This window comes from Cervus elaphus, chromosome 10 (assembly GCF_910594005.1).
Source record: "Cervus elaphus chromosome 10, mCerEla1.1, whole genome shotgun sequence".
Classification (NCBI taxonomy): Eukaryota; Metazoa; Chordata; class Mammalia; order Artiodactyla; family Cervidae; genus Cervus; species Cervus elaphus.
This window is the reverse complement of record NC_057824.1, coordinates 49089255-49191458: the sequence shown is the minus strand read 5'-3', so window position 1 is coordinate 49191458 and position 102204 is coordinate 49089255. Positions and strand designations below refer to the sequence as shown.

The window sequence follows — 102204 nt, the reverse complement described above, 5'->3', positions numbered from 1 at the left end:
GGCCCCCGCGGGGCAGCAGGAGTGCACGGGGCCGTACACCTGTGGACTTCCAGGGACACCTGTGGGCATCCGAGTACACGAACACAGACCTCTGTGCGCACGGCCGGGCTCCTGCGCTGACCCCGGTGGGTGGAAGGAAGGGCCCAGCGCGCCGACCGGAACCTCAGGGACTGCAGGGTCGCCTCTGACTCTAATAAGCTAGTGGCTCAGACTCTTAACTCCTGGTGGGGGGCTCCTCACCCCCATGAAGTGAGGTAAAACACCTGCAGTTCTACCTGCAAGGATCCAGGAAAGTGATGGATGTGAATGTCCTTTAAAAACTGCAAGGTGCTACTGAGGCTGGGCCACTGTCCCTTGTCCTCCCTCCCACCTCCTGCCCAGCTCCCATGCTTCCTCTTCCCACCAAAGCTGACCTCTCACCTACCTCTTTCTAGTTTTACACTTTCTAAGGTGTTTGCTCCACAACCGAGTAATCGGATCCTATTGGCTGAGCTAATGTGACAAGATGGAGGATTTGAAGGAGTTCCCGCACTCCCGCAAGCAAAGCCACCCCAAGAGTTAAATGGATCAGAGTCATCTCTTCAGTTCAAAGCCAAGCAGGCCAATAGGTAAGTCTCCCCCATTTCTGATTTTTGCAACTGCTAACACACTATGCATCTCATAAAGCTGCGGTTATGATGGAATATGTTCATTCTTGGGAAAGGACCTCAAAAAGCTAAAAGGTGGAGGAAAAAGTCACCAGTGGCCGAAAGGAGAGGCAATTGTACTCTCATTCCTCACTTTTCTCTGGAAGCCTCCCCTCTGTCATCAGAAATGCTTGGATTGGTCCAACGTTCACCCACCTCCAGTTCTCTCAACCAATCAGAATGGAAAGTTTCCCCAAATTCCAGTTCTCTCCTGTCCAATCTATAGGTGGTGCTGGATTCTTCTATAAAAGGCTCAAATATGGTTGCATTATTGGAATTTTCTCAGATATGAATGCTCAAGATTTAAATCCAATCAGTTGTTCAGTTCAGTTCAGTTCAGTCACTCAGTCGTGTCCGACTCTTTGCGACCCCATGAATAGCAGCACGCCAGGCCTCCCTGTCCATCACCAACTCCCGGAGTTTACTCAAACTCATGCCCATCGAGTCGGTGATGCCGTCCAGCCACCTCACCCTTTGTCGCCCCCTTCTCCCCCTGCCCCCAATCCCTCCCAGCATCAGGGTCTTTTCCAATGAGTCCACTCTTCGCATGAGGTGGCCAAAATACTGCAGTTTCAGCTTCAGCATCAGTCCTTCCAATAAACACCCAGGACTGATCTCCTTTAGGATGGACTGGTTGGATCTCCTTGCAGTCCAAGGGACTCTCAAGAGTCTTCTCCAACACCACAGTTCAAAAGCATCAATTTTTTGGTGCTCAGCTTTCTTCACAGTCCAACTCTCACATCCATACATGACCACTGGAAAAACCATAGCCTTGACCAGACGGACCTTTGTTGGCAAAGTAATGTCTCTGCTTTTTAACATGCTATCTAGGTTGGTCATAACTTTCCTTCCAAGGAGTAAGCGTCTTTTAATTTCATGGCTGCAATCACCATCCACAGTGATTTTGGAGTCCCCCAAAAATGAAGTCTGACACTGTTTCCACTGTCTCCCCATCTATTTCCCATGAGGTGATGGGACAAGATGCCATGATCTTAGTTTTCTGAATGTTAATCTTTAAGCCAACTTTTTCACTCTCCTCTTTCACTTTCATCAAGAGGCTTTTTAGTTCCTCTTCACTCTCTGCCATAAGGGTGGTGTCATCTGCACATCTGAGGTTATTAATATTTCTCCCGGCAATCTTGATTCCATCTTATGCTTCTTCCAACCCAGCGTTTCTCATGATGTACTCTGCATATAAGTTAAATAAGTAGGGTGACAATATACAGCCTTGACAGTTAAGAGCTGCAAAATAGTGATATTTTTGTTCTTTCATTGTTTTTTTTTTTCTTCTTCTTCTTTTTTCCCTAACTGGAATTTGCCTATAAAAGGAAACTTGTTCTCTTCTACTGTGATTACTCTCAGAGATAGTTTGTGATGGAAAGACCGGGTAAATGCTTGAATTTTCCCCTTTATTTGTTAACTTTTAAAATAATGTGGTTGTTCCCCAGCATCCTTCAATGGTGATCAATTATTAACTTTCAGAACCATTATGAACTCATGGATTTTAAACAAGCCTAATGTAATGCATTAGGGCTTCCCAGGTGGCTTAATGGTAAAGAATCTACCTGCCCATGCAGGAGATATGGGTTTGATCCCTGGCTCGGGAAGATCCCCTGGAATAGGAAATGGCAAGCCCACTCCAGTATTCTTGCCTGGAAAATCCCAAGGACAGAGGAGCCTAATGGGCTACAGTCCATGGGGTCGCAAAGAGTTGGACATGGCATAGTGACTAAAACACAAAAATGTGATGCAATCCACCTCAGTTATTGTTCTTATTAATGCTGAAGCTATCCAACTCTTTTGATAAATTGATGTTTTAAAGTGACATAGAAGACGGTGCTAGATCTTTAGGAAGTGCGGTGTGGATGCAGAGGGGAAAGTGTCCTGGACCAGCTTGGCAGGTTGGCAGGTCAAAGGACATATCCTGGAAGTGAGACCCAAACTAAAACTCAAAAATTCCTCTCCAGATAACAAAGAAGGGCAGGGTCCCTCCTGCAGGAGGGGAAACCTGAGCTAAGCCCAGAGCTGAGAAACAGCCTGCTTTGCAAGAACAAGCAATGCTGGGTTGCACCCATCCTGTAGACTGGGATTGGCCAGTCAGCCAAGGGCTTTAAGCGGGAAAGCGACAGATTTGCCTTATGAGTAGAGGTCGCCCTCTGGTGGCTACACGAAGAATGGCAGGGAAGGAAGACGTCCTGCTTACAAGGCAAGGGGATCACACCAGTCAATACTACAGGAAATCAACCCTGAATATTCATTGAAAGGAATGCTGCTGAAGCTGAAGCTCCAATACTTTGGCTACCTGATGTGAAGAGCCAACTCATTGGAAAAGACCCTGATGCTGGGAGAGACTGAAGACAAAAGGAGAAGGGGGTGGCAGAGGATGAGATAGATGGTTCGATAGCATCACAGACTCAAAGGACATGAATTTGAGTAAACTCTGGGAGACAGTGGAGGACAGAGGAGCCTGGCATCCTCCATGGAGGACATGTACTGGCATGCTACAGTCCACGGGGTTGCAAAGGGTCGGACATGACTTAGTGACAGTACAACAAGAAGGCTTAGATTCATAAACTGGACTCTTCCAGATCGGAGGAGAACTCACACAGTTCGGGGAGTCATTACTGAGATACATGGGAGGAGAAATGGTGCAGGGAAGCTCCTTAATGGCTCTGAGAATAGATCCTTTAGGAAGTCTAGTGATCCATCTTCTCTCCATGCACCTGGCACATGCATTTCCCCAAAGAAATGCTCGCAAATAGCAAATGTTTGTTATTGCCCAACCAGGAAAATTCCTTTTCTAATTTGCACAAAGACCACCTCTCAGCGGATGCAACCCTAGACACAAGCAGACAATACTTTTGCGTGTCTGGGTTGGGCTCTGTTTGTGGAGTGTCTCAAATGCTGTGCTGAGGAGTTCATACCTTCTAACAATGAGGATCCAGCACCAGTGAGTGGGAACAATGACATGATGAAAGCAGTGTTTTAAGAAAAGCCATCTCTCATCTTGCCAGCGTGAGAAGGTGTTAGATGGGAGATGAGAGGCAAGACCTCTGCTCGCTGAAGAGTGGTCCCAGAGGAAGTCCATGGGAGGGATGGGGGCCTGGAGTAAGAGAAGAAGCGAAGAAGCACATAGAAGGAAGCCAGGAGGCCAGGAAGTGTGACTGGCTTTCTGGAAGGTGCAGAGAGAGGAAGGAGGTGAAGGTGATTCTGGCATCCCCAACATGGAACCAGGGAATGATGTTGTCTGGTGGCAGCAGGTAGTACAGGATATAGAACTCATTGGATACAAAGATTCTAGGCTTTGCCTGTAGATAGGTTGGCTTTTTCGGCTTCCCTGATGGCTCCGATGGTAAAGAATCTGGTTGCAATGCAGGAGACCAGTTTCCATCCCTGGGTCAGGAAGATCCCCTGGAGAAGAGAGTGGCAACCCACTCCAGTATTCTTGCCTGGAGAATTCCCCAGACAGAGGAGCCTGGCGGGCTACAGTCCTTGGCATCACAAAGAGTTGAACATGTCTGACTGACTCTCTCTCTCTCTCTCTCTCTCTCTCTCACACACACACACACACACACACACACAGGTTGGCTTTTTGGGGCCAGAGGGACGAGCAGTTGGGGAGGACACACAGGGGCTAGAGCTCAGGCGAAAGGACCAGTGGAAGAAGTGGGGAGAAGCCCACTTCAGGGTCTGTATGTGCAGCAGTTGAGTGGGCATGGCGCCGGGCACAGGGCTGAAGTCTGGCCCAGCGGGATTCTATCTGGGGCTGGAGCTTCCCAAACAGCTGTAAGGATACTCTAATCTCCCCTAACCTCTTCCAGCCTCCTGGGTCAACTCCTCTACCAGTTTTAAAGGCTCCGCCCCAGCCAAGCCCTTCCCCGTGCTGACCCATCTCTGCTTTCTCTGAAAAGGCTTCCAGATGTTTGCTTCTGGTTCCATGCCGGGTGCATGGTCAAGCACCCAGCAGAGAAATCCAAGGGTTGTGTAATGGGGGAGCCAGTGGGTGACAGTTCTCCTCAACCCACACACAAAGACGTCAGAGCTGCTGTCCTAGAAGCTTGAGTGCATCTCATTCACTTCCCAGGACCATCCTGTGTAAGTTCAATTGATGAAAAACTCAGCTGGTGCCCTTGTGACTTGGGCCACAAGGGCTCCCTGGTGAGGGGCTTCCTCGATGGCTCAGATGGTTAAAAAAAAAAAATCCACATGCAATGCAGGAGACCCAGGTTTGATCCCTCAGTTGGAAAGATCCTCTGGAGAAGAGAATGGCTACCCACTCCAGTGTTCTTGCCTGGAGAATTCCATGGATGGAGGAGGCCTGGCGGGCTACAGTCCATGGGGTCCCAAAGAGTTGGACACGACTGAGCAACTAACACTTTCACTTCACTGTGTTATATTTCAGTAAAAAGTTTAAAGATCCCACAACTCTGAAGTAAGTTGCTCCACGGTACCAGGGGGAAACAGGCTTGTGTTAAGTCAAGTCACTTAACAGGTTAAGTGAGTTGGCCAAGGTCACGGTCAGTTGCTGGTGCCAGGTCTGTGGGACTCGCTGCTGGATGCTCTTTCTGTGCTGACCACTCAGTGGCCCTTTCTCCCTAGGGCTTCCCCATCGGTGCTGAGATGGCCCATGGACCACTCTGGGTCCACAAACCCAGGTTCTTGGTCAAGCCTCTCCTTGGAAATATATGTCATCCAGTGCGGTCCTATCTCTGCTCCCCCGAAATGACCAGTGTCACAGCATCAGGGCAGCCACGTGGCACTCTTCTCTTTGAGGACCCAGGACCTGGAGGCCGGAACCAGAAGGAACAGGCTGCCTCCTCTGAGGCCTGGGCTCAAACGCGTCCTGTTTCGTCTCGATTCCTGTGAGGGCCTGGGTCTGGGTCTGAATCCATCGGCCAGGCTGACAGTTGAGTTGAGGGGTTTAGTTCCAAGTGTGGAACCCACATGACAGTGGCTGCTGGGACTGATGTGCAAAACGCCATTCTGGGGACTCCCCCGGTGGTCTAGTGGTGAAGAAGCCACCATGCAATAGAGGGGACAGAAGTCGGATCCCTGGATGGGGATCTAAGGTCCCACATGCTGCAGAGCAACCAAGCCCACACAACTCCTGAGACTTGCAACTCTGGCCTGGCAGCACTCGCGTGTCACAGTTGGAGAGCCTGAGTGACAGAACTGCTGAAATCCACATGCTGCAACTAAGACCCAGCACAGTCAAATAAACAAATAAACGTGCATATTTTTTTAAGAAGACAGTGAGCACATCCATCATGCCCCGAAGTGTTCTAAACAGAAAGGCCACTTTCTGAAATGAAATGATGAAATGATTTGCCTGGTATCTCCATCCAGCGGGCTGCGCCCCTTGCCCGGATGTGGTCTGTGTTCTGCATGGACCCACGGGAAGTTGTGCCAGGGCCCTGCCACCGTGACTCTCTACCCTTCTTCACGCCAGGCTGCGGCTCTTTAGACCAAGTCTCACCCAAGACAGACGTCTGCTGTGGGAGGGCTAGAAAGCCAGATGACAGGAGGGAAAAGGGAATGAGGGGACATTTCCTGTGCCCTTAGAGAGGCTGGGGTCAGAGCTTGCCTGGGGAGGCTCAGCAATGGGTGAGAAGTATGGCCCATGGCTTCCTCCCAGTTTTGGACCGCTTCCTGGAGAGAGGTGCACCCTTAGAAGGGGGATGGTGGTGGAGGAGGCTGCCTGTGGCCGGTCACATGGGACAGGAAGGAGACCAAGCTGGCAAGTCATCAGCAGGCGGCACTTACCTGACTCAAGAGGGCCCTGGAGGAACATTAATGGGAGTGGCACACCTGTCATGTTTCCAAGTTTCGCGGCCCAGCACACTTCCCATAATCCTCAGCATCCTCTTTGGCCCACTCACCTCTGGACGCCAAGTCCCGCTTCCAGACCCAGAAGGCTGATCTTGACCTTCCTGCGCTTTTCTGCTTCGTGTGGTGCCCCCCACCCCGACCCAGATGCTTTCCATGGAGGGTCACGTCCCCTTCAGACTCTTGTCTCTCCATTGACATCAAATCTGGCCCCTTTTCTAAGAAATCCGCCCAACTGGGATCACGGGTCTTGGGAACACTTTTCCCCTTTGATTACATCTCTGCCTCTGGGGCTTGTCTCACTTTCTCACTGGACTCCTTGGCTTCTACCCCTCTCCAGACTCAGGCCATCCCCACCCGCCCTGCAACCCGTTTTGTTGGTCTTGGATTTCAAAGAACTGATGGGAGATGAAGTCCCCTCCTCCCTCCCCCACCCCTACTCCTATACAAAGGTCTCCTTACTCACCTACCACCTGGCAGAACCCCACTGTTCCAGAGAAAGACATCTACTGCTCACAGGGAGGAGGAGCTGATCCTTGCATCCCAGCTCTTGGTAGCGCCCCTCAGGGTAAGAATCTAGGGAAAAACACATACAGTGCTGATCTTGAAGTCTGGGCTCTTCATGAACATACAATAAATAGGTCCTGCTTTCCAAAAAGGGCCAGAGCAGATCGCATGCAGTGTTTTCCAAGCCAATGGTCGAAAAGCAACTCTTGAGCCCCTTCTCCATCATAAGATCAGAGTTGGGAGAAGAAAGAGAAAGGGGTTTGGGGAGGACTTTTAGAACCCTACCTGCAAAGGGGAAGTCAACCAGGTTGGTGGAGAAAGGCTTCAAGACTCAAAGGACCTTGGGATGTCCCCAGTGTTTAGGGGCTGTGCTTGTGTGAGAAATGGAGTAGCTGACTGGATATGCCCATCCAAGAAAGAAGGCTGGACAAGTGGATGACCCCAAGTGTATCCATGCCAAGGACGCCCAAGCCTGGAGCTGTTTTTCTTCCCCCATCCCCCTCTCCCTTCTCTCTCCTCATTCGCTGACCTGGGAGAGTGATGGGGTTCCTACAGGGAAACCTACATTGAATCCATTGGCAGAAAACCAGGGCCCAATGCTGAGGTACAGAAGCTCCCAGGGGACCTAAGGGAAAACTCCAAAGAAGCCATGAGAAGACTCACAAGGAAAAGAAATTAACTTCAAAGACCTGGAGCTCAGAGAACACATTGCTTCCTTAGGACAGAGCAATCAAGAACTTGGGGGCTCCCTTTTTGCTGGTGAGCAAGGGAGTGACACATCCCTCCACTGCCTCTATTTCTGGCCAAGCAGGCGCCCCCCAACTCCCACCCACCACTTGCCATCAACTCACTCTCGCTCTAGACGGGAAATTTCTGTCCTTGATGAAGACTGAAGTATTGATTGCTAATCCCACTGAGCTTTTCTAGGTACCAACATTAGTGAATGTAGAATTCATCTATCACCTGAGAAGAGTCCAGATAAGTTACAGGACTGCCAAGATTTTTATCTAGAGACAAAAGAAAAATTCTTCCACTGAATAAACTCTCTGAGATGGCAGAAGACAGGATTGCACTCAGTTACATTCGAACAAGTTCTTCTTGTTTAAGTTATGGATCCAGACAAAGCCAGTCAGCAAATAGGACGGACACAAGTCAAAGGATGCTATGACCTCATTCAGTCACTCAGATTGTTTCAGTTGGCCATCTCCTTCATGCTCTGACTGTGATGATGAAGGTAATGATCATAGTAAATTCACTGGCTCATATAACCAACCTCTGTACAGATCTGGAAGAAGGGACTTAGATTTCTTAAGAGGAATGTGTACTGGGCGGTCCTATATACATTTTCTGATACAGTCTCAACAAGGTGGCAAAGTGAATATTCACTCTATTTCGCAAGTAAAGCAGCATGCAAGGTCTTGCCTGTGAGAAGGTGTCATAAAAGAATGTGAGCCAAGGGAGTCTGAGCCCCAGGGCCCAGCGATTGGCACTGTGACCCTGTCTCTCTCTGCGTGGGAGGAAGCCTGGGGAAGGGGCTCAGGGCTGGGCAGCCAGCAAACACTGAAGGGCTGCCCAGAGCGCCCTCTAGAGGTGGTCACCGTGTAAGCTCTGGGGACACACAGCCCGTCTCCAGAGGGCAGGTGTGTAGGGATGGAGTGCAGATCCCCAGAGACACTCTGAGGTTCTGACCATTGGAGGCAGCCCCGGTTGGGCGCCCACTCATCTGTGCCTCAGTGCCAGGCGGACAAAGCCTTTACGATTCCAGCGAGTGAAGTAGTGCTCCCTGGGATGGCATGCAGGGCCTCGTGGGCTCTCCCGACCAGAATGAACAGCCTGGCCAAGCTGGGGCTGGGACAGAATAAAATCCAGGCTCTGGAGGTTTGTAGAACCTAGTCCTGCGGACAAGAGGGGGTGCAGGGACAGTCAGTATCCACTCCTTGGCTCCCTAGTCCCTCACCCCGCCCTTTAGCACACAAAGCATTAGACATCATCCCTTTCTTTCCAAGCTCCCCACCCCGCCCCCCGTCCGTGTGCCCTACAGCGCCTCTCCCAGCAAGAGTACTGGCCACTTGCTCCAAAGTCACTCCCTGACCCCCACCTGACGAATGTTCACGCCAAGTGCCTGTGATGGGTGGTGAGTGGGTGCCACTCAGGCCGGGGAGGGGTTGAGTTGCCTTCTGTCACTCAGCTCAAGACTCACCACAGGACATAACATGGTCTCGATAGCCTGGGAGGTGGATCAGGCCATTCAACCCAGCCACCAAGAACCGAAGGCCTGGAAACCCCTGAGAGAAGCCAGTGCTCTCCGTGGCAAAGTTACAGAAGCATCTGATGCCCACGATCTCATATGCGTGGGTGACTAGCACACAGTTTCGCTCTGGGGACAGCTGTTTTCACCAGCTGTGGGGGCAGGAGGTGGGATGAAGGAAACAGCCGTGTCGGCAGGCTACCAGCTGAAAAGACTTCCCTCCCAAGCAACAGACTTCAGAATCTAAGATGGGGTCAAAGGCACAAGGGTCCAGAGGGGTCTGGAACACCACCCTACTCCCTTCCCTGTTGCTTGAACTTAAGAAGTGAGTGGTCAAAATTCATCATAGGGAGGGGTGTGTAGGTGGAGAGGGAGGAGTGGAGCATCCCTTGGAGGGTGACCTGTTACCTTAATGGGGAAATAATCCCTTCAGTGTTTCCAAACCTGCCAGTTCCTCACCCACTCATTACGCCTTCCTACTTGGGCAGAGTAATAAGGGTGGAAGAATTCCTGGAGATAACCATTTATCACCTCTCACTACCTGGACTCTTTAGCGCTCACCTTGGTGGCGTGTGTCCCGGTCCAGAAATAGCCATACCAAGTAGAGAACAGAGAAACCCCAGAGCGAGGTGCCGAGGAGGAAGAAGACAAGATGGGAAAAGAAAGGGCCTGGAAGAAAGATGAGAAAGAAAAATGATTTAGATCTTGAAACCACAATGACTGCCCCTCTCCTTCTCAATGAGGTCCTTGGTCCTCTCCCAGCTGGGCCTCTGGCCCTTCCCTCCTTTTGCCCGGGTGTCCAGGTAAGTGGGGCTCCTGCCTCTCCCCCCCATTCTCTCCCCTCCCTCCTTCCCTAGAGGACCCCTGCCCAGCTCCCCTCACCCATGAAGAGGAAACAGCATGTATTGGAGATGCTCAGAACTTCTAGCTGTTGTTTCTTCAGGGTTTCCATGCTGTGGGAGGGCGGAGGGGTGGTGGAGACTTTCCATTGCTCCCCTTCTGCCAGCAGGGCTCCAGGACTCAGGGGGAAAAAGGATGAAGGTTACAGTAGGAGCCCAGAAAGCCTTTCTGGTCTGAATGGACAACCCCTGGGGCCTCCTGGGATGGCTTGTAGGGGGCTGTGTGGAGGCAGAGACTTTTTTTTTTTCATTTATTTTTATTAGTTGGAGGCTAATTACTTTACAATATTGTAGTGGGTTTTGTCATACATTGACATGAATCAGCCATGGAGTTACATGTATTTCCCATCCCGATCCCCCCTCCCACCTCCCTCTCCACCCGATTCCTCTGGGTCTTCCCAGTGCACCAGGCCCAAGCACTTGTTTCATGCATCCAACCTGGGCTGGTGATCTGTTTCACCCTAGATAATATACATGTTTCGATGCTGTTCTCTCGAAACATCCCACCCTCGCCTTCTCCCACAGAGTCCAAAATTCTGTTCTGTACATCTGTGTCTCTTTTTCTGTTTTGCATATAGGGTTATCATTACCATCTTTCTAAATTCCATATATATGTGTTAGTATCCTGTAATGTTCCTTATCTTTCTGGCTTACTTCACTCTGTATAATGGGCTCCAGTTTCATCCATCTCATTAGAACTGATTCAAATGAATTCTTTTTAATGGCTGAGTAATATTCCATGGTGTATATGTACCACAGCTTCCTTATCCATTCATCTGCTGATGGGCATCTAGGTTGCTTCCATGTCCTGGCTATTATAAACAGTGCGAGGCAGAGACTCTTGATCGGGAGCCCCAGAGGTCTTCAGCCTCCTCACACACTGATCACTGAACCTCTCCCCTGAATGGGGCTGGGAGGCAGGTTGGGGGCTTGCCACTGAGGTGGCCCTGAGGTACATTAAGAATCTTATGGGGGGGGGGACTTCCCTGCTGGCCCAGTGGTTAAGACTCTGAGCTCCCAATGCAGGGGGCCCAGGTTCAATCCCTGGTCAGGGAACTAGATCCCACATGCTGCAACTAAGACCTGGTGCAGCCAAATAAATGAATAAATATTAAAAAAAAAAAAAAAGAATCTTATGGGGGAGGGGTTCCTGAAGGAGACAGAGAGCCCACCTCCCGGGTCCCAGGCGAGATCATGTGATCTGGTGTGTGGCCAACTGATTGTGGACGCGAGCCCTAGGTCTGTTTTCAGATCTCTTGGAGTGTCTGGGCTACTGGGAGGTGCCTAGACACTTGGACCTCACCTCCAAGCACAAACACATCAATACCACACATCCGTTCCCACCTTTAATTTCAGTCCCCTCCATAGTCATCGAAGGGGCCGGTGGCAACCTAGGTGAGGAGGAGGTGCCTGCTGGGGGCGCTGTAGCGAGCCTCGTGTTCTTCAAACAGCTGTGCAAGCCATTCCACTTGGACAGTGTGCAGCGCATCCATCCGCCCTGGAATGGACCCCCTGATTCCTTGTACCAGAAGCGGGGCCCCACTGTACGGGAACAGGAGATAAGAGGTGTGGTTGCCGTTTTTGTTGTTCAGTCAACAAAACTAAGTCATGTCTGACTCTTTGCGGCCCCATGAACAGCAGCAAGCCAGGCCTCTCTGTCCTTCACCGTCTCCCAGAATTTGCTCAAATTCAGGTCCAATGAGTTGGTCATGCCATCCAACCATCTCATCCTTTGTTGCCACTTTCTCCTCCTGTCATCAATCTTTCCCCAAATCGGGGTCTTTTCCAATGAGTCAGTTCTTCACATCAGGTGGCCAGAGTATTGGAGTTTCAGCCTTAGCATCAGTCCTTCCAATGAATATTCAGAATTGATTTCCTTTAGGATGGACTGGGTTTGATTTCCTTGCAGTCCAAGGGACTCTCAAGAGTCTTCTCCGACACCACAATTCAAAAGAATCAATTCTTTGGCGCACAGCCTTCCTTACTGTTTTCCAGTACATGACTACTGGAAAAAACTATAGCTTTGACTACATAGCTCTTTGTTGGCAAAGTAACGTCTCTGTTTAATTCGCTGTCTAGGTTTGTCATATCTTTCCTTCCAAGGAGGAAGTGTCTTTTAATTTCATGGCTGCAGTCACGGTCCACAGTGATTATGGAGACCAGGCTCCCTCCCTCCCAACAGATCAACTGGGACAGAGTTCATGTCTGGCACCTTAGCCAAATGCCAGCCAGGGCTTGAGGGCCACAGTGAGGATTTCAGGCCCCAAACGTGGACCTTCACCTCCCAGTGAGGGGAGGATGCAGGGCATCTTGAGCCCATTGTAGCAGGCGGGCAAGTGGGCCGGGGAACAGGGCAGGTAGAGGCTGGGTCTCACCAATGACAGAGTGGATAGGCCGGAGGAAGGGCAGGAGGGGGCCCAGCAGGACCACCCTCAGCGTCTACTGCAGTGCTTTCTGTGCCCATCTCACCCAGGAGTTGGTGGGTTTGGAAACGGCTGGAAGACCTTATTCTCCACACAAGAGAAGATGGAACCACGGATGCGCTGGGAGGGCAGGGAGCACCTGACTTCCGGCCTTGTGGGCGCTGGGCTCCTCCCCGCTAGTGCCGCCCCAGAGGCGCCCACCCGCGGGCTCCTCACTCATGTTCCAAGGCCAACTTGAAAAATCCTTTCTTCTTGTGGATCAGCAAGCTCCGCTTTGCCTCCAGGGTGCCCGCCAACCCCCACCGCCCCCCTACCCCGCTCCCTGGACCCGAGGTCAGGTCAAGTGACAGGAGGCGCTGGCCTTGTCAGAAGACACCAATCCTGGTGGGGAGGGCAGAGGTAGGAAGATCTGAGCCTGCATCTTCCAGAAAAGAGGGAGGAGGGCATTGGGAAAGGAGAGTGAATTTTCACCAGCTGGGGATACAGGACGCACACCCCAGGTTGGGGGGGGGGCGGGTACTAATGTTGGACTTTGGGGGTGATGGTCCCAAGAGTCTACTCAGAAGCCCAGCTCCCACGCAGCACAGAGTTCCACATGGGGAGAATGTCTCGGACATGCCTCCAGATGGCCTGCTGCGGACCCAGGCAGAGCCACGGCCTCCCGCCCAAGATATGTTCCTGTCTCCATAGAGCCCATCCAGGTTGAGGACCGCCAGGCCCGGCTCGGGTGTACAAGGAGCGAGGCAGCCAGGCACCCCTAAGCTGGAGGTGGGGTGTGTGTGTGAGGACTCTGACTTTAGAGGTTTAAGTCCCAGGTCTCCCTTTTACCCCCTCTGCTGCTCCGTGGCTTCAGGCCCATCTGTCCTGAAGGAAATCGCCATCTTTCTCACTCCCTGAAGGACCCCAACCCAGTGATCCCAGCCCTGCCTCCCTCTCAATTGGCATCGGGAAGCAGAGAGCCAGACCCAGGGGTCCTCAGGGCTTCAGGGGCTCACCAAACTCCAAAATGGAGAAGACCCCTCGCAGGAGGGCACACACCTGGAGATCCAGGCGGAGGACACTGGAGGAGGCTGGCCTTCTGCATAGGGAAGTCACAACACTGCGTCTCTCAGCTTTCCATTTTTTGGCCCAATCCCCTGGCCCTGACCCCTGACCTGGGTTCTGCTCTCATTTCTGCCTCCTCTGATGACGAGCACCCTGGATGATGGTGAGCCCCGGCAAGGAAGGGTTAACCACTGTTTGGCTTTACGGAGCTGTGACCAAAAGGGGAGGCCAGGGGTGTGACGGGGGAACCTGGGGGTGAGGAAAGTGCTTGGATTTTGTGGAGGTCAGGACTGGCTCCCTGTGATGACAGGCTGGGCCAGTGGGGGATGACCTGTGTGTGTGTACCCTGAATGGCAGGGCTCCCCATGTGTCACCCGGGCCTGAGCCCTGAGGGATAGAGGGTCTGCAGGACGATTTCTTCCCTAAGGAGCAGCTTAGGCCTCTGTGGGGAGACCTCCAGAGGGAAGGGCTTTGTGTGAATGGCAAAGCATTGGGGAGCCCCTCAAAGAGAGAGCTAGGTTCATTTATATCACTACAAATGACCCAAATTCATTCATTTTTATGTTGTTCCATTGTATACACGTACCACATGCTCTATATCCACTAATCTGTCAGTAGACGTTTAGGTGGCTCCCATGTCTTGGCTGTTGTAAACAGTACTGCAGTGAATATTGGGGTGCATGTGTCCTTTCTGACCATGTTTTTCTCCTGATAAGGAGAGGGTTTGCAGGGTCATACGGTAGCTCTATTTTTAGATTTTTTAAGGAAACTTCATGGTGTTTTCCTTAGTGGCTGGACCAATTTACATTCCCACCAACAGTCTAGGAGTCCCTTCTTTCCAAAAAAACTCTGAAAAATCCTTGAAAGGACCCAAGAGGGAAAGAAACTAACTTCAAAGATCTGGAGCCCATTGCTGTCTTAGGCCAGTGCAGTTAAGAACTTTGGGGTCCATTTTCCCCTCTTCTGCCCCATACTCCAACCTACAGGGGACGAGTCACCAGAAGCTGGAGAGGGAGGGAGAGAAAACACTTCCCTCCTTCCCTTTCTGTTCTCTCTTCCCCCAACTGCCGCTTCTGGCCAAGCACGCACTCTGGATGCAACTAGTTGGGCCTTGCTGGAGATAGGAAATTGCTACCCTCAGATGAAAATACAAGTGTTGATTGATACACCAACTAAACATTTCTAGGTACCAACATAAAGTGAATGTAGAACTCATCACCTGAGAAATACCAGGTAAGTCACAAGAGTGCCAAGATTTCTTTAATCCAGAGACAAGGAAAATTCTTCCCCTGAATAAATTTTTGAAGACAGCGGAGGATAAATAGACTTGCATTTAGTTATGCAACAAGGTCCAACTTAGTTCCAACAAGACTTTCTCATTTAAGTCATGGATACAGACATAAAGCCAATCAAGAGATTGGACTGGCACAAGTCGAAGGGTGCTATCACCACATAAGGACCCTCAGACATTTCAACTGACCATCTCCCATCTCATTGGGCAGGTACCTGTGATGACGATGGTGGTGATGGTGATGATGGTAGTCGAGTCGTTGGCTCTTATTTTGTCAGTCTCCAGTTTTTAAAATGTTAAATGTTGGTAATTTACATAAGGATGGGAAGAGATAGAGAAGTAGGTATGTTCTTAACTGTATCTTTCTATCACTGGGGATCATTCCGACCCTCCCTACTATCAGTACACTTGACACTTGCCAGCTTTTGTTCGTGGTATTTCACCATGTACTCTATGAAAGTCGTTCAGTAATGTCTCACTGTTTGTGATCCCATGGGCTATACAGTCCATGGAATTCTCCAGGCTAGAATACTGGAGTGGATAGCTATTCCCTTCTCCAGGGGATCTTCCCAACCCAGGGATTGAACCCAGGTCTCCCACATTGCAGGCAGATTCTTTACCAGCTGAGCCATAAGGGAAGCTCATGTACTCTGCAGTCTCCCCCTACTTAAATCCTGTCCACTCTGAAAGCTTACCCCTTGGGGGAACTCCCCTCTCCAACTCCATTCTGATGCTCAAGAACTCTTAGCTAAGGAGATGCATTCATTTACAGAGGGAAAAGGGACCCAGCCAAGGGAAGAGACTCATGCAAGTTCACGTAGCAGAATTCAGTCTCTGGGAGGAGAATTCAGGGCCCTGCAGCAAGTCTGGATCAATTAGGGTGGAGGTGGAACACAAGTGGGCAGGCTCACTCCTAGAGAAAGCTTCCACCAAGCAGTGGTGAGGGAACTGGCTTTGATTTGCACAGTAGTGTGGAGTCAGTGGGGGCTCTGGGATCGGGGCTGTGGGGCAGGTGGGTGGGTGGGTGGGGCTGTGAGGGGCACAGGGGTGAGGCCAGGGCTAGATGAAGGTGAGGTGAGCAGAAGCCGGGAGGCCACAGCTCTCCTTGTGCTCCTCAAACAGTTGCTCCAGAGCCTTCATGTACAGCGTGTGATAGTGGTCCACCTGCTCCTCGGTGGGCTGCGGGCACTGGGGCACCGGGATGGGGCGGCCCACTGCAGGGACAGGGGGACTCAGGTCAGGGGAGGGGCCTCGGCTGCCTATGCAGCTCACATTGGCCTTCTCCCCTGGAGACGGGCACTCACCCACAGTGATGATGGGTCTGGCCAAGGGCACCAGGCCGCAGGACTTGTCTGAGAAGAGACCACGGCCCCAGAAGACACAAGGAGAAATGCCCACGACCTTCTTGATGGTGACCTGGAACAGATGCTGCCAGGAGTCTGGGGCAAAAGCCTTAACTCTGAAGATGTCATTCTCCCCAAAGGAGTACACGGGCACAAGGGAGGTGCTGGGAGGGTGGGGAGACAAGAAAGAAGAGGGTTGGTCACATAAGAGGCTCTAAGAGTGCCCCCTGCATTCTTCCTCCAGAGGTTCCCACTTCCCAAGGCCATCTGAAGCACTTTGTAGGCCAAATGATGTTACTACAAGGAAAGACCTGGAAGAAGGGACTTAAATACTTTTATTTAGTTTTTTGGTTCTGCCAGGTCTTCGTTGGGGCGTGTGGGATCTAGTTCCCTGATCAGGAACCAAACCCAGGTCCCCTGCATTGGGAGTATGGTGTCTTAGCCACTGGACCACCAGGGAAGTCCAGGACTCATGGTTCTTAAGACGAATGTGTTTGGGCCACCCTATATACATTTTCTCATACAGTCTCAACTACAACGTGGTGGCAAGGTGGGTGTTCACCCTATTTCACAAGTAAAGAAGCCTAAAGTCTTGCCTGTGAGAGGATGTCACAAAGCAATGAACTGTGGGCATCCAAGACACTGGGTCCAGCGATTTGCACCGTGATCCTGTCTGTCTCTCTGCCTGGGAGGAAGCCTGGGGAATGGGCCTCAGGGCTGGGCACAGAGGAAACATTCAAGGGCTGCCCAGAGCGCCCTCTAGAGGTGGTCACCGTGTAAGCTCTGGGGACACACAGTCCATGTCCAGGGGGCGGGTGTGTGGGCATAGAGTGTAGATCCCCAGAGACGCTGTGAGGTTCCGACCATTGGAGGCAACCCCGGCTGGATCCTTGCTCACCCGTGCCTCAGTGCCAGGCGGACAAAGCCTTTACAGTTCCGGAGAGTGAGGCAGTGCTCCCCTGGGACGGCATGCAGGGCCTCGTGGGCTCCGCCGACCAATATGAGCACAGCCTGGCCGAGCTGGGGCTGCGACAGAATAAAATCCAGGCTCTGGTGGTTCACGGAACATGTTCCTGTGGACAAGAAGGGGTGCGGGAACAGATCTTACCCACTCATTGGCTCCCTAGGCTCTTCTCCCTTTAGCACAGGAAGAGTGAGATACCACCGCTTTCTTTCCAAACTCCTTACCTCCGTCCCCCTGTCAATGTGCCCTACAGCGCCTCTCCCAGCAAGGATGCGGAACCCTTGCTCCAAAGCCACTTCCTGACCCTCCACTGGGAGTTCAAGCCGAGTGCCCGCAGTAGGCTGTGAGTGGGGACCACTCCGGCCAGATGGAGTCGCCTCTGTCACTCAGCTCAAGACTTACCATAGGACATAACATAATCTCGATAGACTGGGAGGTAAAAGAGACTGTTCAATATGGCCAATGAGAACCGAAGCCCGGGGAACTGCTGCGAGGAGCCAGTGACCTCAGTGCAGAAGTTACAGAAGACTCCGACGCTCAGGATCCCATGTGGGTGGGTGGCAAGCACGTAGTTCCTGTTTGAGGGCAGCTCTGCTGTTTTAATCAGCCGTGGGGGGCAGGGGACAGGGTGAGGGAAATAAGCACAGAAGACTTACGGGACAAGACCTCCCTCCACACTAACAGACTTCAGAGTTCAGAATCAAAATGCAGTCAAGGGCACACGGTTCACTCTTGAAACACCACCACACTCGCCGCCCGATTGACTGAACTGAAGCAGCCATCACAGGGAGAGGTGAGGAGGGGTGAGGAGGTGGTGGGGTAGGGGAGTGGAAGGGGGAGAGCATCCCTTGGAGGGTGTCCTCTTACCTTAATGGGGAAATAATCCCTCATGTGTTTCCAAAGAACCCAATTCCTTATCCACTGAGAACGCCTTCCTCCTTGAGCAGACAGATAAGTGTGGGGGAAGAATTCCTACAGACACCCTTTATCACCTCTTCTCCCTGGGCCCTTGTTTAAGCGCTCACCTTGGCAGGGTGTGTCCCAGTCCAGGAATAACCACACCGTGTAGAGAACAGACAGCCACCAGAGGGAGGTGAAGAGGAGGAAGACGCCAAGAAGGGAAAAGAAAGGGCCTGGGTACAAATGAGAAAGGAGAATGATTTAGCTTCTGAAACTGCAATGACTTCTCCACCCTCACCAGTGAGACCCTTGCCAGTCTCCCAGCTGGACTTCTGGGCCCTCCGTCCCTGGCCCTAGTGGTCCAGGTGAGGGTGGGCTCCAGCCTTTCTCTCCCACCTTCCCCCTTTCCATCTTCCCTAGTGGACCCCAGCTCGGTTCCCCTCACCCATGAAGAGGAAACAGGACACGTATTTGTAGGTGCTCAGTACTTCTAGCTGCTGTTTCTGCAGGATTTTCATGGTGGGGGAGGGCAGCAGGGCAGTGGAGACTCCCAGGTGCTCCCCTTCTGCCAGCAGGGTCCCGGACGGGATGCTGGAAGCCTTTCTGGTCTCAGTGACCAAGCCCTTGCAGCCTCCAGAGATCGCCTGTGGATGTGGAGACTGTGTTCAGAACCCCAGCCGTCTCCAGGCTCCCCACACTTACCATGAACTTCTCCAGTGGGTTGGTCTGGGCTGGCCACTGCTTGGGGCTGGGAAGCGGGATAGGGGATGTGCCACCGAGGTCTTCTCCCGGGTGCAGTAGAAATCTTGTGGGGAAAGGGTTGCAGAAGAAGGCAGAGAGCCCACCCACTGGGTCCCAGCCCTGACTGCATGATAACACAGATCCTGGATGAGCACGCCCTAGTGTTTGCAGGTCTGGGAGTGTCTAGGCTACTCGGAGGCATTACTTGGCACAGGGACATCAACCCTAAGGACAAACACAGCAATACCACATGTATATTCCCAGTGTGAAATTCAGTCCCCACGCACACTCCTCCAGGACCCTGCGGCCGCCTAGTGATAAGGAGGTGACTGTGGGCAGAGACCCCGACGCACAGGGCGTGCTCTTGGAACGGCCGCCTGGGTGGCTTCACAGCTTCACCTCGTGCACCATGTCCACGTGTGCTGAGCCGGCCACCTGGGTCACTGTACGTGGATCAGGGCCTGCAGTGTGGGCAGAAGAGAATAAGACGGGTGGCCACTGAGACCCCTTCAAGGAAGTCCCTCTCCCTCCTGAGGGATCCAGTGGGACAGAGTTCAGGGCTGGTGGGTTTGCCCAATGCCAGCCTGGGGGCGGGGCTGGCAGCGAAGTATTCAGGCCCCAACCTGGGACTTTCACCTCCCAACCATGCGGGGGCCTTGAGCCCAGGAGTGGGGAGCGGGCTGGGGAGCCTGGGAGCAGAGCTGGTAGAAGCTTCAGGTGTGGAAGGGCAGGAGGAGGCCCTGGGGCCTGGAACATTCATAGAGCCAGTCTCAGCAGCAGCCCAGTGTTTCCTGTGTCTTTCCACCCAGAAACCCCCCGGTGGGCAGAGAAACTGTGGAAGGGCTCATTCTCCCCCAAAGAGAAGACTGGCACCGGGGAGGCTCTGGGGGCACAGGGGACGCCTGACTCTGGGCCCTGGAGGCGGGGCTTCTCCCCAGCAGCACTGCCCCAGAAATCCTGCCTGGCCACCCCCATGTTCCTCACCAGTGTTTCATTCCCAACTTGACAAGTCCCTTCTGATTGCAGATCTGGAAACTCAGCAATCTGATCTGGGATCTGGTCGTTGACTCCAGGTGGTACCGGGGCCCATCCAAGGCCAGACGTCTGGGCCAGTGGGGCTCGCCAAGTGGGTGTGTACCCTGAATAGCAGGGCTCCCCATTTTACCCCAGGGCCTGGCCCTGAGAGGTAGAGTATGTGCAGGAAGCTTTAATCCCTGAGGAACAGCTTAGGCCCCCATGGAGAGACCTCTGGGGGCGTGGCTTTGTGGGAAATGCTAAGGATTGGGGAGACCTTCCAACAGAGAGACCACTGGGCTGTGGGCACATGCTCCAAGTGGTCGGGGGCTAGTGTTCACCATGACCAGGACCTTGTTCAGGCCTGATCAAAGGCAGTAAGCCAGCATTGTTTCCAGGTTACTGGAAGTCCCCTTTTCTTGTTTTGTTGTTTGGCCGTCCTTGGCCTTGTGGGATTTTAGTTCCCCAACCAGGGATTGAACCTGGGCCCTCGGTAGTGTGAACTCAGAGTCCTATTCACTGTACCACCTGGGAATTCCTCGATCATGACTTAAAAAAAAAAAAATTAGACTTCCCTGGTGATCCAGCAGTTAGGAATCCTCCTGGCAAGTCAGGAGACACGGGTTTGATCCCTGGTCTGGGAAGATTCCACATGCCAGGAGGCAATTAAGTTCATACAACACAGCTGCTGCAGCCACAGATACTAAAACCCAAGAGCTCTAGAGTCTGTGCTTCGCAACATAGAAGCCACAACAATGAGAAGCCCACGCACTGCAAGTAGAGTGTAGCCGCGGCTTGGTGCAACTGGAGTAAGCACTGCATGCAGCCAGAGAGATTCAATGCAGCCAAAAATAAAATAGAAAAAAGAATTAAATTTAAAAAGCTATTGCAACTATTTTAAATTATTTATTTATTTATTACTGGCTGTGCTGGGTCTTTGTTGCTGTGCAAGGGCTTTCTCTGGATGCAGTGAACAGGGTCTACCCTGCCTCACTGGGCGTGGACTTCTCATGGTGGTGCCTTCTTTTGTTTCAGAATACAGGCTCTAGGCTCATGGCTTCAGTAGTTGTGGCATCCGGGCTCAGTAGTTGCAGCACCCAGGCTTAGCGGCTGAGGCTCTTGGGCCCTAGGCATCCCAGGCTTCAGCTTTTGTGGCCCTCGGGCTCAGTCGCTCCATGGCATGTGGGATTCTCTCCGACCAGAGATTGAACCTGTGTCCCCTGCACTGGCATTCCCATCCATTGTACCACCAGGGAAATCTAAATTATTATGATTTTTAACAGTTACTTTCCATTTACAGTTCTTAAAAATATTGTCAATATTCCCTGCATTGAACAAACATCGTTGAGCCTATCTGGCATTCAGTACTTTGTGGTGACCTCCACTCCCCACCCCTATATTGCCCCTGTCCTCACTGGAAAGACACTTCCGTTTTTTGTGAAGGTTAATTTTTTTTTTAATCTTTATTTATTTGGCTGCATCAGGTCTTAGTGTCACGTGGGACTTTCGTTGCAGTGCAGGTTTAGTTGTTCTGCAGCATGTGAGACCTTCCTTCCCAGACCGGGGATCAAACCTATCCCCTGCATTGCAAGGCAGATTCTTAACCACTGGGCTACCGGGCAAGTCCCAAGGTTACTTTCTTTTAGGGAAGTCTGACACACACCCATCAGAAGCCTCTGTCACACGTCACATTGTCTCCTGACACAAAGCACTTTCCCTCTGTCGTGATGACTTTCTGATCAAAGTCTCCCGAACACCGTGAGCAACAAGAAGAGAATTGGGCTCATCACTGCAGCTGTCATGATGCATGCCCAGCACAGGGAGATGCTCCATGAATGACGGGTGGGTTAGTAGGAGACAGGATAGGCAGATTCTAGTATGGCTCAGGCGGGCACACCTTTCTGTCCCTGCCCCGGGTCTCACTCGCCTGCAGCTTCCCGGTCCAGGGACCTTCTGGCAAGAAATATTTCCTCCTGTGCCTGCTCAACCCACCTGCATCCAAGGGGAAGTGATGAGGGTGGCGGGGGCCAAGGGTGACAGGGACTTTAGAGTCTGGCCAGAGTGATGCTCAGTCCACAAGAAATGGTGACACATTTTCATGGGAGTCTGGGTGGGAGGAAGGAAGAAGGACAATCTAGCTGTGGGTGCAAGTGGGGTGTCAGAGGCTGGAAATGTCCAAGGACAGTGTTTTTTTTTTTTTTCCTTTCTCAAGTTCAATCTCACTCGGCTTACTTAATTAATTAAACATTGGCAGCAAAACCACGAGAATTTCAGTCAAAATGAGCTGACCACACACCCAGGAGGAATCTGGAGTCTTTACTTATTTTGAGCATAAATATGTGGTCAAAATGCTCTCGGGGCCGTGGGAAGGTCCAAGTGCACAGAGGGTGGAGGTGACCGGGAGAGGGTGACAGGCAGGGGCCGGCAGGGTCACTGAGTCCCCACTACACCTTCCAACTCGAGTGGCTCCAGCTTTAAGGGGACAAGTGAGTGCACAGGGCCCGGGGAGGCCGCCCCTCGGGCCTCAGACGCAGTAGGATGTGTGGGTGACCCGGTGGGCTGACTCCTCCTTGGAGGGCTTGGCAGAGCTGTGGGTGGTGAAGAGAGACATAAGCTTCTGACTCTTCGCTGCCAGCGATGGACCTCTTGGTGCCTTTTCCAGAGCGCTCCCAGGTGCTGCTGCACTTTTGGGAGCTGAGTTGGTCTTCTTCTCTCGAGAGTCAAGGCTGGGGTCTTCAGGCTTCCCTGTCTTCATTTTTGACGGTCCTGGGGCTTCTTCACTGACACCTGATTTTGAGACAGACTCTGGCACCTTGGGTTCCTTTGTTTTCTTCCCCATCTTGGCTCGCAGCCGCACCTCCTCCATCCTGCTCTTCAGCAGCACTTCCACGCCTTCCTTGGTGCCGTTGAGCCTGATGACCCAGTTCCCTCCTGGAAGGCAGCCCTGCACGTGTGACAAACTTCTGCTTTGATCTCTTTGAGGGCTCGCCCAGAAACACACAACCACAGCACTGGAGGAAGAAACACCTGCGTCTGCCGTTCATCTCCAAGCCCACGACGGGGCAGATGAAACATGCCCGTTGGAGGTCATCTGATCGCCTTCCCAGGTGGGGAGAGCCTCAGTTCTGTCACATTCTTAATGCTTTTAATGTGAGAGGCTGACTTCCCAAGAGCCTTTTCAGAAGATTTGGCCAATAAAAACTCAATGATGGCATCTTTGTAGTAAAGTCCGCCAAGTTCACAGGCAACTACTGGTCGTCTTAATATTTCCTGACTTAGAGCTTGGTAGTTCCACTGGGCCACTAATTTAGCATCCTTGTCGACCTCCTCAACCTTCTTCAGCCCCTTCACCAGTTTATGCCTCTTAGTGATTGTTCCTCCGTTGCAACCCATCTGCAAGCCAACAGAGTCCAGAGCAATCACTTACAGCAGCAATTTCCAGAGCCCAGCAATTTCTGGCCCTGTTTGGTTTTTAAAAGGACTTCTGCAAGGGAACATTGGGAGGTAAATTCAGGAAGGCAGCTGGTGCAAGGCTGGGGAGGACCAGGCTAAAGGGGCCTGCTCCTCAGGCCCCTGCTGTCCTCGGGGCACCTCCAGGGGCCTCTGCAAGGCTCTGACAGTCTCCTTGGGACTGGAGGCAAGACCAGCTCCAGGAGGTTTTTTATTTTTTCAAGGCTGCTTTCTATCCCCCACTTACAGGAAGCTCTCATGGGTTGAACCTCTGGATTCCCCTCTCCGGATTCCATGGAACTAAAGCTTAGATCCAAGAAGCCACAGTAAGCTTCCAGTCTGTCTTCCCTCCTAGAACATATGGTCCAGCATTGTCCCTGGACCACAGCCAGAGCTATGCCTCCCTCATCCTTCCTGTATGGGAGAAGATGCCATCAGGTGAGGAGAGAATCGGGAAGGAGAGACAGTGACTATGCTGGGGTGGAGGGTTCTCATCTTATCCTGACAAGGGAAGTCCTTCTTTGGGTCCAGCCTTACACAAGCCCTTCTTGTCTCTAGCAAGATTACACATGGGATCCAGAAAAGCTCACAGGCTCTTGTGTGCAAGCCTGCTAGGTCACTTCAGTCATGTCTGACTCTTTGAGATCCTATGGACTGTAGACTTCCAGGCTCCTCTGTGCATGGCATTCTCCAGGCAAGAATACTGGAGTGGATTGCCATGCCCTCCTCCAGGGGATCTTCCCAACTCAGGGATCAAACCTGAGTCTTCTGTGTCTCCTGCATGCAGGATGATTCTTTACTGCTGAGCCACCAGGAAAGCACTTCCAGGCTCCTCAGTTTAGTTTGGTCGCTCAGTTGTGTCCAACTCTTTGTGACCTCATGGACTGCAGCACACCAGGCTTCCCTGTCCATCACCAACTCCTGGAGCTTGCTCAAACTCATTTCCATTGAGTCAGTGATGCCACCCAACCATTTCATTCTCTGTTGTCCCCTTCTCCTCCTGCCTTTAATCTTTCCCAGGATCAGGGTCCTTCCCAATGAGTTAGTTCTTCGCATCAGGTGGCCAAAATATTGGAGCTTTGGCTTCAGCATCAGTCCTTCCAATGAATATTCAGGACTGATTTCCCTTAGGATGGACTGGTTTGATCTCCTGCAGTCCAAGGGACTCTCAAGAGTCTTCTCCAACACCACAGCTCAAAAGCATCAATTCTTCAGTGCTCCATTTTCTTTATCATCCAACTCTCATATCCATACATGACTACTGGAAAAACCATAGCTTTGACTAGATGGACCTCTGTTGGCAAAGTAATGTCTCTGCTTTTTAATATGCTGTCTAGATTGGTCATAGCTTTTCTTCCAAGGAGCAAGTGCTTTTTAATTTCATGGCTGCAGTCACCATCTGCAGTGATTTTGGAGCCCAAGAAAATAAAGTCTGTCACTGTTTCCATTGTTTCCCCATCTATTTGCCATGAAGTGATGGGGCCGGATGCCATGATCTTCGTTTTTTGAATGTTGAGTTTTAAGCCAGCTTTTTCACTCTCCTCTTTCACTTTCATCAAGAGGCTCTTCAGTTCCTCTTTGTTTTCTGCCATAAGGGTGGTGTCATCTGCATATCTGAGGTTATTGATATTTCTCCTGGTAATCTTGGTTCCAGCTTGTGCTTCATGCAGCCTGACATTTCCCATGATGTACTCTGCATATTAGTTAAATAAGCAGGGTGACAAAATATAGCCTTGATATACTCCTCTCCCAGTTTGGAACCAGTCTGTTGTTCCATGTCCAGTTCTAACTGTTGCTTCTTGACCTGCATACAGATTTCTCAGGAGGCAGGTCAGGTGGTCTGGTACTCCCATCTCTTTCAGAATTTTCCACAGTTTGTTGTGATCCACACAGTCAAAAGCTTTGGCATAGTCAATAAAGCAGAAGTAGATATTTTTCTGGAATTCTCTTGCTTCTTCGATGATCCAACGGATGTTGGCAATTTGATCTCTGGTTCCTCTGCCTTTTCTAAATCCAGCTTGACAATAAATGCTGGAGAGGGTGTGGAAAAAAGGGAATCCTCTTACACTGTTAGTGGGGATGCAAACTAGTACAGCCACTATGGAGAACAGTGTGGAGATTCCTTAAAAAATTGGAAATAGAACTGCCATATGACCCAGAAACCCCACTCCTGGGCATACACACCGAGGAAACCAGATCTGAAAGAGACACATGTACCCCAATGTTCATCGCAGCACTGTTTATAATAACCAGGACATGGAAGCAACCTAGATGCCCATCAGCAGACGAATGGATAAGAAAGCTATGGTGCATATACACAATGGAATATTACTCAGCCATTAAAAAGAATATATTTGAATCAGTTCTAATGAGATGGATGAAACTGGAGCCCATTATACAGAGTGAAGTAAGCCAGAAAGATAAACACCAATACAGTATCCTAATGCATATATATGGAATTTAAAAAGATGGTAACAATAACCATATATGCAGGACAGAAAAAGAGACACAGATGTATAGAACAGACTTTTGGACTCTGTGGGAGAAGGCGAGGGTGGGATGATCTGAGAGAATAGCATTGAAACATGCATAATATCAAGTGTGAAACAGATCGCCAGCCCAGGTTGGATGCATGAGACAAGTGCTCAGGGCTGGTGCACTGGGAAGACCCAGAGGGATGGGATGGGGAGGGAGGTGGGAGGGGGGGTCAGGATGGGGAACACATGTAAATCCATGGCTGATTCATGTCAATGTATGGCAAAAACCACTACAATATTGTAAAGTAGTTAGCCTCCAACTAATAAAAATAAATGGAAAAAAAATGATAGGGAAAAAATGAAACAGAAAAAAAAAAAATAAATCCAGCTTGAACACCTAGAAGTTCTCGGTTCACGTACTGTTGAAGGCTGGCTTGGAGAATTTTGAGCATTACTTTGCTAGGGTGTGAGATGAGTGCAAGTGTAGTTTAAACATTCTTTGGCATTGCCTTCCTTTGGGATTGGAGTGAAAACTGACCTTTTCCAGTCCTGAGGCCACTGCTGAATTTTCCGAATTACCTGGCATATTGAGTGCAGCACTTTCACAGCATCATCTTTTATGATTTGAAATAGCTCAGCTGGAATTCTTCACTTCCACTAGCTTTGTTTGTAGTGATACTTCTTAAGGCCCACTTGACTTTGGACTCCAGGATGTCTGGCTCTAGGCGAGTGATCACATCATTGTGATTATCTGGGTCATTAAGGTCTTTTTTGTAGAGTTCTTCTGTATATTCTTGCCACATTTTCTTAATAACTTCTGCTTCTATTAGGTCCATACCATTTCTGTCCTTTATCGTGCCTATCTTTGCATGAAAAGTTCCCTTGGTATCTCTCATTTTCTTGAAGAGATCTTTAGTCTTTCTCATGGTGTTGTTTTCCTCTATTTCCTTGCATTTTCACTGGGGAATGCTTTCTTATCTCTCCTTGCTATTCTTTGGAACTGTGAATTCAGGGTATATCTTTCCTTTTCTCCTTCGCCTTTTGCTTCTCTTCTTTTCTCAGATATTTGTAAGGTCTCCTCAGACAACCAGTTTGCCTTTTTGCATTTCTTTTTCTTGGGGATGATCTTGATCACTGCCTTCTGTACAAGGTCATGAACCTCCATCCATAGTTCTTCAGGCACTTCTTTCAGATCTAATCCCTTGAATCTATTTGTCACTGCCACTGTATAATCATAAGGGATTTGATTCAGGTCATACCTGAATGGTCTAGTGGTTTTCCCTACTTTCTTCAATTTAAGTCTGAATTTTGCAATAAGGAGTTCTTGATCTGAGCCACAGTCATCTCCCAGTCTTATTTTTGCTGACTGTATAGAGCTTCTCCATCTTTGGCTGCAAAGAATGTAATCAATCTGATTTCAGTACTGACCATCTGGTCATGTTCATGTGTAGAGTCTTCTCTTGTGTTGTTGGAAGAGGGTGTTTGCTATGACCAGTGTGTTCTTTTGTCAAAACTGTTAGCCTTTGCCCTGTTTCATTTTGTACTGCAAGGCCAAATTTGCCTGCTACTCCAGGTATCTCTTGACTTCCTACTTTTGAATTCCAGTCCCCTATGATGAAAAGGACATCTTTTGGGGGGTGTTAGTTTTAGAAGGTCTTGTAGGTCTTCACAGAACCATTCAACTTCAGCTTCTTCAGCATTACTGGTTGGGGCATAGACTTGGATTGCTGGGATGTTGAATGGTTTGCCTTGGAAACAAACAGAGATCATTCTGTCATTTTTGAGATTGCACCCAAGTACTGCGTTTTGGACTCTTTTGTCCTCTACAAGGGCTACTCCATTTTTTCTAAGGGATTCTTGCCCACTGTCGTAGATATAATGGCCATGTGAGGTAAATTCACCCATTCCAGTTCATTTTAGCTCACTGATTCCTAAAGTGTCGATGTTCACTCTTGCCATCTCCTGTTTGGCCACTTCCAATTTGCCTTAATTCATGGACCTAACATTCCAGGCTCTTATGCAATATTGTTCTTTGCAGCATCAGACTTTATTTCTATCACCAGTCACATTCACAACTGGGTGTTGTTTTCCCTTTGGCTTCATCTCTTCATTCTTTCTGGAGTTATTTCTCCACTGATCTCTAGTAGCATTTTGTGCACTACCGATCTGGGGAGTTCATCTTTCAGTGTCATATCTTTTTGCCTTTTCCTACTGTTTATGGGGTTCTCAAGGCAAGAATACTTAGGTGGTTTGCCATTCCCTTCTCCAGTGGACCACATTTTGTCAGAACTCTCCACCATGACCCGTCCGTCTTGGGTGGCCCTGCATGGCACGGCTCATAGTTTCACTGAGTTAGACAAGGCTGTGGTCCATGTGATCAGATTGGTAGTGTTCTGTGATTGTGATTTTCACCCTGACTGCCCTCTGACAGATAAGGATAAGTCAGAGGAAGCTTTCTGATGGGAGAGACTGACTGTGGGGGAAACTGTGTCTTGTTTTGATGGGCTGGGCCATGCTCAGTAAACCTTTAACCCAATTTTCTCTTGATGGGTAGGGCTCTGTGCCCTCCCTGTTGCTTGACCTGAGACCAAACTAAGGTAGAGGTAATGACGATAATGGCAAACTGCTTCAAAAGGTCCTTAACAGTGTGAGAATTTATTTGGTATAATTGTTCTGCAGTTTGTGGGTCGTCTGCTGGGTGGTTTTATTGGTAGGGTTAATGGCAAGTTCCAAAAGGGCTTATGCCACATGATGTGTGACCCGGGTCTGCTGCAGCCAGAGCCCCTGTCCCTGTGGCAGGCCACTGCTGACCCACACCTCTGCAGGACTCACGCGACACTCAAAGAAGGTCTGGCTCAGTCTCTCTGGCTTCTCTGGGTGCTGCCGTGCACAAGGAGTTGTTTGAGCCCTCCGAGCGTCTCTGGTGGGTAAGGGGTTTGATTCTAAAGGCAATTATGGCACTGCTACCATCTTGCGAGGGCTTCTCCTTTGCCCTTGGATGTGGGGTATCTTTTTCTCTTGGGATCCGACCTTCTCCTGTCCATCGTTGTTCAGCAGAGAGTTGTAATTTTGGAGTTCTTGCAGGAGAAGGTAATTGCACGTTCTTCTGCTCCACCATCTTGACCACAGCCTGTGTGTAGGGATAGAGTGTAGCTCCCCAGAGACACTGCGAGGTTCTGACCATTGAAGAAAGCCCTGGCTGGGCACCCACTCACCCGTGCCTCAGTGCCAGGCAGATGAAGCCTGTACGATTCCGGAGAGTGAGGCGGTGCTCCCCTGGGACGGCATACAGGGCCGCATTGGCCCCCTGACCACCATGGCCACAGCCCTGCCGAGCTGTGGTTGAAATAAAATAAAATCCAGGCTCTGACGTTTCACAGAACATACTCCTGTGGGCATGAGGAGGTTCAGGAGCAGTCAGTACCCCCTCATTGGCTCCACAGTCCCTCTCCTGTCCCTTTAGCTCACTAAGTATTAGACATCACCCCCTTCTCTCCAAACCCCCTACCTCTGTGCCCCTGTCCACGTACCCTACAGTGACTCTCCCAGCATGGATGCAGGACACTTGGGCCAAGCCACCTCCTGACCCCCATTGTGAACTTGGCCAATTCAAGCCAAGTGCCTGGGGTGGGTGGTGAGTGGGGGTCACTCTGGCCAGACTGGGGTGGGGTCACCCTCTGTCCCTCAGCTCAAACTCACCACAGGACAGAAAATACTCTCGATGGCCTGGTATGTACAAGAGACAGTTCAACACAGCCAGTGAGAACCGAAGCCCTGGGAACTGCTGTGAGGAGCCAGTGCCCTCCGTGGCGAAGTTACAGAAGCTTCCGATGGCTATGATCCCATGTGGGTGGGACCCTAGCACGTAGTTCCTGTCTGGGGGCAGCTCTACTGTCTTCACCAGCTGTGGTGGCAGGGGGCAGGATGCGGGAAAGAAAACAGAAGGCAGGACATCAGCTGAAAGGACTTCCCTCCACATCAAGAGACTTGAGAGTTCAGGATCTAAGATGGGGTCAAAGGCACGAGGGTCCACTCTGGAACACCATCCCACCCCCTGCCCCATCACCTGAACTTCAGCAGCCAGAGGTGAGAATCCATTGGGGGAGGAGAGGGGAGGTGAGGAGGTAAGGGAGAGGGAGGGGTGGAGCATCCCTTGGAGGGTGACCTGTTACCTTAATCGGGAAATAATCACTCAGGTGTTTCCAAACAGTGCAGTTCTTCAACCACTGGTAACGCCTTCCACCTTGGGCAGAGAGATAAGGGGGGAAGAATCACTACAGACACCATTTATCACCTCCCTCTACCCGGGCCCTTGTTTTTGTTGTTTAGCTGTTAAGTTGTGTCTGACTCTCTGTGACCCCATGGACTGCAGCATGCCAGCCTTCCCTGTCCTTCACTATTTCCCAGAGTTTGCTCAAACTCATGTCCATTGAGTCCATGATGCCATCCAACCACCTCATCCTCTGTCACCCCGTTCTCCTCCTGCCGTTGTTTAGCACTCACCTTGCAGGGGTGTGTCCCAGTCCAGGAATAACCATACCAAGTAGAGAAGAGAGAAACACCAGAGCGAGGTGAAGAGGAGGAAGACGCCAAGAAGGGAAAAGACAGGGCCTGGGGAAAGTTGAGAAATGAAAATGGTTCAGATTGTGAAACCGCAATGATTTCTCCCTTCTACCCTCACCAATGAGATCCTTGCCTGTCTCCCTGCTAGACTTTGCCACGTCCCTCCCTTTGTGCTGGTCCAGTAAGGGGTGCTCCAGCCTTCCTAGCCTACCTTCCCTTTTCCCACCTTCCCAAGTGGACCCCTGCTCCCCTTACCCAGGAAGACGAAACAGAGCACATATTGGTAGATGCTCAGTACTTCTAACCACTGTTTCTTTAGGGTTTTCATGCTGGGGGTGGGTGGTGGGGTGGTGGAGACTCCTAGGTGCTCCCCTTCAGCCAGCAGGGCTCCGAATGGGGGAAAATGGGGTGAAGGCTTTGGTAGGAGCACAGGAAGCCTTTCTGGTAGAGTGGCCAAGCGCTTGGAGCTTCCCAAGATCGCTTGTAGGGGGGCTGTGTGTGTGAGGAGACTCTCATCAGAGCCCCAGAGTTCTCCAGTCTGCTCTCACTTATCATGAACTGGTTGGTCTGGGCTGGTCTCTTCATGGGACTGGGAGACGGCCGAAGGGGCGTGCCATGGAGGTCCAGCCCTGGGTGCATTCAAAATCATTGTGAAGAGGGTGGCAGAAGCCAGGACCCCATATTGGATCTCAGCCCTGACTGTGTGATCGCGCGGATCCTGGATGAGCGCACACTGTCTTTTCTGGCCTGAGAGTGTATAGGCCACTCGGAGGCATTACTTGGCACAGGGACATCAACCCTAAGGACAAACACAGTAATACCATATGTGTATTTCCAGCTTTAAATTCAGCCCCACCTATGCTCCTCCAGGGCCTGAGGCCAACTAGGTGAGGGTAGGAGGTGCCTGTGGGCGGGGACCCCGGAGCACAGGATCTGATCTTGGAAAGGCTGCGAGAGCCATTCAGGACACTGAGTGCATGGGCAGCATGGGCGCATGCGCCGGGGTGCCCCCTCCACCCCCACAGCCCACCCCGCTGTACCGGGATGGGAGACCCCTCTGTGGGCAGAAGAGGATCAAGAGGGGTGATCGCCGAGATGCTTTGAAGTCCCCTTCCCTCTCACGGGATTCCGTGAGACAGAGTTCAGGGCTGGTGGGTTTGCCAAATGCCAGCCTGGGGACATTTGGCACCAAGTATTCAGGCCCCAACCTGGGAGCTTCACCTCCTAACCATGCGGGGGCCTTGAACCCTGGAGGGGGGAGCGGGCTGGGGAGCCTGGGAGCAGAGCAGGCAGGCAGAGGTTTCAGGTGTGGAAGGGCAGGAGGAGGCCCTGGGGCCTGGAACATTCATAGAGCCAGTCTCAGCAGCAGCCCAGTGTTTCCTGTGTTTTTCCACCCAGAACCCCCCCGGTGGGCAGAGAAACTGTGGAAGGGCTCATTCTCCCCCAAAGAGAAGACTGGCCCCGGGGAGGCTCTGGGGGCACACGGGCCGCCTGACTCTGGGGCCCTGGAGGTGGGGCTCCTCGCAAGAGGCCTTGCCCGAGAGGCCAGGCCTGGCCTGGACACCAACCCCCACCCCCCTCACCTCCCGGGGTCCTCACGGGTGTTCCAGTGCCAACTTGACAAATCCCTTCTGATGGCAGATCTGCACGCTCAGCGACCTGATCTGGGATCTGGGCATTGACTCCAGCGGGTCCCTGGGCCCACCCAAGGCCAGAGGTCTGGGCCAGTAGGGCTCGCCATGTGGGTGTGTACCCTGAATAGCAGGGCTCCCCGTTTTTCCCCGGGGCCTGGCCCTGAAGGGTAGAGGATGTGCAGGAAGCTTTAATCCCTAAGGAGTAGCTTAGGCCCTGGTGGAGAGACCTCTGGGGGCATGGCTTTGTGGGAAATGCTAAGGATTGGGGAGCCCCTCCAACAGAGAGTCCACTGGGCGGGGCACACCCTCAGGTAGACTGGGGCCGGTCCTCACCATGACCATGGTCCAGTTCAACAATGACCAGAGGCGGTAAGCCAGCAGTTTTCAGGCCACAGAAAGTGTCCTTTCTTCTTGTTGTTGTTGAGCTCCACCGTGCCTTGTGGGATTTTATTTCCTGACCAGGGACTGAGCCTGAGCCCTGGGCAGTGTGAACTCACAGTGCCGACCATTGTACCTCCAGGGAATTCCTGAATCATCACTTTTTAAAATGACTTTTTAATGAAAAGAAAATTGGACTTCCCTGGTGGTCCAACACTTAGGAATCCCCTTGGGGAGACAGGAGATACAGGTTCGATCCCTGGTCTGGGAAGATTCCACCTGCCATCAGCCATCTAAGCCCATGTGCCACAACTACTAAGCTGGAACCAAACTGCTGAAACCTGAGTGCTCAAGAGTCTGTTCTCAGCCTCATGGAAACCAGGGTTATGAGTTGCCCATGCACCGCCAGTAGGGAATAGCTCTGGCTTTGTGCAACTAGAGAAAGCCCCACATGCAAAAGCAAGACTCCAATGCAGCCAAAAATAAAGTAGACAAAAATTAAATTAAAACACTATTACAAATATTTCAAATTATTTATTTATCATTGGCTGTGCTGGGTCTTTGTTGCTGTGCAAGGGCTCTCTCTGGTTGCAGTGAACGGGGGTCCTCTGCCTTGCTGGGCATGGACTTCTCATTGTGGAGCCTTCTTTTGTTTCAGAATACAGGCCCTAGGCTCAAGCTTCAGTAGCTGTGGCTCCCAAGCTCAGGAGTTGCGGCTCTTGGTCACTAGAGCAGCCAGGTTTCAGTCGTTGTGGCCTTTGGGCTTAGCTGATCCTCGGCATCCTTAGTTGCTCCGTGGGATCCTTTCGGACCAGGGATCCCATCTGTGTCCCCTGCACTGGCAGGCCGGTTCCCAACCATTGGATCACATAAAGTCACTCACAATATTTCACTGGTGCCATGCCTGTGATGATGATGGTGGTGATGGATACGATAGTGATAAATTCATTGGCTCTTCTTTTGCCAAACTCTTTTAAATTTTTTTATCGTAATAAGTTAGTTTTGCCAAGAGTCCCTTCTCACTGAATGAATGAGATCATGTGGACCAAATGCTGGGCTTGCAGTAGGGCTTCATATGGTAAAATAAATCCCTGCTTCATGTGATCTCCCAGCCCCCAGGGAACAGGAAGGATGGGAGGAGATGCAGAAGGAAGCTGTGTACTTAACTCTTTCTTTTCTATCACGAAAGCTCATGCCAACCCTCCCTTCTGACAGGTACTCTTAACCCTTGTCAGCTTTTGCTGACAGTAGTTCACCATCTACCCTATTGTCTCCACCTACCTCAATGCTGTGCACACTTCAGAGAATAGTTCTTCAGGGATCTACCCTCCCCACCACCATTCTGATGCCCTATATCTCTTAACTAAGCATATGCCTTTATTTAGAGGGAGAAAGGCCTTAGCCAAGGGAAGAGACTTAGATGGAAGCTGATAGAGCAGAATTCAGTCTCTGGGAGGAGAATTCAGGGCCCTGCTATCAGTCTAAGGCAGCAAGTCTGTCTCGATCAGGTGGAGATGGAACCCACGTGGGCAGGCTCCCTCCCAGAGACACTCTACGAAGCAGAGGTGAGAGAACTGACTCTTCCTGGCACAGTAGCAGGCAGCCGGTGGGGGGCTCAGGCCCTGGGATCAGGGGCTGGGGGGCCGGGAGGCGGGGAGGGGTGAGGCCAGGGCTGGATGGAGGTGCGGCGAGTATAAGCCGGGCGGCCACAGCTCTCCTTGCGCTCCTCGAACAGTTGCTCCAGAGCCTTCATGTAGAACACGTGATAGTGGTCCACCTGCGCCTCGGTGGGCTGCTGGCACTGGGGCACCGGGATGGGGCGGCCCACTGCAGGGACAGGGGGACTCAGGTCAGGGGAGGGGCCTCGGCTGCCCATATTGCTTACAGCAGCCTTCTGCCCTGGAGCCGGGCACTTACCCAAAGTAGCGATGAGTCTGGCCAAGGGCACCATGCCCCGGGACCGGGCTGAGAAGACACCACGGCCCCAGAGGATGCAAGGAGAAAAGTACATGAGCTTCTTGAAGGTGGTCTGGAACAGATGCTGCCAGGAGTCTGGGGCAGGAGGCTTAACTGTGAAGGCTTCATTCTCTCCAAAGGAGTACACGGGCACCAGAGGGACACTGGGAAGAGGGGGGCAAGAGAGAAGAGGACATCAGGGGCTCTAGGAGCACCCCCAGATTATTCCCCACAGGTTACCACTTCCCAAGTCAATTTGAGACAAATGAGAGTTCTACTAAGGTCGATCTGGGAGAAGGGAATTAGATTTCTTAGGAAGACTGATACAGGGCCTTCCTGTATATATTTTCTGATACTGTCTTAGTTACAACCTGGTGGCAAGGGGAATACTAACACTATTTCACAAGTAAATGAGTTTGGAAGGTCTTGCCTGCGTGGTTGTCATTAAGAATTTCAACAGAGGGCATCTGAGCCCCAGGGTCCTGTGATTAGCACTGTGACCTTATCTCTCTTTTCATGGGAGGAGCCTGGGGAATGGACACCGTTGGTGGGCACAGAGAAACACTCAAGGTCTGCCAGGTTTGCCCTGTAGAGGTGTTCATGGTGGAAGCTCTGGGGACACACAGTTCACCTCCAGAGAGGCGGTGTGTCGGGATAGAGAGTAGATCCCCAGACACACTGTGAGGTTCTGACCACTGAAGGCAGCCCCAGCTGGGCCCCCGCTCACCTGTGCCTCAGTGCCAGGCGGACGAAGCCTTTACAACTCTAGAGAGTGAGGCAGTGCTCCCCTGGGATGGCATACAGGGCCTCGTGTTCTCCCCGGACCAGGACGACCACAGCCTGGCCAAGCTGAGGTGGAACAGGATAAAATCCAGTCTCTGGTGGCTTGTAGAACGTAGCCCTGCAGGAAAGAGGGTGTGCAAGAATTTGACAGTCCCTTACTTGGCTCCCTATTCTCTCACCCTACCTGTTGGCACATGAAGGCTGCAATAACCATCCCTCTCCAAACTCCCTACCCCTGTGCCCGTGTCAGCATGCCCTACAGCGCCTCTCCCTTTAAGGAGGCAGGACACTTGCTGCAAAACTATCCTCTAAAGCCCACTGTGAGCCCGGCCACTGTTCAAGTCAGGTTCCTGCTCCAGGTGGTGGTTGGAGGCACCTCTGATGGACATGGGGTTAGTTTGCCATTTCCCACCGAGCTGAAGACCCACCGCAGCCCATAATGTCGTCGCGATAGGGATGTAGAAGATGCCATTCATCGGGCCTCACCAGGGCCGAAGCCCCAGGAACAGGTGGGAGAATCCGGTGCTCTCAGTGCAGAAGTTACAGAGGGTTCTGATGCTGGTGGTCCCATGATGGTGGGCCACCAGCAGGTAGTTCCCATCGGGGGCCAACTCTGCGGATTTTACCAGCTGTTGGAGGTGGAGAGGATGATAAGAAAGGAGTAGAGAAAGCAGGATACCAGCTATAAAGAGTTCCCTCTACACTAACAGACTTCAGGGTTCAAGGTACGACAATGGGGTCAAGTGCACCAGGGTCCCCTCTGAAACACCATCCCAAAACCTGCCCCAGTGTGGGAACTTAGACAGCCGGGGCTCACACTCCAGCATGGGAATGGGTGAGGAGGTGAGGGCGGGTAGGGGAGAGGGAGAGGGAGCGCATTCCTTGGAGGGTGAACTGTGACCTTAGTGGGGAAATAATCCCTCAGGTGTTTCCAAACAATCCAATTCCTCATCCACTGACAATGCCTTCCTCCTTGGGCAGAGAGAAGGGTGGGGGAAGAATTCCTGGAGACAACCTTTATCACCTCTCACTACCTGGGCCCTTGTTTTGTGCTCACTTTGCTGGGGTGTGTTCTGGTCCAGAAACAAACCATATGAAGTGGAGAACAGAGAAACACCGGAGCAAGGTGAAGAGGAGGTAGAAGGCAAGAAGAGACAAGAAGGGGCCTGGGGGAAAGATGAGGAAGAAAAATGAATTAGCTTTTGGAACCACACTGACTTCTTGCCTCCACACTCACCAATGAGATCTTTGCCCATCTCCCAACCTGCCCTGTGTCCCCTCCCTTCTCTTTGTCCAAGGGCTTCCCAGCAGGTGGGCCTCCAACCCATCTTCCCCCACCCTTCCCCTTCCTTCTGTCCCTAGTGGAACCATGCCCTGCTCCCCTCACCCATGAAGAGAAAAGAGAGCATGTTTTGGTAGATACTCAGTACTTTGAGCCTGTTTCTGCACCATTTTTGTGCTGCAGGAAGATGGAGGGGCAGTGGAGACTCCCAGGCACTGCCCCCTTCTGCTGCAGGGCTCCAGGTCCCTAGGGGGTGGGGCGGGGGGAAGGGATGAAGATTTCCGTAGGAGCCCAGGAAGCCTTTCTGGTGTGAGTGGCCAAGTCCTTGGGGCTTCGCAGGATTGCTCAGATGGGGAGCAATGTGTGGATGGGGGGACCCTGGAATCTGGGCTCCAGATGTCTCCAGCCTCCTCACAGTGATCACTGACCTTCTCCAGTGGGTCGGATTGGGTCGGACTGGGTCTGACTGGGTCAGACTGGGCAATGTGGTGGGTGGGATATGGGGCGTGCCACCCAGGTCCACTGCTTGGGTCATCAGGAATCTTTAGGAATCTGTGTGTGGGGGTGTTGCTAAGCCAGAAAACACACCCACTGCGTCCCAGTGGAGACTGTGTGATCTGGAGGAGACAGCTGATCCTTAACCGGAGCCCCTGGGCTATCTGTGGGTCTCCTGGAGTATCTAGGCCCCTGGAAGGTGAGGCCGGGCAGGCGGACTTCTCCTGCCACGAGCAAACACACCAACACTGCAGGTGTGTTCCCACCTTTTTGTTAAAAAGCTTAATTTATCTAAAAATATTTTAAAGGATTTTTTACATTTCTATAAAAGCTGTACAGAAAATAGCGTTCTAATATGGCACACACCCCCACTTGTGCCTTACCCTATTATAAACACCTCGCATTATTAGGAATGTTTGTTACAACTGATGGAACACACTTGACACCAGATTTTCAGCTAAAGTCTGTAGGTTTCATTAGGGTTCACTCATTGTGTCCCACAGCTCTGCGGGTTTTGACAAGTGTATCTGCTGCTGCTGCTAAGTCGCTTCAGTCGTGTCCGACTCTGTGCGACCCCATAGACGGCAGCCCACCAGGTTCCTCCGTCCCTGGGATTCTCCAGGAAAGAATAGGGTGGAGTGGGTTGCGATTTCCTTCTCCAATGCATGAAAGTGAAAAGTGAAAGTGAAGTCGCTCAGTCGTGTCTGACTCTTTACCAGAACACACCCCACCCATAGACTGCAGCCTACCAGGCTCCTCCGTCCATGGGATTTTCCAGGCTAGAGTACTGGAGTGGGGTGCCACTGCCTTCTCCAGACAAGTATATCTACCATTGTATAAAATACAGAATATCCTAATTGCCATAAAAGTCTCCTATGCACCATGAAAGTGTTAGTCGCTCAGTCGTGTCCGACTCTCTGCGACCCATGGACTACTGATTTCCACCAAGGCTCCTCTGTTCTTGGAATGCTCCAGGCAAGAAGACTGGAGGGGCTTGCCATTCCCTTCTCCGGGGGATCTTCCCTACCCAGGGATCGAACCTGGGTGTCTGCCCTGCAAGCGGTTTCTTTACCAACTGAGCCATCAGGGGAGACCCTGACGCAGGATGGTCCAGCCTTTAATTTCAGTCTCCAGCACAGTCATCCAGGCAGCTGCTGGGGGCCTGAGGTGCCCCTAGGTGAAGATGCCCCGCCTGTGTGCCGGGATGCCACAGCGTGCCTTGATCTCTTCCAACCGCTGCTTCCTAGACCGCGTGCACCTGCGCGCTGCCGGGCCTCGAGTTCGCTGTACCCGGGTCTGGGACCCCCACTGTGCCCGGAACAGGAGACAAGAAGGGTGGTCACAGAGCCACCTGCAAGGCCCCTTCCCTCCTGCCGGGATCAACTGAGACCGAGTTCAGGGCTGGCGGAGTTGCGAGAGGCCAGCCTGGGGGTGAGGCTGGCAGCCAAGAAGTCAGGGACCAGTCTGGGTACTTTCAGCCTGGGAGTAGCCGGCGGTCAGGCATGAGAGCGGGGGAGGGTAGACGGGCGGATGGGATGGGCGTGTGGAAGGGCGGAAGGAGGCCCCGGGGTATGGGGTGGGGGGGACGGGGAAGAGCGGAGGGACCCGTCTTCCTATCTGCTGCAGCGTTTCTCACCCAGGCCCCGGGCCGGTCTGAAACTGCTAGAAGATCTCGTTCTTCCCCAAAGTGAAGAGCGCACAGGAGAGACCTGGGAGAGCAGCGGCTGCCTGAGTGCGGAGCTCTGCGCTCCTCCCCCGCGGCGCTGCCCCCGAGACCGCAGGCAGGCTGCTCCCCCGTGTTCCCACGCCAACTTGAGAAATCCCTCCGATATCAGCTGCGAAAGCAAAGCGATCCAGGCTGTGCCTTCAGGGCCTCTAGGGGCCAACCCACGGCCAGGACGGCCATCAGGCCTGGACAGGAGACAGGAGGCACGGGCCTTACAGGCGACACCAAACCTGTGAGGCAGGAAGACCTGCCATCTGAGTCTTCCAGAAAAAGGGAGGAGGGCACTGGGAGATGGAGCTGGGACCAGGCGCCCCCAGGGGGGAGGAGGGCAGGGAGGAGGTGACCTCAGGGACTGGGGGTCCTGAGACCCAGGGCTCCCCTGCTCACCAGCACACAGGATGTAGTCCCTGAAGACAGGAGGATGGACGCGATGGAGCAGTTGGAGCAGGTGAGGCCGGAGGCCAGGGAAGAGGTGAGAGAAGCGTCTGGTCTCTGTGCTTAAGACCCTGAGGACCAGGACCCCAAGAGGGCGGAAGCTCCACCAAGAGGTAGCTGTGGGAGGGACCTAACTCTGTGGTGTCCACCAACACCAGGGGGGTGGGGGGTGCCATGTTTGGACTTTGGGGGTGACTGTCCCAAGAGTCTACCCTGAAGTCCAGCTCGCACCCAGCACAGAGTTCCAGAGTGCCTCACCAAGATGGGGAGGTTGATCTTGGAAATGCCTCCAGATGGCCCAGTGTGGACCCAGGCAGAGCCATGATCTCCTGCCCAAGGTATGTTTCTGTCTCCATTGAGCCCGTCCAGGTTGAAGACCGCTAGGATCCAAGCCTGGCTCAGGAGTACGAGGAGCAAGGCATCCAGGCACCCCTGGACTGGAGGTGGGGGCACGACGTGGGAGGACTCTGATTCCAGAGGTTTAAGTCCCAGGGCCCCTTTTTACCCCCTTCTCTCCTCCATAGATTCAGGCCCAATCTCTTCAATGCAGAGATCCCAGCCCCACCTCCCTCCCAACTGGCATCAGGAAGCAGAGAGCCAGGCCCGGAGTTCTCAAGGCTTCAAGGACTCACCCAGCCCCAGAAAGGAGAAGATCCATTGCAGGAGGGCAAACACTTGGAGGCCCTGGGTGGAGGCGATTGGAGGAGGCTGGCCTTCTGTAGAGGGGAGTCACACAGGGGCCACTGTGGCTCTGATATTACCGTCTTTTGGCTCAATCTCCTGGCCCTGACCCCTGACCTGGGTTCTGCCCTGGTTTCGGGCCCCCTCTGCTGATCTGCACAATGGATCATCACGATCAGGAGCCCCACAAGGAAAGTATATCCACTACTTGGGCACACAGGTTCTCACCCGTAGGACAAAAGGGGAAGATCAGGGATGGGGCTGAGCGTCTAAGGATGAGGAAGCTGTTTGGAATTTGTGAAGGTTGGGACTGGCTCCCTGTGTCTTGCAGGGCTGGCAGATATCTGTGGGGGTCGCCTTGTGTGCATGTACCCTGAATAGCAGGGTTCCTCCTCTGTCACCTGGATATGGCCCCAGAGGGGTAGAGGACCTGCAGGAGGGTTTGTTACCTAAACCTAGCTTAGGCCTTTGTGGGGAGACCTCCAGAGGGAAGGGCTTTGTGGGAAAGGCTAAAGATTGGGAAGCCCCTCCAAGACAGTGTCCACTGGGCTGTGAGCACACCCTCCAAGTGGGCTGGGGCCTGTCCTCACCGTGATTTGAGTGTGTTCAACACTGATCAGAGCCAGCTCATTTCCAGGTCAGGGAAAGTCATCTATTTTGTCATTGCTGTTTGGCGGTGCCTCGCCTTGTTGACATTTAGTTCCCTGACCAGGGATTGAACCTGGACCCTGGACACTGAGATCTGGAATCCTAACCACTGGACTGCCAGAGAATTTCCAGAATGTGATTTTTTTTTTTGTTTAAATTTTGTTATTCTTTTAATTGAAGTATAATTGTTTTACAATATCATGTTGTCGGGGAGACGGTGTTGTTGATCACTAAGTGGTGTCAGACTCTTTGTGACCCCATGGACTGCAGCTGGCCAATCTCCCCTGTCCTCCACTATCTCCCGGTTTTGCTTGAATTCATGTGCATTGAGTCGGTGATGCCATCCTACCATCTCATCCTCTGTTGTCCCCTTCTCCTTTTGCCTTCAATCTTTCTCAGCACCAGGGTGTTTTCCAGTGAGTCAGCTCTTTACCTCAGGTAGCCAAAGTACTGGAGTTTCAGCTTTAGCATCATTCCTTTCAACAAATATTCAGGGTTGTTTCTTTCGAATTGAGTAGTTTGATCTGTATGCAGTCCAAAGGACTCTCAGGAGTCTTCTTCAGCACCACAGTTTGAAAGGATCAGTTCTTCAGTGCTCAGCCTTCTTTATGGTGCAACTCTTACATCCATCCATGACTATCGGGAAAAAACATAGCTTTGAATATATGCACCTTTGTCCACAATGTGATGTTTCTGCTTTTTAATAGGCTGTCTAGGTTTGTCAAGTTTTCCTTCCAAGGAGCAGCAGCACCTTTTAATTTCACAGCTATAGTCACGATCCCTAGTGATTTTGGAGCCCAAGAAAATAAAGTGTCACTACTTCCACTTTTCCCCCTTCTATTTGGCATGAGTACTGGGATCCGATGATCCCATGATCTTAGTTTTTTGAATGTTGATTTTAAGTCAGCTTTTTCGCTCACCTCTTTCACCTTCATCAAGAGGCTCTTTAGTTCCTCTTTATTTTCTGCGGTATCAAATGAGTGGTATCATTTGCCTATGTGAGGTTGTTGATATTTCCCCCAGCAGTCTTGATTACAGCTTGTGATTCATCCAGCCTGGAATTTTGCATAATGTATTCTGCATGTAAGTTAAACAAGTAGGGTGACAGCATACAGCCTTGACAGGCTCCTTTTCCAAGTTTGAATGAATCTGTTAGTTTCTGCTGTGCGTGTGGGCTAAGTCACTTCAGTCGTGTTTGACTCTTTGCTACTCTAGGGACTGTAGCCCACCAGATTCCTCACTCCATGGGGTCATCCAGGCAAGAATACTGGAGCGTGTGGCCATGCCCTCCAGCAGGGGATCTTCCAACCCAGGGATTGTACCCACATCTCTTATGTCTCCTGCATTGCCAGACTGGTTCTTTACCACTAGTGCCACCTGGAAAGTTCCAGTTTCTGGTGTACAACAAGGTGAATCAGCTATATGTATATATATATGTGTGTGTGTGTGTATATGTATATATATATATATATATCTCCCCTCCCTCTTGAGATTTCCTCCCACCCCACCCCTATCGCACCCCCTAGGTCATTACAGAGCACCCAGCTGAGCTCCTTGTGATATAAAGCAGCTTCTCACTAGCTATCTGTTCTACACATGCTAGTGTACATACGTCAATGCTGCTCTGTCAATGCATCATACTCTATGAAACCCTCTCCTTCTGCCCTGTGTCACCAAGTCCATTTTCTACATCTTCATCTCTATTCCTGCCCTGCAAACAGGTCCCTCACTACCATATTTCTAGATTCCATATATATGCGTTAATATATGATCTTCATTTTCTCTTTCTGACTTATTTCACTTTATGACATACCGTAGGTGCATTCATATCACTATGAATGATCCGAATTCATTAATTTTTACAGCTGAGTAATATTCCATTGCACACAAGTACCACATGTTCTGGGTCAATTTCTCTGTCAGTAGACATTTGGGTTGCTTCCATGTCTTCACCGTTGTAAACAGTGCTGCAGTGAATGTTGGGGTGCATGTATCCTTTAGGACCATGTTTTTCTCTGGATATATGCCCAGGAGAGGGATCGCAGGGTCATATGATGGCTCAGTTTTAGGTTTTTAAGGAACCTCCATGCTGTTCTCCATAGTGGCTGGACCAACTTACATTCCCACTGACAGAGGAGGAGGGTTCCTTTCTTTCCTCACCCTCTGCAGACTTTGTTGCTTCCCACAGGGACCTTAAAAGACAACTCTAAATGATCCATGAAATAACCCACAAGGGAAAGAAATCGAGTTCAAAAATCTGGAGCTCAGAGAACACATTGCTGTCTTAGGACAGCGAAGTCCAGAACTTTGGGCCCCCTTTCTCCTCTGCCCCATATGCCAACACCAAGGGGACCAGTCACAGAAGCTGGGAAACGAGGTAAAAGGAAGACATCGCTCCTCCCCTTTCTATTCTTTCTTCCCCCAATTGCCTCTTCTGGCCAAGCAGGCAGCCTCCTTGCAGCTAGCTCCCCCTTGCTTGGAAATGGGAAATTGCTACCCTCAAATGAAGACGCAAGGGTTGACTGATACAGCAACTAAACATTTCAAGGTACCAATCTTAAGTGAATGTAGAACTTCTCACCTGAGAAGTAACAGGTAAGTCAGAGGATTGCCAAGATTTTCATCCAGGGGAAAAGAAAGTTCTTCCACCGAATAAATTTTCCAAGACAGCGGAAGACAAAGAGTTGCATTCAGTTACGCTCCAACAAGTTCTTTCTAAGTCATGGATACAGACAAAAAGTCAGTCAGGTGATAGGACTGGACACTCATCAGAGAATGCTATAAGCACATAAGGTCCCATAGACTGTTTTAGCTATCAAAGGGCAGGTGCCATGCCTGGGGTGATGATGGTGGTGATGGTGATGATGGTAGTCAAGTCATTGGCTCTTATTTTGGAAGTCTCCATTTTTTAAGACTTTAAATATTGATAATTTACATAAGGATGGGAGGATATGCCAAAGCGGGTATGTACTTAACTCCTGTCATTTCTATCACTGGGGATCATTCTAACCCTCCCTACTATCAGGTACCCTTGACCCTTGTCAGCATTTATTCACAGTATTTCACCATCTACTCTATGGTCTCCACCTACCTATATCCTGTCCACTCTGCAAACTTCCCTCTCCAGGGAACTCTGCTTTCAGATGCCATGGTGATGCCCAACAACTCTTAGCTAAGCACTTGCCTTTATTGACAGAGGGAGATGGGACCAAGCCAAGAGAGGAGACTGAGGCAAGCTCAGGCAGCAGAATGAATTCTCTTGAGAATGCAGGGTCCTGATTCCCAGTTTAAGGCAGCAAGTGTGAAACCATTAGGATTGTGGGGGTTACACATGGGCATCCTCACACCCAGAGGGAGAGCCTGCGCTCTGCCAGCATCTGACTCCACCAAGCAGTGGTGAGAGAACTGGCTTTTATTTACCCAGTAACAGGGCAGTCGGTGGGGGTCTCAGGCACTGGGATCAGGGGTTGGGGGGGCTGTGAGCTGCGGAGGGGAGAGGCCAGGACTAGATGAAGGTGAGGTGAGTAGGAGCCGGGAGGCTGAGTTCTCCTTGTGCTCCTTACACAGTTGCTCCAGAACCTTCATGTAGAGCCTGTGATAGTGGTCCACCTGCTCCTCGGTGGGCTGCCGGCGCTGGGGCACCGGGATGGGGCGGCCCACTGCAGGGACCGGGGGCACAAGTGCTGGGAGGGCCTCGGCTGCCCGCCCAGTTGATGGACTCCTTTCTTCCCTGGAGACAGACACTCACCCACAGTGGTGATGGGTCTGGCGAGGGGCACCAGGCCCCAGGACTTGGCTGAGAAGAGACCACCACGGCCCCAGAAGATGCAAGGAGAAATGCCCAGGAACTTCTTGAAGGTGACCTGGAACAGACACTGCCAGGAGTCTGGGGCATAAGCCTTAACTCTGAAGACATCATTCTCCCCAAAGGGGTACACAGGCACCAGGGAGGCGCTGGGAGGGTGGGGAGACAAGACAGAAGAGGGCTGGTCAGGTCAGCGGCTATAGGAGGGTCCCCACGTTCCTCCCCCACAAAGTCCCACTTCTCAAGGCCATTTGAAGCAAATGATGGTGCTCCAAAGAAATATCTAGAAGGCACTTACATTTCTTAAATGAATGTATACTCTACCTTCTTATATGCATTTTCTCATATAGTCTTAACTACAATGTGGTGGCAAGGTAGGTGTTAACCCTATTTCACAAGTAAAGAAGCATGCAAGGTATTGCCTGTGAGAGGGTATCATAAAAGAATGTGAGCTGAGGGAGTCTGAGCCCCAGGGTCCAGTTCTTCCCACTGTGATCCTGTCTGTCGCTCTGCCTGGGAGAAAGCCTGGGGAATGGGCCTCAGGGCTGGGCACAGAGGAAACATCAAGGGCTGCCCAGAGCGCCCTCTAGAGGTGGTCACCGTGTGAGCTCTGGGGACACACAGTCCCCCTCCAGGGCGCCAGTGTGTAGGGATAGAGTAGATCCCCAGATACGCTGTGCGGTTCCGACCATTGAAGGCCGCCCTGGCTGGGTCCCTGCTCACCCGTGCCTCAGTGCCAGGAGGACGGAGCCTTGATGATTCCAGAGAGTGAGGACGGAGCCTTGATGATTCCAGAGAGTGAGGTAGTGCTCCCTGGGATGGCATGCAGGGCCTTCTGGGCTCCCCCAACCAGGATGACCGCAGCCTGGCCGAGCTGGGGCTGCGACAGAATAAAATCCAGGCTCTGGTGGTTTGCAGAACCTAGCCTGTGGACAAGAGGGGGTGCAGGGACAGTCGGTCTCCCTCCTTGGACCCTTAGTGGCTCACCCTGCCCTTTAGCTCAGGAAGGGTGAGATACCGCCCCTTTTGTTCCAAACTCCTTACCCCTGTGCCCCAGTCTGCGTGCCTTACAGCGCCTCTCCCAGCAAGGATGCAGGACACTTGCTTCAAAATCACTTCCTGACCCCCTCGGTGAGCCTGGTCAATGTTCAAGCCAAGTGCCCGTGGTGGGTGGTGAGCGGGGACCACTCTTTCCGGATTGAGGTGGGGCTGCCTTCTGTCACTCAGCCCTGGTCTCACCACAGGACATAACATTGTCTCCACAGACTGGGCGGCGGAACAGGCCATTCAGCGTGACTCCTGAGCACCGAGACCCTGGGAACTGCTGGGAGGAGCCAATGCTGGCAGTGCAGAAGTTACGGAAGCTTCCGACGGCCGTGACCCCATGTGGGTGGGACCCTAGCACGTAGTTCCTGTCTGGGGGCAGCTCTACTGTTTTCACCAGCTGTGGTGCAGGGGGCAGGATGCGGGAAAGAAAACAGGGAAGGCAGGACCCCAGCTGAAAGGGCTTCCCTCCCCCTCAAGAGACGTGAGAGTTCACGATGGGGTCAAAGGAACAAGGGTCCACTCTGGAACACCATCCCATCCCCTGCACCGTAACCTGAACTTAAGCAGCCAGAGGTGAGAGTCAATCGGGGGAGGGGTGAGGAGGTGGGGAGATAATGGAGTGGGAAGAGTGGAGCATCCCTTGGAGGATGACCTGTTACCTTAATGGGGAAATAATCACTCGGGTGTTTCCAAGCAATCCAGTTCCTCATCTACGGAGAACCCCTTCTGTCTGGGGCAGAGAGATGGGGATGGGGGGAAGAATTACTATAGATACCATTTATCACCTCTCACTACCCGGGGCCTTGTTTTGTAACCTTGGGGAGCTGTCTCCTGGTCCAGAAAGAATCACACCATGTAGAGAAGAGAGAAAGAACAGATGGAGGTGAAGAGGAGGAAGAAGGCAAGAAGGGAAAAGAAAGGGCCTGGGGAAAGATGAGAAAGGAAAATGACCTAGATTGTGAAACCACAATGACGTCTCCCCTCCATGCTCACAAATGAGGTCTTTGGCATCTCCCAGCTGACTTCTGGCCCCTCCTCCCTTTGCCCCTCAAGTTCAGGTATGAGGTGAGGGGCTGTAGCATTTTTCTCCCCACCATCCCCCTTCCCTTCTTGCATCGTGGACCCCACACCCTACTCCCCTTACCCAGAAAGAGTCAGCAGAGCACGTATTTGTACATGCCCAGTACTTCTAGTCACTGTTTCTGCAGGATTTTCATAGTGGGGGAGGGCGGCCAGGCGGTGGAGACTCTCTGGTGCTCCGCTTCTGCCAGCAGGACTCCAGGACTCCGGAAAAAGGATGCTGGTTTCTCTAAGAGTCCTGGAAGGCTTTCTGGTCTCAGTGGCCAAGCCCTTGTGGCCTCCTGGGATCTCTTGCAGTGGCTGTGTGGATGTGGAGACTCGGGTCCAGAACCCCAGATGTTTCAGGCCTCCCTACACACTGATCATGAACTTCTCCAGTGGGTCAGTCCGGGCTGGCCACTGGGTAGCGCAGGGAGGCGGGGCAGGAGACATGCCGCTGAGGTCCACCTCCAGGTGCCTCCAAAATCCTGTGGGGCAGAGGTTGCAGAAGAATCCAGAGAGCCCACCCACTAGGTCCCAGCCCCGACTGTGGGATCTCGAAGATCCTGGACAAGCACCCTCGTCTGGTTGTGGGTCTCTGGGAGTGTCAAGGCCACCAGGAGACATGGCTTGGAAAGAGTATCTCATCCCCAAGGTCAAACATCTCAGCGTCACAAGTATTTTCCCACCTTTAATTTCAGTCCTTGCCCAGAGTCACTGAGGGGGCCAGTGGCTGCCTAGGTGAGGAGGGGGTGCCTGTGGGCAGGGACACGTACCGAGCCCCGAGCTCTTGGAACAACTGCGTGCGTGGCTCCATCTGCACGGGAGTAGGCCCCCTGGTTCCTTGTAACCTAATTGGGGTTGCCACTGTGGGCAGAGGAGGAGTCAAGAAGGGTGGTCACTGAGATGCCTTCAAGTCCCCTTCTCTTCCGAGGGATTCACTGGGACAGAGATCATGGTGGTCACCTTGCCAGAGTCCAGCCTGTGTGCGAGGCCTGCCGCCAAGTATTCAGATCCCGTCCTGGGACTCTTACCTCCTGACCATGCAGAGGCCTTGAGCCTGCGGTGGAGTTGGGGACAGAGCACCTAGAAGCTGGTTTCACTGATGGCGTGGATAGGCGTGAGGAACGGCAGGAGGAGGATCCAGGGAACATGGGGCAGTGGCAGGGCCACTCTCAGCAGTGGCTACACCTCTTTCTCTGCCCTTCCCTGGGTGCAACTAGCTCCCCCTTGCTATGAGTCAAAGTCGCTCAGTTGTGTCCAACTCTTTGGGACCCCGTGGCCTGTAGCCTGCCAGGCTCCCGTGTCCATGGAATTCTCCAGACCAGAACAGGAGTGGGTAGCCTTTCCCTTCTCCATAGGATATTCCCTACCCAGGGATCGAACCCAGGTCTCCCACATTGCAGGTGGATTCTTTACCATCTGAGACATCCTGGAAGCCCAAGAATACTGAAGTGGTAGCCTATCCCTTCTCCAGCAGATCTTCCTGACCCAAGAATCGAACTAGACTCTCCTGCATTGCCAGTGGTTACCAACTGAAGAAATGAAAGTTGCTCAGTTGTGTCTGACCATTTGTGATCCCATGGACTTTTCTGTAACCAGCCAGGCTCCTCTGTCCATGGGATTCTCCAGGCAAGAATACTGGAGTGGGTTGCTACACCCTTCAACAGAGGATCTGCCTGATCCAGGGATTGAACCTGGGTCTCCTGCCTCCCAGTTGGATTCTTTATGGCTGAGCCACCAGGGAAACCTTTAACACCTGAGTTACCAGGGAATTCCTACCCTCAGATGCAGATTCAAATGTTGATTGCTAACCCAACTGAACATTTCTAGATACCAAAGTTAAGTGAATGTAGAACTTGTCACCTGAGAACGACCCAGATAATTCATGAAACTGCTAAGAGTTTTCACTTGGACAAGAGAAAATCCTTCCACTGAATAAAATGTCTAGCATGGTGGAGAGCAAATTGATGTGTACTCAGTTACTTTCCAACAAGTGCTTCTCATTTAACTCATGGATACAGGCACAAACATAGTCAGCAAATAGGAGGCATGTAAGTCAAAGGATGCTATGACCACATAAGGTCCCTCCCAATGTTTCAGGGGATCCTTGGTATTTCACTGGTGCCATGACTATGATGATGATGGTGTGTTGGACATGATGGTGATAAATTCATTGGCTCTTATTTTACCAAACTCTGTTAAATTTCTTGATGTTAATAAGGTGATTTTGAGAAGAGTCCCTTCTCACTGAGTGAATGAGATCATGTGGACCTAATGCTGGGCTTGCAGTAGAGCTTCATATGGTAAAATAAATCCCTGCATCATGCGATATCCCAACCCCCAGGGAACAGGAAGGATGGGAGGAGATGCAGAAGGAAGCTGTGTACTTAACACTCTCTTTTCTATTTCTTTTTGAAATCTCCCTACTGACAGGTACCCTTGGCCCTCGCAGCTTTTGTTCACAGTATTTCAGCAACTACCCTATTACCTTGAGCTACCTCTATCCTGTCCACACCTCAAAGCCTAGCCCATTGGGATCAGCCCTCCCCAACATCATTCTGATGCCCTATGTTTCTCAACTAAGCAGATGCCTTTATTTAGAGGGAGAAAGGCCCCAGCCAAGGGAAGAGACTAGATGGAGGGTGATAGAGCAGAATTCAGTCTCTGGGAGGAGAACTCAGGGCCCTGCTATCGGCAAGTCTCTATCGATTAGTGTGGTGGTGGAACACACGTGGGCAAACTTGCTCGAGAGAGAGATTCTTTCAAGCAGTGGTGAGAGAACTTTTATTGGCACAGTAGCGTGGCAGTAGGTGGGGTTCTCAGGCGCTGGGATCAGGGGCTGGGGGCGGGGGGCAGGCTGGGAGGGGCACAGGCGTGAGGCCAGGGCTAGATGAAGGCGAGGCGAGTAGAAGCCGGGAGGCCACAGCTCTCCTTGTGCTCCTCAAACAGTTGCTCCAGAGCCTTCATGTACAGCGTGTGATAGTGGTCCACCTGCTCCTCGGTGGGCTGCGGGCACCGGGGCACCGGGATGGGGCGGCCCACTGCAGGGACAGGGGGACTCAGGTCAGGGGAGGGGCCTCGGCTGCACACACAGCAGATAGCAGCCTTCTTCCCTGGACATGGGCACTCACCCACAGTGGTGATGGGTCTGGCCAAGGGCACCAGGCCCCAGGACTTGGCTGAGAAGAGACCACGGCCCCAGAAGATGCAAGGAGAGCAGGTCAGGAGCTTCTTGATGGTGACCTGGAACAGACGCTGCCAGGAGTCTGGGGCAAAAGCCTTAACTCTGAAGATGTCATTCTCCCCAAAGGAGTACACGGGCACCAGAGAGGCACTGGGAATGTGGGGAGACAAGAGAGAAGAGGGTTGGTCACATCAGGGGCTCGAGGAGCACTCCCAAATTCCTCCCCCATAGGTTACCACTTTCCTAGGCATTAGGAGCAAATGACGGTTCTACAAGAAAGATCTAGAGGAAGGGATTTTATTTCTTAAGACCAATGTACACTGGACCTTCTTATATACATTTTCACATACGCTCTCAACTACAACATGGTGACAAGGTAGGTATTAACTCTGTTTCACAAGTAAGAAGTGTGCAGGTCTTGCCTGTTAGAGGGCATCATAAAAGAATGTGAGTCAAGGGCATACGAGCCCCCAGGGTCCAGCCATTGGCACTGTGACCCTGTCTGTCTCTCTGCGTGGGAGGAAGCCTGGGGAATGGGCCCCAGGGCTGGGCACAGAGGAAACACCCAAGGTCTGCCTAGAGCGCCCTCTAGAGGTGGTCAAAGTGTAAGCTCTGGGGACACACAGTCCACCTCCAGGGGGCTGGCGTGTAGGGATAAAGGGTAGATGACCAGACGCACTGTGAGGTTCTGACCATTGAAGGCAGCCCTGACTGGGCACCCACTCACCCATGCCTCAGTGCCAGGCGGACGAAGCCTTTACGATTCCGGAGAGTGAGGCGGTGCTCCCCTGGGACGGCATACAGGGCCTCATTGGCCCCTCCGACCACGATGACCACAGCCCTTCCGAGCTGTGGTTCAGATAGAACAAAATCCAGGCTCTGACGGTTCACAGAACACACTCCTGTGGGCATGAGGAGGTTCAGGAGCAGTCAGTACCCCCTCATTGGCTCCACAGTCCCTCTCCTGTCCCTTTAGCTCACTAAGTATTAGACATCACCCCCTTCTCTCCAAACCCCCTACCTCTGTGCCCCTGTCCACGTACCCTACAGTGACTCTCCCAGCATGGATGCAGGACACTTGGGCCAAGCCACCTCCTGACCCCCATTGTGAACTTGGCCAATTCAAGCCAAGTGCCTGGGGTGGGTGGTGAGTGGGGGTCACTCTGGCCAGATTGGGGTGGGGTCACCCTCTGTCCCTCAGCTCAAACTCACCACAGGACAGAAAATACTCTCGATGGCCTGGCAAGTACAAGAGACAGTTCAACACAGCCAGTGAGAACCGAAGCCCTGGGAACTGCTGTGAGGAGCCAGTGCCCTCCGTGGCGAAGTTACAGAAGCTTCCGATGGCTATGATCCCATGTGGGTGGGACCCTAGCACGTAGTTCCTGTCTGGGGGCAGCTCTACTGTCTTCACCAGCTGTGGTGGCAGGGGGCAGGATGCGGGAAAGAAAACAGAAGGCAGGACATCAGCTGAAAGGACTTCCCTCCACATCAAGAGACTTGAGAGTTCAGGATCTAAGATGGGGTCAAAGGCACGAGGGTCCACTCTGGAACACCATCCCACCCCCTGCCCCATCACCTGAACTTCAGCAGCCAGAGGTGAGAATCCATCAGGGGTAGGAGAGGGGAGGTGGGGAGGTAAGGGAGAGGGAGGGGTGGAGCATCCCTTGGAGGGTGACCTGTTACCTTAATGGGGAAATAATCACTCAGGTGTTTCCAAACAGTGCAGTTCTTCAACCACTGGTAACGCCTTCCACCTTGGGCAGAGAGATAAGGGGGGAAGAATCACTACAGACACCATTTATCACCTCCCTCTACCCGGGCCCTTGTTATTGTTTAGCTGCTAAGTTGTGTCTGACTCTCTGTGACCCCATGGACTGCAGCATGCCAGCCTTCCCTGTCCTTCACTGTTTCCCAGAGCTTGCTCAAACTCATGTCCATTGAGTCCATGATGCCATCCAACCACCTCATCCTCTGTCACCCCGTTCTCCTCCTGCCATTGTTTAGCACTCACCTTGCTGGGGTGTGTCCCAGTCCAGGAATAACCATACCAAGTAGAGAAGAGAGAAACACCAGAGCGAGGTGAAGAGGAGGAAGACGCCAAGAAGGGAAAAGACAGGGCCTGGGGAAAGTTGAGAAATGAAAATGGTTTAGATTGTGAAGCCACAATGATTTCTCCCTTCTACCCTCACCAGTGAGATCCTTGCCCGTCTCCCTGCTAGACCGCCTCCCTGCTAGCTCTTTGCCCTGGGCTTCCCCAGTGGCTCAGACGATAAAGCGTCTGTCTGCAATGCAGGAGACCCCGATTCAATCCTTGAGTCAGGAAGATCCCCTGGAGAAGGAAATTGCAGTCCACTCCAGTATTCTTGACTGGAAAATCCTATCCACAGAGGAGCCTGGTAGACTAGAGTCCATGGGGGTCCCGAAGAGTGGGACAGGACTGAGAGGCTTCACTTCCCTTCACCTCCCTTTGCCCTGGTGGTCCAGTAGGGGGTGCTGCAGCCTTCCTCCCTCTCCCCTCTCCTTTCCCACCTTCCCAGTTGGACCCCTGCCCAGCTCCCCTTACCCAGGAAGACGAAACAGAGCACATACTGGTAGATGCTCAGTACTTCTAACCACTGTTTCTTTAGGGTTTTCATGCTGGGGGTGGGTGGTGGGGTGGCGGAGACTCCCAGGTGCTCCCCTTCAGCCAGCAGGGCTCCCGAACCGCGGAAATGGGATGAAGGCTTTGGTAGGAGCACAGGAAACCTTTCTGGTAGAGTGGCCAAGCGCTTGGAGCGTCCCAGGATCACTTGCAGGGGGCTGTGTGCTTGAGCAGAGTCTCAGCAGAGCCCCAGAGGTCTCCAGTCTGCTCTCACTTATGAACTTCTCTAGTGGGTTGGTCTGGGCTGGTCCCTTCTTGCGACTGGGAGACGGCCTAGGGGGCGTGCCATGGAGGCCCAGCCCTCGGTGCATTAGAAATCACTGTGGGAAGGAGTAGCAGAAGAAGCCAGAGAGCTCACTCACCGGGTCCCAGCCCTGACTGTGTGATCGCCCCGTTCCTGGACGAGTGCGGTCTGGGAGTGTCTAGGCCACTCGGAGGCGTTACTTGGCGCCGGTATCTCAACCCTAAGGACAAACACAGCAACACACAAGTTTATCCCTAGGTTGAATTTCAGTCGCCAGCCACACTCCTCCAGGGGCCTGAGGCCAACTAGATGAAGAGGAGGTGCCTGTGGGCGGGGACCCCGGAGCACAGGGTCTGATCTTGGAAGAGCTCAGCTGAGAGCCGAGACTGAGAGCAGCGCGTGCGCATGCGCTGAAGTGCCCCTTCTGCCCCCACAGCCCACCCCGCTGTACCGGGATGGGATCCCCTCTGTGGGCAGAAGAGGATCAAGAGGGGTGATCGCCGAGATGCTTTGAAGTCCCCTTCCCTCTCAGGGGTTCCAGTGGGACAGAGTTCAGGGCTGGTGGGTTTGCCAAATGCCAGCCTGGGGACATTTGGCACCAAGTATTCAGGCCCCAACCTGGGAGCTTCACCTCCTAACCATGCGGGGGCCTTGAACCCTGGAGCGGGGAGCGGGCTGGGGAGCCTGGGAGCAGAGCAGGCAGGCAGAGGTTCCAGGTGTGGAAGGGCAGGAGGAGGCCCTGGGGCCTGGAACATTCATAGAGCCAGTCTCAGCAGCAGCCCAGCGTTTCCTGTGTCTTTCCACCCAGAACCCCCCGGGTGGGCAGAGAAACTGTGGAAGGGCTCATTCTCCCCCAAAGAGAAGACTGGCCCCGGGGAGGCTCTGGGGGCACACGGGACGCCTGACTCTGGGGCCCTGGAGGTGGGGCTCCTCCCAAGAGGCCTTGCCCAAGAAGCCAGGCCTGGCCTGGACACCAACCCCCACCCCCCTCACCTCCCGGGGTCCTCACGGGTGTTCCAGTGCCAACTTGACAAATCCCTTCTGATGGCAGATCTGCACGCTCAGCGACCTGATCTGGGATCTGGGCATTGACTCCAGCGGGTCCCTGGGCCCACCCAAGGCCAGAGGTCTGGGCCAGTAGGGCTCGCCATGTGGGTGTGTACCCTGAATAGCAGGGCTCCCCGTTTTTCCCCGGGGCCTGGCCCTGAAGGGTAGAGGATGTGCAGGAAGCTTTAATCCCTGAGGAGTAGCTTAGGCCCCGGTGGAGAGACCTCTGGGGGCATGGCTTTGTGGGAAATGCTAAGGATTGGGGAGCCCCTCCAACAGAGAGTCCACTGGGCGGGGCACACCCTCAGGTAGACTGGGGCCGGTCCTCACCGTGACCATGGTCCAGTTCAACAATGACCAGAGGCGGTAAGCCAGCAGTTTTCAGGTCACAGAAAGTGTCCTTTCTTCTTGTTGTTGTTGAGCTCCACCGTGCCTTGTGGGATTTTATTTCCTGACCAGGGACTGAACCTGGGTCCTAGGCAGTGTGAACTCAGAGTCTTATCCACGATACCACCTGGAAATTCCTGGATCATCACTTTTTGAAATAATTTTTTAATGAAAAGAAAATTGGACTTCCCTGGTGGTCCAACACTTAGGAATCATCTTGGGAAGTCAGGAGATACAGGTTCGATCCCTGGTCTGGGAAGATTCCACCTGCCACGAGGCAACTAAGTCCATGCCCTGCAACTACTGAGCTGGAGCCACAGCTACTGAAACCTGAGCATCCTAGAGTCTGTTCTCAGCATCATGGAAGCCAGGGCCATGAGCCGCACGTGCACCGCCAGTAGAGAGTAGCCCTGGCTTTGGGCAACTAGAGAAAGCCCCGCATGCAAAAGCAAGACCCCAATGCAGCCAAAAATAAAATAGAAAAAATTAAATTAAAAAACTATTACAAATATTTCAAATTATTTATTTATCATTGGCTGTGCTGGGTCTTTATTGCTGTGCAAGGGCTCTCTCTGGTTGCAGCGAATGGGGGGTCCTCTGCCTTGCTGTGCATGGACTTCTCATTGCGGAGCCTTCTCTACTTTCAGAATACAGGCCTTAGGCTCAGGCTTCAGTAGCTGTGGCTCCCCAGCTCAGGAGTTGCGGCTCTTGGTCCCTAGAGCGGCCAGGTTTCAGTTGTTGTGGCCTTTGGGCTTAGCTGATCCTCGGCATCCTTAGTTGTTCCATGGGATCCTTTCGGACCAGGGATCCCATCTGTGTCCCCTGCACTGGCAGGCCAGTTCCCAACCATAAAGTCACTCACAATATTTCACTGGTGCCATGCCTGTGATGATGATGGTGGTGATGGATACGATAGTGATAAATTCATTGGCTCTTCTTTTGACAAACTCTTTTAAATTTTTTGATGCTAATAAGTTAGTTTTGCCAAGAGTCCCTTCTCACTGAGTGAATGAGATCATGTGGACCAAATGCTGGGCTTCCAGTAAGGCTTCATATGGTAAAATAAATCCCTGCTTCATGTGATCTCCCAGCCCCCAGGGAAGAGAAAGGATGGGAGGAGATGCAGAAGGAAGCTGTGTACTTAACGCTATCTTTTCTATCATGAAACTCATGCCAACCCTCCCTTCTGACAGGTACTCTTGACCCTTGTCAGCCTTTGGTCACAGTATTTCACCATCTACCCTATTGTCTCCACCTACTTAAACGCTGTGCACACTTCAGAGAATAGTTCTTCAGGGATCTACCCTCCCCACCACCATTCTGATGCCCTATATCTCTTAACTAAGCATATGCCTTTATTTAGAGGGAGAAAGGCCTTAGCCAAGGGAAGAGACTTAGACGGAAGCTGATAGAGCAGAATTCAGTCTCTGGGAGGAGAATTCAGGGCCCTGCTATCAGTCTAAGGCAGCAAGTCTGTCTCGATCAGGTGGAGATGGAACCCACGTGGGCAGGCTCCCTCCCAGAGACACTCTACGAAGTAGAGGTGAGAGAACTGACTCTTCCTGGCACAGTAGCAGGCAGCCGGTGGGGGGCTCAGGCCCTGGGATCAGGGGCTGGGGGGGCCGGGAGGCGGGGAGGGGTGAGGCCAGGGCTGGATGGAGGTGCGGCGAGTATAAGCCGGGCGGCCACAGCTCTCCTTGCGCTCCTCGAACAGTTGCTCCAGAGCCTTCATGTAGAACACGTGATAGTGGTCCACCTGCACCTCGGTGGGCTGCCGGCACTGGGGCACCGGGATGGGGCGGCCCACTGCAGGGACAGGGGGACTCAGGTCAGGGGAGGGGCCTCAGCTGCACACACAGAGGATAGTGGCCTTCTGCCCTGGAGACGGGCACTCACCCACAGTGGTGATGGGTCTGGCCAAGCGCACCAGACCCAGGACCTGGCTGAAAAGAGACCACGGCCCCAGAAGATGCAAGGAGAAATGTCCACAAGTTTCTTGAAGGTGATCTGGAAAAGACGTTGCCAGGAGTCTGGGGCAGAAGCCTTAACTCTGAAGATGTCATTCTCTCCAAAGGAGTACAGGGGCACCAGAGAGGCTCTTGGTGGCGGGGGCGGGGGTGGGAGGCGTGCAACAGAGAAGAGGGCTGGTCAGGTCAGGGGCTCTAGGAGTGCCCCCACATTCTCCCCCACAAGATACCACTTCCCAGGACCATGTGAAGCAAATGACAGTGGCTACAAAGAACTATCTGGGAGAAGGGACTTAATGTTTCTTGAGAAGTTGGTGTGTACTGGGCCGTCCTATGTACATTTTTCCATACAGTCGACAACCACCACATGATGGTAAGGTGGGCGTTAACCCTATATCACAAGTAAAGAAGCGTGGGGCCCTCCCTGGTTGTCCAGTGGTTAAGAATCCACCTACCAATGCACAGGACAGGGGTTTGATTCCTGGTCCTGGAAGATCCCACATCCGGTAGGGCAACGAAGTCAGTGTTCTCAAACGACTGAGCAGGTGAGCTTTGAGCCTGTGCTCTGCAACAAGGGAAGCCACCACAAGGAGATGCCCGCCAACCGTAACGAGAGACTAGACCCCAGTCACTGTAACTGGAGAAAGCCCCCATAGCAATGAAGACCCAGCACAGCCAAAGTAAATACATAAATAATAGATGAATTTTTTTTTTTTAAAAGAAGTGTGCAAGTTCTTGTCCCTGAGATGGTGTCATAAAAGATTGTGAACCAAGGGTGTCTGAGTCCCAGGGTCCTGCAGTTTGTACTGTGATCGTGTCTGTGTCTCTGTGTGGGAGGAAGCCTGGGGAATGGGCCTCAGGGCTGGGCACAGAGGAAATATTCAAGAGCTGCCCAGAGCGCCCTCTAGAGGTGGTCCCGGGGTAAGCTCTGGGGACACCCTGTCCCCCTCCAGGGGGCTGGCGTGTAGGGATAAAGGGTAGATCCCCAGAGACGCTGTGCGGTTCTGACCATTGAAGGCCGCCCTGACTGGGCCCCCGCTCACCCGTGCCTCAGTGCCAGGCGGACGAAGCCTTGACGGTTCCAGAGAGTGAGGTAGTGCTCCCTGGGATGGCATCAGGCCCTCGTGGGCTCCCCGACCACGATGACCATAGCCTGGCCGAGCTGGGGCTGCTACAGAATAAAATCCAGGCTCTGGTTGCTCACAGAACATGCTCATGTGGACAAGAGGGGGTGCAGGGACAGTCAGTACCTGCTCCTTGGCTCCCTAGTCCCTCACCCTGCCCTTTAGCTCAGGAAGCCTGAGCTCTCCACCCCTTTTCTCCCAAACTCCCATTTTCCTGTGCCTCTGTCCATCTGCTCTACAGCACCTCTCCCAGCAAGGGTGCAGGACGCTCACTCCCAAACCAGTAACTGACCCCCACTGTGAGCCCAGCCAATGTTCAAGTCAGGTGCCGGGGCTGGGTGGGGGGTGGGGGGCCACTCTGGCAGGAGTGGGGGGACCCCACCTCTGCCTCAGGTCAACACTTGAAGGAAAAGTAAAGTCTCTCAGTCGTATCCGACTCTTGCAACCCCATGGACTGTAGCCCACCAGGCTTCTCCATCCATGGGATTTTCCAGGCAAGAATACTGGAGTGGGTTGCCATTTCCTTCTCCAGGGGATCTTCCAGACCCAGGGATTGAACCTTGGTCTCCCACATTGTAGGCAGATGCTTTACCGTCTGAGCCACCAGGAACAAGACTTACCATAGGACAAAAAGTAGTCTCAATAGACTGCAAGGTAGAAGAGGCTGTTCAGCCTTGTGGTCTAGGGCCGAAGTCCAGGGAACTGTCGGGAGAAGCCAATGCTCTCAGTCGCGAAGTTACAGAAGTGTCCAAAGCACGTGACCCCACGTGGGTGAGCGACCAGCAGGTAACTGTGGTCTGGGGGCAGCTCTGCCGTTTTCACCAGCTGTGGGAGGGGGGTGGGCACAATGAGGGGAAGAAAGCAGAGAAGGCAAGATACCAGCTGAAAAGACCTCCCTCCACACCAACAGATGTGAGAGTTCAAGGTCTTACTAGGGTGTAAGGGCACAAGGGCTGCCCTCTTGATCACCATCCCACTGCCTAACCTGTTGCCTGAACTTAGGCAGCCAGGGCTCAGACTCAGCCCGGGGAGGGGGCAGATAAGGGACAGAGAAGAAGCAGAGGGTGGAGGGTGACCTGTTACCTTAAAACAGTTCAGTTCAGTTCAGTTCAGTTCAGTCGCTCAGTCGTGTCCGACTCTTTGCAACCCCATGAATCACAGCACACCAGGCCTCCCTGTCCATCACCAACTCCCGGAGTCCACCCAAACCCATGCCCATTGAGTCGGTGATGCCATCCAGCCATCTCATCCTCTGTTGTCCCCTTCTCCTCCTGCCCCCCAATCCCTTCCAGCATCAGGGTCTTTTCCAGTGAGTCAACTCTTCACGTGAGGTGGCCAAAGTATTGGAGTTTCAGCTTCAGCTTCAGTCCTTCCAATGAACACCCAGAACTGATCTCCTTTAGGATGGACTGGTTGGATCTCTTTGCAGCCCAAGAGACTCTCAAGAGTCTTCGCCAACACCATAGTTCAAAAGCATCAATTTTTCGGCACTCAGCTTTCTTCACAGTCCAACTCTCACATCCATACATGACCACTGGAAAAACCATAGCCTTGACCAGACGGACCTTTGTTGGCAAAGTAATGTCTCTGCTTTTTAATATGCTATCTAGGTTGGTCATAACTTTCCTTCCAAGGAGTAAGTGTCTTTTAATTTCATGGCTGCAGTCACCATCTGCAGTGATCTCGGAGCCCAAAAAAATAAAGTCTGACACCATTTCCACTGTTTCCCCATCTATTTCCCATGAGGTGATGGGACCAGATGCCATGATCTTAGTTTTCTGGATGTTAAGCTTTAAGCCAACTTTTTCACTCTCATCTTTCACTTTCATCAAGAGGCTTTTTAGATCCTCTTCACTTTCTCTCATAAGGGTGGTGTCATCTGCATATCTGAGGTTATTGATATTTCTCCTGGCAATCTTGATTCCAGCTTGTGCTTCCTCCAGCCCAGCGTTTCTCATGATGTACTCTGCATATAAGTTAAATAAGCAGGGTGACAATACACAGCCTTGACGTACTCCTTTTCCTATTTGGAACCAGTCTGTCGTTCCATGTCCAGTTCTAACTGTTGCTTCCTGACCTGCATACAGGTTTCTCAAGAGGCAGGTCAGGTGGTCTGGTATTCCCATCTCTTTCAGAATTTTCCACAGTTTATTGTGATCCACACAGTCGAAGGCTTTGCCGTAGTCAATAAAGCAGAAATAGATGTTTTTCTGGAACTCTCTTGCTTTTTCAATGATCCAGCAGATGTTGGCAATTTGATCTCTGGTTCCTCTGCCTTTTCTAAAACCAGCTTGAACGTCTGTAAGTTCATGGTTCACGTATTGCTGAAACCTGGCTTGGAGAATTTTGAGCATTACTTTACTAGCATGTGAGATGAGTGCAATTGTGCGGTAGTTTGAGCATTCTTTGGGATTGCCTTTCTTAGGGATTGGAATGATAACTGACCTTTTCCAGTCCTGTGGCCACTGCTGAGTTTTCCAAATTTGCTGGCATATTGAGTGCAGCACTTTCACAGCATCATCTTTCAGGATTTGAAATAGTTCAACTGGAATTCCATCACATCCACTAGCTTTGCTCGTAGTCATGCTTTCTAAGGCCCGCTTGACTTCACATTCTAGGATGTTTGGCTCTAGGTGAGTGATCACACCTAATAATCCCTTAGGTGTTTCCAAACAGTCCAGTTCCTCATCCACTCAAAAAAACCTTCCGCCTGGGGCAGAGAGATAAGCGGGGGAAGAATTCCTGGAGACACCCTTTATCACCTCTTCTCCGCGAGCCCTTGTTTAAGCGCTCACCGTGGCAGGGTGTGTCCTGGTCCAGGAATAACCACACCAAGTAGGGAACAGAGAGCCACCAGAGGGAGGTGAAGAGGAGGAAGAAGGCACGAAAGGAAAAGAAAGGGTCTGGGTACAAATGAGAAAGAAAAATCAGTTAGCTTTTAAAAGCACTTTTAAGGACTTCTCCCCTCCACTCTCAGCAGTGAGAACTCTTCTCATCTCCCAGCTGGGTCTCTCCCCCTCCCTTTGCCTTGGACCTCCATGCAGGTGGGGATCTACCTTCCCCTCTCCATTCTTAGGCTCCCCTCTTTCCCTTATGTACCCTGGGCACTGCTCCGCTCACCCATGAAGAGGAAAGTGAGCATGTATTGGCCAGTGCTCAGTACTTCCAGCCACTGTTTCTGCAGGGTTTTCAGGCTGCGGGAAGGCAGCAGGGCGGTGGAGACTTTCAGGCGCTGCCCTTCAGCCAGCAGGGCTCCTGGACCAGGGGGACAAAAGATGGAGGCTTTCCTAGGAGCTTGGGTAACTTTTCCAGCCTGAGTGGCTAAGTCCCTGGGGCCTTCTGCGATTGCTCATAGGGGCCTGTGCGAGGGTAGAGACCTTTGAATCTGGAGCTCCACAAGTCTCCAGGCTCCTGACAACTGATCTTGAAACTTCTCCAGTGGGTGGGTCTGTGTGACCGCTGGGTGGGGCTGAGCGGTGGGTTAGGGCCTGACACCCAGGTTCCCCCCCCAGGTGCATTAGGAATCTTGTGGGGGAGGGGCCACGGAAGAATCCAGAGCCCACCGACTGGGTCTCAGCTGAGACTGTGTGATCTCCAGAATGGCTAGCAGATCCTGGACTCTCACCCTGTTTCTGTTTGTGGGTCTCTGGGAGTGTCTAGGCCACTGGGGGGCGCAGCCAGGAGCGTGGATATCCATGGCGCACACAAACCCACCAGCCAGTTCAGTTCAGTCGCTGAGTCATGTCCGACTCTTTGTGACCCCATGGACTGCAGCACGTCAGGCTTCCCTGTCCATCACCAGCTCCCGGAGCTTGCTCAGACTCCTGTCCATTGAGTCAATGATGCCATCCAACCATCTCATCCTCTGTCATCCCCTTCTCTTCCTGCCTTCAAGCTTTCTCAGCATCAAACCCACCAGCACGGCAGGTCAATCAGGACAGAGTCCAGGGCGGGTATTGTTGCGAAAGGGCAGCCAGGAGGATTTCAGGCCCCCAAAGCGAACCTTCACTTCCAGCAAGCTGGAGCAAGCGGGGGGCGGGGGGGGTGGGGTGGGGCGTGACACCAAGGCCCACCCCCAGGTGCTTTAGGGACTCTGTGATCTCTAGTGTGGCCAGCGGACCCTGGTGTGTTTGCAGGTCTTTGGCAGTGTCTAGGCCACTGGGAGGTGCAGCTAGACGTGTCGATATTCCAGCCAAGCACAAACACAGCAACACCACAGGTGGTTTCCACCTTTAACTTCAGTCCCCATGACATCCATTGAGGGAACCACTGAAGGCTGGGGGCCGCCTAGTTGAGAAGGAGGTGCCTGTGGCTGGGGACCCCATAGCGTGTCTTGTGCTTTTGGAAGCTGGGAGAGCTGCTACAGGTAGTCCACACTCAGCCATCCACCAGCGCAGGGGTGAGCCTCGGGGTTCACTGCACTCAGATTGGGGACCCAGCTTGGGCAGAAAGAGGCCAGAGCGGTGCTCACCGGCAGCAGCCAGCAACTCTTCCTCCTGGCCCCCAGGATCAACTAGGACAGAGTTCACAGTCAGCCCAGGTGTCAAGGGCCAGCCTGGGGACAAGGCCAGCTGCCAGAATTTCAGGTCCCAAATAGGGACCTTCACCTCTCAGTACAGGTAGAGGCCTGAAGACTGACATCTGAGTCCTCCTGAAAAGAGGGAAGAGGGCACTGGGGGATGGAGCTGGGACCAGGTGCCCCCAGAGGGGAGGAGGGCGGGGAGGAGGTGACCGCAGGGACTGGGGGTCCCCTGCTCACCAGCACCAGGAAGACAGGAAGATGGAGGCGATGGGGCAGCTGGAGCAGGTGGGGCAGGAGGCCAGGGAAGAGGCAAGAGAAGCCGCTGGCCTCTGTGCTGAAGGTGCTAAAGGCCCCGAGGACCAGGACCCCGAGAGGGTGAAAGCTCCACCAAGACATAGCTGTGGGAGGGACCCAACTCTGAGGTGTCCACCAGCTGGGGACACAGGGTGCACACCAGTTTGGGGCTTCTAAGTTTGGACTTTGGGGGTGACGGTCCCATGGGTCTACCCTGGGACCAGGCTCTACCCTGAAGCCCAGCACCCACCCAGTACAGAACTCCATAGTGCCACAGTGAGATGGGGAGGTGGTCCCAGAAATGTCTCCAGACGGCCCAGCTGGGGACCCAGGCACAGCCGCGGCCTCCTGCCCAAGGTGTATTTCTGTCTCCATAGAGTCCATTCAGGTAGTGAATTCTAGGATCCAAGCCCGGCTCAAGAGTACAAGGAATAAGGCAGTCAGGCGCCCCTGGGCTGGAGGTGGTGGGAGGGGTTGTGAGGACTCTGACTCTAGAGGTTTAAGTCCCAGCTCCCCCGTTTACCCCCTTCCCTATTGCATGGTTTTAGGTCCAGCTGGCCAATCTACATCTTCCTCATCTTTTGAAGGACCGCCCCCCCCCCCCCCGCCCCCGTCCAAGAGATCCCAGCCTCGCCTCCCTTCCAATAGGCGTTGGAATGCAGAGAGCCAGACCCAGGGGGCCTCAGGGCTTCAGGGGCTCACCAAGCTCCAAAATGGAGAAGACCCCTCGCAGGAGGGCACACACTTGGAGGCTGGTGGAGGCGGCTGGCCTTCCGCAGAGGGGAGTCACACAGGGGCCACTGTGGCTCTGAAGCTTTCTGTCTTCTGGCTCAACCCCCTGGCCCTGACCCCTGAACCGGGTTCTGCCCTCTTTTCTGCCGCTCTGCTGACCTGCACATTGGACCATCGTGAGCTCTGGAAAGGGAGGGTTAACCAACTCTTTGAGTTCACAGGGCTGTGACCAATAGGACCCAAAGGGGAGAACAGGGACGTGGCTTGGAGTCTGGCAGTGAGGAAGGTGTTTGGACTTTGTGGAGGTCAGGACTGGCTCCCTGTGATGAGCAGACTGGCAGGGTCCTGGGCCAGTGGAAGTTGCCATGTGTGTGTGTGTGTGCCCTGCATAACAGGGCTCCCCATTTGTCACCCAGGCCTGGCCGCTGTGGGTTAGAGGACCTGCAGGAGGATTTATTCTCTAAGGAGCAGCTTAAGCCTCTGTGCGGAGACCTCTGGAGGGAAGGGTTTTATGGGAAAGGCTAAGGATTGGGGAGCCCCTGCAAGTGAGAGCCCCCTGGGCTGTGAGCACTCCATCCGTGTGGGCCGGGCCAGTCCTCACTTTGACCACGGCCCTGTTCAACATGACTAGAGGCTACGGAGCAACCACTTTCTCCAGGTCAGGGACTGACACCTTTTTAAATTAATTAATTAATTTTTTTGGCTGCTCCTTGCCTTGGGAGGTTTTAGTTCCCCACCAGGGATCGAATCCAGGCCCTTGGCCATGAGAGGGCAGAGTCCTAACCATTGGACCTACAAGGATTTCCTAGAATGTCACTTTAAAAAGGAAGTCCCTAAAGGTTACTTTTCATTTCTTGTTCTTATAACATGTTGGAGCTATTTCTCATCTTGGACAAACATCCTTGAGCCCATGTTAAACTCAGTATTTTATGATGATGCTGATTTCCCCACCCCTACATCTTGACCCTCCCCGCTGGTAGGACACGTCTTTTTTTTGAATGTCACTTCTTTATTTTTTAATTTGCTCATTTGGCTGCATTAGGCAGGACCTTTCGTTCCAGCACACAGACTCTCTAGTTCTGGCACAAGGGTTCCCCGTCCAGAGGAGCCAGTAGTTGCACAGCCTTAGTTTGTCTGTGGCAGGTGGGATCTTAGTTCCCCGACCAGGGATCGAACCAGCCTCCCCTGCGTTGTAAGGTGGATTCTTAACCACTGGACCACAGGGAAGTCCTGAGCCACATTGAATGTCACTTCTTTTATGGAAGTCTGAAGCGCAACTGGCAGAAGCCTCTGTCACGGGTCACATTCTCTCCTGGCACAGAATACTTTCCTTCCATCACCATGATTTTTTTTAACATGGACCATTTTTATAGTCCTTATTGAATTTGTTACAACATTGCTACTATTGTTTACATTATGCTTTTTTGACCTTAAGGCATGTGGGATCCTAGCTCCCCAACCAGGGATCAAAGCCACATCCATTGCATTGGAAGGCAAAGTCTTAACCACTGGACCACCAGGGAAGTCCCCCAGCACGGCAATTTTCTGATCAAGGTCTCCCACACACTGTGAGCAACAAGAAAATTGTGCTCATCTCTGCAGCCGTCACAATGGGTGCCCAGCACGTGGGAGATGCTCCATGAATGAAGGGTAGAGACAGCACAGGCAGCTTCCGATACTGCTTAGGCTGACGCACCCTTTCTGCCTCTGTCCTTGGCCTCACACCTGTGCAGCTTCACTGACCAGGGACCTTCTGTTAAGAAAGATATTTCCTCCTGTCCCTGATCAGCCCACTCGCATCACAGGACAAGTGATAAGGGTGGCGGGGGCCTGGGTGAGATGAACTTTAGAGTCTGGCCAGAGAGATGCTCAGTCCACATGGGAAGGTGATCCTCCCAGGGGGCCAGGAAGGATGGAAGGATGGTTTCATGGATGTTTTCCTGGGAATCCAGGTAGGAGGAAGGAAGAAGGACAATCTAGCTGTGGATCCAAGTGGAGAGTTGGAAGCTGGAAATGTCCTAGGATGGGTGCTTGGTTTTTAAAAGGCTTCTGCCAGGGAACATTGGGAGATCAACACAGGAAGGCAGCAGGTGCAAGGCTGGGGAAGACCAGGCTAAGGGGGTCTGCTGTGTTGTCCTCAGAGCACCTCCAGGGGTCTCTGCAAGCCTTTGATGGTCTCCTTAAGACTAGAGGCAAAACCAGCTCCAGGAGGTCTTTTTTTTTTTTCAAGGCTGCTTCCCTTCCCCTTCTTCCAGGAAGCTTTCTTGGGTTGACCCTCCAGATTCCCCTCTCCTGATTCTATGTGACTAAAAGCTGAGGTCCAAGAGGCCCCAGTAAGTTTCCAGCCTGTCTTTCCCTCTTACAACGCACGTCCCAGCACTATACCTGGAGCCCAGCTCAGGGCAGTGCCTCTCTCATCCTTCCTGCATGGGAGAAGATGCCATCAGGTGAGGAGAGAATTGGGGATGACAGCTTGGGGGCTGTGTGGGGGTGGGGGACTCTCATCTCATCCTAACAGGGGAAGTCCTTCTCTGGGTCTGGCCTCCAACACATCCCTCCTGAGCTCTGGAATGACAAGGAAGCTTCTAGATTCCCACTCTGCTCTAATATCATTTTTCCGTCATTTCTCCTTTCCAATTCTCCTTTGGGGTCATCCCCGGTCTCCTCTGTGCTCTGGGTGGTGGGATGGACAAGGGGTCCACAGGTAATGAAACAATAAATGGGCTCAAGAATTACAAATCCTCCTTTATTGAGAGGGAGACTGAGAAACAATAATTTATCATGTAGCGAACCTCCAGAGGTCCTGTCCCCATGAGCCCTTGGGGACCGGGGAACAGGACAGGGGGCTCCCTGAGCTTCCTGAGGGCTGTGTGGTGGGGAGCAAGGCGACACATTCAGTCCCAGGCACACAGACCCCATACACCCAGGAGGCGAGGAGCCGACACCCACCCCCCCAACCCCGAGGAGGGGGGCATGGGAAGGCACGATGGCAGGGAAGGTTGGGCAGAGTGGTTGAGTGTCAGGGGTCGACAAAGGACACCATGATGTAGCGGGTGCCCCAGGTGGTGGGCAGCCCCTCGTGGTAGTGGGTGAGACGGCCCGGGTGCAGGAGCCCCCAGCCCTTCCGGGGGGACGAGATCACACAATCGTAACGCAGGAAGCGGCATCCACCTCCCTGGAGAGACAAGAGGGGAGCGGGGTGGAGAGTGAGCGGACGTGGGGACTGGGCGGCTGGCTGCCCCGAGGCGAGAGAGGCCGACCCGGGCTTCAGGGAAGGACGGGACGGGGGGTGGGCATCGGCAGACGGGGGACACAGGACACAGAGGGTAGCTGGCCTGGAAGGGGTCCAGAATATGACCGCCGAAGTCACTGGGAAACGTGACGAGGGCAGACAAGCGGCAGGGAGGTGACCGTGCGTGTGTAGGGGCTGTAAGGGGGCTGGACACAGGTCCTGGGGGTGGGGGTGTGCGCCTGTGTGTGTGGAGGGGCCCCGGGGGCGCCCTGAAGTGGCGGGCAGTAGAGACTCACCTCATAATCCAGGCCCTTGTGGTTGAGGGCGACGTTGAGGGTGAAGGTGGATGAGTCGTGATGTGGCCGCAGAGACGGCTGCTCATCCGGTCGGTAGCGGACCACAAAGTTCATCACCGCCCGGGTCTGCGGGTGCAGCGGAGGAGAGGCTGGGGGGACGGCCGGGAGGGCTCTCACTGCTCCCCGCGGGCTGCTCCCCCAGAGCTGCCCTCCTGCGAGGTCTCACTCTGGGCTGTGCTCAGCCAGTCGGTCGTGTCCGACTCTTTGCGACCCCGTGGACTGTAGCCCACCAGGCTCCTCTGCCCATGGGGATTCTCCAGACAAAAACACTGGAGTGGGCTGCCCTGCCCTCCTCCAGGGGATCTTCCCGACCCAGGGATCCACCCAGGTCTCCCGCATCGAAGGCAGATTCTTTACCATCTGAGCCACCAGGGGAGGCCGGATCTCACTTTATGGGGCTGATTTAAATGCTTCGCAGGCCAAAAGGCATTATGTGGAGATGTCCAGCCAGGACGGGTGTGGGAAGGCGGAGGAGGGAGCAGGGGTGGCAGGCAGTGGCCCACCTTGGTGTGGTAGCCGGGGAACAGGCTCTCGGTCATGGGCCCCACGTATGTCCTCAGGAGCTGCAGCCACTGGTCCTCGTAGCCCACCTGCTTCATGTGGATGTCCACGGTGGGCACGTTCTCGTAACCTCCAGCCAGCCTGGAGTCCTGCGGGCAGTGGGTACTGAGCTGACGGCGGCGGTGCCGACCTCCTCTTCTCTTGCTCCAGGACTTGAAATCTGTGCTCCCTCCCTCTGGAAGTCTCCACCACGTCTTAACGGACTCACATGTCCTTCCTCTAAGTCTCAGCGAAGATGTCACCTCTTCTGTGAAGCCCTCAGGCCCCCCGCATCTGGGTCAAGGTTCCCTCCTGTGACTCCCGCAGCACCCAGGCTGTCCATCACAGACTTTAGAAGCTAGGTCCCTGCTGCTACCAACTCCAGGAGGTACCGTGGAGGGCGGAGCTCCACCTGCACATCCAGATCAGGGCTGGTGTCTAAGGACCCGCCCAGGGAGTATTTCTTGACTGCATGGAGGAATGAAAGAATACAGAGGTGCCTCCTGTGTGCCATTTCCTGCTGGGGGCCCCCTCTCTGTTGCCACTCTCCGGATTCCATTTTCCCTCAATCAGGGAAATTTCCCCTCCCTCATCCTAGGGGCCGCCTCCTCCATGCTCCCGGCCCCTCACCTCATGCCGGCCTCCTGACCACTGGCCGTAGTGTTCCATTTCCTCCACCAGCTCGTCGCACATTTGCTCGGACAAGAGAGGGAACCAGTACACGTCTGGGCAGGGCTGAGACGGGATGGGGCAGGGAAGAAGAAAACAGGGCTGGGTGATGCTCCGGGAGGGGACAGGCAGCCAGCACGAGGGGACAGAAAGCAGAGAGCAGAAAGGTAAGCCAGGACATGAGAGAATGTGGAGGAACGCGGAGCTGAGCATGGGGATGGATTGGAGGGGGGAGTTGGGGAGGGGAATGACTTGGCCAGAGAAGGTGAGAGCAGCGCTGAGAACACGGCACAGACGGCACGATTCCTGGAGCCCTCGGCTTGGCGACAGTGGTTTTCAACCTCGTTTTATAAAACGTCATTTCACCCATACACCAACACACCCAACAGACAAAGGAGGACCACTGCGATGAATGCTGGGCTGGGGGCTGCACGCCTATCAGCTCAGCCTCTGCCCTCATCTTGCCTGAGCAGAAAACCCCCAGGCACCTGGGCAAGGACCCTGGGAGAACCCCTCATCCAGGTGGTGGGCCTCAGGGGCAGTGGGCATCCCCTTGGACCGCGGTCCTGAGCGGGGCTCACCTGTTCCACGAGCCCCTCCCCTTCCAGGGCCCGACTGTAGTTCTCGTGAATATACTGCTCCTTCCAGTCCTAGGGGAGAGCGGGGAGTGCACCTTGACCTCTGCCCTCTTCACGCCGCTCGCTCCCACCCAGGAGGCCCCCTCGCCAGGCGGCAGGATGGGGCCGGGGTGTGGCATTCCCTCAGGGACGGGCACATGCCATCTGAGCCAGGGGCCACCTACTCACCAGGGGGTTGTCGAAGATCTGCCAGAGGTCAGGGTGCAGGTGGTCCGTGTCATACCGGGAGGTGGCCAGGAGGCGGCCAAATTCGTGCTGATTGCTGAGGTGGAGGAAGATGCCCTGGCAGTGGGCAGAGGGTGTGAGGAGGGTGATGGGGAGCCAGCGGGCTGCCTCCCAGCAACCCCGCCAGGAGCCCCAGGCCCCCTCACCTTGTCCCGCAGGCTCTTACAGAAGGCCATGTCTGGATCGGTGTCACTGCCCGAGAACACCTCCCGCTGGGGCAGCTCCGTCCTCAGGGTCTCCCCGCGGATCACGTAGGCCTGGGATATGTAGGGCACATTCCACACGCCCCTGGAAACCCACACACAGGGGTCAGCCAGTTCACCCCTGAAGCCCCTTCCCTCAGCGGCTGAGAGCTGCGAGGTCCCTCTTGCTTCCCCAGGGAAGCCCTGCTGGTCACAACCCTCTCACACCCAGCTCCCCCATCGGTCCTTAGTTACCCCCACAACCCAGCATGCCTTCGTGGTGGCCACACTGGGCCCCTGCGTTCGGGCCTTTGGGGCAGGATGGAGGGGTCTGGGCAGGCTCCTGGGTGGGGGGAGGCTACAGGACTCACACTCGCTTCCTCTGCACCAGCTCCACGTAGTCCTCCGAGCGTGCATAGTACTCGTCGGGGCTCAGGGCTCCCCAGAAGTTAGACCACAGCTTCCCGTGGCGAGACAGCATGGGCGCTATGACCTTCCTGTGGACAAGCGGAGGTGAGAGCCGGGAAGGGGCAAGCCCCATGGCCAGAGCGGGAGGTGGGGGTTCCCTGGGGACTAATCTGGGGGCCCTCTGGACAATCCCGGCAAGAGAGACCTGTTTGCTTCAATGAGGATGCGCAGGGTCTGTGGGTTGGTGAGGACAGTGTCGGCGTCCAGGCTGAAGTAGAATTCACACTTGGGGTCCTGCCGGCAGATGTCCCTGGAGGGGACAGACCAAAACACAGATGAGCAGGAGCAGGGAGGGGGAGGCGGGGCTGAGCAGGGGGTGGAACTCCCCCGACCCGTGGAGGAGAGGAGAGGGAGTGAGTAGAAGGAAGCTGACCAGCTGGAAGTCAGGAGGGGAAAAAAAAGATCGTGGGGAGCAGGGGAAGGGTGGGAAAGGTGCGGGTGGAGGCCCCCCGCCCTGCCCGAGGCTCACTCACATGGCCATGTCCCTGGCCTCTCCTGGGGTCAGGGCCTCCTCGGGCCCTACCAGCTTCACAGCAGAGAAGTGGTCCTGGAGCTGGGGCCAGGAGTCATCGATGTGGGGCTCGTGGTACACCTCCTGGAGGTGCGGGGAGAAGAGATTGGCGGGGGAACACTGAGAGGGCAGAAAAGATGGCATCTAAGGGGCAGGACGGGGCGGGAAGAACACTTCCTGCAGGAGGAAGGCTGCAGGAAGGAGTCTGGGGTGTGGGGAGAGGTCTGATCTGGGCAGCGGGGCAGGGGGGTCCCTTGGGAGGGAGAGGCTGGAAGTCAAGGTGTCTCACGTTGTTGTGCAGGAAGAGGGTGACCCTGTCGGGGGGGTAGTCCAGGAGCAGCAGCCGCTGGAGGAAGCGGGGCAGGAACGGGGTAGGTTGTTCCACAAACACAGCCAGAAGTACCCGGGGGGGAGGCTGGAAGATACGATGATGACGTGATGGGGCTCAGGGGAAAGCCCGGCTCCCCCTACCCAGCCTGTCCTCCGCACCCTGTCAGATTTAGTGGGGGGTGGGGGGGTCTCCAGGGGCTTTGCCTCCAGCCCTGCTGCCCAGCACCCTCCTGGCACCCTCTGCTTCAGAGTGCTCTCCAGCCCACCCAGCCACCCTGGCACCCCCTCCTCACCTGCCCCCCCGGGAGTGGCCTCCGGTCCTGGTTACAGAAGCCACAGCCTCCTTCGGGAGTCCAGCCATTGGGGACGTAGTTTCCCAGGTAATTCAGCTGGAGCTGTCGGCAGAGGCGGTGAGAGGCCGGGGCCAGGGGTGAGGGAGGTGGGGGCAGGGACCAGAGAGGGGCGGGGGAGCATGGGCACGGAGAAGCTCTCCCAGCTCCTGCGCGTCTGGGGCCGGGGAGGTCCCACGGAAGGGCTGGAGGAACCTGGGGGGCTGGGGCCGGGGCTGACTGGGGCAGGGGCTGGGCTGAGGGGAGGCAAGACTGGAGCACCTTGGTGGGGCCGTTCCCATGGACTACAACAGGAAGCGTGTCGTAGGCCACATTCCGGATACGCACTCGATTCCGACCAAACTTTAAAACCACCTCGTCTGGGGAAGAAGGTCCAGGCGTTAGACTCCCTTACTCTAGAAACTGCCAACCAGCAGGTGCTTCTAAATGTGGTGGAGGTGGTGGTGGGGGGGAGGTACCCAGGTGGTCTAGAGGATGAAGGACCGTGGTCCACGGGGCAGGGATGGGATAACGTCTCTCTCCGAGGGCACTGGCCAGGCTGCTGCCACCTGGGGAGCCCCACCACTTACTACCTGTGCACCCCGGGGAAGTCTCTGGCCCCTCAGGGAGGTGGTTTCCCCATCTGTAACCGGTGGATAATCACAGACCCGCCCTTCGTAGGACTGTTGTGTTCAATGAAATTAAAGAAGGAAAACCCTGACCCAGAGCCTGGCACGGAGCGATGGACATGTGCAACAGGGGCTGCTGCTCTCCTGGTAGCAGAGTGCACCTTACTCTGTGGGCCATTCAGACGTTTGCTGAAGTTAACACAGAGGTGAGCTGAAGTTCACCCCAGTTGTACCAGGAGCCCCGCCCACTTTCAGGACCCCCAACAGCCTCTCTCATCGCCCCTTCTCTCATTGCTGTCTCCTCACCTAAAGCTCCGTTGAGGTTCTGAAAGATCCGCGATTTATGATCCAGACTAAGGCCGAGTTTCTCCTGGATGGGATGAGGTGGGGGTAGTGAATTAAAGAAGGGGCTGAGACATCTCTTCCCACTCTTTCCTCTCCCTGTCCTTCTGAAAGCCTCTTGACCCTTTCCCTCAGGGCCTGCCACCCCCTCAGAGCTGTGGGGGGGACGAACCCTCCTCAGCCTCTCCCTACCCTCAGTCCTGGGTCCAGGTAGAGCCGAGTGTAGAAGAGCTGATCGTCATCGTCATCTTTGTACTTCCACTGGCGGACGATTTGGTGGATGGTGGGGGCAAAGCCAATGAATCCTGGGTAGGGGGAGAGGATGTGCTGACTCCCAGACTCCCCAGTGTCCCAGGGCCGGTCCCCACTCCCTCGCCCTCCCTCAAGCACCTGGGACGCTCCATTCCCCACCACTGCTGGACCCTCTGCCACTCACCACCAGAGTTGAGGAAGCGCTTCCCCGTGCCCACCTCAGGGTACTGCTCTGCTAACCCCCACTCGGGCCAGCAGAAGCTCTCTGCGGAGAAGAGCAGACGGCTGCCACTCTGGACGAACTTCTTCAGCAGCTCCGAAGGGCTGCCAGCCAGAACCACGTCATAGCTGGGGAAGGCAGGGGACGATGAGGAGGACGGCCACTAGGAATCACCCTATCCTCTCCCCTTCTGCCCGCCCCCTCCCCTTTACCTGTCCACAAACATGATGACCATATCTTCCCTCTCTGCGTATTTCTCCATTTCCTTCTTGAGCCACCTGACTTTCTGTCCTCCACCCACCGTTCGGGCGACATCACCCCCTCGCCACTCCTCTCCCAGGCCCAGGGTCTGTGGAGGAGACCCAGAATGCCAGGGAGGGTCTCAGGTGGCCAGGTGGGCACATCGCCCTGACCAGGCTCACCGGAGGGCCCCAGGCATCCAGCCCTTGGCCCACTCCGAGTGGGGGGCTAGACGCCACCCCTTCGAGGGGCCCAGCAAGGGTTTCCTCTCCTCACCCGCACAGTGTAGTTGAAAAACTCCGCTGACTGCAGGAAACGCCGGTATCCCTCTGTCTTGGCTGTGGCCACGGTGATCACCAGCAGCTTCTCTGTCACCAGACGGGACTCAGCACCCAGCTTGCTGCCCCATGCGCTCAGCTCACCGACCACCCCTCCCCTCCCCCCCACCCCCCCCCCCAACGCTGCTCCTGTCCCCGTGTGCGTGTTAGTCGCTCAGTCGTGTCTGTCTCTGTGCCACCCCATGGACTGTAGCCCACCAGGTTCCTCTGTCCATGGAATTCTCCAGGCCAGAATACTGGAGTGGGTTGCGATTCCCTTCTCCAGGGGATCTTCCCGACCCAGGGATCGAACCCAGGTCTCCCCCATTGCAGGCGGATTCTTTACTGTCTGAGTCACCAGGGAAGCCCAATCTCTCTTCCCTTATCCCTTCTTAAATTATTCCAATTCAGGGAAACCAACCCCAGTGAGAGTGGAATGCTAGTAACACTCAGAAATTCGCGGTCAGTGCGCGAAGGGCGGGGGGGCGGCTGGAAACCCCAGTTCTGGGCGAGGCACCGTGTGATTCAGCCCTAGGGAGCCCGCTCACCGAGGGAGAGGCCAGTCTAGATCCCCCTCCCCGGCCCAAGCCCGCAGACACGTCAGCCCAGCGCCGGTCGTTCCTCCCGGGGTTCTCACCTGGGTTGACGGGATCGCTGCCCCGGGGTCGATCTGAGGCCGAGGCGGCAGGAGACGGAGACAGCAGTAGCAACAGTAGCAGCAGGGGCCGGAGTCCCCGGCCCGAGGCCATGGCGGAGAGCGGGCCGAGCTGCATACAGGCCCGCACCCGGCTCTGGCTGTCTGCCTTGGATCCCAACTCGGGAGAGGGGCTCTCGGAAAAAGGACCTGGGCTGCTGTACGGCCAGCAGCTAGGAGGAGCCCTGTTGGGGCTCCGCCCTGGGGGGGGAAAAAAAAAAGGCGTAGCCGAAGGTTACAGAAAACTCCAGATGCCGGAGCCCTAGACAAGGCGAGGATTGTCCCGGGCCGCCGGCAGAGCGGAGGGGGCGCCCGGCCCGGAGGCGGGGGAAGGGCAGGGACTGCGGCTGGCGATCCCGAGCCGAGGTTCTTTTAGAGCCAGCCCGGCCCCCTGCCAGCCTAACACTTGAGGAAACTGAAACGCGGAGAGGGGAAGTGACCCCTTGAGGGTCCGGCAGGACGCGGAGGCGGGTCTTTGCCACAGCCCAGCCTGGAGCAGCCGGGCGGAAGACCCGGAGAGCTAGGCGGTGGGGCTGCGCCGAGCGGGTACGGCGGCAGGAACGGAGAAGGCCCGGGAGGCTGCAGCCTCAGGAGGGATAGGGGTTGAGGTTTTGGCAGAGGATCCTCTGGGACTTCCCACTCAAGCCTGCTACTGGCCCATCGCTACTCTGGCCCATCATCTCCACGGCCCGGGGGAGGAGCTCCAGGGGCTGCCTCTGTGATGATTCTACGTTCGGAAGGGCCAAAGGAAAATAACGTTTCTTGAAAGATCGCTGGCACCGTTTCTTTAAAACGACCCATTTCGGGGGTTCCGAAATAACACAGCTGCACCGAGGACGGAAGTAGTTTTGCCCGTAAAAAATATGGCGGAAAGCTTTCTGGTCTCCAAGGGAACACCGCGTAATTAGTCAAAACCCTGTGGGATGCACGCGCAGGAGCACTCGTCGCCGGAAGTCATGATGCTACGACCCACGTGATTTAGCACGCGTGCGCAGTAGGCCCATCTCGCAGCTGTGTTGTGGAAATGGTGGAGAAGAAAACTTCGGGTAAGTCAGCCTGTGGCTGTTGGCCCACTCTCTTCCTCTCAGATTCGAACCTGGCCTAGGATTCCCTCACCCGGTTATTAGTTTCAAATCCCTCCCCCGGCGCTCGGATACTGACAGCCCCCTAAACCCGGGGCAGCTCCTTTCTGTTCACGTTTTATTCATGCGTGCTGCAAACCGGTTGCTGGGGATGAAGAAAGAAGAAAGATCCTTCGCGTCCAAGAACTGACTTTCCGGGAGCGGGGCAGACACGCAGACCTAGCATTGCGTTTCAGAGTGATACGTGCTATGGTAGAGGGATGCAAAGCGCCTGGGCTCAGAGAGGAGTGGCATACAACCCAGCTTCTGGGAAGGAGGGGACAGGGAAGGCTTGGAGGGAAAGAAAACGCCTGGACTGTGTCTTGAAAGTTACGGTTTCGCTCCGTGCAAGTGCGTGGGGACTCCTTCCCTGCGGCGGTAATCGCACGCGCCAAGGTAGGAGAGCAAGAAAACGTAGATCGCTTAGGAAACCAAGTTCATAGTTCCCAGGCTTGAGGAGAGAGAGGCTGGAGGACAAGGGAAAGGCACCCTTGAAAGGCATTTTAAACACGGCTGACGAGTTTAAGCTCTATAAAGAGGGCAGTGAAGAGCTTTCAAGGGCTTTTAACGCAGGGGATTGACGCAAACAAATTTATCTCTTAGAAAAGGACTTAAGTGCAGAGGGTGGATTGAGGGGGCTACAGCCACGCTGTCCAGTAGAAATTTCTGGGATGATGGGAATATTTTTAATCAGCACTATTCAGTATGGCAGCCAATAGCCGCCTGTGACTATCGAGCACTTGAAATGTGGCTGGTGAGATTGAGCACTTAATTTAAAATTTCATGTATTTTAATTAATTACATCTTAACTAATCTACATTTAAACGAAAATAACCTCATGTGACTAGTGGCTGCTTTATTGTGTAGCACAGGTCTATAGATTGGAAGGCCAGTTAGGAAGCTATTGAGTAATCCAGATAAAAAGTGATGAGGGTGGGAGCAATCTGCCAGATTGACTTGTAATAAATCCAGTCATGTCCTCTTAAAACCCCTCACTGGATCTCTGTCACCCTCACCATAAAGTCCCCAAGCCCAGGAAATTCCCTGGCGGTCCAGTGGAATGGACCTTTAGGACTTGACCCTTTCACTGCCGAGACCTGGGTTCAGTCCTTGGTTGGGGAACTAAGATGCCACAAGCCTTGCAGCACAGCCAAAAAATAAAATATAATTCCCCAATCCAAATTCATATAGACACTTAAAGGTAAGATTCTTAATGGTCTGCCTGACTTCATATCCCCTGCCCACATACTTTGTAATACCAGCCATATAGAACTTTAAAAAATGTATTGAAGACACTGCAGTCTTTCGTCCAGGCCTTCTCTCATGCTGGTACCAATCACCTTCCCCTCCTCCAACCAGGCTAACTTCTGTTCATCAGTCAGGTGTCAACTTAGACTTACTTTCCCTTGGAAAATCTTCCTGACTACCCCAAGACCTGGTGGCTCAGACAGTAAAGAATCTGTCTGGAATGCAGGAGACTCGGGTTCAGTCCCTGTGTTGGGAAGATTCCCTGGAGAAGGAAATGGCAACCCACTCCAGTATTCTTGCCTGGAGAATTCCATGGACAGAGGAACCTGGTGGGCTACAGTCCATGCGGTCGCAAAGAGTCAGACACGACACAGTGACTAACACACACCCCAGGAATAGGCTATGTGTTTCTGTCATGTGTTTCATAGTACTTTGCACTTTCCCATCCTAGCATATACTGTCCTGCACTGTGCTTGTTGATTTGATCATTTATATCCCCCACCTGATGTTAAACTCTGGTTGTATTCCCAGAACCCAGGGCACCGCCTGGTACTAGAAAGGGAGGCAGTATATTACAGTGATCAAGAGGATTTTTTTGATGCTAGGCAGTTCTGGGTTTGAATTCTGACCCAGGAGCTGCTTATTAGCTGTGTGAACTTTGGACAGGTTTCTTAACCTCTGAACTCCAGTAAACTGGGGATGATAGTGATACCTGTCTCAGAGGGTTGATGTAAAGATTAGTACAGTCAGACCTCAGATACACAGGCTTGATTCTCATCCACCATGATTGTGAGTATCACAATAAAGTTGAGTCACACCAATTTTTCGATTTCCCATTGCATACAAAAATTATGTTTACACTATAGTCAATTAAGTGTGCAGTAGCATTATGTCTTAAAACAATATATATGCTTTATTAAAAAAAATTTTTTTTAATTTATTTGGCTATCTTGGGTCTTTGTTGTGGCATGTGGGATCTTTCTTTTATTTTTTACTTGTGGCATGTGGGGTCTGTTAGTAGTTCCCTGACCAGCATTCGAACCCAGGGCCTTCTGCATTCTAAGAACAGAGTCTTAGCCTCTGGCTTACCGGGGGAGTCCCTGTGTATGCTTTAATTAAAAAATACTTATTGCTAAAAAATGCTAGCCATCATCTCAACCTTCAGCACCTTGTAACTTTCTTTTTTTGCTGTTGGAGGGTTTTGCCTCACTGTGGATGGCTGCTGACTGATCAGGGTGTGGTTGCTGAAGGCTGGGGGGCTGTTTCGATTGCTTAAAATAAGGCAGCAGTGACGTTTGCCACATCAGTTGACTCTTCCTTTCATGAAGGATTTCTCGGTAGCCTGCAATGCTGCTTGATTGCATTTTATCCAGAGTAGAACTTCTTCCAAAATTGGAGTTCATCCTCTCAAACCCTGCCATTGCCAGGGTTTTACATCAACTAAGTTATGTAATATTCTGAATCATTTGTTGTCATTTCAACAATCTTTACAACATCTTCACCAGGAGTGGTTTCCATTTTAAGCACCATTTTCTTGACTCATACATGAAAATTGTGTCATAAGATTGCAGCAATTCAGTCACATCTTCAGGCTCCTCTTCTAATTCTAGTTCTCTCACTATTTCCACCACATCTGCAGTTACTTCCGCAGTCACCCTTGAGGATTGAATCCATTTCTTCTAAACTCTGGTTAATGTTGATATTTTTTCCCTCTGCCATGAATCACAAATGTTTTTTATGGCATCTAGAATTCTGAATCCTTTCCAGGAGGTTTTTCATGAACTATGCCCAGCTCCATCAGAGGAATCATTATCTGTAGTAGCAATAGCCTTATGAAATACCTTTCTTAAATATAAGACCTGAAAATCAAAATTACTCCTTGGTTCATGGACTGCAGAATGGTTATTGTGGCATGAAAACAACATTGATTTTGTTGTACATCTCCATTAGAGCTCTTGAGTGACTGGGTACATTGTCAATGAGCAGTAATATTTTGAAAGGCATCTTTTCTCCTGAGAAGTAGGTATCAACAGTGGGCTTCAAATATTCAGTCAACTATGTTATAAACAAATGTGCTGTCATCCAGGATTTGTTGTTCCATTTATAGAGCAAGGGCAGAGTAGATCTAGCCTAATTCTTAAGGGCCTGGAATTTTCAGAATGGTAAATGAGCACTGGCCTCAACTCAAATTCATCAGCCACTTGAGCCCCCAACAAGAGAGTCAGCCTATCCTTGGAAGCTTTGAAGTCAGGGATTGACTTCTCCTCTCTAGCTAGGAAAGTCCTAGATGGCCTCTTCTAGTAGAAGGCAGTTTTGTCTACACTGAAAGTCTGTTGTTTAATGTAGCCACTAGCTAGCTCTTCTGATTTTTCTTCTTTTGGCCAGACCATGCAGCATCCCAGATCTTCGTTCCCCAACCTGGGATCAAACCTGGGCCCATAGCACTGAAAGCATAGAGTTCTAACCACTGGAGCACCAGGGAGCTCCCTTAGCTCGTTCTTGCTGTAGCTTCTATGTCAGCACTTGTTGCATCACTTTGCACTTTTATGTTATGGCGAAGGCTTCTTTCCTTAAACCTCACGAACCAACCTCTGCTAGCTTGGGACAGCTGATTGGTGGAGCAGCCAGAACTCACACCCATTTATCAATTGCATCAGCTGTCCTGAGTGTGACTGGTTCCCATGGAGTGGGAGTTGGTTTGCTGGGGGTGAGTTTGGAGTGGAAGGGAGGTAAGCAAATAAAACATCACATGGACTGCGCTCTCGCAGCAGAGTGGCTGTGAAGTTAGACACACGAGAATTTAGCAGGTTTTGCTATGGAGGGAAAAGTACCAGTTGAGTGGGTGGTGGGGGTGTTGAAGATGCAAGGGAGGGGGAAGACTTGAACTCGGAGTAAAGGATTTGGGTTTAGCAGTGGGACTTGTGGCTGCATCCACTTGGAATGGAAGGAGATGGGGGTACCCGTGCAGTTATGATTGAGGGTGGGCTGATGGATAAGCATCTCTGCATGGCGCCTTGTCCTTTGAGGTGGGAAATAAGATTGCTGCTCATAAAGGCTGAGTGCAACAAGGTCCCAGTGGCACCTGGAAAACCCAAGTGCACTGTGGTCTCCACCGGCATGGTTGTGTGGTTTCCGCCAGCAGTGAGAGGTCTCCAGGAGACATTTCACTGACCAGGTCTGGGATTGGGAGGAAAGGATGGGGCCAAAAGGATGGAAACCAGGCATGAATGACTGAAACAGCAGTCTTAGGTGACTGAGAAGGAAGCAGCCAGAATGGGCGATAAATTGGGAGGAGATCCAGGGGCCAAGGGTTTGGGGACTAGGGTGAGATCAGAGAACTGTGGCTCCCACCCCCTGGACATCTTCCTTCCACCCATGGCCCAGAGCCGAGGCCACCCAGTGTGTCTCTTCTCTGCCCCCGTAACTCTTGTGGCCCTGTCCCATCTAGTTCGCTCCCAGGACCCTGGACAGCGGCGGGTGCTGGACCGGGCAGCCCGGCAGCGGCGCATCAACAGGCAGCTCGAGGCCTTGGAGAATGACAACTTCCAGGACGACCCCCACGCGGGCCTCCCCCAGCTGGGCAAGCGGCTGCCTCAGTTTGATGACGATGCAGACACTGGTGAGGCGGGTGGAGGAAGAAGGGGGTGCCGGTGGGGGGGCTGGTCGGGAGGCAAGGCTGCAGGAAGAGGGAAGAGCCTGGCCAGGTCAGGGCTGTGTAAGGACGCCGGCTTACTGGGAGCTCCTCTGGCTCCCTGGACCCAAGCCCTCTCCCAGTCTGAGCCTCAGTTTCCTTTCCTGTGTGTAGAGTAAAGAAGCCAGGGAGATGAGCCCTTGAGATTGTCTCCGACACGGAGCTCTAGGTATCGGGAGTGTGGAGATGGAGGAAGGCTCGGGTTGGAGAAGTGGGAGGCGGGGAAGGATGGTAGAGAGAGGGGAGGCCGGCTTAGAACCTGGCAGGCACCTGGGCAGGGAACAGACACGGGGGCATTGGGAACGGTGGGGCAGAGAAGCTTGTGTCTTCCTGGGTGAGGGCCAAGTAACTCATCGCCCTTGACCTCTAGGAAAGAAAAAGAAGAAAACACGAGGTGATCATTTTAAGCTCCGCTTCCGAAAAAACTTTCAGGCCTTGCTGGAGGAGCAGGTGAGAGGAGCTGGCTGGGAGGACTCCACGGGGCAGGGACGCATCTGCTGGGATCCCTGGGTGGGCGGAGCAGTCAGAGCCAGCCCCGCCCCCTTGTCTCTGCAGAACCTGAGTGTGGCTGAGGGTCCTAACTACCTGACGGCCTGCGCGGGACCCCCGTCCCGGCCCCAGCGTCCCTTCTGTGCTGTCTGCGGCTTCCCCTCCCCCTACACCTGTGTCAGCTGTGGTGCCCGGTACTGCACTGTGCGCTGTCTGGGCACCCACCAGGAGACCAGGTGAGCGGGGCCTCCCCGGGGCCACCCCCTCCCCCCCCCCCACAGCAGCCTGGGACCCTCTCCTCATCCAGGGCTTCCTCTGCCCGCAGGTGCCTGAAGTGGACCGTGTGACCCTGGGCGTCCCCAGAGAGGAAGACCCTGTGCATCGCCCGGCCTCGGAGAGAGCATCACCGAAAGAAAAGATGCTCCTCCCGGGCCAGGAGGGCAGCCCAGCAAAGCCCGTGTCCTCTTCTCCAGGGAGACCAGCCTTGCTTCCAGGGTCGGAGGCAGGGTGGTGCCTGAGCCCTCAGAGTGCAGTTGTAATAAAAGGTCTCGTGCGAGGAGGAGCCTGCCCGGTTGGTTCTGTGGGATTTTGGGGGTGAGGCTGGTGGGTCCTTTGTTTCCCGAAGTCGCTACTCTGTGTCTTTTCTGCCTACCTGTCAATCACTCCTCCTACTGCCTGCCCCTCTGGGCCCCTGACCAAGAAAGATGCTGTCCTATTCTTCTGCCACCCCTATGTCTTTGCGGTTCTTGGCTGCTGCTTTTTGTCACTTTTTTGGTTATTGATCTAGTTGGTTTTTTTTTTTTTTTTTTTTTTTGCATTTTGTTTCTCTAGTTCTTCTGAGTGTATTTTGACTCCCAGGACTGGTGATGGGGAAGTGGAGTGAGGGCTGGGGATGCGGATGTAGAAGGGTAACACAGAAGGAGCCAGCCCTGGCTTTGTCTCTGATTCTTACCCAAAGGGGAGAGACTGGGCCCTTGTCCTTGGTGCCACCCATCTGAGTTGTCCTTAGGAAGCCCGTCTTAATCATGGACTGTGGTGTGTGATTTATTAGTAGTAGAGAAAACCCAGACATTTCTGGGAAGCGTCGGAGTTCATGGTAAGAGGCCTCTGTTCTTGGTGACCCTGATGCTACTGATACAACATTGTGGCACTGGAGCTTCTTGCACCACACCTTCTGTAAGTGGATTATAAGCCGTGAGCTCAAAAATGCCTCGGAGTGGCTATCTTCAGGCTCAGTACCTTGTTGCAACATAGCAAGGCAGATGCGTAGGAAATATCTGTGACACGGGTTATTTCAGTAAGCTATTAATGAGATCCAGCCAGGTTGGTGTCAGGGGCCTTCTTAGGCTCTTCTCCCCGCTTTTGGGGACTTTCTTGTGGTTGGACTTTCTCGCCAGGCGTTGCCAGTCTCTTCCTGGGAAGTTGCTTGCTCTTTCTTCTGGATACTGGTGGTTGGGCAAGTGGTATTGGGTGACAGCATCGTGTTGAATGGTGGTAAGGACAGGGCTTAGGAGATAATCCTCAGCGTGGTGGTTTTCAGAAATGGCTGTAAATTTTTTTTACCATCCTTCAGGCATCAAAAAGTGGCTGGCTGTCGCCTTCCCCTGGAATCTGGTCAGACTTACGACTGCTTGGACCAGTAGACAGTGGTAGAAGAGTGATCATGGGACATGAAAGGCCAGATGGTAAAAGGCAGTGCAGCTTCTGCCCCGTCCCTCGATTCTTGCCTTTGGAGCCCTCGGCCACTTTGTAAGAAATCCTGCCGTCCTGAAGCCGCCATGCTGTGAGGAAGCCCACTGTGTGCAGGTCCTCCCGTTGACAGGTCCAGGTGAGCAAGCCTTCAAGCCATCCCAGCCCAGGCTTCCATCATAGGAGTGAAGCTGCTTCCTGATGATTCCAAACCCCAGACATCAAGTCACCCTCACCCATTTGAGTCTTCCTAGCTGTGTCCTCAACATCTTGGAGCAGACACTGGCCATCTCTGCTCTAAATTCCTGACCTACAGGATCCATGTGTATAATAAAACGGTTTATGCCTTTGAGCCTTGGGATGGTTGGTTGGACAGCAGTAGTAACTGGGACATCAGTGATTCAGTCCACTGGCTGCTGACTCTTTGGCCTAGATTAATTATCTTGTTCTCAGGCAGGGAAACCTTCCTGGATCCTAACCTTTCTGTTTTCCTCTCCGCCAAGAAGTGCACTCAAGAAAGAAAATAGAGGGAATTTCCTGGCGATCCAGTGGTTAGGGCTCGGTGCTGTCACTCTGCTGGGCCCCAGGTTCGATCCCTGGTTAGGGAACTAAGATCCCACAGGTGCACGGTGTGACCAAAAAAAAGACATGACTATTTCTTGACTGAGGAACACCTCCTATGCTTCACCGTGATCACCTGCTTTGGATTTCCTGTCAGATTGCTGCTGAGTCAGCACAGTCTCCTTGGTCTATTTCCTAAGTGTACTGACTTTGATTCATATTTTGTTGTTCCACATGGTGTAAGATTGGTCTACTCTGACACATTCAAGTCTTCCTCTGCTGGCCTTGATAGGATCCCAGGGGCCTCCTCATGCTGACTGGCTCTACAAGTCATTTATTGATCTTTTCTAGGAAGGATCTCCAGACCCTCATTTAAAACCATAATTGCTCAAGGAAAATCTTGAGCAGTTTTTGCCAGCTTCCTATGTACTAGTGGAGACGTGGTCCCCACCTTGGGAAACGCCTGGGTCTTTGGGAAATCCCTGGTGGCTCAGATGGTAAAGAATCTGCCTGCAAGTGGAAGACCCGGGTTCGATCCCTGGGTCAGAAAGATCCCCTGGGGAAGGAAATGGCTACACATGCCAGTATTCTTGCCTGGGAAATCCCCTGGGACAGAGGAGCCTGGTGGGCTACAGTCCATGGGGCCGCAAATAGTCGGACACAACTGAGCGACTAACACTTTGACTTCACTATACTACTAATTATTAGTGCCGCTTACAAGGTTGGACAGATCACTTTGCCTCTCCGACTCTGTTACAGCCGCCTCCCAGAAATCGGAGGACTAGAGACTGTACCAGGCCCGGTGCCTGTTGTTTGGTGAGTGCTCAGCTATTGACATCATTGCCCAAGACTTAAGCAGTTTGTTGTTGAGCTTTTTCATAGCCAGTTCCTCAGAAATCAGAGGCTTTTTGGAATAAGCAGCCATAGCACCTTGCCCATTACATGGTAACTAGCTGTCTGTATTTCTGTCTGCTCCCAGCCTGTGAGTTCTCTGAGGGCAGGGACCAGATCTTGCTTCTGTAGCTTCTAGCAAAGAAGAAAATAATGTTAAAAAGTAGTTCCATAGCCCTTTATAGCCATGTGACCCACCTTGATGGACAAAGAAACCAAAACTTAACCCCATGGTCACGTAGTCAAGGCTCGAATGTGAAACTTGGCTCAGGTTGGTTTTCCTGAAAGGGGGAAGGGGTGAGAAGAGGCAGGTGAGCATCACGTGGCCCAGGGCCTGTCCGGTAGGTTGTTACACTGAGGGCCTGCGTGAAACCCGCTTCCCAGTGTCTGTGTTTCTGTACAGTCCCTTCCACGTGGACTTTGGACTTGGCCTTGGGACAGCCACAGATGGTATGAAAGCAGAGTGTGGGCGGGAAGGGGCAGGGAGGGAGTAGCGTGGAAAGCATGTGTTCCGGGTGGAACCCAGTAGGAAGCCCTGATTCGAATGTGTGTGTTCACGTGAAAAGTCCAGCTTGCTGGGAGACCACAGATATATGGGGGAATAGTGAGAAATGGGGATAGAAAGGGAAGCTAGGGACTTCCCTGGTGGTTCAGAGGTTAATAATCTGCCTGCCAATGCTGGGGACGAAGGTTCAATCCCTGGTCGGGGAACTAACATCCCTCATGCTGAAGGGCAATTAAGGTGGTGTGCCACAGCTGGAGAGGAGCCAACTTGCTGCAATAAAGAGCCCACGAGTGTGGAGTGTGGCAACTAAGACACAATGCAGCCAGATTAAATCTTTTAAAGAGTTGGGCTAGGGCCAGGCAGTGTGTCAAGGTGTGATTGTCTTTGTTTTGCCTTTTTCCTGAGGCACCAGGGTGCTGCCAGGGCAGGATGACAGATAGGGAGAAATGGGAACTGGGTCACAAATCTCACTTAGGGGGATTCTCTAACATTAGAGTCTGGAGATGAGGGCTGGACCCAGCACCGGGCAGGACAAGGGGGAGAACTAGGTGAAGTGGAAAGCTCCTATGGAGGGAGAACTGATAGGATTTGGCTGCCAGCTGAAGGGAGGTGGTGAAGAGGAAGTGAAGGGAGCAGCCAGAGAGGACTGAGGTGGTCAGTCTGTGAGACTCAAGAGTTTGGCCGGGCAGAAACTGTGATTTTGGGGGAAAGTGATGAATTCACCCAGCCTGGTGACAACACTCGAGGGCTGCACAACTCCTGAAGCTCAGGAGAGAGGGCCCAGTTAGAACGCAGGTGTGGGAGGTCTCTACATCCCAGGAGAAAGTCAGTGCGGGTGAGCAGATGGGATCAAAGGAAGGTCAAGTGCCAGGCCACTGCCAAGGGACTCGTTGCCATACGCAGCACGACAGGGGATGGGTGCCAGGGTAGACCCTGCTCTCCGCTCCTAACACTGGATGCCAGGCTTCTTGCCCTCAGCCTCAGTTTCCTGCCTCAAGTGTGTACTGACTCTGCTCAGTGCTGGCTGGGCCTGTGCCAAGCATGCCCGTGGCCCTGTAGCCACGTCTGAGCTGGATACCGTTCAGTCACACACACACACACACCACCAATACACAGGCCTCTGAACAGACCTCCAGTGCCTTTTCTGGAAGTTATTGAACCATCCCCAGAAAAACGTACTTGGTCCAGGCCTGGCTGACTTGACACCATTTCAAAGGGCTTGTCAAATTTCTGATATCCACTCTCAGGTCCAGGTAAAGAAACTCTAGACCAATCATCTCATATAGCTGTGAGAAAGGTCCAGAGTAAAAGGAGTGACTTGTTATCAGTCTGGCCATAGGGTATCTCTGCTGTTCCGGTCCTTATCTGCTCCTTATTGGGCGTTATCAGTAGTTGTGAGAATGCCACACTCTACAAACTACTTGCAACTCCTTTCCTCCTTTGCCAGAAGGGACAGTCCAAAGGCAGTGGACAGGTGACAGCCTGGGGTCCAGGAACTGAAGTGACCCTGGGTGCCGCCTCAGCCACCCCTTGCTGGGTCAACTGCCTCATGACACCTTCAACCCCCCAACAGTTCACAAGTTTATTTATGCATGAATTTATACAGACTGAAAACACTCGGGGACGCCTCCCCCTGCTTAACGGCCCGGAACCTAGACTCAGAAGGTTAAGAGGGGTCCAGCCTCAGAGGCCAGAGATGAGTTCTCAGGCAGCCAGTTCTTGGCTGCGGAGGATCCAGAGAACCAGAGGAAAGAGGCGTGGCCAGGGCGGAGCTCCGGTGGGAAGGCGGGGCCTGAGGCCAGAGCGGGGTGTGGCTTCCGGGCAGGGGGCGGAGCCTGAAGCGTGGCTTGGCCCAGAAGTTGATAACCTGGAGCAGGGGCCCGCGCCCGCAGTCCCGGTATTCCGGGGACCCCTCTCCACTGGGGGCAGTGGGAAGGGAATGGGTCCACAGGCCCGGCCGTCTACACATAAGCGTTCTTCCCGTACTTGCCAAAGCTGCTGTCGCCCTCTTCATCCGAGGCTGCAGCGGGCAGACGGGCAGCGAGGCTGGCGGCCGGTATCACGGGGGCCTTGTAGGGAAGCTGGGCGCTGGCGGGGGAGAGAACCCGGGTCAGAGGGAGGTGCGGCCCTCGCCCCGCGCTTCGCCCTCGCGGCATGCCCCCACTTACCCGGCGGCGGGGTCCCAGTCCCGAGAGCAGCAGCAGTTGGAGAAGAGGCAGATGCCGCCCAGGATGGCAAGCAGGCAGGCGCTCCAGCCCAGGTAGAGGGCAGGGCCCAGCTCGTACCTGGGGACGAGGACGGTGAGCAGGTGGCGCTAGCTCGGGAGTCACACCGAGACCCACCCGCCGTCCCCCACACTCACTTGGTTCCAGCGTACAAGGGGTCGAAGAAGTCCCTGGTGATGTTGAAGGCGTACCAGGAGACGGCCACCATCCCGCAGATACCTGGGGGAGGAACCGGAGAACCCAGCTAGGCCTGGCGGAGGAAGGGGCGGCCCAGAGAAAGGACATGGGCATCAAGTCCAAGAGCAAGCTTCATCGGATCCCTTTCATTTCCCCTCGCCAGCTCCTCACTTCTGTTTCCTACGTCAACTGCAGGCTACTCCATCCAACACCGGACACACTGCAGCCCCCCTTTCTTGTCTAGTCTCCCACTCTGCTCCTCAGCCCCTGTTCCCTCTGTTTATCCCACACCTGCCCTGTCCCTCCTACCTCTAGTGCCTGGACCACAGTTTCCGCACTTGGAATCTGCTCACCAGCTCCTGTCCATTCTCGAAAGCCCAAACAGTCTTCCCTGATCAGCCTGCCTGCTCTGACTCCCCTTTCCTGGGCCTCCCAGAGCCCTCGGGGCGGTGCCAGGTCTTCACGGCTCGGTGTATGAAGGCCTGAAGCCCACCAGGTCCCTGGACTACAGGTCCAGCCTGGCCGCCCCCTGGGGCCGTGTCTTCCAGTAAGCCACCTGGCTTCCCTGAGCCTGTGTCCACATCTGGAGAACAGGACAAGACCTGCCCTACCTCACAGGCGTGTTGAGGGGATGTGCACAGACATGTTTTGAAAATTGAAAAGGGATGGCAAGTCTTGTGGTACTGTTATTGTGCACAGTGCGTGTGTGTGTGTGTGCATGTGTGCAACGTCCTAGCTCTGATCTTCCCAGCCAGACTGTAAGCTCTGGAAGGCAGAAACTCCCACCTTTGGATTCCCTCCCATACCTCGCTCATGCCTGGTTCCTAGTACAGGCTCAAGAAACATTGCTGATGGACTGATTTGTAGCCAAGGGATTTGGTGAGTATGGGTGAGGGTGGGGTGAGCAGGGAGAGCGGACAGGTGTCAATGCAAAGGGGAAGGTGAGGCAACCGTGGGGTCTGGGTTGCCCACCCCCCCCACTGCAGTACCACCCCCGCCCACTGCAGAGCAGGGTCCACCCATCACTTCCCCCAGTTACCAGCCAGGATGTGTAGGGCTCCTGCGGCGGCTGCCAGCTTGGTTTTCCTGGAGAGCTCCAGGCCCCCAATGTTCGTGCAGCGCAGCCCCACCATGCCTAGGAGGAGGCCCAGGAAGCCCAGGAGGATGGCGGTGATCATGAGCGCCCGGCAGGCCTGGATGTACCCTGGGGAGGCGGGGCGCAGCCATGGGTCCCAGAGCCGGCCCTTTCCCCTCCGTCTGCTCTCCAGCCTATGACAGAGTTAGCCCCTGATGTAACCTGCTCGGGTCTCAGTCCCTACAAGCCCTCAAGTCCTCTCCTTCCCCTTCGGGCCCCATCCAGTCTGAGGGGGTCAGGCTGAGGGGTCACACCCCCTCCTTCCCAGGAGCTCACCTCCGCACCTCTCAACCCTCCAGGTGCACTTTGCCTCTACCTCTGTTACAAGGCTTCTGCTCAGCGCCACTTACACACTTTGGCCAATAATGCTTTGTCCTGGGGGCCATACTCTGCATTGCAGGATTTTTTTTTTTTTTTAATTTTTGGCCACACTACTTGGCATGCAGGATCTTTGTTCCCCGACCGGGATCGAACCTGGTGACCCCCTGCAGTGGAAGCACGGAACCTCAACCACTGGACCACCAGGGAAGTCCCTGCATTGTAGGGTATTTAGTAGCATCCTTGGCCTCTGCCCATTAGACATCAATAGCAGTCTCTCCAGACAGGACAATCAAAATCTCTAGACATTGTCAAAAAACTACCACTAGTTGAGAACTGCCATGTTCTGCTGGGTATTACAGACAGTACACTCTGTGAGCACCCCTCCCCTCCCTCACACCTACTAGGTCCCGTTTAGCACAGTGCCTGACATCCTGAACCGAGCTTCTTCCTGGAGTGACCGATAGGGGGCAGCAGTGGCAGCTTCTAATCTGGAAGGTGGGATACCTGGGCCTAGGACCTGTGCGAGTCAAGTCTAGCTCACATGCGCCTTCCTCAAAGCCGAAGGAAACGGCAGCTCCCTTTCTGGGCCCCCTTCCTCCTCTTCGGTCCTCGACAGTTGCCAAGCACTCCCAAGGACCTTGCACCCCTTCCCTGGGTGGGGCAGTGCCGCCTGTGTTGAAGGGGAAAGGCTGGGCCCCTGCCAGGAAGATGTGAAGTGGCCCAGAGTTGGGGGCCAGGGAGGAGGGGCGGAGTTCCCTGGGAGCATTTTCTCCTTCCCCGTCACTTCCTCTGCAGTTCCCCCAGCCTCTCCCCCTATTTATCCATCCATCCACCCCGCCCCCCACCCATCCCCACCTGGGCAGACCAGCTCCGGATCCCCAGGGAGCTCTTGTAGATAAGGAGACATTATTGAAGGGCCCATAAGCAGCTGGGTGGCTGTAGCACGAATAAGTGACAGGACCCCTCCCAGGACCAGAACTAGCCTGGGAACGAAGTATCAGCTGGCTCTGAATTCCAGCCCCCCAACCACCTGGGTGGCTCAGGGCAGGTCACCATGCAGTTTTCTTGCTTCTGGAAGATGAGGTTACTAATGCTGCCAATGGTGGGACTGTAAACAGCACTGAAATGGTGCATGCGAAGCACTAATGATGCCTGGAACCTCAACCGTATCCCTGGACAGCTGCGTGCTCTCTGCCCTCCCCGCTCGGCAGCAGTCCCAGTGGGGCCCCTCACACCACGCTGCTGCGTGGCTGCAGCCAATGTCCCTCCTGCCCACCCAGCATTCTGGTATCCGATCTGGTGTCTGACCCAGCTTGTACTCAGCTTTCATAGAAGTTTTTTTTTTTTGGGGGGGTGGGGTTGGTGTCCTGGATGGGATGAGAGCATGAAGCCCCTATAGCTGCCTCAGGAGACCCTGGGACTAGTTAGGGGCAGGGGAGACCCACCCAGACTCCCTAGCGGCTCATAGCATCTCTGATACTTGGGGAGGCAGTTTCCTGGTGTGCTGGCCTCAGCTCCTTCCCCTGCCACCCGGCCCCTGCAGCTGGGGGACCTGGAAGCCACGACGGCTCCAACAGCCCCCAGTGAGGGCGCGGGAGCTGCAGCGCACTGGGTTCCTGGTCATCCCCTCGTGGCCTGGCAAGGGGCCGACTGAAGGACTCCCCGGGTCGGGGAGTGATGGGTACAGCTCAGAGCATGAGCTCCAGCCACCAGGGAGGACCTTTTGGAGCCAAAAGGGCTGTAGGCTCCAGCCCACTAACAACCCCAAACACATACGCACACACACCCCTGACTACAGTGGGTACTGAGGCATACAAGAGGACTCCATTTAAAACAGCCTTCTAGAGCTTGCCATGGCAGTGAGGTCAATGCCCCAGTGGAAGCCTGGTGCAGTTATTGAGACTTCTAAGTATCTCATCCCCCAGGAATCCAAGATGGGGTTTCCTCTTCTCCCCATGAGTCCCAGCACTCTCACCCCAAAACTATAGTGCTCAATTTGATTGAGTGAATGTAGATGCCAACCTCGCATTAACATTCTGCACATTTCATCTCACGTAATCCTCACGGCCACCCGGTGAACCGGTGGTATTCTGACCCAAATTTTAACAGATGGGTCAAATGAAGCTCATTTTATCAGGCCTGAGGCTCGGAGCAGGTCCACGGCAGGTGCTGGGGCCGGCACTCTAGCCCCGGTGCCTGAACTTGTAGCCACAAAGACAGAGGGTCATGTTAGGGCAGGGGGCCACGTGTGGTGCGGCCTCTGCCGCAGTTCCAGACAGAGAGATGCCCCCAGCACTCCTGGCTGCAGGAACCAGGTTTCCTCACTGCGTCTGGCTGCCCTCATCTGCATGGCGCCCAAGGTCCGAGCACAGGCAGCGCCCACCCTCCCCGGGGTCTCTCCAGCCTCCCGCCTCCCTCTGCTCCCTTCGGCTCTCCCCAGCCCATACCGGAGAGGGCCAGCATGGATGGGAACTCCCAGCAGTTGTGGACTCCCATGGAGTCGGTGGCACAGCTGTACCAGAGGTTCTCGAAGATGGTGTTGGCGGTGATGACGTTCCCGTGCACGGTGGACACTCGCCAGCTGCTGTGCGCCAGGGTCACCCCCAGCATCAGCAGCCCCACGGCTGTGAGGAAGAAGCCGAAGATCTCCACAGCCACGGGCATGGTGGGACACAGGCCCCGAGGGGAGCCCGGGGCCCCAGAGACGGGGAGGGGCTGGGCCCCGGGGGAACCTGAGGGGGCTGTGGCCAAGGAGGGTGGTCCAGGCAGGCGAGGGAAAGAGAGGGAGGCAGGCCGCAGCCTCGGCCTCTTCCGTGGCCCAGGTCCGTCTCCGGTTTGTCTCCTGCCCTCTCCCTGGGTCTCTTCGTTTCCCCGCAGGTCCGTCAGAGGAAACAGCCAAGCGCGCACGGCAGCTGTTGACGAGGAGATGGAGGGAATAAACCAAACGGGCCAAAAGTCCACCCCCTCCCCCCTGGCCTCTGGGCTGCCCTGGGCTCCCCGCCCCTCGAGGGTGGGGGGAGAGGACTTACCGGGGAGTGACTAACGGACGCGCCGCCAAGGAGGGGCTCCCATGGGAGGCGCTGGGAGCCAAGGGAAGCGTCGGCTTCTGACTCAGCTTTCGTCAGGGGCCGAGAATGGAGTAAGAGGGGCAAGCAAAGAGGAAGCGGCTGAGAGGCGAGAGACTGAGACTGAACACAGACGTCCCCTGCACCTTTCAGTGGGGAAGGAGCCGGGGAGCTGAGCTGCCCTCTCTGAATGCTGCTGAGAACAGCTCAAGAAACTCAAAGACCTCAGGGTTGAGTCTCCAAGGAAGAGTAAGGCTGAATGAGGGAATGGGCAATCTGGGGGAACCCATGGCTCTGGAATCCAACCAACTGGGATTCAAACCAGGTCCTACCCTTTACCAAAGCGGCACAGGCATGAAGTCGGAGCCCCTTGAGCTTGTTTCTGCTTCCATGAACTAGAACTATTACTCCTCACTTCGTAGGTTATGTTAAGAATTGCGACCACAGATCAAAGCTCCTTGCAAGTATGAACTGCTCAGCACCTGGTGAATGCCCTGGGTGTCCAAGGCCCAGGTTGAGGCCACCGGGGATGTTCTCCAAACTTCCAACTTCCTGAACTTGAATTTCTCCCCTTGTTGGGTTGATCTTTGACTCTCGGCAAAAATCTTGATCTTGCTGCCAAAGGGGCCCTAAGTAGGGTAAATCACAAGCCCAGGACGTGATCCTCTGATAATCTAAGCAGCTCAGTGTTATCAGAACTGTCACCGGCTCTACTAATTATGACAGACTAGAAACCTCCGGGTCCCCACCCCAAGCCAATGCTGAGCACCTGTCCTGGCAGAGACAGTCTCATTTCCCACCCTGAGGCCACAGCCGGGACAGCTCCTGTTCTCTTCTGGCGAGGGTGGCTGTGGCTCAGTTCCAAGGGGCCCATTCTACACCCAGGCAGTCACACAGGACATCACTGTGTGGGGGTGTAATCCCCATCCTCCTCCCTGAGCCAGGCTCCTCCATGCTGCCCACAGGTGCCTCCTCCCCTGTCCCCCCAGCAGGGGTAAGGAATGAGAGGTATGAAGTGAAGCAAGACAGGCCCAGGCTGAGCCTGGCACAGGGCAACGGGTGTGGGGCCAAGTGGGCTGGGTAGAGACTGGGTCCTGACCTTCCTTCTGCAACTGGGATGTCCTGGGTTCCTGACCTCTTCCATGACCCCTGCCAACTCCATGCCAAATGCCCATTTCCTCCCCCCCGCCAGCCCCCCTCCCTTAAGGAGAGGGACAGGGAGGAGGAAAGGGAGGACGCAGGAGGACAAAGGGAGGGAAGGGAGGAGGTTTTGGAGGAAACTGAGTGGGGGCCTCCCTGGTGTGGAAAAATCCACGCGCCGAGAGGCAGCTGAGTGGGTCAGAGGAGACATAAATTCTTGCCTGTCCCTTTAGCTCTGCCCTTCCCGCCTCTGGTCACTGTTTTTGTCAGGATTCTAAGGCTGTGCGAAGGCCACGTCCCTATGCTGCCTGCCACTGCTCAAGGACATGGCTAGTTGTGGGGGAAGGAAGGAAGGGTGTGGGGTCTGGGCAGCTTGGCAGACAAAGGAGAACCCCACAGCAGCCTCTGGGGTGGGAGTAGGAGGGCGCAGAGCAGGAAAGGCCCACGTGTGACCCCCATCAGCTTAGCCTTATATTCCATTTTCTGATCTCCCGGGCCCAACCAAACCCACCCCTTTCTCAACATGGACATAAGAGGTTCCCAAGCCCAAGTCCAATTTTATTTACACTCATTGCAAAGCACATGATTTGGGGATAGGTGACAGGTCTCAGGGGAGAGGAGGGTGACGGCCACAGGGGACAGGGAGGGGGTGCAGGAGAAGAAAGGGATGGCCCGGGGGGTGGGCCGCTCTTCCAGTGTCCTCCACGGGCTCCCACATGTCCCTGCACAGACGCAGGGATGCCGTCTCCTTCAGGATTTGGACTTGGACACAGCAAGTCCAATGAGTCCAGCCAGTCCCGCCACGCCCAGGGCCATGCCTCCAACGATGGCCATGCCCACTAGTCCATCTGTGGAGAGGAAAAGGGAGACTGTCACGAGGACAAACCCAGTCCCTGCGGCGACCTGGCTACCACCTCACGGCCTGCTGCTCCTTGGCAGAAGACATGCCTCTTTCCCTGGAGTCCTGGGGTGAGGGGCCCTGAGGGCCGGGGAAAGAAGAGAGCTGGAGGAGGAAGTGCCCAGAGGGCATCGTCTGAAGACAGCCCAGAGGGCCCAGGCACGGGGGACAGAAGAGGAGATAATAGAGTGGAAAGGGAACCTGGGGATGCTGGAGGCCAAGGAAACATGAGGGCAGGGAGTGGAGGGAGGCGGAGGGGCAGAGAGGACGGCCTTCACCTTTCTTCATGGCCTTGTCAATGAGCCGTTCCAGTTCTTTGGCCTGGCTGTTCTGCGGCTCTGTCTGCAGCAGCCCTCGCACATACTTTAGGGCCTTTTCATATTCCTGCACTCAGGGAAAACAACACACGCCCCCTCAGAATTCCATCCCTCTGCCTGCCCATCAGAGGGGCCTTCTCTCCGCTGGCCCTGGGGCTCCTCCCTCGACCTCCACCCGCTCCCTCGCTCCAGCCCCACCCAGAGGAGTAGAGTCCACAAATCACCCCAACTGTGTGGGGGTGATAAGCTGAAAGAGATAACAGCCCAAGGCTTGGGGCTGCACCCCAGTGCTGACATCACTTTGCTCCCCACACCCTCAGCACCCTGATCCTCTGTCTCTCGCCTTCCCTCAGTGTCCTGGCCTGCTTTCACCTTGCACCTCTGTACCCAACACCACCCCCTGCCGAGCGCCTCTCTGGCCTGGGCTCTACCCTGGAGGAGAGAGATGAGCGGGTGCTTGGCCACCCAGGCAGGGTGGAGGGGGAGAAGGAAGTGCTCTGCTTTACCTTGAGTCGGTAGTTCCCCACAGCCAGGTAGAAGACGTAATCCCGCTGCTCCTCTTTGCTCCCTTTGGGCAGCAGCTCTGGGGAGTCGGGGGGAAGGAAAAGGGTGAAAACCCCTTCTCTTCTTAGTGCCTATGTCCCAGACACCCCCTCCACTCCCTACATTCACTGTCCCGAGCCTCCACTTCAGCTCCAGTCACTCTGGGCTTTCTAGCCAGAGCCGTGGGGCAGCATGAACCCCAGCCAACACTGAGGTGTATGCAGCCCCCATATCAATACTCCAGTCAACTCTGGTTCATCCAAGTGAACTAAAAGCAAATCAGGGCACTGGACAAGCCAAAGGCATCTCTACTCCAATTGCTTGCTGCCCAGACTAGTGTTCAAAATAAGTTTTCACTCCTTCTCCTTTTAAAAAAACAGCTCCAAACTCGCCTTCAACTACCCCTCCCTGAAAGATCCCACATAACTTTCTAAGTTCAGTGACTCCCCATAAGGTTATGTGTTCAGCTGTACTCTGTGCACTAGAATTTGTTGCTAAGTGGGCAGGTGTTTATACAGCTTCCCAAGCATCTGTCTCCTCAACTAGACTGGCAATGTTTAGAGACTACTTCTGCAGCTGTGTCCTATTTCTCAGGAAACCTGAGAAATATACAAATGGAAGCTGAGATGATTTGCATTCAGGAAGATTCTTACTTTTATGGATTTACAATAGGTATCCTTGGCTAGTATAGTGATTGTTTATACACCAGTACTTGACCAAGAGAAAAGGGGTACAGAGAAATTTAAAGGTCAAGTATTGTGGCCTCTGACAAATGGTGACCCATCCAAAGTTAACGGAAAACAGGATTCTGATCAAAAAAACACCATCTGCTCACAGGTTTTGAGGACAGTCTTCTGGACTTCTACCTGACTCCCCCCAAAGGTTTTCAACAGCTGCTAAATAAGCAACATGGTGAGGTGTGGGGGCAAAGACATGACTGGGACACACGAAGACAGGAGCTTCTGGTCCCAATTCAGCCATTTATTAACCACCTGTCTGACCTGAGACGAGTCACTTTCCTTCTGTCTAGACGACCAGATCAGCAAAGTCCCACGGGGACTGACATGCTATGACTGTCTGGCAAAACACCAATGAGGTAGCAAGTAGCCAAAAGCACACTGGGAGAAGTCAGACTAAGTATAGCCCTTTCTTGCAGTGAGTTTACTGGAAGATAACTGTGAGGTGACTGTACTCTGAGATCCCATGTTGAAAAAGGATCCCCACACTGGAGACGGACGGAGCAAACCAGGCCAATGGTGGCAGAGGACGACGATGGCAAGTTGGGAAGGAGCTAGTTGGGGAGTCAGCCAAGCACCTCACCCTCCAGCAGAGCAAGGCCTTTACGGATGTCGTCGTTGTACTTGCTTCGCACCAGGCACCAGGCATATTCAAACTGCGTGCTCTTGGACACCGAGCCTGCTGCCTTCTCAGATTGAAATTTCCTTTCAAATTTCTGCGGCAGGAGAGGAGAGGAGTCATTTAGAAGTGAAGGGGGCAAGCTGAACTCTAGCAGGACCTGGGTGTCCCTGTTATCCATCTTCTCCTTTGCCACATCCCCCGTTCGGGTCTTGGGGTACCCGACCATGGGGTACCCCAGGTTCTGCAATCTTCATCTCTGGGACCCAGGCATTCTGCTTCTTAGTGCCGGGTTGTCTCCTTTGTCTCCTTGGACCTCCCCTCTCTGCTTCCCTCCCCCTAGTGGTGCCGAGTGGAGATGCCACCTGGTGGCGGCTCCAGGCACCGCTCCCGGAGCAGCTGACCCCGAGAGGCCGGCTTGAACAGTAAACAGGCTGTCAGAACAGCTCAACAACAGTCCAGCCCACGCGGCCCCTCGTCGGAGACTGCTTCTCTCAGCCCCACCCTGCCTAGTCTGGACCCTATCTTATCTGAAGGAAAAAACGATAATAAAAACAGTGCCTACTTCTTGTTAGAGCTACAAAGATTGAGACCTTCCCTACAAGGGACTTAGCACTGTGCCGGATTGAGTAATATGTGAAACTTTACGGTGGTCGCTGTGTTCCCCCGCCACTGAAGGAGCTCTTAAAATCAAGTGCCCGCATCCTGACCTCAAGCTTCTGACAGAACCTAGCACCCGTCAGACTCCAGGCCCCGAGTCTGAGGCGTGGTGGCATAGGAAACTACAACTCCCATTAGCCTCTGGGGCAAGGTGGACCCTCTGGGAAAGAGCCGAACGCTGCTGGGGCTGCCGGGAGCCGTAGTTCGGCTTCTCTACCCAAAATTGATGCTGGGAGGAGAGTTTGGCCCCTACCCGACTCTCCTCAGGGCCCGCCCCTCCGAATCTTCCTTTTCCCTCCCTCGGAGCCGGGCCTCACCAGCAGGTCCTCCACAGACACCAACTCGTTCAGCACGGCCTCCATGGCCGCCGGCCCCGCAGGTCTCACAACTCAGACGCTACAGCGCCACTTGCTCCATGGCCCACTGAACAGGGGCGGAGGGCCACTTCCGGTGCCCGGCGGAAGCGGGACCGCCCTCCCGTACGCAGAGCCAATCGCTTCCCGTAGCCGTCGCCGAACCCGCCTCCGCCTACCGCCGCCGCGGCGCGCACCTGGGCTCAGTGATGCGCATGCTCCAACAGGCCCCTCTCCCTCCCCACGGCCCGCAGGTCGCGCACAGCGCCTGGCTAGTCCTGAAGTTGGTCTTCCTGGGTACCCTGCAAGTGCCTCTGTCTACAGAGGCTGCCTCAGTAAAGTACGAGACTATGTCTTGATGGTTAGCCCACAGACTGAAAACAGCGGAAAGAGAAGGTGGGGATCTGGGCATGGATCCCGTAATTTTAGGATCTAGTCTAACGCTCTCTTTTCCTCCCTTCCGCCCCACCCCCGCCGCCCACCCCAACTCCCTGCTCCCAGATATCTAGGACCCTAGGGGCTATGTGACTTTTTAGTGCCTGCAAGAAAATTATAACTAGTACCAGGGTTTCCAGGGCCCGGGCGGACTTAAAATGCAAGAGCAAAGAAAACTATAACTGTCAACCGTAAGCCAGAGACTGGAATGCATACTAATGGGAGATGCTATTAATGGGAATTTAAAGAAAAGCTGTTGCCTCTGCTTGCACAGAAGGTCCAATATTTTAAATATTATTTAATAAAGCATCCTCTGGGTGTACTCAAGGGGGAAAGGCCTTCTATGTGGGGTCATGGGCAATAAGGAGCTTGGAAGTGAGAAGCAACAAAACCTGGAAAGGGGAAATGCTGCATGCTGCTCTGGCATCTGTGTTCTGTGCAGTGAAGAGTAGGCAGTGACTTTCAAATTCTCTTTACCTTGACCCACAGTGCTCCAGCACACATGTGAATGTAAGTTCCCTGAGGGCAGAAACTCTGTCTTATTTATCTGTCCATCTCTAGCTTTGAGCACAAGGTAAATGAAATGTTCAAGAAATATTTATTGAATTGTTAGGAAATAATAGTAATGACCACAGTGCAAATGCAGGGGGTTAGCATCCAAACACCTTTCACATTTGCAAAGCCCCTTGAATCTTTTTTCCTCATAATAGCCTTGTGAGTTAAGGTAGGAAGTTACTCTTCTCTACTTGGCTTGGACAGTTGATATAAGCTCAGTAAACTTTAAGAGAAACCTCATTTAGGGAACTGGTTCCATAATAGTCAAGGAGAAAAATTTACGTCCCTTCGAAGATGTACTGAGTGCCTAAGTTTGGCTGGGCATTGGGGTGAGCAGAGAGGGTAAAAAGGTGTACATAATATGAAGCAGATGAGTGAAAATAGGGCTGAACACTAAGGGCAAGTAGAACTTATCTTCCTTTCAAGGCAGGGAATTAAGAAAGGCAAAAGTCTACTATTTCTATCAGGATGTTACTTTCCTTGGGTGGTCTGCTACCCCTCATCCATGTTTGTATCTGTTGCAGCTCTTGGCACAGGCCTGGTGTGTGGCAAAAGCTCCATCAGGGTTTGTTAAATATAATTTGTGGAGGGAAAAACAATGTTGTTACATGGCTCAATTCTGTGCCAATGAAGAGATCTTAAGTTTGTTTCTTGGGTCTAGTAAGCATAGCCATCCACCCTGGATTATAGGGATAAGAAGTAGTGCCTGTTCATTTTACTTCCAAATTACATTTCTCTGTCTTTTTCAAAAACATCTACTTCTGCTTTATTGACTACACCAAAGCCTTTGACTGTGTGGATCACAACAAACTGTGGAAAATTCTTAAAAGGGATAGGAATACCAGGTCACCTGACCTGCCTCCTGAGAAATCTGTATGTAGGTCAAGAAGCAACAGTTAGAACTGGACATGGAACAACAGACTGGTTCCAAATCAGGAAAGGAGTACGTCAAGGCTGTATAATGTCACTCTGCTTATTTAACTTATATGCAGAGTACATCATGTGAAATGCCGGGCTGGATAAAGCACAAGCTGGAATCAGGATTGCTGGGAGAAATATCAATAACCTCAGATATGCAGATGACACCACCCTTATGGCAGAAAGCGAAGAACTAAAGAGCCTCCTGATGAAAGAGGAGAGCGAAAAAGTTGGCTTAAAACTTAACATTCAGAAAACGAAGATCATGGCATCCAGTCCCATCACTTCATGGCAAATAGATGGGGAAAGTGTGAGAGACTTTATTTTTTGGGGGGCTCCAAAATCACTGCAGATGGTGACTGCAGCCATGAAATTAAAAGATGTTTGCTCCTTGAAAGAAAAGCTATAACCAACCTGGACAGCATATTAAAAAGCAGAGACATTACTTTACCAACAAAGGTCCGGCTAGTCAAAGCTATGATTTTTCTAGTAGTCATGTGTGGATGTGAGAGTCGGACTATAAAGAAAGCTGAGCGCCGAAGAATTGATGCTTTTGAACTGTGGTGTTGGAGAAAACTCTTGAGATTTTCTTAGACTGCAAGGAGATCCAGTCAGTCCTAAAAGAAATCAGTCCTGAATATTCATTGGAAGGACTGATGCTGAAGCTGAAGCTCCAATACTTTGGACACCTGATGCAAAGAACTGACTCACTGGAAAGGACCCTGATGCTGGGAAAGATTGAAGGCAGGAGAAGGGAACAAAAGAGGATGAGATGGTTGGATGGCATCACTGATTCCATGGACAGGAGTTTGAGTAAGCTCTGGGAGTTGGTGATGGACAGGGAAGCCTGGCATGCTGCAGTCCATGGGGTCACAAAGAGTGGGACACGACTGAGTGACTGATCTTTTTCAATAGCATCCAAATGCAAACTGTTGTCACTTTGGAGTAGTCAGAGGGACCTTATAAAAATACAACTCTCAGTTTATCTGAAACCCTTTAATAGCTTCTCATTGCTGTTAGAACGAAGGCCAAAACCTTGCAGCAAAGCCCAGAAGGTTCTCTGTAGTCTGGTCTGGCTCCTGCTCTGCATCATCTCTCCTTCACTGCAGCTTGTCCGTACACCAACCCCACAGGCCTTCTTTCAGTTCTGCAACCCCTAGTGGCTACAGTCCCTCTGTACATGCAGTCCCTGCTATCTATCTAGAACATCTCCCCCCACCCCTGCCCCCAGCTTTGCTTATATGACTCATTCATTCATTTACCATTTAGTTCATTCAACAAATACTTATTGAGCACCTGTTATGTGCCAGGCACTGTTTAAGTATTTGGGATCAGCACTGAATAAAGTTCCTGTTCTCACAGAGCTTGCATTTTAGTGAGGAAAACAGAAAAAATAATCAAACAAGTAAATAACTAAAAACAGAATGGCAGGAGTTTATAAAGTGCTGTGAAAACAAGAAAAGCAGGGGAAAGGGACTGTGAGAGAAGAGGATGCTGGTGGAGGAGAGCTCAAAGAAGCCCATCGTGGAGAAGTGACACCTGGACAGAGTACTGAAGTAGCCATGCAGGTGAATGGGGAGAACGTTCCAGGGAGACAGAACGGCAAGAGTCAAAGCCTTAAGGAAGGGACACATAAGAGTTGTTTAGAAAATGAGGGCAGAGAGGTAGCCAGGGGCAGATCGTGGGGGGCCTTGTAGACTATGGTAAGGAATCTGGACTTTATGTGACAAGTGATGGGAAGGCATTGGAGGGTTTTGGGCAGCAGAGTGAAATGATCCAGCATAGAGCAATACCTCTGGTGGCTACTGGCATGGCCCAGGCAAGAGACAGTGGTGACCTGGTCTACAGCGGCAGCAGTGGAGGTGAAGGAGTTCAGGATATGTGGTCAGAAAGTATGGTCGGCAAGAACCATCAGCAGATGGACTGGATGTGAGAGAGGACGGTAGGATAACACATAGGTTTGTGCCCTGACTGACCTGGTGAATTCCTACTGACCCTCAGTTCTAAGCTCTAAGACTCCTCCTTAGGGAAGGCCTTCCCTGGCATCCAGATTAGGAGGGCTCCTGTTGAGAGGCTGAGCAGTACCCATCCTGCATTTTCAGAATATAAGACTGTAACCCGCTCATTCTTTTCTTAGCCCTGTGTTTTTGTGAACCACATGAGTATTGGTTTGGGTATGGTAAGAACATCTTCCAGGAGCCAAAGCCTATTCTGCTATTGTCTCTTTTTTCCCCCACATTAAGGAAGGCTCACATGTGACCTGGGTCCAAAAATCACACCGGGAAGGCAAGAGTGCTGTTTGATCCATGAGGAAACTGAGACTCAAAAAGCTTAATTCATCTCCTGAAGGTCACAGAGCTAGAAGTGGAGGAGCTGGGATTTAAACCTGAGTCCTGCTTCAGCGTCAGAGACGAGGAGTCAGTTAAAGAATAAACAGACAGAAAGGATATGATGAGTTTGTAAGTATGCTCCAGTTTTTATCTTTAAAAAATTTACGTGTAAATTTGTCTTTTGTTTGTTTGTTTGTTTTGCACAGTAGAGGACTTCCCTTAAGCAGCAGATGAATGAGGAAGGAACAATTCAGATTAATTCAAAATGAAAACAGGCAAAGCAATCCCACTACCCACCCCACCCCCCGGTTTTTTTAGTAAAATACAGTAAAATTAAAAACAAAACCCCCCAAACCACCACCAGAGCTGCTGATATTGTTGTAAAACTGACTTCTGTCTCTTGGCAAGTGGCCTGTATTTTTAGTTCATACTATGTGTTACTTTCTAATTATACACTTGTGTGATTTGCTGATGAATGCCACCCTCCTGTACTAGGCTGGAAGCTACAGGAGGGCAGGGTCTGTCTGTTTTGCTCATCTTATGCCATAGAACTCAGAGACTCTACCAGTAGATACTCAATTAGTACTAATAATTGTTGCATAAGTGGTTATTGCAGTTGCTATGATTAACTTTTTGGAAGAGAAACCAGTCAATATATAGTAAGAGCTGTATTATTTGACTAGTAATCTCCTTCTGTGGGGGAAAAAAGTATTCAACAAAAGCCAAAAAAAAAGAAAGGAAAGACAAGGCATGAAGATATTCATTCCTGCATATCTCTGAAGATAAACAAACAACTAAATCACCAAGGAATGGTTTTATTAAATGATGTTACATCAATATTATATCAATATAATAATAAACAGCCTTAAAGTCAGTCATCTGGATTCTAGGCTGATGATATTTAAAACAAAACAAAAACATATGACCTTCTCAAATTCAGTCCTGTGAGTGGGCAGAAGGGAAACGGACAGTTTTTGTTGGTGGAACCAAAACCTAGAATTGGTACTTGGTGGCAGAGGCCCTTCTTTGACGACATCAGAAATTGGAGCCTGTTTCGGACTTCTGCCCTACAGCATCTTGTCAGGTCAGCCCAGAAGTTCTCAGCAAACGCCCACCAAACAGGATCTCACTATTATTTTTAAAAAGTTAACAGGAGATCAAACCATTCAATCCTAAAGGAACTCAACCCTGCATATTCATTGGAAAGACTGATGCTGAAGCTCCAATACTTTGCGAGGAGCCAACTCACTGGAAAAGAGCCTGATGCTGGGAAGGATTGAGGGCAGAAGGGGAAGGGGTGACAGAGGATGAGATGGTTGGATGGCATCACCGACTCAATGGACATGAGTTTGAGCAAACTCCGGGGGATAGTGGAAGACAGGGAAGTCTGGCGTGCTGCAGTCCACGGGGTCGCAAAGAGTCGGACACGACTTAATGACCGAACTACAACAATTTATTATTTATTTGGCTGCGCCAGGTCTTAGTTATGGCATGCGGAATCTAGTTCCCTGACCAGCGATGGAATCTGGGCCCCCTGCATGGGAGCGCGGAGTCTTAGTCAGTGGACCACCAGGGAAGTCCCAAGGGTTCCACTGTTCCTGTTCTAATCTTCAGTGACCAGTCTCCTCTACTTCCCACTTTCATCTACTGTTTAATTAGACAGGAAGTCCTGTCAACCCCCAACTGATTCATTCATCCATCCAACAAAACATTTCTTAAGGGTCTGCTGTGTTCCAGGCACCCTTCTAAGTGCTGGGTAAGAGAAATGAACTAAACAGACATAAATCCTTCTCCCATGGAAGTCAATCTTAGCGGAAGAGAAAAGACAGCTAAGGAATAAATACATAATATCAGGCCATGGCTGCCTCCATTCTGTCATCATACTCTTTAGGCCTTCATGTGTTTTCCTCTTTCAACCCAGCCTGGCTGCCAGCTGCATTTTATTTTTTTATTTTTTTTTTTGCCAGCTGCATTTTAAAGTGCAGATCAGGCCCCACATCTCCTGATTAAAATACCGTCTAGGCTACTCAGGACATGGTTGAAATTTCTTATGATCCATACAAAGCCCTTCAGGATCGCCTCTGCTTACCTCTCCAGCTTCGTCTCCAGGCACCCATGCGCCCTGCACACGGAGAGTTTTCATGACGGCCACCTTTCTTCCACTCGGAATGCTCTCCAACCAGAGCTCTCCATCCAGCAAACATCTGAGTCCCTGCGTGGCCGGCAACTAACTGCAAGGCTCAGGGCCGTTACCCTCCGGGGCAGCTCTTATCACCCAGTCCCACAGTCCTTTATGTGGACCGGGACCGTGTCTTGTTTATCTCTCTGCCAAAGGGCAGACACCCAAGAATTGTTCGTGGGGTGAATGAGAGAGTAACGGCAGGCATTCTTAAAAAAAAAAAAAAGACGCTAAGAACCTCGGCGACATCTGCACTTCCTGGTAGCGGCTCGGTCGGCCCCGGAGGTAAGGGTGACCCCCAGCGTCTGCTCTTGGAGGAGGGCTCGGTGACCCGGAGGACCCGGGAAGACTCGAGCGGGAAGAGCGCGCAGTCTAGGTCTGTGCAGTCTCCGCCCTCTGGAAGGAGGCGGAGCCGAGACGAGCCCTGGGCGGGGCGCGGAGGCCCCGCTGGCCAATTAACGTGAGCATCTTCGCGGGAGGGGCGGGGCGCGGTGCGACTGAGAGGCGGAAGGGGCGGTGCCGAGGCCTGGGATCCCCGAATCTCAGTTCTCGCCCTTGTGGTCCGGGGTGAGAGGGGTTCTCGTTGCTAATCCTTAAGCCAGAGACGCTCTCTGTAAATGAAAATTTATTTGTTGCCTCCTTTTGAGTCTGTCTCGCATCTATGTGATGAGGGCGCACAACGTGCCCAGGAATCACCTGGAATCTTGTTAAGTGCAGAGTTGGTTCAGTAGGTCTACGGCGAGGCCCGAGATGTTGCGTTCCTAATTAGCTCCAA

At 53.2% G+C, this 102204-nt stretch overlaps 8 protein-coding genes and 3 pseudogenes across 13 annotated transcripts; 1 reads left to right on the top strand and 10 right to left on the bottom strand.

Annotated features, from left to right (window-relative positions):
- Positions 1-8738: 8738 nt before the first annotated feature.
- LOC122702029 lies at positions 8739-12809 on the bottom strand (annotated as a pseudogene).
- A 2061-nt stretch (positions 12810-14870) lies between these two features.
- On the bottom strand, positions 14871-20157 carry LOC122701778 (2-acylglycerol O-acyltransferase 3-like). The gene is made up of 7 exons (XM_043915076.1): positions 18577-20157; positions 18257-18364; positions 18099-18169; positions 17634-17838; positions 17166-17340; positions 16229-16431; positions 14871-16138 (listed from the first exon to the last, which is right to left on the bottom strand). The coding sequence occupies exons 1-7, from the start codon at positions 18647-18649 to the stop codon at positions 15984-15986; spliced, it is 990 nt and encodes a 329-aa protein (XP_043771011.1). The 5' UTR covers positions 18650-20157; the 3' UTR covers positions 14871-15983.
- Positions 20158-21470: 1313 nt separating this feature from the next.
- On the bottom strand, positions 21471-24006 carry LOC122701780 (annotated as a pseudogene). The gene has a single exon (XR_006343122.1). The product of XR_006343122.1 is annotated as a replication termination factor 2-like (transcript).
- A 4842-nt stretch (positions 24007-28848) lies between these two features.
- LOC122702028 (2-acylglycerol O-acyltransferase 3-like) lies at positions 28849-30961 on the bottom strand. Its single transcript, XM_043915545.1, has 6 exons — positions 30925-30961; positions 30632-30763; positions 30317-30424; positions 29986-30056; positions 29513-29717; positions 28849-28943 (listed from the first exon to the last, which is right to left on the bottom strand). The coding sequence occupies exons 1-6, from the start codon at positions 30959-30961 to the stop codon at positions 28864-28866; spliced, it is 633 nt and encodes a 210-aa protein (XP_043771480.1). The 3' UTR covers positions 28849-28863.
- A 3027-nt stretch (positions 30962-33988) lies between these two features.
- On the bottom strand, positions 33989-52386 carry LOC122701777 (2-acylglycerol O-acyltransferase 3-like). 2 transcript variants are annotated; one of them, XM_043915074.1, is made up of 7 exons: positions 52059-52386; positions 51507-51614; positions 51179-51249; positions 50705-50909; positions 50220-50394; positions 49440-49642; positions 33989-34215 (listed from the first exon to the last, which is right to left on the bottom strand). In XM_043915074.1, the coding sequence occupies exons 1-7, from the start codon at positions 52129-52131 to the stop codon at positions 34004-34006; spliced, it is 1047 nt and encodes a 348-aa protein (XP_043771009.1). In that variant the 5' UTR covers positions 52132-52386; the 3' UTR covers positions 33989-34003. The 2 variants fall into 2 exon arrangements, with proteins under 2 accessions (XP_043771009.1, XP_043771010.1); XM_043915075.1 differs by lacking the exon at positions 33989-34215 and adding an exon at positions 49076-49349 and having other exon boundaries at positions 52059-52364.
- Positions 43463-45486, bottom strand: LOC122701781 (annotated as a pseudogene).
- Positions 52387-55089: 2703 nt separating the features above from the next.
- On the bottom strand, positions 55090-56998 carry LOC122702026 (2-acylglycerol O-acyltransferase 3-like). Its single transcript, XM_043915544.1, has 5 exons — positions 56986-56998; positions 56825-56852; positions 56237-56346; positions 55711-55821; positions 55090-55620 (listed from the first exon to the last, which is right to left on the bottom strand). The coding sequence occupies exons 1-5, from the start codon at positions 56996-56998 to the stop codon at positions 55421-55423; spliced, it is 462 nt and encodes a 153-aa protein (XP_043771479.1). The 3' UTR covers positions 55090-55420.
- An 8180-nt stretch (positions 56999-65178) lies between these two features.
- On the bottom strand, positions 65179-73037 carry PLOD3 (procollagen-lysine,2-oxoglutarate 5-dioxygenase 3). Its single transcript, XM_043915072.1, has 19 exons — positions 72571-73037; positions 71893-71984; positions 71589-71725; positions 71341-71504; positions 71097-71209; positions 70869-70932; positions 70216-70313; positions 69898-69999; positions 69564-69689; positions 69237-69358; positions 68909-69013; positions 68667-68792; positions 68260-68401; positions 68057-68170; positions 67832-67900; positions 67212-67316; positions 66545-66691; positions 65982-66107; positions 65179-65628 (listed from the first exon to the last, which is right to left on the bottom strand). The coding sequence occupies exons 1-19, from the start codon at positions 72704-72706 to the stop codon at positions 65473-65475; spliced, it is 2244 nt and encodes a 747-aa protein (XP_043771007.1). The 5' UTR covers positions 72707-73037; the 3' UTR covers positions 65179-65472.
- A 472-nt stretch (positions 73038-73509) lies between these two features.
- On the top strand, positions 73510-81223 carry ZNHIT1 (zinc finger HIT-type containing 1). 2 transcript variants are annotated; one of them, XR_006343121.1, is made up of 6 exons: positions 73510-73673; positions 78445-78615; positions 79058-79137; positions 79243-79412; positions 79502-79721; positions 80750-81223. XR_006343121.1 is itself a non-coding variant. In XM_043915073.1 (5 exons), the coding sequence occupies exons 1-5, from the start codon at positions 73652-73654 to the stop codon at positions 79521-79523; spliced, it is 465 nt and encodes a 154-aa protein (XP_043771008.1). In that variant the 5' UTR covers positions 73510-73651; the 3' UTR covers positions 79524-79738. The 2 variants fall into 2 exon arrangements, 1 of the variants encoding a protein (XP_043771008.1); XM_043915073.1 differs by lacking the exon at positions 80750-81223 and having other exon boundaries at positions 79502-79738.
- Positions 81224-84390: 3167 nt separating this feature from the next.
- On the bottom strand, positions 84391-90116 carry CLDN15 (claudin 15). Of its 2 annotated transcripts, XM_043915068.1 has the most exons (6): positions 90085-90116; positions 89128-89592; positions 86264-86493; positions 85185-85297; positions 84991-85107; positions 84391-84910 (listed from the first exon to the last, which is right to left on the bottom strand). In XM_043915068.1, exons 1-6 carry the CDS (start codon positions 90099-90101, stop codon positions 84833-84835), a joined length of 1020 nt encoding a protein of 339 aa, XP_043771003.1. In that variant the 5' UTR covers positions 90102-90116; the 3' UTR covers positions 84391-84832. The 2 variants fall into 2 exon arrangements, with proteins under 2 accessions (XP_043771003.1, XP_043771004.1); XM_043915069.1 differs by lacking the exon at positions 90085-90116 and having other exon boundaries at positions 85185-85266; positions 86264-86428.
- Positions 90117-91422: 1306 nt separating this feature from the next.
- Positions 91423-101776, bottom strand: FIS1 (fission, mitochondrial 1). Of its 2 annotated transcripts, XM_043915070.1 has the most exons (5): positions 94977-95134; positions 93964-94096; positions 92607-92683; positions 92062-92167; positions 91423-91733 (listed from the first exon to the last, which is right to left on the bottom strand). In XM_043915070.1, exons 1-5 carry the CDS (start codon positions 95019-95021, stop codon positions 91636-91638), a joined length of 459 nt encoding a protein of 152 aa, XP_043771005.1. In that variant the 5' UTR covers positions 95022-95134; the 3' UTR covers positions 91423-91635. The 2 variants fall into 2 exon arrangements, with proteins under 2 accessions (XP_043771005.1, XP_043771006.1); XM_043915071.1 differs by lacking the exons at positions 93964-94096; positions 94977-95134 and adding an exon at positions 101340-101776.
- Positions 101777-102204: the final 428 nt, after the last annotated feature.

What these genes read in the sequence shown, in the direction of transcription:
- LOC122701777 (XM_043915074.1), bottom strand. Translation starts at nt 52,131, where the DNA reads ATGAAAACCCTAAAGAAACAGTGGTTAGAAGTACTGAGCATCTACCAG. An exon ending in AGAGTATTTTCTGTCCTGTG is followed by an intron (nt 50,395 to 50,704) that starts GTGAGTTTGAGC and finishes TCATGCCCACAG; the next exon opens with GAGTGTGTTCTGTGAACCGT. An exon ending in CAGACCCATCACCACTGTGG is followed by an intron (nt 34,216 to 49,439) that starts GTGAGTGCCCAT and finishes CTGTCCCTGCAG; the next exon opens with TGGGCCGCCCCATCCCGGTG.
- ZNHIT1 (XM_043915073.1), top strand. Translation starts at nt 73,652, where the DNA reads ATGGTGGAGAAGAAAACTTCGG. An exon ending in GGTGGAGAAGAAAACTTCGG is followed by an intron (nt 73,674 to 78,444) that starts GTAAGTCAGCCT and finishes TGTCCCATCTAG; the next exon opens with TTCGCTCCCAGGACCCTGGA. An exon ending in AGGCCTTGCTGGAGGAGCAG is followed by an intron (nt 79,138 to 79,242) that starts GTGAGAGGAGCT and finishes TTGTCTCTGCAG; the next exon opens with AACCTGAGTGTGGCTGAGGG.
- PLOD3 (XM_043915072.1), bottom strand. Translation starts at nt 72,706, where the DNA reads ATGCAGCTCGGCCCGCTCTCCGCCATGGCCTCGGGCCGGGGACTCCGG. An exon ending in GGTCAGGAGGCCGGCATGAG is followed by an intron (nt 66,692 to 67,211) that starts GTGAGGGGCCGG and finishes CACTGCCCGCAG; the next exon opens with GACTCCAGGCTGGCTGGAGG. An exon ending in TCCCCGGCTACCACACCAAG is followed by an intron (nt 66,108 to 66,544) that starts GTGGGCCACTGC and finishes CTGCACCCGCAG; the next exon opens with ACCCGGGCGGTGATGAACTT.
- LOC122702028 (XM_043915545.1), bottom strand. Translation starts at nt 30,961, where the DNA reads ATGAAGAGACCAGCCCAGACCAACCAGTTCATGATAA. An exon ending in GACCAACCAGTTCATGATAA is followed by an intron (nt 30,764 to 30,924) that starts GTGAGAGCAGAC and finishes CCCCATTCGGAG; the next exon opens with CCCTGCTGGCTGAAGGGGAG. An exon ending in GCTCTGTTTCGTCTTCCTGG is followed by an intron (nt 30,425 to 30,631) that starts GTAAGGGGAGCA and finishes AACTTTCCCCAG; the next exon opens with GCCCTGTCTTTTCCCTTCTT.
- FIS1 (XM_043915070.1), bottom strand. Translation starts at nt 95,021, where the DNA reads ATGGAGGCCGTGCTGAACGAGTTGGTGTCTGTGGAGGACCTGCTG. An exon ending in TGGGGAACTACCGACTCAAG is followed by an intron (nt 92,168 to 92,606) that starts GTAAAGCAGAGC and finishes CCCTGAGTGCAG; the next exon opens with GAATATGAAAAGGCCCTAAA. An exon ending in TGACAAGGCCATGAAGAAAG is followed by an intron (nt 91,734 to 92,061) that starts GTGAAGGCCGTC and finishes TCCTCTCCACAG; the next exon opens with ATGGACTAGTGGGCATGGCC.
- LOC122702026 (XM_043915544.1), bottom strand. An exon ending in AACCCCTGTCCTGTGCATTG is followed by an intron (nt 55,822 to 56,236) that starts GTAGGTGGATTC and finishes CGTCTTTTCCAG; the next exon opens with ATCACCTTCAAGAAACTTGT. An exon ending in CAGACCCATCACCACTGTGG is followed by an intron (nt 55,621 to 55,710) that starts GTGAGTGCCCGT and finishes CTGTCCCTGCAG; the next exon opens with TGGGCCGCCCCATCCCGGTG.
- LOC122701778 (XM_043915076.1), bottom strand. Translation starts at nt 18,649, where the DNA reads ATGAAAATCCTGCAGAAACAGCAGCTAGAAGTACTGAGCACCTACAAA. An exon ending in GGGATTATTTCCCCATTAAG is followed by an intron (nt 17,839 to 18,098) that starts GTAAGAGGACAC and finishes TGCCCCCCACGG; the next exon opens with CTGATTAAAACAGCAGAGCT. An exon ending in CGCCTGGCACTGAGGCACGG is followed by an intron (nt 16,432 to 17,165) that starts GTGAGCAAGGAT and finishes CCACCCTCCCAG; the next exon opens with CACCTCCCTTGTGCCCGTGT.
- CLDN15 (XM_043915068.1), bottom strand. An exon ending in ATCCATGCTGGCCCTCTCCG is followed by an intron (nt 86,494 to 89,127) that starts GTATGGGCTGGG and finishes ACTCTGTCATAG; the next exon opens with GCTGGAGAGCAGACGGAGGG. An exon ending in CCCTTGTACGCTGGAACCAA is followed by an intron (nt 85,108 to 85,184) that starts GTGAGTGTGGGG and finishes CCTCGTCCCCAG; the next exon opens with GTACGAGCTGGGCCCTGCCC.